This window comes from Ceratosolen solmsi, unplaced genomic scaffold (assembly GCF_000503995.2).
Source record: "Ceratosolen solmsi marchali unplaced genomic scaffold, CerSol_1.0 scaffold10, whole genome shotgun sequence".
Taxonomy (NCBI): Eukaryota; Metazoa; Arthropoda; class Insecta; order Hymenoptera; family Agaonidae; genus Ceratosolen; species Ceratosolen solmsi.
The window spans coordinates 26,232,414-26,340,278 of NW_011948412.1; the positions used below are offsets into that span (position 1 = coordinate 26,232,414).

The 107,865-nt window shown below is 26.2% G+C and overlaps 2 protein-coding genes across 2 annotated transcripts in view; both read left to right on the forward strand.

Moving 5' to 3' along the window:
* Positions 1 to 14,197: 14,197 nt before the first annotated feature.
* On the forward strand, positions 14,198 to 98,788 carry wake (ankyrin repeat and fibronectin type III domain containing protein wide awake). The gene is made up of 16 exons (XM_011501123.1): positions 14,198 to 14,260; positions 19,542 to 19,678; positions 31,229 to 31,383; positions 35,096 to 35,227; positions 41,910 to 42,102; positions 46,706 to 47,019; positions 76,884 to 77,051; positions 78,050 to 78,128; positions 80,871 to 80,974; positions 91,535 to 91,807; positions 94,654 to 94,956; positions 96,129 to 96,568; positions 96,642 to 97,021; positions 97,090 to 97,693; positions 97,805 to 98,359; positions 98,431 to 98,788. The coding sequence occupies exons 2-16, from the start codon at positions 19,566 to 19,568 to the stop codon at positions 98,764 to 98,766; spliced, it is 4,149 nt and encodes a 1,382-aa protein (XP_011499425.1). The 5' UTR covers positions 14,198 to 14,260; positions 19,542 to 19,565; the 3' UTR covers positions 98,767 to 98,788.
* Positions 98,789 to 106,964: 8,176 nt separating this feature from the next.
* The window catches only part of LOC105366506 (uncharacterized), a 10,440-nt gene continuing 9,539 nt past the window's right edge, over positions 106,965 to 107,865 (forward strand). The window contains exons 1-2 of the mRNA XM_011504968.1: positions 106,965 to 107,006; positions 107,553 to 107,809. Of these exons, the coding sequence (XP_011503270.1) occupies positions 106,965 to 107,006; positions 107,553 to 107,809 (299 nt within the window). The remainder of the gene's footprint in view (positions 107,007 to 107,552; positions 107,810 to 107,865) is intronic.

The following is a 107,865-nucleotide window of genomic DNA, read 5'->3' on the forward strand; positions in this document are numbered from 1 at the left end:
TAAGAAAACATATTTCTTTTCAATCTAGAATACCATAATATTAAAAATAGTAAGTGTTGCACAATGTTTCTACTAAATACACTTTAAAAAAATTCAACTTAATTTAGAATAAAAATCACGTGTCTAGTTTTTTTGATCATTCACTTTATCATAACGATAATAACATAATGAATATTATATATATATAATCATTTTCGTTGATTTAATGTGTTCATTGTAGCGATTAGTTGTTTATATAAAATATAAATTAATATAATGTAGATTAACATTTAAAAACTTAGCACTAATAATTCAACTACATGAAAATATAAATTAAACTCATAATAAACGAATAATTTATTTATTATTTAAAATTTTGTTCTATATTATTTATTAAAATATTTATATAATTATTTACTATTTAAAAAAATTAAATAAGCACATTTTTGCTACTTTATTTATTTAAACAATGTAAATTATACACAAGAAATATAGACGATATTCGACACACAGTTTTAACAATATTTGAAATAAAATCTGAATGGATTGTCCAAAAATACATTAAAAGTATTCATTATAAATTAAAAATAGCTCAGAGTGGTTTAAAATATTTTTTTACAATTATGACAATTATAATTAACATATAAAAAGTCAAAATAAATCAGCGTAAATACATTTAACGTGCAAAGGAGTCTGCATAAATGTAAAAAACTTCTAAGACCGAGATTCACAAATTAAACTATTTTTAAATTCCTTCCCCTGAGGAATACAATATACTAACGGATGAGTGTATATGAAGATCAGATTTAATTTAATAGCCATCGTAGATTTGTATCGCTCAAGTAGCCGAATGTATTAAATACAATTAAATATTAAACGAACGAGATCTACATTTTATTGAAATAAAATTAGAAAAAATTTTGTCCACTTCACAATTTCAATAAATAGACATATTTTTTTAAATATCTCATTCGCTTTTTTTCTGTTTCAATGCCTTCCAATACCAGAGCATACATTTCTCAGAGCACTTGTAAAAGTAAATGAGGTGCAGTGTAAATGTAAAATCAGCTAGAGTATGCAAGGAAATTTATAAATTGCTGAAACAATTATTTTAATTATTTTAATAGTAATTTCGTCAAGTAATAATATGTGTTTTATGTTGAAATATTTATTCAACAATAATGAAAAAATTAATATAGTTTGATTACCGCCTAGAAGTAAAAATAAATTCGACAAGTGTTGGAATTTTTCTATATCCTTATGGAAGGATGATCTAGATAAGATCTAGATATAGCATAAGTTTTGTATTATTACGCCCATTAGTAAATATCGTTGATGTTTAGAAATAATTATGAATGAATTACGATATTACATCATAATAATATACAAATCTTCCCAATTCAAGTTGTTCAACAATTTTATACTGTTTCCGCAATTTAAACGACTTTGTCAAAGATTATACATTGTAAATCATTTTTATAAAGAAGCGTGTATATTTTTGCATAGAAATTACAGAAAAATTATCTTTATATACTATGTGCAAATTTTTGTGATAAAGATCAAACGACTTTTCAAGATTTCTTACTTGTATTGACCGAGTCGAGCATTATGCCGTGTTTAATAAATAATATTCTAGTCAATCAGCACAAAGTTTATAGATTACTAGCTTGACGTACTCTTAATTACTTTCGAATTTTTAATTTTCATTATTTGAATAGATTATTTGTATAGATGTTTTCTAAAGAGAAAAATATGCATTCTGATACTAAAATCGAATTAAGTAAAAATATTTATATAAAACAATTATACATAATATTTTGTATTTCAAGTTTTTAAATCATAATTGATATATGATTATTAAAGACAATTCGAATATTACTGTATGACCTTAATTAGAATATAATATACACATTAAATAAGTAAATATAACTAATTAGTAAGTTCATCATTACAATAATTATTATGAACTTCAAACAGATACTTTGATAATTTTACGTCAATTAATTTAAACAATACGTAAGAAATTGAATTTCTAACTATACCGTAAATCATATATTAAATAAAATATTTATTCAGTTAAAAATATTATAATTTCCGTTAATTATTAATTATTCTGTAACTACTAATCAATCATAAACATAATACATAAACATTTTGTGTTAAAGTTGTTTTAAAGATAATATTATGAAATATTTCTTTGAGTTATTATACCTGAAATGTTTTATAAAATCCTTAATTTTTAAAAAGTGTTATTTATATTAAAGCAACTTAAAAAAGATATTTTATATTTTGTCAAGATATCCCAGATAATAAAAATTCGGTTTAAGTCTACATGGAATTTTTTAAGTCTTTTATGAGTGACGGATACTGTTAAAAACAAAATCCTTTTCTAATTAAAATTTTTTTAAATTAACAAGAATCCGAAAGTTTGAATGCAATATCATAAACTTCATTCCATATTTAAGACGTCCTTTTTCTAATTAATAATAATTCAAGCAAAAAGCATAATTCTTTATTAAATTTTTTTAATAATAACAGCCGTATAGTAAAATAAAATTTATGTATAAGAAAATATTTGCGCATGTGTATACCTTTTAAAATCTTGGAGTCAAACCGTGTATTTATATCTCTTATGTATTATATCATAAAATTTTATTTCCTATCATAAAGCTCATAGAAAAAAGTAAAACTTGTATCACATTCATCGAGGGAAGTACATCGCTTAGCTTATGGAAACAAAATATTTCTTTCAAATAAAATTCGAGCATTATAGAAAACATTTAACTACGCCACTTCAATTTTCCAACTAATGGAAAGTGATATTAATAAGCATTTGAATAGATCTTAGTTTGAAGTTCGTGTAATCACGATGGTACTAGAGAACCGTCTTGATGTTGAATGTCTTTGATGCTATTATCAATGTGTCTATATTGTCAATTCCGTTATGCGCACAATTTAAATTTACGATGAAAGCAAATTTCAATCTGCGTTTGTGTGTGTCCGTCACGTATCAGTACAATCGATCAGCGCGTTGCGTTTCCATAATCCGCGTATCAACATGGCTTTTCGGTAATATTACGTCTTAAATATAGCTAAAATTAAATTAAACTAAGATTACAACTATCTCTGGCTTCGTATCGCATATTATATCATGATATATACACCCGGTCCGCAAATCACTGTCTATCCATTAGCAAAGATGAGGTAATTTTGATTTAATTGAGTTGAATTAGTTAAAGCATTCGAGGCCATTGGTGACATACGTTAAAGATGTGTATAGCAATTTTCAGTGTTTAAACGATAGCTTGACCTTGATTACGTTGTGTCTGATGCAAATACGTGCCTGTATACCTAAAATGTATTGTCGTTAGATGAAAACCGCTAATATCTATTACCTATCGACTTTTACATTACTAGTTGTAGAGACAAATTGTAAGCCTGGAGTACGAAACTTATTTTTCAAATTTTATATATTAAAGGAATTGTGAAAAATTTAAAAGTACTAATTAAACCGATCACAACGTCAACATAATCTATCTTCATCCCATAAATCTTGCGATTTAAAATATTTTTTTGTTATATTATTAATGTGCATTAATACTTCTAATTTCCAATGGAACAACATTAATTAGATTTAAGTCGTTTATACGTATGAGATTATTTATCGAGTACAAGCGTGTATGAAGTTTTATCTGTTTGCTGGGGCGCAAGCCCACACATATAAATATACAAATATTCCATTTGACTACTCACATATATGAGTATGCAAAACAAATTAGTAGTTTTGACATATATATAATTTGACATATATATGAAACTTATTAAAGTTTATTAATGAAATATTAAAGCTTCAATAATTATAAAGCATACGAAAATTAATTATTTGACAAAATTTTTATGTGAATATTATTAACTTTTTGATTAAAATAGTAAATTCCTTAAATTTTAAGACATTGCGAACTAATTAAATTGCTATATTACATGTTTTATTTATTTATATTTATTAAAATTATTAAATTATTTTTATTTATTATATCAATATTTATTTTTATTCTTTATTTTCTTACAATTTTAATACAAATTCTTTTCAATTTTTTTAATACTTAAATATTATTTTCTTTATTTTACAAAATATGTTTTAATTTTGCTTAAATTTCATATTTTTCTGCTTGTTATATCATTATCATTATTATTCATATTATTATTCATATCCTTCTAATTTCTGATCATAATTATTCATACAATTGATGGTTTTATTTTTTTAGAAAATATTTTAATTACATGAATTTCAATTTTTTAAAATAAAACAAAAATATCGTATCTTAGACTTTTGTACGTTGGAATAAGTGTAGTTCAAAGAAGCAAATTAATTAAACTTTGCAAACTTAATCAATTAATACTTAATGATTCTAAGTTTATTCTAATATATATAGATATATTTGTGTGTACATACGCGCGCGCGTGTATGTATTTGCGTGTATATATACTTATTTATATTTTCAAACACAGTAAATATATACTAGGGAAAATTTTTAAAGTATTTATTCTATTTTAACAATAGAAATAATATTTAATAATATCAATTAAAGTTAAAAAACTTTCATATATTGATTTAGTGAATTATTCTATCGAAAATGACGAAAATAATGTAACTACTTTGTAAAAAGTTATACCTAGAATTTTATAACTTATAAAGGAAATCCATTACATTTTAACTTTTTACAAAAAAATAGTTTTTACTTTATACCGAGCTTATACATTATTTTTATTTTAAATAATCAATAATTTAATCAATCAATAATTTGAGAAATTTCTATATATATATAAATTAAAAATCACTAAAATTTAAAGAAAATATTTAATTTATTGTATATATAAAAGGTCAATAGAATTTCTGTTTGTACATTAACGATTATATTAATAAAAAATAGTTAGCATCACTTTATTACAGTTATATTATATGTAAATACTTTAAAAATATGCTGTTTTATTGCTATAAAAAATACATTCGATAATTTATTCAAATAAAAATCTAATTTATTACTTGTAATATATAGTTTAAAAAGTTTAGTACTTATTAATAAGTAAATTATCATATAGATTGTCACATATCATAACCTAATGACATATTTAATCCCATAAAAGCGAAAAAATTAATTATAAATTTGATCAAATTGTTATTAAAAATATATAATAATTGAATATAGTAGAAAAATGTTTTAAGATTAAAATTTAAAACATAATTTAATTATCATATAAGCTTGAAGTAAATAAAGTTAATATAAAAATCTGGATAGCATTTTATGTATTAAGTTTTATGTAAAAATAACTTTAGTATACCTAAAAGGGTCAAAAATTTAAGTTGAAGTTCGTAATAATATTTTAGAACGTATTTCTTAAGGTGTTTTAATAAAATTTTGAAATGTTTTTTATAATTTAATAATAAAGTTAGGCTTGAACAAATCATAAACAATATTATTAATATTAATTAAATATATATATTTTTAATTAAAAGTTCATCTCATATTTATAAAAGTATTCAACTTATAAATATCAATAGTTCACAAACGAAATTTTTTATAAATAAAATAGAATTTTTGTAAGACATTTGAAAAATCTTAATGCGCTAAAATTCAAAGTAAACAATATATTGTAACGAATATCAGTACTTTTTACAAACACAGTTTTTAAACAGAAAACAAAATATAATTTGATATAAATGTGTACTTACAAATTATATTAAATGAAATACCATTAAAATTATATGGTTGGAGCAAGTGCATTTTTTACGATTATGTTATTATTAGTTTTTTTGCAGAGTCGACTATTACTTAACATAGTATTTGGACAGTTAAAATAATATAAGAGTTTGATTTGCTAATCGTATAAATTCAATCTGTCGGTGTAAAACTATCAAATACAAAGTTTTCGTATTATTGCAGAATACTTTGGTTCTAGACACATTTATCAAATTTATTTTTTCTATGATATTCCAGACAAATTTACTCACAAACTATATTAATGCTTAAAATTAATTTTAATAGCCTGCTGATTATAAAAAATTAATCATTTCATTAACTATTCAATTAATCATATATATATATATATATAAATTTTTTTTTTTCATTTTTGAATAATGAATAAAAGGTCTGTTTATCGATTAGCCCTAAATATTCTAGAAAATAGTATTTGTGGAAAGGAAAAAGATAGCTCTTATGTGCTTTTGTTTTAATTCCCTCTTCATCTATCTTTATCACATTCAACCAATCTGTATTCAGATGCTTCTTCGCCTCGCTTGTAATGTTATTAACTCTATTCGCGAAGTCATATGTTTCGCTTACTTTTCATGTTTAAGTATCACTACACACTAATAGCAAACATGCACTTAGTCTGTTCTCCTCTTCTTCAGATTATAAACTTGCGGTATGCAACTTGGTAGCAAATTTTTTTGAGATAAGCGTAAAAGAAACTATGTTCAAAATAAAAACAATTTCAACCAACAGTTAAGAACCAGGAGGTAATAACAAGTCGCATGTCTATTATTTTATTCTAACACGTATTTAGTAACTAGTAAGTAATTCTCTTACCACAGTATTAATATTATATTTATTTTGCTAAATACTTTTAACAAGTCAAATTCTATTTCCACTGTAACAGATAAATACGCATAGCGCTTATAAAAATATAATTTTTAAAGCAATGTGGAAAAATACTATCTCAGCAGTCATTATCTTCACCCGTCGAACGCGTTTTCATGTAGTTCTGTTTCGAAAAGAAATGCTGAGATTGCAATTAAAATCCATAGAAAAAGAATCCTATTAAAATTAAATCTATGTTTATTCTTATCTATTATTATAAATAACACTGTTTATAAATTAGATATTTATATTAAGATTTTTACTATTTAATTAGCTTACAATATACATCAAGAGCTTTGCACATTATTAGATATATATATATATATATAGCTTTTAACTATATTATTATATAGAAATATATTGAATACATTATTAGATATATATCGCATTTAACTATATTATTCTATAGAAATATGTTAAACGCATCCCTTCATTTATTTCTAACAATCTGTATTACCAATAGTAATTTATTGTTCATGATCGAATTTTATTACTCAGTTCGATCATCACCGTCTTTTTGCTTTATGTTTTTTATATGCATAATACAGTAATATCATGTATGTTTGCAATTGTAAACATGTCATTAAATATATTCGCATGAATAACGAAGAAATCTTATTGAAATTGTTAGCCTAGCCAACACGTCCGCTAAACGTGAAAATTTCTTACTATTAAAGAGCATTTCATTGAATTTGACCGATTTTAGAGTATTTTATACCACTTTTGTGACAAATCAAAACCATTTTTCATCAAAAGGGATTCTTAACTATACCACGTTGTACTGAATATCGATTAGTCTGTATTATAAATGTAATACTGACAGTAAAAAATAAGTATGGATGGACGAATAGTTTTCATAGATCATTTTCATTTCTATTTTTCTCTTTTTCACTAGAAAAATCATTAGCTTTAATGACAAACGCAGGCAAAAGCATAATAGAGGAAGCCACCCTTTCATTTAATACTGCTTCTGAATATCACTTATTTCGAAAACCTTTGAATTTCAAGAGTTTCCTGCTTTGTATCTCTGCTTTCTCTCATATTTCGCGTCAGGCATTTATTTCCCCATTATCATCTGGCTTATTACACGCCGAACTCCATTATTATCTTAGAACAAATTATATTGAATAAATTAAAAGGTCAAACAGGCTACATGCTCAAATTATATGCCATATTTATACGACTTTTCCGGCATCGCTCTTCTTATATTCTTATATTTTTAATAAAGCTATTAGAATTTCAGCATGACACGGAAGAATCGATTTAATTGTGCACATCAGTGAATTATGTTATCTGGATTACAGAGTACTTTGATTAGTTGAGAACCTATTGAATGTGATTGTTACGGACATTCTTTGTCTAAGATTCGTCGTATTTGCATTAACCGTATAAGTAACATCGGATTTAAATACTTTACTGTCTTTTTTATTACTTTTATTTTTTTATTACTAATATTTTTACGTGAAATATCTCAAAGGTACCATTATAGATTTAAATAAAGTAATATTTTTTATAGAGAGTAGTTTTACAGATTAAGGATCATTTAATATAAAAAACCATCTGTTTTTCTACAAATAAAAGTCTTACATTTGCAGTTGAAAAATTGTATCAACTATTACTATTTTAATCATATGATTATATAATTATTAATTCATCGTAGATAAAATAGTATGAAATAAATATAATTAAATAAAATCTTATTATTATTATCATAATAATTCTACCGTGACACAAATTTCGCCTTTATAGTTAATTTGGGCTAATTTGGCTAATAAAATAATAATAATAATAATAATACACATTCTATTTGAATCTTAAAATTACCTCGAAAGTGTACAAAATAAAAAAATTATATAATAATTATAAATAATTATATATTAAACATCGAATATTACGTTTTGAGATTTTTTTATGTACGTAGATAATTATTCGCTAAAAATTAAAAAAATTTCACCGTCGCCATTAATAGCTTAAAAGTGTTCTAGCTTTTACAAGCATGGAACAAAAGTTCACGATTTGCTTAAATGTAGAATTCAGAGCCATACAAATGTGTAGTAATATAAATAGTATGGATAGAGGTCGATTTTTCGAATCAATGTATTCAATCTATTATGGCTTATAAATAAACGATATGTTTTTATAAATTTACGGCATTATAATTCTATTCCACAATTAATTTAAAGTGAATAAAAAATTTTAAAACATTGATATAAAAAAATTCATGAAAAAATCAAGACGACCTTTTCCATTTTGGTAGAGTTCGATTCTCAATCAATAGAAATTTACGAGTACAAATGCTGAACGCATATCTTTTCTAATACTAGATTATTCGACGGTGTGCATTTAAGATTATACTATTAAACTGAATATAGCTAATATTTATCTGTAAATATAATAATTCTCGTGATATATTTCATGCTAATATTTGAAAAGTAATTTTTACATTAATATTAAAATCCATATTTATCCTGTAATATAATAAAAATATTTAAAAGAAAAATTTAAAAAATACAAATTTTATCAAAAATTATTAGTAAATATCATCCTATTTATGCGTACTTTATAGCTAAAAATGATTTATAATAGTGATAAAAATATCACCTAAATTTTTAAAAGATTGGTTGGAAAATGAAAAATCATTTTAAAAAAGATAGTCTATCTTCGTAATATCAGTACAATTCTTTTTTCAATTTCTTTTCTAGTAATGTAAGTTGAATATACAATATTATTTTAGTAATATTTAATATAATTTGTAATTTTAATACAATTCTTATTTTTAATTCCTATTCACAATTTTAAATAATTATCTATTTATCTTATTTGAACTACATTTGGTACTGAGTTTTTTAAAATAAAACAATGAACCTTTGTATACTACTAGAGTATAAAAATTGTAATACACATAGCACTAAAACATTATTTTTATTAAATTTATCGTATAGTATCCACAAATGTAGAAATAAAATTCTTTTTCGATATAAATTAAAGAAAAATACTTATTTTAATATATCACATTATACTTAATTGTACTCAATCTGAAAAATTAATATAATGCATAAAACTTATTTATCATTCAAATCTATGATCAATCTTGAAAGTTGTAGAGAACCATGAATATACTCCCTTTTAATAAAATTTAAAAGTACGCTCATATCTTTTAATTCATTCGTATAGAAAAAATATTAATAAAACCTGCTGAATGTTGAAAGATTAAAGAGAAAAGACACAGAAATTAATCTTAGCAGTATAAACATATATATATGTAATCTACTGAATATGTATAGTATATAAAAAAAATATGTATCAATTCTTTTGTATCATCTTGCATACAATTATTAAATAGATAATGAATGATCCACATATATATTAATATTTTATGAAGAAGTCTGCAATTAAAGCCAGTAATTTGTTTTGTTTTTAAAGATTTTATTTACATAAGTTTAAGAGAGAGAGAGAGAGAGAGAGAGAGAGAGAGAGAGAGATGTTGACTGTAATTCTTAAAAGTATATACATTACGTTCAATTTCGTCTTAACATCAAAATATTTCCCATAAAAATATTTGAAACTACTTGTACTATTCATATTTTTATACTATTTTAAATGAATAAATCATTTTATTATTACAATCTAGATGAAAAGCTGATCGAGCATATATATATATATATATATATACTAATAAAATTAATACTAATATAAACGAATATATTTAAATACTAATATAAGGTATAGGTTATAAATGAGAAAGGACAAAATTAAACCAATGTTAATAAAGTTGATTAAAAATATTAAAATAGAAATAAAATTAACCAAATTTATAACTAAAAGTTAATCATTAGCTACATAAATTCAGAACTACTTAAATCGAAAAGACCTCTGAGCAAATTATGAAAAAACTTGGATCCCTCATAGAAGGTCACTTTTTGAATTTGAAGAAAGTGACTTATTTTTCTTGTTTTTTTCACTATCGTATATATTAGCGGAATGTTAGCTTACATGATTGGGAGAATAAAGATAATTTAATAATTGGGAGAAATACAGAGAATAAAGTTTAAAGGAAGATAGAGGTAAACAAAAACATATAGACGGCGTTGAAAAAAAAATTTAGTAGGAAGTCCAAGGATTTCACTAGGTATCTATAGAGCAGCATTTCCTGTTTCTCAGGGACGTCACGCCCGAATATAGGGTATTGGACATAGCATCATTTACAGAACAACGAGAAAAATAAGGGAGAAATAGGGCGTAAACTGCGAATATTATTAGATCGTGCCTTTGTCCCTCTGTTACCGATCGAATAAATTATAATTAAATTATTTTTCAAATGCTTCCCATTTTAAAATCCGACTTGTTAGCTCGTTATATCGGTACATTTCATATGGAATCTTCGAATAAAGTCATATATTTACATATGAGGAGAAGCATTATATTCGGCGTTCTGTAGGGGAAATGACGTTAATAAATTGGTGCGAAACATGCATTCGAATAATCGGCTAATTTATAAAATTCTTATCCTCATTTTAAAAATAATAGTTAATGGTACTTTCCAGTTGTGAAGTTCTGCTGAATTGCGCAATACTGCGTCAAGGTCAGTTTATATATCTAATAAATACGTATATAAAGACAATGTAAAAGTAGAACGTTAATCTTACTTGGCACTATTCGAATATAAGAGTAGTTTTAAAAAACTTATTTTTATTACCATTTTAAATTTTTATTCAAACATTTTGAAGAATATAAATTATGGATTTACATATGATCGCTTGATAGAAAAAAACAATTTTATTGTGTAAAAATTTACAATAATAAGCGAAATTTTGTTTATTTCGTAAAATCTGTCCATCCCTATATATATTACACTCTATGTTTTATATAAAATAAAATATTGCGAATTTAATATTAAAAAAAAGAAAAAAAATTATTTAAAAATGAAAGAAAAATTAATATTAATTTTACATAAAGATTTTGGAGGTTTAAAAATTTAAATAACTAAAAACTTAATCTTACTATTAAATAAGAGCAAAAAAATATTTTAGTAAAATTATTTATAAAAAAAAAACGTGATATAAAATTATTTTCGCCAATACTAGTTTTTAATAACTATTCAAATCTACGTAATGTGTGTTATAATAGATTTATTTAAGATATTCGTAGCTTATATAATTTTTAAATTTATATTTAGATATACGGAAAATGTATATGAAGGTAGAGCTATAATCTTCATTAGTATAATCCTTTTAGTATTTACTGATTTATCATAAAATACATCAAGTCATGATCAAAGCAATAGCTTACGGGTCCATTTAGCGAATGGTTATCAATAGTCTTAGGATTAGAACTATTTAATTATTCAAAGTTTATTCTGAAACGCAAAAATATTCAATGAGTTACGGATTAATGATTTATCTATTCACAATCTAAATTTATATCTTCCTAATCTAGATTTATCTGATTATAATTATATATTTTAATTATATTGTAGATTATAGATTGTAATATACTATTCTTCTCTTGTATATTATATACAAGATTTTACTTCTTCTACTACTATGTATAATACGTATTATTGTCCATAAATTTATAAAGTGAATTTACAAACAGTTTAAACAATTCAGCATACACCTCGAAAGGTTTTTCATACTAACTATTTCATTAAAATCTATTTTGATTAAGAAAACTTGAATTGTTCTATTTCATTCTTTTGTTTTTGATCATCGATTTATTAATTTAAAAACATATCATTTTGACATATAAAACATATTGTTTTTAATATATAAATTAAAGCAGCATAGATAAATTACAAAAAAAATTTCACTTTATTGAATTTTCATAAGCTATTTTTAAAAAGTTTAAACGTAATTGGAAAATACAATATAAATTTTCACGTAATTGCTCCAATTAATTTTTGAGACTATAATCAATAATCTCATTTTGTTAGAAGCACTGTCTCGATTATTATGATCATAATCCTTATGTATAGTTAACAAGATATCTAGGTATTTATATTTCTACTTGATTATTTGATACTATTGTCTTTTCAAATATTTTAAAAATATGCTCATATCTATATTATGAATTATCTCTATATTAATTTATTACATTCACATTAACGTCCCTTCGCGTGTGCTTTATTGAATATGAAATAATAAACACTTATAAATATTGACATTCAATCATTGGTATCATTATTTTACTTAGAATTATGAGTACTCCATTTCTTCTAATTAACTCATTTTGATGAATACAGTCTTTGCAAATGTGAGTGACTAATTTTCACGAAGCTTAGCAGTAAGTTGTGTTAATGAATACATAAGTTGTTCTCATCTCATTGTTCGAAGCTCCGTATGCTGATATGAACGAAAAAAATTTTCACTTTATGAATCGATAAAGAAAATTCGATCATTAAAATGTCTAGACACAATTTGAGCCTACTTTGCAGCATCAAAGAACGACAAACTAGTCGATAATAATGTATGATAATATATCTATAAATAATATATTTAAATATTATTACGTGTGTATGCTATTCTAGGTGATAATAGAAAAGAATATTTATATACATATTCTTATTTAATTTTCATATCATATAAATAAACATATATATATATATATATATATATATATATATGGGCACGCGCGCGCGCGTGTTTGCCTGTTTATACATGTGTATTATCAATACACATAATGTGTATTCTATACATATATTAATTATAAATTTTAGGCTTTAAACACAGAATATAGTTATAAATTTTTTCGAGAAAAAAAAAAATTATCTTTCTAGTATTATTTTCATAATTTGTGTTAACAGAAAATTTGACAATTATAATTCGTATTATAAAATAACATATTTCCAAACAATATTTACGATAAAATATTTTTAATTATATAATTTAAATACAGTATTCTCTAAATAAATGTTTATATTATATATCTATGCATTATTATCCATTACAATTAATACTCTAAATTATTTATTGCAAGTAATACGGGAAGTACATAAATTTAATAAAGGATAATTTTTATCAGGTTCTGCCAGACACTTTTTTTAATTTTAAATTTAATACAATACGTATTGTTCGATAGCCTTATGAATAGCATAAAGGGTAGAATTAAATTTTATTTTATTTTATTGAAAATTGTGAGATTTTTCAAATAGAAATATCATGTATCTATAAATAATATATAAAAAATATTCAATTTTGAATAATTGTATAATGCTAGTTTTTTTTATCTTTTTAAAAGAAAAGAAATTATACATGAATATATAACTAAATTATTATAAATACAGTATTTACTAATAAAAAATATATAAAAAAATATCAACAATTATTCACTCTACATATTATTCGTAATAAAAATAGTTTAAAATTGTTTCCTTCGGAATTTACTTATTTTATAATATTAAAATGAAACTAATATATATGTTTACATTATTATTTACATTATTATTATTGTTGTTATCACATTATTGATTTTAAATTTGATTCGAATGTTTTATTGTGCTTTCTTATAGAGTAAAATGTGAAACCCAAGACTTCGACATAACATCAATAAAATATGCTTGATATCCTGAGGATTAAAACGTACTATTTTTAGAAAGTACATTCGTCAATGCGCGTGCACCATTGGTTCTGCTTACACAATTCAAGGTTGGTTGAAATTTTTTAAATCCATTTTCAATTTTGTAATGAATTAATTTATTTCACAATATACTTTTAAAATGTTTATTCAATATCGTGAAAAATTTATTTAGTCACGTTATACTTTAGGAGCTCCTGCTTATATATTTAATCAAATTAAATATTATACATATTTTTTTACATGTTTATATTAATAAATTCCAGACACATATAACTATATTTTTACAGATTTTAGCAAATAAATAAAATTTGTTTGATTATAAATTCTACAAGAATATATTATTACATTTTTAGTTGGCATTCATACGACAGTGTAATGAATTGAAATATTAAAGACGAAAATAGTAGAAGTAATGCAATACCATATAAATCACTAGACTCGGCAAACTATTCGAATACTATAGATAATTTGTTTTACCTTATTATGAATTTTATTTCTATTTCTATTGTCAAGTGTAATATTTCAAATTTAAAGTGTTGACTAATATTACTAATAAGATAACAATTTGATGATAAAACTATTGATAGAAGACATTAATTTTTAGAAAGGCATAACAATTATGTCTGTTTAAATATGAATTTTTAATTTACGTAAATCACCTGCTTCAAAATGAAAAGATGTATAGATGAAGAACTTAATCGGATTTCTGTATAGGTAAGCTATTGCCCGATTGATCTTTATGCCATAACAGAAAATTTTAAGCCTGTGATCAAGGGGTTTTCACAATCGACTATTGTAACTATATAAGCTTCTATAGCTGGGTTATTTGAAATGCAGGTATGCAGAAATTGCTTTTAAACTTCTTTTAATTGAAAAATTGATGAGAATGATTTATAACATCTTGTGTTTTTTAATTTAAACTTATTCGTACTCATACAAAATAATGTTCTCCCAATTAACTTTTTTGAATGTTGCCGCACCAACACTTTTATACTACTATTCTTAAAAGAGCGCAACTACTGCTTCCAGATTTGCAGAATATTCGCAATATTTAAATTAAAATTACTATGAAATAACAAGTAACCGGTTATCTAAATTTTTTTATGTTTGATTGATAATAAAATTTGATATAATCATTGAATAAGTTGACTAAACAAAAACATTTCTTAATTATGGCGTAAACAGTAGGAAAGTTTGATTAATAGATATAAAAATGCGTTATTTCGAGATAGCTTTGAACAGATCGTTGCGATTTCATTCTCGTAATTATTCAATTTAAAAAAAAAGAAAATTTTTAAATAACTATTATTCTATTTGTCTTCATTATGGAATAAAATTTTATTAAATTATCTCTTATTAATTCAAAATGATGCTCTACTTATTCACTCGATAAAGCAATTTTAATTGTATTTTATATTATCTCGGATATCTTGAATTTTTTTAATAGGTAATGAAATCAAAATTTGAGTTGTATTAAATAAAGTAAAAATTTAATAATTGTAAAGAAAATTAATGAAACGTGCCAAAGCCGAAATATACGAGCTTAGTAATATAAATTTTATAAAATACATACCATTCATCATAAAAACTACTATTTGGACTTCTTTTATCAATGTAATGTTATAATTTATTGCGATAAATTCTTACATCAGTTTAATTGTCTAAAAATAAATATTAATTTAAAACATATCCATGTAATTTAAAGTATCTTCTTAAAATTTATAATCTATATTTATTTTGATTCTAAAGTAGAATAGTATCATTTTCATATTGGTTACGTAACACATGTGACAGATTATATGATGAATCTAATACATTGCGACTGATGCACATTCCATTTTATTTTCGAATGATTCTTTCTTGCAAACAGACATTTTCTTAGTTTAATGTTAAAATGTAGTAATTGTTCAAAGTCAAGAAATATATTACAGCATAAATAATAAAATTTAATAAATGTTTATTGTTTAAACATATCTTGATATTTATTCAACTATTTTTACAATAAATTGATAATTTTCGTTATTATAAAAAAAAAAACAATAAAAACTAGAAAATCATGAAAAAATGTACAATGATTCGTAAATACTTTGTATATGCATACCTATCTCTTGTCACAAAAACTTTCGATAAGTATTTAATAATATATTTATTACGAAACCCTATTATCACAAAAGTTAAAAAATAATTTAATTTTCTAATAAATTTATAATAGATGTAACTTTCTACAGATAAACAACCTGTATTTTAGTGAAAAATTTTAAATCCTTGCGAAACTGTATGATAAAAAAATTTGAGTTTTATATATATATATATATATATATACTATGAACGATATAATGAATTCAATGGATGGTCATTGTTTTGAGAAAGAAACCAAGCAAACAATGACGATTTTTTAATAAGTTGGCTGCTATGAAGAATAAAACCGAGCGATTCAGAAAATGCAGTAGAATTTTAGGATACGTACAATAGATAAGAGTTTGACTTTCAAGGTTAGATCATTAAGCTTTGTCTCAATTTTCACGGTATACATCACGCAATTCACCCTATACAAAAATTCATAGGACGATCGACTTCACCCTTGTATTGCTTGCCTTCCGCCCTGATTCCTCGGTCCCCTTGTCACCCATTATTCAACTGAATTAGGATCATTTGCGCACATCAGCGCTCGCCGCGCACAATGAATTATTTTTACAACAAAAGAGCTGGCCTTTTAGCAAGCTACTCGTCCGCAAACACTTGATAAATGTGTCGTCAGATTAGCTTCCACCAACATGGAACAATACCGCTGGCTATTGCAGTGGATTTTATTTAAATATCAACTTTAATTCGTGAGATGTATGACTGTAAAATTGATTCCTCCGGATCCCTAACGTAGATACTTGCTTAAATTTCTCCACTTTGATTTTACACTCGCACGATCATACAAATTAGATGTACGCGAAATTAAAATCGTTTCATTTATTGATCAGTTTTTTTATATTTGAAGTAAATTGTTGTGTTTGATCTACGATTATATGCAGTTTATAAAAACACGAATTTATCTTATTAGCCTGTCAAAAGTGCTTAAAATCTGGAACTCCAAGAAATCTGAAAAGAGATGGATTATGAATTATGCAAATTATTCATATGAAGCTTGCTTCTAGAAATTATTTCTATAAATACGAGAGTTTTCAGATCAGCAAAACTGTTTTGATTTTAAAAGTTTTTTCTGTTTACTCGTTTAAAATATATCCCACAATTTAAATAAATCGTGTTAAACAGTTTTAATAATTCAAATTAATTTATCTTCTTACATTTAACAAAGAATGATATAAAAATGAACTCAAGTATTGGTAATTATTATAGGGTACTATAAAAACTAACTGTATATTAAAAATTATGTTATTCGTTTATAAAAAAAAAAAAAAAAAACAAAGTTAAATTTATATAAATAAATAATCTGTAATTTTCAAAAGTTTAGAATTGATTGTTTCTTTTTTTTTGTTATAAAAATAACAAAATATTTATATTGTTCAATATTATCATAAAGTTTTTAATAAATACTTTTAAATATTTGTCAAGTATATCTGTTTCTGAACGAATTTTATTCACAAAATTCAGAGATATTTAAGGCTATAATGCAATAATGAGAACTATAATTACCATTCCGTGGATAAAAACCGGCTTAATTAACTTTCATGCGATTTATTTATTTATTTATTTTCTCTTTACTTTCTTATTCAACAATTATGCAGATTGTAATATCTTTTGAAATTTGAATAAAACGTACTTTAGGTTTTAAAACAGGAGCTTAGAATAATTATTTATGTAAAATTCTTTTTGTTGCTGATTATTTAAAAATGATAAAAAAGCAATAATATTTTTAACAGAAATAATATATAAATAAAATGGATTTTTATTATTTTTTTTTAAAAGAAATTTTTTAACAAAATTCTCTCGTTCTTTTATTACGCAAAGGTATGTTACTTTTGTCAACGTGATCTCGATGAAAAGTAAAAAAAAATTTAATGTATTTAAGAAATACTGCTTATAAAATTGTACGATATCAATTTTTATATTAAAAGACATGATATAATTTCAAGAAGCCAAGTTTCAACGTATAAACAGATATTTTTACTACATTTACAATTAATAAGTAATTATGTTAGAAATTTTCCATTTTTACAGCTCACTTTTCTTTCAAACAAATTTCATTTAAATTCATCTTTGACTTTTTATTCAATCCATTAATTTATTTAATGGTAATTTTAATGGTAACGGGTTAAGCTGCCTTATAAAATATTTTATTTGATATTTAATAAAGAACGTTAAGCTTCTGAATGAAACTTATAAAACTTATTAATTCAATGAAAAATAGATTTTACCGAGTAAATGAATCTTGATAAATTTAAATCGATACAATGATTGCTTTTGAGTTATGTGAAGAATGAAAATAAATAAAAAAAATATTATCCACGCAAAGAGTATGATAGGCTAGTGTCATTTTTTATTATGTGTCCTGTGAAAATTAATAAAATTAGTAATATCATACTAAGCCATCATTAATATCCATTTATCTATTTTAACGGTAAATTTTTAACTGAACATCTCTAAAATATCTAAAATTATTACTTTGTATGCTTAACTTATAAATAATAGATTTTATTATTTTAGTATCATTTACAATACTGATCGTGTTACCTAACTTATCCTTTTAAACAACAAAACATTTATTTCATTGTTCCATCTTAATTTAAGGTTCTATTTTTTAAAACGCATCTTTCAAAAATTGCAGTTTACAAAAAGAGTATTGATCGAGGTATATAGTTAATAATAAAACTTATTTTCAAAATTGAGAAAATGAATGTAAGTCATTATACACGCTGCCAATTTAATCGATAATATTGCTAATCATTATCAAATTTGTAACTACATATTAAAAATCAGTCTTCGCAAAGATGTAATGTAATTCCATTGTATTTAGTAACGATATTGCAACAACTCAATATAGCTTCAATAATGGAAAAACAATATTTGTAATTTACACATTTTTCCATGGAAAGTAAAATAATTACTTAAGCATAATTCTGAAAGATAAGGTAAAATAACGAATGGCGAAGAATTACAAAAAAATGAACATGAGAACTTACTTGATAGAGCAGTTTAAGTGCTGGAGGCGGTGTACATCCATATTTACGCAGACGGCTCGTAATTAAATTAAAAATTTTATACCCCATTGCAGGTCGAGTGTAAATGTAACGTAGTCCCCAAGTGCGCCTGTTAAGTATCGATTAATTCTTAGGGAATAAGTCAAGTAATGAGATGTACAATGGCAGTTCATTAACGTGAATATCCATGTTTGCGAAGGTGTCGAGGCGAATAGGTGGCAAGATGTCGAGCGGCGATAAGGGCAGTCCGAGCCTCACGATCGATCGGGCCGCTTTCCTACTTCTCCGAGTGAAGAAGGCCTTCAAGAAGAAGAAACAACAGCGCAAGGAGAAAAAGTAAGTTCTTGTAACTTTTTCCCTTTCTTTTTCATTCCAATTATCACCTTCACATCAAATGGAATTCAATTTTGCCGACTTCCGTAATGTCTGGCGCTACAACATATCTTTCCATCTCGTACATTTATGGGTTCGATGATTTGATTATACGCTGCAATATTTTTTGTGAGCGTCCAATTATTTTGACGCGACGCGTTATGAAAAGAACCGTTGCCGACAAAGAATGAGCTGACTAATCCGGAAAAGGTAGGACTGTGATTCTTTTTTTGTGTAAAATTTCTGCTTTATTGTACGCGGGAATTTGTATTTATTATCGAGCGAGAATAAAACATTTACTAGATTTTAATTTTATATAGTCTTGCGTAAAAATTGTATTAACAGTGGGTATGTATTTTTTTGTATTTATAAGTGCTTTATCAATTTAGACTTATCGAGGAAGATATAGCTTATAATTTTGCTTTTAATGGCAAACTTGCATAACAAATTCATTACAAATTTATATATGATAGATATAGTAAAACTATCAGTAATAAAAAGAATATTTTAGGGATCTTTTACAATACTTTATATATATATATATATATATATTGTATAATAAGATGTATAGGCAAGAAGAAATTAACATAATGAATAGTTTTCAAGCAACACAAATAAATCTGTACTACTTTTTGAATTTATAAGCTAATAATGCAATTATATACCAAAATATATCGATGTTGCTGTGCGTTTGGATAAACAAATATATGTTTACAGCAACTTTTGTAGAACTTCTTCCCTAATGTGTACACATCGATATATTTTTGTCTATGATTACATTATTAAATTATTCAATTATTGGCTTACAAATTAAAGAAGTAACAGAAATTTATTCAATTTCTTTGAATATTATTGATTATATTAATTTTCCCATACTATACATATATAAAAATAATGAATGTACTTAAATATGTATACATGCATTGTGTACATTAAAAGTTTGCATATATTTATTGTTTTAATAGCGACGAAACATATAATTAAATTAGATTTATCTGTAATTTACTAAAGTCAATCCGTGCCAATGATTTGGATATCAATGTATGCTTTATATATAGTAAATTTGTATTTTCTCATTCACCTAATCGTTATATTTTAATCTTCAAAAGCAAATAAAAACTGAATGCTAATAAAGAATAAAAATAATTTTATGAGAATAATCAATTTTCTTCGAACGTCACTTTTGAAATATTTGGGTAGTTTTTAGTAATCTACGCATTAATTATAGAAATCCAGCAATTTAAAAATTCGGTCACGGCCAAACTTATTTAAAAAGAATATAAGATTGATCACGAAATAAGCTAGAATTATCGAGATTTACACTTCACTCATAAAATTCATTTTCAGTACTGATCAATTTGACATTTTCATATATCATTAACATAGTATCGTCATATACATCTATATATTACTATAAAAAAGGTAATTTGGAAGATTGAACTTCACTCAATTCAAAAATAAAGTGAGATACCATATAGAAAGTTAAGATTGCAAACTTTTCACTTCCTCTCCCGTTTTTGTCTATAGTAAGCAATCTTATGTCTGCTTTCTCCTTCTACCCAACCTTCGATTTTTTAAACTATAACAATTCATAGGTGTGTATTATTTCTGTCAAGATGCCAATTAAATCAGAATTCGACCTTGGTATAAGTGTCATAATTGTAGTAATTAAATAATAATGCGTTATAACTGAATGAAGTTCTTTTTATAAGTTTTCGAAATTTAAATGTAATTATCCATTTATGCATAACTTAATTAATATCAATTTCAAAATTTTCTAAATTCTTCTTGCGTTTTTAATTTCTTACATAGATTTAAAATACACACACACACATATACCTATAGTTATAAAACTACTTAAAGTTCAAATACCAAACTTTTCTCAAAAAGTACGTTTATTTATCTTGAAATATATTTGCCTAAACGTTAATGCATCTTTCTGTTAATTATAAATAACAAACTTAAATTTATAAATTTATATTCTAGTTTTTTATAATAGTATCACCTTTATCGAACATTAACAATAGACAAAAAAGATAAAAGTACTTCCGATAGGCTGCACTTTCTTATTGATAAATTTAAGCATAACAGTCTATCATCTATTATTTTCCCTATTCATTAATCACATACTCATGTCTTCAGCCCCTTGAGACATATGATTTATACCAATAATATCTATATTTATTTTCCATACCTCCCCTTCGCACTTCATTACGATTCTACCAATTCAAAGAACAATCCTACACCAATATCTCGATGAATTTTACAAAATATAACTGAATCTATATTTTGCAATAACGAAAAATTTTACTGAAATGATCTCTCCTAATTAACTTATAGGTTACTAATTAACCTAAGAGAAATTTTGAATTGTTTATTTTTTCAGTCGAAGGTCTCTCGCAATGTACTTGTTATGCATGTAATTGCACAATTTACATTTATACTAGTTTTGGCGAAATATGCAAAGAATGTTGTCAAACTTATTAGCGGTACTTCTACTTTGCTGCCAAAATGAATAACATATTAATATAGCTTACGATAAAAGTTTATTTCAAAACAGCGATAACTTTCTTTTATTTCGCAAACACATTTTTTCCATTTTACATTTAATATAAAATTATTGATCTTTGTTATAGTTCACTTATTTACTAAATAAATTGTTTTGATTCATAATACACATACATTTGACTGGATTAATGATCCATTATTTTAAATTCAGTAACTCCAATCTAAATCGGTTTTTTTTTCAGAATGATTTATATAATAATATACATAATATTATACATATATATATATGTATGTATATATATATATATATATATATATATATATATAATTGTTAAACTTCTTGGAATATAAACAAAATTTATATAAAACAGAATGAACTATATTATATATTGTCAAATCCAAGTTTTCAAAAAAATCTTTCATTACAAATCATTTAGAAATAAATATGGGTTGACAGTTTTATGTAAATTACTTACATAATAATACTAGATTATATAATACATAATTTTTACAACTATTTGGATGTTTCTTTAAAAAAAAATTATGTTTCATATAAAAATTATCCCCAAAATAAACATATTTGTGAAAGAATAATTTTTTAGTGTTGGTTGATAGAAATTGTTTGTTAAAAATAATATTCTAGTGATATTACTACTTTTTGTTAACAAGATATGACACCATAAACTCTTATTTCTTTTCAAAAATGAGACCTTGAAAGAACAATCATTTTTGACAACTAATAACGTTAAACAAAAATCAATAAATCATTTGAATAATTTCAACATAAAAGTATATTCTGTTAATGCTTGTAAGACAAAAATATTTATGAAAGTATGTGTTACTTAACTAATATTATATTCAAAAGAAAATATGAATATATTTTTAAAATAATATTATATAATTTAATAAATATTAGAAAATTACATAAATTGTCTCGAAAATAAGTAACAATTGATAAATTAATTTGAATAAATGAATAAAGTTGAATTAATTTAAAAATGAGTCAATTAAATATGTAGATATAATTTTCATTTTGGTACATAGTATTATTGACAACCGACTATATAATTTTATAATATGCTCACATCCTTAAATACTTACATATACTTACACCTGCGCATATATCTATTAATTAACTCGCTTGTATAAAGCATCGTGTAATCATATAATTGCAATTGTAAAATAATGTTGATTGAAAAATTATTGTTCTTTTGGATAAAAAAACATGGAAAAAGATAACATACGCGTTTTATAACATTTGGTTATTAATAACCTATAGAATCAAGAATATTATTTAGAGGATGTGAAATTTTTTATTCAAATAATCATTTAAATCCTTTGTAAAAACCAAGTAAAATAATATTCTGACATATTGGGATTTCGTAATAATAAAAAGGTTTGATAATTAATTTGATTGAATGAATTTTTGATTGATTATTCTAATTTTTATACCGATAGCAGTATGAAAATTTCCTTTTGAACTAAAAGTTTATTACTATTCAGATTGCAGTGCACATTTCAATGTTTTCTCTTTTAAAGCAATTATAGGTTAGAAAATATTTTCAGCAATTTTAATTGCCTATATATATCCTAACTTTACGATATTTCACCTTTATATCTATTTATAATTAGAATGTTATTATGTGTCAACATTCTTCGTCTAAATTTCAGTATTATTTTTCAAAATTTGTGACTGCCCTTATCGTACAATGGTTCGATTAATCTTTTTACATAAGATCACTTGATGATTATTTTATTAAACTGAGAAGATGGAGTAATACTGCCATAGGTGGCATTTATAATTGCATTTTCTTTACATCGTCTGTTAAATCTGTAAAGAAATGCGATTTTTGAAAATGGCCAAATTTACAATTATCCTCTTTTTACGAAAATCGTAACTACTAAATACTCATATAAATGAGCTTCTTATTTCAGGCTATCATAATGCTATTGTATTCTATTCTAACTCTTTTTAGAGAAAGGAAAATTACTTAAATACAGGGATTTAGCACTTGTAACTCGGTACTTTATACGTTTAAAATCCTTTCGAAAAACATAATATCAATAGTGGCTATTTGAAGTATTAATAAACGTTGCTGAGCAGACAGTAAGATTTACTGAAATATGATTTTATTTGTTTATATTAATTCAAATACATATTTTGAAGACAAAACATATATAATACGGAACAAAATGTGAAATCCTTAAACAACAAATCTGATAGGACATAACAAATGCAAAAAATGGCAAAATCAATTACAGAAAGAATAAAAAAAATTAACATCTCTGTCTTTATCCCTTACCATTCTCAACTTTTTTTTCGATATTCATACACAACTTCATTGTATACTCAAGCGAATTAATTTAAGAGGAAATTACAAATATTTTACTATTTAACTTTTTCGGATTAAATAAATAATCTATGTAAATTAAAAAATATTTTTTAATAACAAATACTTTCAAAATTGTTTAACTCTATTAATAATAGGGACAAATAATAAAAAAAATCATAGTATCAAATAGTTTCAAATTCTATTCAAAACCAATTCACCTGCTGTAAAATGTAGTTTGAAATGAATCTACAGATATCCAATTTATAAAATAAATATGACTTTTTATAAACGACATTAGAAATTATAAACAACTTGGTTTATACATTATAAAGAACTTAGTTTTTGAACTGAAGAAATTTACTCATATTTAGTATTTTATATTATCAAGCTAAAAGTATGCTAACATACATTAAACTACTTGGAATTTTCATTTTTCAAAATAATATTTTCTTATAAATCTTCTTCAATATAGAGAAATATAGTATAATGTATGAAAACGGTACAAAATTAAGTTTAACACTGTTAATCGACAAGTTTTTACAAAAAATTGTGAAAATATCGTAAAAGTTTTTTTGTTGTTTTGTAAATGAAAATCATAAGAAAATTTTATTTCAATTACTTCACATGTAAGTAAAATTAAATAAATTGAGTATATCGACTTGAAGATACATAATTATTGATATAATTTTTTCATCCTTTAAAAGTATTGATAAAATAATGAATTTAAAGAAATTATGTGATTCATAAAATTAATGATTTTTTGGATATTCGCAATACATAGCTTATTCGCAAAGAATCAATTTTTAAATTTGCAATAATTAAAAAATTTCATATTTCATAACTATTTTATTGCGCTCTATTATATCATCAAATAAAAATATTATTTTCAAATTTTGAACGAGTACAATATTTGAAATAAAAATAAAGTATTGGAATGCTATAATTAGAATTATTATTTTCTCTTGCAAAGTAAATACATAAAATTAGTATTTTTTTATATTTTATTATTCATTTAATTATCATCATAAAATGGAAAAATGGAACTTTATTTCTATTGGTTTATTTGCTTATTTGGATTGTTAAATAAATTACTTAAATTGGATTATTTACTTATTTATAGTCAAAATTTCTAATTTGTACATTTCAGAAACTAAAATTGTAGAATTAGAAATTTTTTACAATTGAAATAACATTGACTAATATTATTAATAATTTTTTCCTTCCGTAATATGAGTGATGGACAAGAACTAGTCTCTAATTGAATAAAAGAGACAGTTAAGAACTAATTACACCATAATCGGCACGTTGTAAATAATTTGATTATATTTTAGTTTAAAATGTAAATAATTCTTTATAAATAGCTAAGAAATAAAAAAAATATCTGCAATTTAATGCATTAAACTTATGAATATAATCTGCAAGACATAAAACTTAACTGCAAATAAACTTTCTTATTTTCATTAAAATATTACGACTATTAATATATGTATTATGATTCCTCAAATTTTCAACCATAAAGCATATCATTTGCTTATCAAATTTCATGCAATATTTTTGTAAAGTTTCCTAGTATATTTCCGTCAAATATACATTTTTATAAACTCTTATAACAATATCAATAATATAAATTTTTTCATTAAATGTGAAAAGAACAGAAATCAAACAGGTAAAATAGTTTTTTTTCAAAATCGAAATTACATGTACAATTGATATATGAAAATGTAGCAATTATATCAACATGTATATCTTTATGTATATTCTATTTCTGATTGCGGATTAAATATAATTTTTTATTAATAAGTGCATTTTTATTTCATGTTATATATTTTAAATTTAGTTGAATATTATTAAATAAAAATATTACATAAATCTAAAAATAAAAATGATGTACTAATTATATAAATAATGTGATAATGTATTACTTTTAAATTTAATAATGCATCTATAATATAATGATATATTATGTTTAACTTATAATAAATTCAAATTTAATAAAAATATATGGTTTATCTATTAAATCATCTGCATTTTCATGTAAAATATTTTTAATCATTTATTACCTTAATATACTATATATAAAAAAGTTAGATTTTGATTTTGTTAGAAATTTCTTCAAAGTGGAATAAGATAAACTATTTTTATTTTAATTTTAATATTAAATTTGTATTTGAGACAAAACAAATTGATTAATAAATTATATATATGTACGAAATGAAACATATTAGAAATTTTTTTAAAAAAATTTGTTTAATCGGAAATGTTTCGGGAAATATAGTTTATATTCTATAAATGTTACTGTTTTATTGATAAATTATATACAAATTTTAGTATAGTAAACATTTGGAAAAACTTTAAGAAAATTAAGGATGTATTTATTTTTAAATAAATATAATACAATGAAATTTATAAATATCTTTCTAATTTCAGTTAGTATAATTATATAAATTTATAAATATCTTTCTAATTTCAGTTAGTATAATTATATAAATTTATAAATATCTTTCTAATTTCAGTTAGTATAATTATATAAATTTATAAATATCTTTCTAATTGCAGTTAGTATAATTATATAAATCAACGTTTCAAAGTAAAGAATACAATTATTTTCTATGCATTAAATTATTATTAATAATTTACTTGTGTAAGCGAATTCATTAACTCATGTTGCATTTTTGCTAATTGACCTTAGTTTGAAAAATTTCAGATCAAAGTTCATAATACCTTTACTTTCACCGGGTCACTATGAAAATGTATATAATTTTAAGTGCGAAATTTATTTTAAAAAGATGTGTCTTTGTTTTAAAAATAGTTAAAAGGAAAATAATAAGTTTCCCCAGAGTCATTATACTATACAATACCTAATTAATTAAATGTGAAAAACAGAGTTAATATTATTTTGATTGTTATCATAGTACTATTTGTATTACAAGATTTAATCGACAAAAAAATTTAATATTTTCAAAATATCATATGATATTACTTTTTAATTTTTTTTAATTTGATCTCTTCGTCTCTCTCTCTCTCTCTCTCTCTCTCATGAAATAACAAATGTTTTTACAAAAATTAGATGATAATTACCATTTCTCATTTACTCCAAAATATAAATGTACATATATTTTTCAGGTTTAATTTGAATTTTTTTTAATATAAAATGATACAATTATTAAATTAATTTTATAGAAATAATTGCTTTTAAATGTTTAATAACCTTTAAATTATATTTTCGAAATATTATGGTCACCATGAAGAATATATAAACAAGTATTAATATATTGGAATTTATTAGTTTAGAAATATTGTATATAATATATTATCATCGACAACATGTAAATAAGTGTGAATGCAAACAAATTTACCTCTTTAATACTGTGTTAAGTATTGTTTTTTTTTAATTTCTTCTTCAATATTTAATTAAATCACATTTAATTAAAGGGTGCTTAAATGAAATTCTAATATCTAATTTGAATATTCAACAAAAATAAGGTAAAACTATACTGTATAAATGTAGAATTATATTTCGAATAATAAATTTTAATTTTTCATATTTGCATTGATTTTTTGGATTATATTGCTTAATTTGAATCATTCTTTTCTACAAGCAAGCCTTTTAAATTTCCATGTGCATTAAATTTATTCTTTAAAAGTAATATTAATTGTACTTTTATAGCAAGCAGTCAACGGTAACAATAACACAGTCTTTTCAAACATAGTTTGATTTGTAATAACAAGATATAAATTCTAGTATTCCAGCACAGTATACAATTATTTACTACTAAAATGTATTCTATGTAGTACAGAATTAACTCTGAAATTACTTTCGTATTATTATGGAATATTATCACTCTGTAGGTTTGCACATACCAGAGTAATTTCACGATTACATAGATTTATTTACTATTACAATTATGTTGTTAAATATTTGATTTAAATCATTTCAACTCCTGATTGATGAAAACAACAAAATAACTAAAAAGTTGAAATTTTTTATCCAAATAATTTTTAAAATAATGTCTGAATATCATACGTTTTTCTATTTGAAGATTTTACTTGGTTATATTCAAATCTGATAATAATATTAATAAAAAATCCTGATAAAATATATTAATTCTTAATACGTACGTTCTTTACCTTTTTTCATTTTAATATTTATAAACTTCATTATGTAATTACTAGAATAAACTGTAAGTATTATGAACTTTATTTATTTCAATATGTCACTTATTACATTAAATCCTTGATAATTTTTTATATGCATAAATATTCCCTTTTCTTTTAACTTGTTAGATTATATAACTTAATTATTTATTATGCTAACGCTAACAATGTTTGAATTATTATTATAATGTAATGAAAAATTGTGACTTCATTAGGTTGATCTACGCATTTATTGTAAACACGGCGTTTACATGTTATAACTACTTTACGATTTTTTTTAATTTCGTGTAAGGTCCCTATGACCGGTAAAAAAAAACTAGGTCAGATAAGAATTAATAATAAATTGAACTATGTAGATAGTAAAATATTAATTCATATAGACATTTAAATCAATTATATAATCATTAATGTATTATATTACAAATTTATAAAACTACATTTCGAGAATATCTGCTTATCCAACGCATATTTTATGAATCTTAGTCTCTCTTTTTAAAGTTCACTTTCATGTTCCTATCAACATACTAAACAAAATAAAAGCTATAAAAAAAATATCCGATGAGAAAATTGTTCAAGAAAAATTCACCAGTTTCTCTTTATCCTTTTTCTATAAAAAGTAATATATTCTGTGTCCATTTATTTCTACAACCTAGTAGTCCATTTTTTGTATGATGTAAATGTTACTAATAATAAATATTTTACATATAAAGTTTTTGACACTAGCCATAGTTTATTCGATTATTCTATGGATATGATTATCTTTTTCATTGTACATAGTATTTATTTGAAAAGCATAAGTTTTATATTTACAATTTATTTATTTGAAATGCTTTCCTTACTACAATTTTATCGATATATATCTATCTTGATTTTAATATGAGCATCTTTTTTTCCAAAATAACTTTTTTTTTTAATAATAGCTTCTATATTTTATAGCATCATATTACACTATCTTTAACTATTTATTTGTTAACTTGTTTTTATTTGTTCCACTAATATTGGCCAATGAACGTTGATCACACTTCTAAACTGTATTATCTTTATGAATTTAGAAATATTTTTTCTTTTATCATTAAATAGTAGACAGCACGTAATTTTTTTTCGTTTGTTATCCGAAATCCAATATTTTCTACATCTTTTATGGTATTAAAATAGAACATATAGGTAATATAATGACTTAAACAAACTAGTAATTACTCAGATCAATCAGATTTCAAATAGCCCAATTTTTTTCTTATTAATTTTTTTGTAATTCTCTTTAAACGAATACATGGAATATATCTCAATATAATTTCGATAATAAATAGTATAATCAATATATGAAAGATATAATTATGTACTGTATACTTTAAACTATTATGATGTAGTTTATATCTATATTTTTATATATCTCATTCACAATTGACTTTCACTTTTAAATTTGATCATCAAATTAAAAGAAATGATATGTAATAGAAATTTAATGTAATATATAATTATTAAAGAAATTGTGCTTTAAGTTAAACTAATTAGTTATTAAAGATACTTATTTTTCAATATTATAAAATATAAATCTATTTTTCTAATATATCTTAATATAAAATTAAAAAGAAAATATTGCAATAATAAATAATTTCTAATTCTCGATCTATTATTTGATTAAAAAATTTATCTAATTTGTAGAGTTTGAAAATCGTTTTTGGAAATTTTTTTTTAAACAAACTCAATAATACAACTATAGTTTTTAAATATTTAAAACTTCTTAAGCAGATATTTGAGGAGTATACATTAAGTTTTAATAATCAATAAAAAATCAAATGACGAAGTTATTTGACGTCACCTGAAATCATAAATTATTCGAAAAGACTGTTCTTGTAATTTAAATTAGAAATAAAGAATAAAGATATTTTTAACTATTCTTAAGGAAATTAGAAATATGTCTATATTGTAATTATTAGTTATAACAAAGGAACATTTAATTTTGGTCGCATAATTAAAATTTAATTATAGTCTAACTTATTAATAAAGCATTTCTTTTTATTTTCTACAATAGTAAATTGTCAAAAAAAAAAAAAATCAAATAAGTAGGAGTTCATCAATCCATCGAAATTAAACATAAAATAATGAATTTTTCTTTTCTGTTAAAAATAGCATACTGTTTGAATTATCATTAATATAAATAAATAATAATTTAAGTATATGATATATGAGCTTTTTAACAATATTGTCAAAATAAATTTTTTTTCTTCATAATTATTATGTGAATATGTGTTCTATAATTAAAAATACTAAATTATGTTGTAATCGTACAAATTACAATTTTTAACAATATTTGAGAATTAGAATACCGTAGGACTTTCATAAATATTTAGCTCATCAATAAGATAAATTCATAATACCAGAAATGATTATCGCGCAGGTACAACATTCATTTTCCATTTCCATAAATAAATATTTCAAAAATATTCATACACTAAATTTCCTTGCTCTTGTTCTAGTTAGATCCTCAATTTAATTTCGCTTTGAAAAATTGTTCTAGCACGCCAGCTGTAGAATGCAACAAGCAGGATAGCAAAGGACCGTCGCGTGGTCCTACCGGAAGGCCAGCGCCGCTTCTGCGCTCCAGGACTTTGCCAGCCATCGTCGCACCCGGTCTCAGTATTTTGCAGGCGCAAATCGACTCCCAATTCCCAAGTAAGTTGTTTGGATTTTAAGGCCTCAATTAATTATCGGTAGACGTACATTTTGTATTAACCTATTAATCGATTTGTAAGTCGTGATAATGTTTATCGACACCGTTTCCAATAAACAAATAGGAATTTCATTTTTATATAAATATTAATTGCTTACGTAAATAAGGACGCGCTGCTTTAACAACAGAGAACATTATGACTATCAAATAAAAGTGCAAAGAAGAATAAAGTATTAAGCTATAGGAAATAAATAACGTTTGTAACAATATATTGGCTTTAGTCCAATCAGCGATTTTGTTCGCAGTAAAGGAATAATTTTATAATTATACTTCTAATAAGATACAATGCCTTATAAGAACAAAATTACATTATACCAGTTGTATTTGTAGCCAAAGCTATATAGATATACGCGATTTGGTTTATTTATTTGTATTGCCATATGTCAATAGCAACTTTTTTTGATGAAGCTTAAATTTCATAATACTCGATTCGTATAGCAATCACCAATGAAAATTTTATTATTACTATAATTTTTAATACTATAAAAATTTCTGAAAATCCAGTATTTAGAGTATTTAAAAATGATTATCCTTTCATTTATTTTACATTATAAAATAATTTATTTCAAATGTATAATTCTATAAATTCATCTATTATGAATTTTTCTTTATAGAAATCTAAAATTACATGCTATTATTTTATCATTATATTTTAATATAGCGTAAGTATTTGTTCTTGAATTATAATTTAATTAAATACCGGATATGTATTAATTATAACACGAGGCATTTTTATTCTCGGTTATGTTTGTAATCTTATTACTGCATCTTGAAGACTTTTACTTCTAGCTTCCATAGAATTGAAATAATATTTACCCATTTAAAATTTTATAAAATTATATTATTTTATCTTATTTATTGTTCGAGACTTGTCTACCGATAATTTAATTCATACGTTTTTGTATTTTTATAATGCGGTTAAAATAAAACCAAATATTATTTTTCACTTATTTAAAGATATTTCAGATCATAATATTTCAAATATACGAAAATAGTTGTATACATAATAGGTGTTATAACAAAAGATGTTTAATTAATTTTTTAAATTCGATTTTCTCAATTATTACGATATAACAAATAACATATAAGAGATTTCTTATGTAATGACATTATCATATTAACAGCTATTTAATTATAATTTTAATTGAATTGAAATCAATTTAAAAACGTAACGGACATAGCTCTTTTTTAGTTTCTGCTTATATTTCAATTTGAAGTATTTCTTATGTCAGAGCGTCATTTACTCTCTAATAAAACCCTATTAGAATAGAATATTTTTAAACCCTATTACCAATACAATATTTTTGAAATAGTTTAGAAATCTACATTCTACAAAATATATAACTAAGTTAAAGATTATATTGAGTAACTTTGTTTCTAACAGTATTGTTAATAAGTTACTTATAGGTTAACAAGGCATGTATTTTGAAATAGAATAAAGCAAGATATACACTTGCATATCATCAAATGACAAATCGTTGATTCTTTTTTCTTGTTTTCACTGTAATAAAAATTGTAACTTTATCTTAGATTTTAACTATTTCTTTTATTCTTACCTATTACAATTAAGATTCATTTGAATTTTTGGAAAAAATAAGTTCAACTAGTTCTTTTAAAAATTTTATGATCTAAGAATTATAGAATCATGGGGAATGAATCATTATTGTTATTAAATTAAAAAAAGAGGAAGACTTTTTCAAAAATTCCATTGAAAATATATTTAACAACATATTTATAAAATCAATTGATGATTAAAAATCTCTTTTATAAAGTATTTTATAAATTAGATATTTTACAGAAGATTAAATTGCTCAATAATCTCAGAAAAAAAGAATGTTTCAACGTTATAATTTATCAAGATGTAAATTTATACAGCGTATGTATAAGTACGCATTCTTAGTTAAAATGAGTTTTGTTTAAAAGCCAATAATAATAACTTAAAAATATGTGAGAAAAATTCTTTTTATTGTCACTATCTATTTTAATCATTGTAATACATTTACTTGCATAAAAAATAAAAATTTATAAGTGAAATATATTCTTTAATTGCCTTTCTTCTTGTATATTGTAAAATTCAAATTTAATAAGAGAATAGCAATAATTTTTTAATTATTCTATTATGAGACTAATTTTATAATAATAATAAATTTTATTAAATTTTCATTTAATTATAAAATAAAGAACTATATTGCTTTTAAAACTTTAAAAGTTTATCACAATTGTATAATAATTTTTAAAATACTCTAAATTTCAAATATGTTACACAAGAAAATAACAACTGTAAACAAATGTAAACTGCAATTTCTATAATATATATATATATATATATATATATATTGTATTGAATATAAGTTTCATTTGTTTAAAGCTATTTTAGTATTGAATAAAAAATTATCTACCCTCGTTTTTACATTTGTATATTTTATGCTTGTTATTACATATTATATAATACTATATACTATCGTATACTTCAACAATCTAAAATAATTGTGATTATTTCAATTGTACCTACATTGCGTCATATATGTTATAAAGCTATGTATTAAATTGATTAAAATATTTCTTAAAGGCATAAGAAATAAATCTATCTAATAATATAATTGCATAAAAATGAAATGTGATTATAGGATTTTTAAAGTATCTAAAAAGTATGTTTGTAGCAACTTAATTTTTTGTTAGCATAAAACTTGTATAGGAAAGCATTAACTACGAACCAATAATGTAGTATGACATAAATAACTTTTATTAACTGGGTTTATATATCTTTATAAAAATATAAAAAAGTATCAAAAAGAAAAAGTAGTGAAATAGCTAATGGAAAAGTTCCAAAACCGGACTAAGTAAATCAAAATTTTATTCTTAAATATATTTAAAATCAACTTCGTGATTTAAAAATGAAAATCTTTCGTTAGAAAATAGTCAATTCGCTCAAATTAAATATAATTTAATGTAATATTCTAATTATAAGTGTTAACTTTGTTGTGCAGGTTATAGTTTACGTGAGAATTACTACCAAAACAATAATATAATTTCATCACAATGTAAAAGTATTATCAAATAATTTAATTCAATAAATTGTATTTTTTAACCAAATCTTTGTCATTTATCTTTAAAATTTACTATTGATTTCATAATCCAAACTATCTATTTCTAAATTTTAAATGACGGGTAACAAATGTAAGTCTGAAAATATATATCATAAAGCTCATACCCATTGAAAAATGATTCCAGAATATATTGATATATGCTAAACTAATAGTAATTAAATTAAAAACTAATAGTAATATTGATATGTTGAAAGAAGATAAAGTTGGCTTTTCTTATTAATTAATGTAAATACTAGTAATATAAATTTCTTTGAGAAAAAAAGCAATATCAGATATTACTGATATTAGATTCCAATATGAGAAATAGCCAATTATCTCATAAGCTCTCAGCTAACAAATATTCAATCATAATTTCCATAGGTCTCTATTTTTTCATTTTCAAAATTTTATTATGGAGTAATTATAAAAATGATAGTTGATAAAGCAAAAATTGTATTAACATCCAATGATTAGCCTTGCTTTCCCGTGCAGACCAAATAAAATTTCAGTCAATTTACGTTCAGTTAAAACTTGAGTTTAAAAGGTTCTCAAATTAATTATGACGCAGATTCTGGACCGGAGATTGCAGTCATCCCATCTTTCGGGGCCAATAGCGCTGGTTATGGCAAACACGACAACAGCGTCTCATATTGTAGCAAACTACTTACACCAAGAATATCTTTCACTGACGAAACGATAGGTAAGTTGCACAGGCATGCATAGATAAGACTTTTTTTATAAATTCAAGTATCGCGAATGCGAGCTTTAGACGTGAATTCGCGCATATGCTACAGATGTAAGCTGTTTCATTTTAAAGGCTTAGTTTATGGCTCGAACTATCAATTCAATAGTTCAGTGGAATAGTTTCTCGTCAGGATAACTTTAAAGGAAATAATAAGTGAAAGGGCTGAAAAATATTATGTATTTATAACTATATTATGTATTTATTAACTATACTTGATATGGTGTAAGATATTTAATGGAACTTGTTGAGTAATCAATTGCATCTTTAATTATTTATGGGGATAGTAGAAAGACTAGTCATACACAAGAGTAATTAATGACAAGTCTCCGTCCTCTTGAAGGACTTAATGTAATGTATTAATAGTCGATTATTCAATATATTGTTGTCCTTCCTTGACAACGTGCTTAACGCATAGAGATTAGTTTGTATTATTTTAATTATTATTTTTTTATTAAATTTAATATATATTAAATTTAAAGCGAGACTTGTGTCAGCTGTTTCATCTCGAACATAAGCCGTTACTTATAGTTAATTAATTTTGCTTATGTAGTCTGGATTCGGAGATCAATATACTCGAGGTGACAGTAGTCGTAATATACCATTTTCGTCCCATTATGTCGTATTTAAGTTATTTCTGTTTATCTTTGTTAATAAATAATCTTTATTAATTAAATGTATTAATCATGGATTACAGAATTGTAGTATCAGAGCGTTGATTACACTGTCAATATGCATATTGGTAAATAACCGAATATATAAAATTAAAAATCGATACGTTGTATATGTTAATATTTTGAATTTCATATATATACTTTCTTATACTTATACTCTTATTACTTTTATATATTCATTTAAGTATTTATATAATATATACAATGTACATTATCATAATTATACATTTGCTTTTGCTGTAACTTATATCGAAGTAAACACGTTCACCTTATTTCCAGTTAATAGAAAACTTTTTGAACATGCATATTAAAATGTTCATCAATTTTAATTACAATGTTTTTTTAATACTTTCATATCAATAAATTCTCATATATAGGAACTTTTTGCATTTTTTAAGAAATTTTATATTTTCTTAATCTTATATATTTTATAAATCTAATAGTAAAAATCTCATTACGATATTATCTTTGAAGACAAAATCTAGAACAATGTACTTTAGTATGAAGTAATAGAATTTTTATAAATTCATTTTTACATATCTGTAAACACTTCGTTAAAAAATAATAAAATAATATATATTATATATATCAACATTTTTTAATGATCACTTATGAAAGCCAATATTTAATTAATTTTAATACATAAGAAATTTGCAATTTCAAATGTAAATCTACATTCTCTCTCTGTCTCTTTCTTTCTCTCTCATTAATTAAATTTGCTTAGAAATTATGAAATTGCATTTTCTTATGTATTAAATTTCTTAGGTTATTAAATTTTAAAAATCAGAGAAATGGTTCAATTTATCATTTTACGTCATTTTTATATATGAGTATATATACATATATATTTATATTTATCTATTTATTTATTTATTTATTTAATAAAAAGTTGTTACTAGTTATAGAATCAAGACATTACTAATTTAGAATATATTTGTTAGTTTAAAACCAAAAAAAATTAAGCTTTGTAAAGACTGTAACTACGTTTCTTTACTAGTATTTCTCAGTACATGTAATTTATTTGGGATTTCATAACATATTAAAGTAAATGGACCTATTAGATATTGTGTTATTCAAAATTTTTCTACTAGACTAAATTTAAAATATTGATCTGCTATCAGTTACTCTATTTAGTTTAATACAATATATTTCCATAATGCTTGTCTTAATACATCTAGCATGCCAAATTCTGATACAAAATCTATATTACTAATATTATATTGTAACATTTTACTTTTGCTCAATGTTTAAAGCAAATAAAAAATTCATAAAAATATTCATATAAATTTGATTTAGCTACATAAATATGGTATATTTTCCATTATAATCATTGTCAAACTTTTTTTTATGTTATAGTATAAGGTATTCGAAAGAATTCTATCGAATTGTCAATTAGAATTTAGCAAAACTCTTACTAGCTATAATATTAAAAAATACAAAACAAAAAAAAAGATTTATTCAATAATCATAAATATCTAGTATTAGTTATTATTATTTATTAGTATTACTATTTATCCTTTTTCTTTAATATTGCATTGCTTCTTGCGGCACAATTTTGTCGCTAAGATATCGAGTGTTTACTTATATCGCATTTTTAATTAAATTTATATGATTTGTATCTTCAATTAACTATAAGCATTACAACAAATCAACCTTCTCATACTGTATATGTATTCAGTATATAATTCTACTACAAATACATATTTTTATTGCATAATCATTGCATAATCTATGATCTCCCTTTCTTTAGCACTTGAATAAAATTCATTGAATACTCGCATGTTCTGTTATCATTACCTACTGACTGATCTCATTTCTGGTTGAGTTCGGTTACGCTTGCATCTGTGTAAACGTATCTAACAGTCCTGATCCTTTCAGTGTCTAATTATTTTATACAGTTTTTATCTGCCCGTATAAAATCTAGAATATCATGCACTAATGTTAAGTTTAAATCCATTATCGTTCAACACACTGAATTCAAACCAGAGGCCAATCTTCATAAATCTGTAAAAGATTACAAGGTCGATTGAAATCTCAAAATTTATTTACCAACAATATGTCACTTGCAGATAAATATCATTTTAAAAACAATCTGCTATATTATTGCGATGGTTAATCATTATAGGCAAGAAATACAAAAATAACTTGGTTTATTCTAATTAAAATAGTTCTAAAGTTTTATTCAATGACATTTCTGGATTGCTTAAATGAGAATTTTTTTTCAATCTTTGTTTATCTTCTGTTACAAAATTACAATTTTCGCTACCAGAACTCTGCTTATATTCATTAAAAAATAATAGTAATATCTTCATAAAATAATGAATTCTTATTTCATAATATAGAAATTCATAAAAATTAATTTAATTTAAATAATATTTGTTCTATGTTAAATTTATATTGTTTTTCAATCATATAAGTTCTTGTTTAGATCACTAGTAATTAAGCTATTTCTCTATTATGTAACAAATCATAAAAGAACTTCGGAGAGAAAAAATAAACCGCGTACGAAGGTTTATAAAATAATGGGAAGAAAATGGGATCAGAAAATTTTCAGTAGAATATATCTTATGTTGGCATCGTACATTATATTAAAAAAATTAATGTAATTTAAAACTTAAGCAAATCCTCAATTATTATGAATATACCAAATTTCATTGGTGTTATTAACATGATAATTGAAAACCACTCTATGTTGTAATTAGGAGATAAACTTTAATTTTTCTGTCGACTTTGGATAAAAAAATTAAAGTTTTGCAATTATATAGAAAATTTATATATATGCAAGAAAGGCATAAAAAGAAGAAGAAATAAAACGTGTACAAGTTAAGATTCATGTTTGAAATTATCATATGATTAAAGTAGAATTAAAGTAACATTTATAAATGATTCTAATTCAATATCAAATATAAAAAAATTTATAATAAAAAAAAATTTATAATTTATAAGAAATAAATAAAACAAATAATTAATTGAAAAAATCTACTATATTTCTAATATAATACGAATATGAAATCAATATATAATTATGCTACTAGTAGAATATTAAAAATTAAAGATATTTGAATTTCTCGTTTTGTTATTAAATAAATTATTTCTACGTATTTGTAATATATATAAGATGTAAATGTCAGTAGCAATAATGTCAGCTTTCAAGCAATAAATTTGATGAATTAAGTAATCAATTGCAAGTAAGCATTAAATAAAACTATGCTAAAATAATATTTTTACTGTTAGTATACTTAAAGTAAATGTTTATATCTGGTAGAGGTGACAAGATTTCACAAGTAGTAGAAATCGCGATAGTCACGAACTGGCTATACAATACAACGGTTCTCCCAGCCACAAAAGCCATGTGTATAATCAGCGATTTCTTTATTATAATAAAGACTATCAGAATAAAAGTTTCTTTTCATATTTAGTTCTAAGCTTCTCACAGCCATCGCAATATTAACAACGTATTAATAAACGTTTTGATATATATTTACAGTTAACCTTCTACACGGTATAATGCAATATATTAGTGTATTGACACATTTTTAACTTAATAAAGCACTCTTCAGTAGATGTAGATCATTAAACATATGAGGTGATTAAATAATCCAAACAATAAGTTCCATATTTTTCCATATTTATTGTTAAATCCAACGCTTCAATTAAATTGACCTCTGAGAATTATGTGCCAAATTATGAGATAAGAAAGTCACGGATTTTTATTAAAAGTTGTTTCCAATAAAAATTCATAATTTATATACTGAATTGTTGATTAATATTCATGATCAATTTTCACCTTTGGTTCAATTATATTCAATTTATTGAGTGTGATTAACATACAAATATATACACATTGAAACATATAATAGAGCTTATTGTATTAACAGTAATTTAGAAGACCAAAAAATAATAAAATATCCTTTAAATATTATCAGCATCTGCTAAGATTCATTAAATTTTCGATGAAGTAGTGATAAATAAGTATTAATTATAATCTTTAAAAAAAAAACAATAACAATTTTTTTAACAAAAGTAACAGATCGATTTATTTTATTATATAATTATTTCATTTATTATATAAATTTATAGAAATATAATTTGTCTAGAATATTTATTTATATATTCTGTATTTATTTATTATTTATATATATTTATTTATATTTATTTAAACATAATATATATACATATATATATATATATATATATATATAAGTTTGATTGGTAACAATAGCTTTTTCCAAATTTGATATTTTAGTTAGAAAAAAATTACTGTAAATATTCATTTTATTATGTGTGCAGCTAAAATCTCTGTTCATATATATTTTCAAATAATATACGGTTACAAAGCTACTTCCAAATTTTTATGCATTTATTGTATGTATTTAACTATATTCATTTATACAATAGAAAGATCTTATTGAATAAAAAAAAATTATGGAGTATGCTAATTAATAAATTTTGTTTTATATAAATTTTTCGAAATTATAATAAATATGAATACAAATTTATAATGTATATATAAAATATTCATTAAAATATTTATTTTTATCGCAATTATTGTTATATGTTTTTTAAACTTTATTTCACTATTATTTAATAAAAAAATGTTACGTGTTAAATACCATCTAAATAAATTGTGTATAATATTTGAAATAATATTATGAATTATAATATTATGAAATTATAATATTATGAAAAAAATATATTTTTCTACGAGTAAAAGATTAAGAAATAAATAGTGTCACACAATGTAATTATATGAAAAGTATAGTTATGTAACACAATTTTTTTTTCGATTTTTAAATACTTTTTCAAAATTATACTTTGAACAGCTATTTATAAATAAACTTAATCATAAATTAATAATATTGTATGAAATTAAAATAAAATACAAATTTACGAAATACATTGAAAAAAATAAAGCAAAAGTTTTAATATTTCAGTGTCTGTTTTAATATTTAATATAACATCTGCCATAAAGATATTTTGTAATAATTTTCACATTCATTCCAACATTGAATTAATAAAATATTACAACATGATACAAAGTTTCGTATAAATATATAGGAATTAGCTATAAAAGTCTTTAAAACAAAAATTATCAGTTTTGCTTGCATTGTATGTAATAATACATACAATCTCCTACAATAATAAGCGAAGCTTCTAAAATTTATTCGCATTTGAATCATTATATTAATAAAAGTAGTATATCCGATAATGCGTCGCCGAGAAAAAGCATGAATTTGAATTCTCTAAAAATTCAAGCTTTTTTTTTATTAGATAGAGTTGCTGGATATACGTTCGGTACAGCACACAGAACAGCACAACGACGTTTATAGTACATCTCCTTTAAAAGTATATCAAAAACTTAAGATAAAGTTAAAAATATTCAGAAAAATGTGTTGTTTGAATGAGGAATAAATATAAATAAACATTAATAATAAAACATAAACAAATCAACTGTTTAAATTTAAATTAAATCTTATAATCGACTTTTGTTATAGGCAGATTCAGATTATAATAGCTCTTAAAGGCGCATGAAAACTTATTCCTGGTAAATAGATAGACGAAACTTAAATAAATGCATTTAACCAAAGAGCGTACATTTACGGAGACGTTTTAAGCATTTTTATAAAATCAAGAATCTTTTAAGACTCTTTTTTACTCAAGTAAATAAAAATGGTAATGAAAATGTAAAGAAAAAATCTCTTTGATACTGCGAGTTAGTGCACGTGGATCGGGAAATTCTATAAAATTCAAGGCGTCAGCTAGGATCTTCAAAATAGTAAAACTAAATCAATCGTCACTATTTGTATAAATAGATGATTCGACGATCCATAATTTTCTCTCTACGAATAGATCCTGCTTTAAAACAATCATTATAAAAAGTTATTTAAAATTTAACGACCCGTATATCGTATATCGCTGATAACTTAGATTCAGACAAAATTATTGATATCGACATTGTGTTCCAGGTGTCGAGCGGCGCGTCTCGGATATCGGGCCGAACTATCGAGAGAGCAAAGAGTTGTCGAGTCGTGTCGCCAGCAGACTCAGCACCTGTAGTATTGGCGGCTCCCAACCCCTAACAAGACTGGCGAGGTTGCTGAACCAGCGGCCCAGCTTCACGCCCAGCGATGACATACCCAGACGTTTATCCTGGGAGAGGTGAGCTGCTGATCTTCAATTTGCAAATGGAGAAAGGCTCTTTGATGCATGATGTATACGAACACATAATAATGATGGACAGATTGACAGCGCCTTCCATTACATTCTAATATCCTTTATACTTTTAGTCAAGCGTGTCCTTAAGCCCATGATGACGCTTATAATTGAAGGGATCGCAATCCGATTGCTTTGATCGTGTAAAGGGATAAAGGGAAGGATATCCCGATATTTTACTCGCAAATTGCTCGCACTTATGGCTTTCTTCGGTTAATTGACATGACAAATGTAATTGAATGCTTACATTCTCGCTGTTTTGTGAAATGGAACTGAATAGAGAGATGTGATGTCTATTAGGAATTACATCGGAGTCCTTAATAATCAATTATAAATATTCGATCTGATATTTTGACTGTTGAATATCTGAATTTGGACTTAAGAGTGCCACACGAAAACTTTGATACGCGATTTAGGCAACGACTTAAAATCATTAATATCATAAATATTCATAACATATATATATTTGTATATTCTAATATTAATTTCTCGAAAACTAATTGGAAAAACTACTGGGAGAATCTATTTTTACCTAATACTTTGGCAATGATGGCATACTATTGATTTTTTTTAATATTGGATTCAGATATAGAATCTACATCATCGAAAATTCATAAACAAAAAATTTATGTATATGTATATATATTTTATTTTATTTTTAAATAAATTTTATGCAATCCTTCCAGATTCCATTATGATATATCCAACCAGAAAATTTTCTTCAATAGTGAAATGATTAAGATAGAAATAAAATAATTTAAAATGAATATGCGATAGAATTATTTTCTTTTTATTTAAGGGTAAAAAATTATTTTCAATGTTCGAGTAATTCCTAAATACTTTAAGCTCATTTTATTATAGTATAGACCAAATAATTATTAATAAGAAACACTCATTATGAATTTTGAAATTCTACTTTATTCATATAAATAATTGAAAAAATAATAATTGTGAAAATTATCGAAAATTTAATCAAACTACACTAAATGTACATTGAATGAAATGAAAAATATCGTTATATTTATAATCAAATAATACTTAGATAGTATGCCATAAATAATAAATAAAAAATATACTTTACTCGAAAAGAGCGTGTAGATCTTATAATGTTGCAAGGATCTACAACTTACAAGGACCTAAAAATAATATATACTTAATATATATATATATATATATATATATATTAAATAATATAAACTTATAAATTACAATTAGATTAGGTAATATGAAGAGAATAAATGAATGAATATGAAAATGGATAAAATTTGTCTTTCTGAAATGTCTTTTTAATTAATTACCAATAATAACTTAACGTCCCATTTTCATCTGTTGCAATACTAAAAAATAATGGGCTATTATTAAAAAAAAAAGAAAACGAAAAGAAGAAAGGAAAATCTTAGGACGAAATTAAAAAAAATATTTGCTAAGTCTTGATTTAGACGTTAATATTCGGAAATTTTTAGTCTGCTTCTACAACTTAAAAAGTAATTCCAGCTGGTAGATACAAATACTCAAAAATTCATAAATTTAAAAAGGATGGTAATATACATTCTATAGCATGCAGAATTAAAATTTTAAATACAATTTTCTCTGGCATTTTGTTATAAATTTAAAAAATAATAATAAAATGATTCCATAAAACTCCTTTCACTTTTTTAATATATAAATAAGCTAAATATTAGTTGTATTAGTCATTAATACTAAAATATAACGTTCATAATATATTATTACATAATAGTCGAATTTTTATTTTGTTTGTTTAAACTGTATTCTATAAATAGAATCAATCAATAACAAAAATACTGTACTTACTTTATTAATTATAAAAAATTTTATTTTTATAGAATTTTAATTAATATTCACTACATGCTTTTTAAGTATTTGATATGTCTTTATTATTTGTACAAAATTTTAATTCAATTACGTTTTATTTAATTTAATTCAATTACGACAAAATTTAATTCAATTACGACAATTATACAAATAAATTCATTAAGTTGAATTATTTTATGAGTTGAATAAAATATTTTAATTAAATTGGAATATGAATTTGTAGTTGTATATATATATATATATATATATATATATATATATATATAACGTAGACATTACAATTTAAATACAATTTTTGATTCTTTGGAAATAAATAATTTTATAATTAAAAGCTCATTTAATTTTTAATCTGTGAAATTTTCGTTAAAATTCAATTTAAATTGATTTTAGTGCATAATTTGAAATTTCTGCAAACTTATTTTAATATTTTATGTGAACATTACTTTACTTGAAATGAAGAACATTTAAAATCAACTAATTTTTTAAATAAAACTGATACAGTGCATGCAAGGATACTTTTCTGTTTACTACATGTATAATTCCAAAAATTTCTAAACACGTCAATTTATTGATTAAATTTTAATGTAGTCACATAAAATTATCAAAGCTTTTTAATATAAATCCATATAGTACTCAATATTGTATCCTGTGAATATAATTTAGATTATATTTTTCGCAATTAACATATATTAACTTTATAGAATCTAATTAAAAATACTTGTTAAAATTAATAATATATTAAATTTTTTAATAGTATACCTTTTCAATTACATGAGTCTACTGTAGAAGGTTATTTACTATTGTGTTTTTATTTTTACTATTATACTTATTTTTATATTCATTTAACTTAGTTGTTTTAAATGTATTTGCTAAATTTCGGATATTTTCGCCATTTGAATATAAGTAATCTATAAATGTTCTTATTCTATTAAAATCCATTAATTTTTAAAGTAAACATAAATATTAATTCTTTATTGAAATATTATTTTCTCTGTTTTTTTTATTGAAAAAATTAAAATATACGAATATACAAAAAGACATGGAAATTTAGCAGTACGTTAAAGTTAATTTGGAGAAGGAAGATTTAGTCCAAAAATAGATCTATTTCCAAGAATATATCTCTCCTACACTCTGAAGCCGGTTTTATATCGAAGTACATGGTATTATGTTACAATTTTAAAAATATTACTAATTATATCTCTATCTTATCAAATTTTAGAATATGCAGCTGTTGTGCATTTGGTTAAAGGACATTAAATTGTAAAAAAATCGTATCTTTATAAAAATTTATAAAAATCTTTTATGAAACTTTATAAAAATCTACAATTATTATATTAATTCGCAGTAAATACTATTAACATTATTTTCATTACACTTTATTATTTGTAATATTATTATTAAATAAAATGTTGAAACTATGAATTATAGATAGTATCCAAAGTATATATATAAGAATTTTTATTTTATAACATTTATTTATATTCATGAGTCAATTTGAAATAATGTTATTGTATTGTCTACTCTTACTTTAATCCTGATGTTTTTTTTATGGAATATAATTTTTTAACAAATAAAATGATTTCATATATATCTAATATCTGATATGTATATATAGTATTATATAATTAGAAACATTATGTAATTACAACTAACTATTAAAATTTAAAAAATATGCTGATTTTATTAAAGAATTATTATTACGATTGTCTAGGTACTAAAAGTAATTAAATAATTTTTAAGCTTATTTTTTTTTTAAATATCAATGATAACTTCTGTATTTTATTAAAAAAAGATAAGATACCCATATAAAATTGTATAATAAACTCATTCATTATAATCCGTTAAAATTCATATGAAAAAAATATATATACATTCATACATAAGATTTAATTAGTATTAAGAGATAGAATAAAATTGTCTTAGATAGAAAATATGATGAAGAATGTGCTTTAAAATTGAAAAACATATTTATATGCATATTTGCTATAAACAGGTTGATTAATGAAAACCATTAAGTAAGAAATGGTAATTTTTTAACTATGTTATTTTAATGAATAATTGTTAAATTAATGATGGATAATAAAAGGATATATAAAAAATGCCATCCTATGTTGTACAAAATGTAAAATGATGCTCTTAAATTTTTCATGTTTCTTTAAATAAATTATATGAATGGCATTTTTCTTTAAATTAAATAGAGATGCTACGCATTTTCGTATCTTTATAGAAATTTTTAAAAGTACTTATGTTAAAATATACTAATTCTATGTCTTTGTTCATGTTCTTTATCCAATATTAATTTAATAAATCGAGGTGACAAACTAATAACTATGAAATACTAATGAACGAATACTTATACAAAATATTTCAATAGTATACATCTTATTTGAAACTGTCACATGCAACGAATGTAATTAAACAATTAATTAAACAATCCGCAGACTATATTTTCGAGCATGCACAATTTACCCAAAAATAAGTTATTGAACACCGAATCACCAAATTTATTTCTTCTAATAATAAATCGTCAGGTACAGGAAATTCTTTCGGCTGTTAATAATCACACTCAAACAGCAGTGTCGTCGAGGAAAAGTGGACGACCCCTTCGATCCCAAGAGACTCCCGCCACTCCTAGCCTCTGGCGCCATACAATTCGTGAAGTCCCTAAGGTCCTTGTGAGCTACTAACCGACTAACCAAAGGAAATTTGTTTTCAGGCGCGAGTGCAGCAGTACGGGTTCATGTCTGCCCCGCAGCAACAGCATCGACAGCGTGGCCGATTGGAATCTGGCTGTCGGCACCTCGGATGTTCTTGGTAGCTCCTATGGCCTTGGCTCGAGCTCCAGCTCCGAGAGCACTTACGCCCTCTACATAGACCATCAGCAGCAACAACAGCAGCAGAAGCAGCAGCAACAACAACAGCAACAGTCTCGCCGAAGCCCGAGCCCACTGCTCGGTTCGAGGTCCGAACGCTTGAGCCTCATCTCGCCGAGCATCGGCCGAAGGGTCAAGGGTCACAGGGCCGTCCTTGGTGAGTTAGGAAACCGGCCCTTAGGGCGTTCGCGAAACACTGAACAACGGCCGCTCTTGTCCCTCGCTAGAAGGTGCAAAATCTTATTAATCGCCGACCGGCAACGCTTATTTACCGTGCCTCGATCATAGTTAATATGACTTTAATTAATAATGACAAGTGAGTGCTAAGTCGGTGAAACTTTCAAGTGGGCGGAAAAGCAAAGGCCTATCAAAGCCCCATCTTGATAACCGGACCACTAGAATTTTTTGCATTTATTCAGGGAAAAAGCCCTCGCCAACGACAAAAAACTTTTATTTTATGGAGTAAGCCAAGGGACGGTTTTCACGAGAGCTCGACTTTCCGCCGTGTTTATGCGCACGTACATGAACAATTTAAAGAATAGGTCTTCGTAACAATAATTTTGTAGGTAATATGGCATAAATGTTGGGATTGCAGTAACAAAAATGGACGATAACCAAAGTTACATGTTAATATTCCCGCGTTCACACATTGGCACACTCTTAGTACTTCCATTTTGACGCAGATTATAATATGAACAGAGTATGTGAGAAGAAAAAGAAAAACTAATTAACGTCTGCCTCCTACTAATTAACGTTAGTCTCAAATAATAGTAGAATTCATGTGAAATTTGTGCAGTGATACTTCCAATGGATAATGTTGTAAAGAAATTTAAAGCATTGTTATATTATATTTGACGATTTCAATTAAAAATAATTTCTAATATACGAAAACTGAAATAATATTAAAGGAAGGTCCACTCTGCGCATAAATCATATTCTCCTTTATTTTACGTAAGCCATAAAGAGCAGAATTTTTTAAAAAAATACTCTATGATGGTTGAAAACTTCAGGTATTAAGAAGTTTATATCAGTAAAATACATTTACCTTTATATAAATGGCTCCTAGTAAAAGCATCTCGATTTTTTACTATCCATTTCTTAACAAAGCACAAAAAAATACTTATAAAAAAATCTTACATATGTTTTTACTTTTTATCAGCATGGCACAACTAATGATGTGATAAGCTGTATTTTTATTTTTATAATAAAAAAGTAAGTATTTAAAACGAAAATTACCTTTAACTTTTAGTTTAAATTACGAAATTATATAAAAATTTTACTTTTAATTTTAACTAATAACCAGACTTACTTCAATATCAGACAATATTAAATTTTTACGATCACACATACATTCTTATCATATGAAAAATGTGAATATAAATGAGACAATTTAAATTATATGAAGATATATTTACAATTCAGCATATAAATAATATTACCTGAAATTATTAATATTAAAGTATATAAATTTTCGATATATAAACATTATTTATTATAACATTTTTCTTTTTAATTAAAATATTGACGGCTCAAATCTATTACATACTAATATAATTATATTAATATATGGTATTTCATATTTTAAATTCCTTCTAAAGATAACATCCTACATAAAGATTTTACAATTCTGATTTTAATATGATTATTCATAAATATTATTATATATTTAATTATATTGATTCAGCATATGTTAATAATGTTTGAAAAATTTAATAAATCAATAAATAGCACGAGATAAGTAAAATGTCGAGAAATAAAGTGTTAAGTAAGATTTAATAAATATAAATATCGAGTATCTCTGAACATTAAAAAATTATTAACACAATTTTTACAATTATTATTGAGAATATTATATTTTATTGGAAAGCTACTTCTACTTTCTCCCAAGCACATTGATGTAAGAAAAGATATTTCTTTATATAGTATCATAAATACATAATATTATTTATTAAAAAGAAATAAATTATTTACATTTATATTATTAATAAGAGTGAAATTTCAATCGATATAAAATAATCACATTGCATATTCGATATTAGAGGAATTTATATTATTAAGTACTTTAAGAAAACTTCACACATTATTGAAATACTATTCAAAGGCTTGTCTACTTCAATTTGGTTTATCCATTAAATGATAATTTATTTTCTAAAACTTGTATAATAGAAAGTGATAAGAAAATATTGACTGACTCTTAAGATGATTATGATTTTCTCCATATATTGGCTCATACAATATAATGATCAGTTCATTTTATCGTCAATCATACAATAATCCATATACAAATATATATAAAATTTTTTTGTATATTCAGAGTAAGTACGTAATTTATTTAAATTAATAAAATTTATTTTTCAATGAAGAATCTGCAAAAACGTATTAATGCTATGATTAGAACGTTAATTTAACAATTAATTTTAACAGATTTCAAAGTTTTTTTTATTTCCGTAAAGAAACACAAAAATATATTTGTGGTATTTGTAAAAATAAAAAAGTTTCTACTATCGAACTGGGTTAAAATATGCATAAACAATACAATTAAGTTGTTTTACTTATTACGTCTTCGCTTTTTAAATATAACAGCCAGAAACAAGATATTTTTAAATTTAATTTAAAGATTTATTTGTATACATATATATTTATTTAGATTTAAGCTCTTTTAATTTACACAATAATGTAAAAGTACATATTGTCTTATTTGCAGTCGTTACTATTTGATAAAATATTAAAAAAAACTTATAACTGAATAACTACTTTGTGAATGTTATTTCAGAGTCTCGTTGTCTCGTTTACTCTAAACACACACTTCACGCATAAATTAAATAATATAATTCTGAAAGTCATTATCATTGTTAATTTTAAACAGAGTTTTTAATTCTATCGTGTATTCATAAGGAAAAGTCTTGTAGAAATTTTATTAGGAAGACGAATATTTTTAACTACTTTGTAATTCTTTCTTTGCAATTCTTTATTTTCTTTATCTACCTAATTCCACTATTTTATTACTACGCTTTACCACAAATATTTAATTATGTGCAACTATTTAGTCATTCTACTTCTTTAACTTAAAGTGGCCATTTGAAATTAAAAAGGATCTTTAATTGTTTATTTTATGTTTCATCAAATAATTTATCATTACTTTAATATCAATTTTTTATATCAAAGAAAATACGTTATGAAGGTATGCTTTACCAATTTGATACTTTCTCCCCATCTGCCTAGTACGTATAATATACATACATTAAAGTCATGCCACGTCGTTTAGTTCTTCATTTTTACCCTTTAATAAAAAATATTTATTAAGAAATTATTTTTACGACTTAATTTAATAACACATTCACGCGTTAACTTAAACTTATTTTATTCGAGACATGAAAAATGCATAAAACTTGTTATAAGTTTAGTAAAGTTCAGTAAAGTCTAGAAATGTCTTTAATTTACACATTATTCGTGACAAGTTGGTTCGGTCAGTAATTGGTTTAATTATATTCAAAGCCTATATTCAATTTCCGTAATAAATTTTCGTATAAACTGTGAAATATAGAACTCAGGATTAATGAACCTCAAAAAAAATGTACGATAGTAAGTGATATAATTATAAAAATTTCTCTATTAACAGTAGAATATATTTATATAATGCTATAGTAATGGATATACTTGATGTTGAATGTAGAAAAATCAGGTCTAATTAGACATGGGTTGTGACAAAATATGAAAGTTAAGTCTAAATATATGATCTGATCAAATTCACACGCTATGGAGTAGTCATGATATTTCAAATTTAGCTGTTGCGAATCGTATATAATTTTAGATGGAGTATTGTTTCCATTATTTTTTATTTCAGGGTAGGAATTTTATCGATATTCTCGGCGTTCCATTTGTTTCTTTCGTTTCACGATTACGGACCGCTGAAATCGCACATTTAACTTTTTCAACGTTCAAATTTAAAGGAGAGAAAATATCGAACTGTTGACTCTTCTTATCGGATAGATTTAAATTATGAACGGCTTTAAATCGTAGCTCTAACTTTTTTTCACTTTTCTGCCTTTTGATTTTCAAACGAACAAATAGAAAGTTAGAGAAATACGACTCGTCCGTCCCTTATTTAAATTCTCTTATTTCCATGAAATATATGCCTCAAGATGATTTTCGAAAGTAGCAATGTATTACATTCTAAATTACTTATGCAAACATTATTATAATAATGTTTAATAATAATGTTATAATAATGTGTAATCCATATGTTATAGTATTTACGGATTATCCTTACACAATTCTAATAACGTGTACAAAATAAATAAGTCGCTTGGCAGGGCTCACGATATTTTGTAAAATAATTATTACTTTCGTATTTTTTCCTATATATTTAATTAAACAGGCAATAATATAGTGATAGGGAAAACGAGATCATAAGTTATTCCTTAACATTTATTTATTTTAAAAGTATGAAGTGATTAAGACAAGAAGTCTACTTCTACCATAAATTCATTAAAATTGTACAACTTGTTAATAAACCATTAAAAATTATTACAAACAAGTGTATTCTTTACTAGATACAGAGAAAAGCACCGATTGTCAAACAAAAAAACAGAATTGAATTAATTAATTCGATGCAGGAAAATGCAAGGCAGCTAATTTTACGATTCATAAACTTTAGTTCGGAGAGCTATCGTGATAAGGCAAAAGCTTACGACAGCACCAGCCGTGTTCTTTCTCAGATTTTAGTTACTTGTCAGCCCTTTCTCCATTATATAATATAATTATTATGTCCCTTTTTAATGAGGGAATAAGATAAGAAGCTTAAATTCCGCGTGATATTATGCTGTATTTATGAGGGATAAATCTATAATACATTTAACGATATTTGATATTCACGAGAAAATTTAGTCGTAAAAATTGTTGTAACAATTAATATCATGTACTAATGTACGCCCATTTTTCACTACGTCCACATGTAAACATGTAGACACAAAAGTATCCATAGAAATAAATGCACATCTGCAAAACAAATGTATAAATTTATATCCCGAACAGCTGCTCAATTATTGTTATACTCGACTTGATGAAATGAGCAGAGCAATAGGTGTGAGGTATTTTCACTTCGAATGTTTCACTGCTATTAAACGCTTTCGATAACGAATTTTATTCAATCCCAGCCCTTTATAAAGCGTGTCAGAACCAAAACAACCATAATATCATAATACCACAAAGATTAAGTTCTATCGGAGACAGATCCTATAAGTGCGCAGACCTTCTACCGATGCGTCGCCAATAATCTGCCCTCGCAACTCCTTTCGAGAGATCCGGGCGTCCTGAGAGTCGCCGATTCCTTGTCCAGCTCGCGTCTAGTTCAAGCCGGGAGGGCTCGGATTCGCGGAGGAGAAGGACGACAGGTGCGGGTCTCGGCCAATCGGCTCGCTCACTTTCTTTGGCCCGGGATCGCGCGGGTGGGAGTGAACAGGCCCTGGCGGACGGCGTCGCGCCAGTCGACGGCTGGCGATCATCGCGACCGATGATCCACGCGTGCTCGCGATCCCGGTGACGGGAAAACAAAGAAGATGCTACTTAGGCGGGAACATTCGAACGGCGCACGGGAAACCGGTTCGTCAAGGAGCACCATTTGCTAGACAGCCGGAAGGAAACATCCTAAGAGAGTCTTCTCCTCGTCCATTTCAACCACGGATCGCAAAAGACAATATTCGCTACAGCGCCACGCATGGAAGAAAACCGCGTGCTTGGGTGCGTAGGAACCTTTTTCAATGGAACGCCCTTCTCGTGCTCATCCTTCTCCATCTCCTTCACCTCCATCTTCCTCTCCCTCACCTCCTCCACCACCTAGCCACCCCCCTCCACATTCGCCACCCACCCCCCACCACGACTCTTCCAATGCCTTTTACGCGCCTTGAGGATTGTGTTGTGTGCTCGATGCATTCTCTGTAGATTACATTTTTTTGCCTTAATACTTTTAAGGGACCGTGTTTTGTATTGCAAAAAATAGGCGACTCAAATTTCGAGTTATCTTGTGCAGTGTTATTTGTTTTGGTGTGGTGGAGTGGCGGGTAGACGGAGTGGAAGGGGCAAAGGGAAGATATCGAATATATTTGCCCTCTGCTTCTTTTCGTAGATTTATAAATAAGGAATATAGAGGGCATTTCGATTATTATTTCTAAGAACCTAGTAATTACGTTACTTTCTTCAATTACTCGTGTATTATTTATAAAAATTAGTCAGAATGTTGTATCTGTCGTCGCTGTATAATCTTCACTTATTTTTTAAATATACACGTTGAATAAACAAATTAAACAAGCACTTTCAAGTATCCAGCATCACGCATAGTTTTTTAATATTTTAATTTTTTCACAATTGTTAAATAATTTAATGAACTGGCTAAAATTCAAATCAATGCTGTAAATATAAGGAAAATTAATTTCAATACTTACTTGTAGTATACATATATATGTGCATGTTTTATTTAAAAAATGATTTATTAAAAAAAAAAAAGTTTAAATAAACTCCTCATTTTCTTATCTATTAATCTACCCTGGTTGTCCGAAAACTCCCATTTTAATTGAAAACGAATATTAAAAAAACTATGAACGGTATTGCAAAAACTTGACATATATTTCGAATTTCACCCCTCCCCTTTCTATTGACTCTTATCGAATATCTTATATTTCATTTGTTATTTCTTTATGTTATTCAACTCTTCAAGTCATAATATCCCATATATGCAATACCTTTCTTATTACATTCTTTTAATAGATTTTTATATAATATGCTTTATACGATGTATACGATGCGAACTTTAATTTTCTGTCGTGTTATTCCAGCAGTTTCTTTTTTTTACATTTGATATGTTCCATTTATCAATCAACTGTAAAGATCATTTTTATGAGCAATTGTCATTTTTATGAGTAATATAGCAATAATTGACTGAATATACGTTTTTACATTAAATAATGATTATTTGACTTTATAATATGTATGTATTTTATGAACAAGAGGATTTAATTTTTACAGTATTTGATTTATCATAACTACGATTATATATTATATATTATATATATATGAAATTTTCTATAATTTAATATTAACTAATATTTTTAATTCATAAATAAAAATATAAAAATTGCATCCGCAATAAATGCACGTAAACATTTAATGTACTCTTTCATGTAGTAGTATAAAGTACAGAGGATCAAATTGAAAACCGTTAACGGAAATATATTTTTCATTACTGGGTCCTAAGGTATGGCCAAATATATTTATTCTATAAAAAATGTTGATTGATTTTATTGCATTTATACGTAAATAAACAAATTTATATTTGAATAGTAATAGAAAATTTAACAGAACTATGTTGTGAAGCTTCCCGAATGTAAAATTCATTTTGTACTATAACAATTTTGTTTTAGAGATCGATATCGTTTAATATAATATTTTGAAAATAATTCTAAAATTTTCAAGCATTTTCCAGGAAACGTAAAAATACAATTTTTCAAAGTCTCATGGGAAAAATACAAGTATTGTCTCAACACAAAAAATAACTTGTATTGATCTTATATAGTGCACTACAAAGTGTTTAGAGACTATTGGAAAACTTAAAGATGAAAGTCTTATATTTAAAAATTTTCTATTTATATTTAATTTGTATATTTTAAGGTTTCAACTTCTTACTGATATCATATTTATGAGTGATGTATTGATATCCATATTAATATCTTAATTAGTTGAGCATTTGTATATTAAATTTACATTCGTTGTATATATTTCTGAAACACATTTTACTATATAATACATTTTTTTAAGAATAATTGAAAAATATATTTCTTAATCTTTTAATTTATTGTTGTTATATATATTCAACATTTTTGCACCTACATCTTTCTACTTCACATCTTTCTTCAAAATTTTTAAATTAACTCTACTTTTAATTTTTATATTTTCAAGTTATTAAACATCTTTGACTGACAAGGTATAGCATACTTTTTTAGAAAAAAGTTGGAACGTGTTAATTTTATTAATTTTTTTTACAAAAACTATCGTTCAATAATTTACATATCTTAATATATAGAACAATTATATAAAACAATAATTATATAAAATATTCCGATAATAATCAAATTTATAAACTTCTAAAAAATTAAAAAACACGAAATTTTCATTCCGTAAAACCTAAATTTGGAAAGCATACTTTATCGAGCAGAGCGCTCATTAATATTTTTTCTCTATCAATATAATAGTACCTTATTTGTCACTAGTCCAATTATACATACGTATTGCAGTAAGAATTATGCCTTGAACTAAATAATTGTACAATCATCCGAGGCCTATAAACAATACCGATATGTTATCAAGTAACTTTGCCTAAAAATCAGGCTCCCGACATTCTCGGATTCGATGTGTAATACGATAAAAAGAGTCGGGCGAGAAAATCCCCTTGTTATTGATGATAGTCCCGGTGAAATGAAAAAAATACAAAAAAGCTACAGAAAGCTAGTCTAAACGATGGCAATTAGGCAAATAATTGGAAGGGGTGAGTGTAATAGTAGTCCATCGCTGAGATTCATGCATTTCTAACAAGCACTGCTTGTGATTCGTTAATGTCCACATTGATAAAGGTTTTTTCCGCCGATGAACGCTGTCGTCGCTCCATTTCTAGGGAATTATGTAAATGGACGCCGACGGTTAGTTGGGCGTCGGTTCGTTGCTCTCTTCCCTGGCCCCTGCTTCCTGTCCTCATATGCCGGAAGGGCGGCACCTGCGTAACCAACGGGTGTCGCCTTAATTAAAATCCCCGGCGTGCGCTTACGCAAGTCGAACGAGACGGAGCTAGAGCCTCGCGCTAATAGGGGTCAACGAGAAAAACGCACGCGAACATCCTGTATAATCAGTGGAAGGATTTCCCGGAGCTGTTTTCTGATAGAACTGAGTCCGGCTTTCGAATCACCCGTTAGAGGAACGAGTAAGAACGGCAGGTGTTCTTTGTTCGGCGTTCACTCAAGTGGTCCGCGGACGCTAACACGCGAACCTATGTTAAATACATTGCCTGGCAGCTCTCCACTATCTGTTTCTATTATACACTTTGGATATAGGTACTCTTAACGGTCTTTTATTCAGTCTTGCGAGCGAATCAATGCCTTGGCATGATGTACCTTCTTTTTTTAATCTACTTTGTCTTTAAGTGCTTGCGCCTCTGTTCCTTGCGATCATCTATGTGATCTAATACTAGTACTATGTTAGAATTGGATGGAAATTACGGTTATTATCTCTGGCTTCACTATTACAAACTATTCCGGTACTAATTACATCATGGCCAATTCAAATTAAACACCGAAATGTACACATTGTTCTGTAACTTAATTAAAGGTTGTGTAATGGAAATTATGAGGAACGAAATTTTCTTGCATTGTTTAATATTTTCATTCGTTTCTTTCATTCTTTTTTTTCTTTCATTAGTTTTCGGGCGCCACGATTATATAATACTAATAGATTCGCGTTACAAGCTAACATTATTTCAAACTCAGTAACTGCAATATTAAAATTGCTGTAGTATTATAATATATGACATTTTTTTATTAATTATTAATTGCCGACAAATTGTTAATAAATTACGTCACGATAATATCACAATTCAAATAATGTAAAAATGTAAATAAAATTACAACTGAAGTGATAAAGTATTTTCTTACCTTTTATAATAAAAATATAGAACTTCTAAATAATATTTATACTCGATATTTGCTTTTTATTAATTTAGCAAAATCGAACATTCTAAAAATATTTTTATCATATATACATCTATTATTTAGTTGGCTTTATTTCTTATTTGTGTGAAATTGTATATTGAAACGTTACTTGTTAAAGTGCTCAAAGAATTAACATTTCGTTGTCAACAAACTTAATTAATTTATTTTTTTTAATTTACGCACCATCTGTCAATAATTCAAATTGCATTACAAAATTTGCTTAATTAATCATATGAAGTGCCTAAAAAATATTGTTACCTATGATACAAAATAAACAGTATCACGTGATTATCAAATTTTGAATATATTGTATTGAAATCAACCGAACAAAAAAATAATAATTAATGTGAAAATTGAATCTTATCCATAATAATGTAGCTCAATTACAAAAATTAATTACTATATAATTTGTATATTTAAATAATCGATGTCTTCTAAATACTATATGGTAAGCTAAAGCTTTATTAAACAATGAATCTCTATTTCTTAATGAAAAACAATAGAAAAAAATAGTCAATACAAAAATAAAACAGTAAAATATATATTAAACTGTTCGACTAATAGAAAGAAATACGTATTAATCATAGTGTCATCATCTTTCGATATTTACTTTACTTTTATTTATAAATAGTACAACAAATATATGTCAATTTAGGATATTTCTTAATTTCCACTAATATTTTCCCTTGCATTTCACCTTCAATTGATTTTCATTTTTATAATCTAATAACTCATTGAATATTTTTATTTATTATTTATGCTGTTATTTATAACCGTAAATGGCAGAATGTAGAGTAACTCTATTGAATGGAACTCTTTTGATTTCACACTCTTAGAGAGAAAAATATTATCTATCCAGTTGTAACACTCATTTAAGCTACATAAAAAGTATTTACAAATTGGTCTCTCTATTTACTTAAATCCTGTCTCTTGACTCATATCTTGACTCTTTGCAATAATAATAGCAGCCTTTAGCACTTCATCAATCAGTGCATCGTAATAATTAAAAATACATCGTTTTACAACTAAGTAATCACAAGATTTTTGTATCACAAGATGGATTTCGCGATCAAGCGCGGAAGAGCAGCCGAGATTCCAGGACAACCTGTCCGACGACGTGTCGCATAACCTTTTCCTTGCTACGCGAATGAAGCAAAACACGTTACAACATGGACTACCATCTGCCCCTCGAACAGACAGTAGCACGAATAGACTGAGCAACAGCTGTTGCATCCCTCGAACAGTCAGTCTCCGGGTTTCCGTTCACGAGAAACGTTCTCATGCTCTCGATGTCACCGAACTTTTACTACATACGTACGACCCGTTGAAGTTTGAATCTCTTTTTATTCATCACGAGGGCCCCAAGACATTTTATGTTTCACTGGTGTGCTAAATCATTACTGAGGATAAAGCATGATGGAAACGCATTCATCGAAGTTGTAAGTTTCGTTTGCTTTAACAATTTTAGATCAACAAGTTAGCAGTGGTGCAAGCGGGCGGACTATTCTTGGATATTCGAATAGACTACTTCATTTAATACTTAGGATGTTTTGATTCATGTCAATAATCGATTGTCACAACATTTTTCCTATATTCTTCACTGCAGGTGCACTATATATTACACATTAATAAATTAATTAGAAAGATATTATAATAGTCCCTCGCTTACAAATTGTTTTTTTAAATTTATTTAAAATTGAATTTTATTCTAACTTAATTTTCCGTTAAATTTATATATTTGTGAATATATTGGAATATGGTAATTTAATTCGAGTTGTAAATAATTTTATTGCAATTAAACTTTATTTATAAAGTACTCTTTATAAGGTATCTCTTTTTCGTTTTAATTCGCATTCAATGAATTTAAAAAAAATTTACTTCGTTTGTATTAATATTCGTCAATATCAACATTCTATAACAAAATGATATTCTTCTTGAACAATAAGAAAACATATATAGAAAAATAAAATCATAATATGAATCGTATATATCGTGTTTAATTTGAATTGTAACTTTTTATAGTGAAATCGTTATATTTTCTTATCCATATAGTATCAGTAATTTCATATCGTAAGAATTAACGTCTCGAAAAATGTAACGCGCGCATAGTAATATGAAATAAGTGACAGAAAAATTTAATGTCATTTATCAAATTATATTTTATTCTTAAAAAAAAAAGCTTACGTGTAAAATTTTATTAAATTATAATTTATTTAAAATAAAATTATTCTTAAACTTTTTTTAACATTAAGCTATATTATAGTATATTAATCTTCCATTTTTATATAAAAATACTTCTACTTAAATAAATTATAATTTCCTTATTTTTTGCCATATATTTAAAGAGTTATAATTTTTCGTGTAACTTTAAAGAATATGTCTAATCCATATTATAAATTAAATCTACATAGATGGCAATGATGTATATAAATCAACGTATTTCTTTCAATTACAGTTACTTTTAACGTACAGTCGGTATGGTATATCGTAAAATATCAATTGAATAATTAATCATCCTTAAAGTAAATAATTTTAATAAAAAATAAAATTTTATAACTTCATAATTACAGTCTTAACAATTCATTGTAGACTTTAAATACGCTCTAACATAATGATTGCATTATTTGAATTTTCAAAGGCAATAATGAAATACAAAAAACCAATAATAATAAAATTGAAATCTATATTAAAAAGTTATACCAATACAAAATATAAGATAGTTAAAAGTCATACTATTTCATATTTTGTAGAAAAAGTAAATATTTTTTCTAACAAGTATTCTGCACTACAAAATTAGGAAAGTAAAAAATGTTAAGGTTAGAAATATATTACAATATATTCTTTGCTGTTAAATTCTTACATGAATTATATAAATAAAAGTGAACATATCAATTATTTATATCTTTATTGAAGTATGAGTTAAATTATCGTCTACATTAAAAGTAATACTTTGATATCAACAATTTCTTATAACTATTATAATTTGAAGTTAATTACATAAAAATATTGCTACGAAGCGCTAAATTATAAAAAACAAAATAATTTAAAAATTTATTTACTGACAATACCAAACTTTTATCATTTAAATATTGAAATATTATTGCTGGAAATAACATATATTTGATATTCCATTAAAAACATTTAATTATTCATTTTTCTGTGCTCATATTTCACAGTAACGCAAATTGTACCAATTTATTTTATGTTTTATTACCGTCCAGTGACATATTATTATAATAGAAACTTTTCACTTTATCTAATAAATAGTTTTATTGAACTTCAAAAATTCAATAAAGTCTTTTATAAAAGTCTAATTTATTACATACGAAATTGAAAAGACTCAATAAAACTTTACTTGATTTCTATAAAATAAATATGTCTAAATTATATAAATAGATATAATTTATATAAAGAAATATATATATATATATATATATATATACATTTTTTGTTTCATTTATTTATATAATTATATATTTTTGCGTGAATAATTAATTAATTATTTTTCAGATATAAATAGTATATTATTGTTAATTTAAAACTAAAACGAAAATAATGATTTAACCTTTTTTTCACATAGTTACAAAATTGTCCAATTGGATTATATTACTTATAATATAATATAATATATCTGATATTTTAAAATGTTTGATGACACACGATTTGATGAATTTACAAATTTACAAATTTACAAAAGATTAAAATTTTACATTTGTGGCAGTATAAACATTGGAAATTTTAATACTTTATTTTTTCAAAATTTAAATTTTTATAATGACTTAACAATCGACTTACGGAAAATAATTAGTATACAATACTAATTATTTAAGATAAATGTAATAAATTTAAAAACTTAAAATACTATGTTAAACTTAAAATATTATGTTTAATAAACTATAAATATAAATTTTAAAATAACTCTTATAAGACTTATAATAAAAATTCAGCTGTGATATTACTTAATAGAAAAAGTTAGCAAGAAATATTGTTATAATTATTATATATATAAATATGATATAGAATTGTTAGCTCCCTTGTTAGATATTATCATTTTTCTGATCAAGATTCCAAGCTCCAGTAGTTGCAAATTATTTTTTATATTTGTTTTCAGTTTAATTTAAATACAAATTATATTTGAAAAAATTAAACTAAAAACCTTTTTTAATCATTTTTAATTTATAATATTATAAATATTAAATGAGAAGTATTAGTTAAACGATTCATTTAAATAATCGATATTGATGAAGAAGAACAAAATTCAAAAAGTAAATAAGAATAAACTTGATGAAATTATATAGAAAGATTAAATATAATCAGAAAAATGTATATATTATTTTAATAATCTAAAATTATTAAAATTAAAATACATAACTTTTTACTGAAAATATTAATACAAATGAGTCAACTCGACTTCAATTTGACGTAAGATACTTTTATAACAGCAAATTTGTTTGCCCCAAAAATAAATTATTAAACTTAAATATTTTGAATGAATGATGAATACATATTATCTTATGAAACATGATAAATAATTAACATGCCAATTTGTATGAAATATTTTTTCATAAGTAAATATTAGTATTCTAAATGTAGCAATTAGGATACGATCATTTAGATTCTAACAACTGTTAAATGTAATAATTTTCAAAAGTTCACCAACAATTTCATTAAGTCGTTAGTGTCAAATTTCTTACGTTAACAAAAATGGTATATTATCTCTTTTATTTTACGTTAATAACATTAGAAGATAACACAAGCTTTAAAATATGTTGTAATTAAAGATTATATTAATATCTAAAATTAATTAATAAACAATTATAATGAAATTTCTAGTACTTTTAAGGAGTATTAGTTTCAGTATTTACATGCTATCACATGCGTTAATGAAGAAGATTTAGGTTTTAAAAATACACATTTTCTTCTAATTTATAATACTACTATATGACAAGTAATTTATGCATTGATGTATATATAAATTTTTCATTATATATCGATAATTACACATTAAAATTTATTTTCTAAAATTAAAATAATATTTAAGCTGATATTCTGATAGTTTGAAACTATCCCAAAATGTCTATTATTATATTCTATTAGAATAGATATTTAATAAGTATCACTGCAGTTATATATCGGAAAAAATGTTACCTACACCGTATAAATTTAATTAAACGTTAAGTACCGTAAATATTTATTATTATAATACATAATTTATAATTGTATTTGAATTTGTAAATACCAAAATAAAATTTAAAAACCTAGTATGCTGAGATTTTAACTGGTTGAAATTTAATTTTAGTTTTCCAACAAAAAAAATAGATTTAAAAAATTTCTTAGAAAGCAAAAGGAATATTTTAATATTTATGTACAGGTATAAAAGTACCATCATAAATGAATGGATTAAAAAAGAAAATTATATTATTTTGAATATGTTACATTCTAGAAAATTGTGATATATTATAATAGAGAGAAAGATAAGTTTACTGAAAAGTAGTGATAATTATCTTATTATAAAATTTAAAAGCTTAATTGAATATTTATTTTAATTATATTTTTAGGATTTTCGATATATTACAAACTTCAGGCTCTAATTATGTATAAAGTTAGTGTAACAAATATTTGATTACGATTGCTTCCGCCAGCTAGTTGCTATTTCTTTTCATTCTTATTTATAACTTCAATTTATTTTCACCTTTACCTCGCAATTTTTCTTTAGCTTCTTGGTTGTAAACTGTCTGTATTCCTATTAACACGTTTATACTAGACGGCGGCCAAAAACACTATAAATTTACGTCAGTTTTCTCTTGAGTCTCTTAATTATCCTTAATACCTTACATTTATATAAATTTAGAAGTAGTTTTGAAGATATCTCTTTAATAAGTTCACTAAACTAAATTTTCTCTTCATAAACTAAAACTTAAATTAGACTCTATTCTCTTCATATTTTAAAATAAAAACTAATATAGACTCTCAAGAAAATTATTTATTTACTTACTATCGGATTAACATTTCAATTTATTGTGTATAATTGTAATCGAATTATCTAATTCGAGAATAAAAATTAATAATATAGAAATTCAATTATTAATTTTCAAATTCTATTTAAGCATAATAAAGTTAATAAAATTTCTTTAAAATTTTTAATCAATTTTTATAAATAATGCATTTTTCGTTTTATATTTATATTTTAATTATGTATTTCGGTAAGAATAAAATTTATTCCGATTTGTATATTTACCTAACTTTAATTTACTTTTCAATAATGAGTTATCCAAATAAAATAATTCTACAACATTATTTTAATTAACATTTAATAATGATATAAAATTAATATACTTTTACAAGGATATAAAATGATTTCTTAGTCATTTTTAAAGAAGATAATTTCCAGTAAAAATATAATGCAAATTACAACTGATAAATATTTTTAAAAATCAATTTTGTCGTATTGCATCTTGTATCGTGAATTTTTATTAAAATTTATAGGTAAGAAATTGGAAATATGTCATTTCCAAATTATAGATTGGCAAAGCACTTTTTAAATATTGAAACCGCTTTCATAATATTCTTCTAATAATATTTTGTATGTATAGTAAATTTTGTTCAACTCTATAAGACACGAGCCTAAGTTTTCCTATCACTAACTTCAAATGACTCAATGAAGAGATTCGATCATAATTCCATTCTCTTAAAAAGCAGATAAAGCAGGTCTTAATGATAAGGAAGGCGTCTTTCAGGGTATTTGACTCTTCCAATAAGGAAACTGCGAAATAATTTCTACTTTTATAACAATTTCTGTTCGGAATTTCATTTTGATATTATTGATCTAAAATTACTTTATTCCTTGACATGTATTTTTATTCGCAAAATATAAATAAGTTTTTCGATATCACTAGTCTCGAATTTATTGTATATTCATAATAAATAAGAAATACTAATGTACAATATAGATTTTAAATGGATAGATAGATAGATTTTAAAATATTAACTTTATTATTTACAATTTCTCCATTTTCACTATCATTTATTATTAATAATCAATATTAATATTCCATTATTTATCTTCGATTTTTTTCAAATAATAATTTATATTTTCATTAATATTCACTAATATAAAAGAGATTATCAACAACTTTACTACAGTCGTAGAAAGTCTATTTTTACTCAGTGTCCAAAATTCATCGCATATTTATTTACGTGGTGGATTTTTTGCACCTTCGTAAATATGTACTTCATAAATATTTTACAATATTTCATGACACCATCGTTTTCTAGAATCTCAAATATTCCATTTTCCCGTTATTCATAACCATATGATAGACAAAGTAAATACGGCACTAGAAACATCCGTAACCTAAAATGCATTATATGGTATTTAATAAATATCTGCGATGATTAATGTGAACAAATATTTAATAATAATAATACTAAAAATATCTATGAAAATATCTTGGATTAGTTAGTGTACCTAACAAAGGCAATTTTTTATTAAACTACTATTTACGTTAACTTGAAAATAATTGCAAGTTATTTAATTAATTCTAGACTTGTGCATGTATTAAACAAAATAATCGAGAGAAATTACAAGTACACAGGATGTTTGTTGAAGTATAATTCTCACCTATCTAATAATTAGCTATGATATCCAATATCTCAATCCGAATATATTAAAATACATTATCTATGAGAAGCTGTAATTAATAAAAGTAAGTGTAACCATTTATATAAGAACGGATTATAAATCGTTAGTACAACAACATTGTCTCATCTACCCAATCGATTGTTCAGCAAAATAATTAATTAAAGAAGTTTATAAGTAGAGAATGGATATATTTATAAATTAAAATTAAAAACTGCATAAAAACCGAGTAAAGATGCATTAGTCCAGGCGCCAATCCATCAAAACCAAATATCGTCGTCTTCTAATTCCTTTAATTCGAAACCCAATCGTTTTCATAAAAAAGGTTAAAGCTTTTGCAAAGGTATCCCTCTTCTTACTAACCTCCTTGTCGTTGAATTAAAGAATCCCGCATAAATTTATTGTAACATAAATTTATCGTAAAAACTAACTAATATATCTAATATAGGCGATATTTATCCACTATCTTTAGCAACGACATCCGCATCGTGAGTCGATAAAATAAGCGAGCTACGCGATTCGCATAAAGTCGATGTACAACGTCCCCCTTTTTTTTGAACAGGAAAAGCTTTGTCGATTTTCGGATGGTGGGCATGGAAATTAAGGAGTGCCGAAGAACAATTTTCCCGACCCAATCTTATCAGCCTCCATTCTCAGCTTTTCTTTATTCTGCAACCCATATTAATTTGTTTCGGTATTTTAATATCTTTTTGCCTTTTTTCCAGTTTTATTTATACGATTAATTGTTATGAGCTTCATTCACATTACTTTCACCTTTAACCAACCTAATATTTCGATTTCAATGATTAACCGGTCGATTGTTAATTCGTTTCCTCGAAAATTAAAAAAAGTTAATTGTTCCAGACAAATAAATATAGTTATGATTAAACTAAACATTAATACAAAATGACCATTATAATCCAAAAACACGAAATATTGTGTGTAAATTCAAATACATTGCAACTTATGGAATCAATAAATTATTAAGACACCTATTTTTTTTTTTTAATGCAATTGCTTATTAAAACTCATGATAAATGATGTAATTTATCGGATGTCGTATCTTTGACTTAGTGACATTAAAATGCAATTGCAATTTGCAACTCATAAAAGCATTAAATTTATTATTTTACAGAGATAATCATTACCATTTCCTCTTATAAAAAATTATTCTAAAATAATACGTATCTGTAATGATATTGTTTTTAAAAAATACCAATAAGTAATCGCATTAAGTTCAAATTTTTAATATAACAATGATTCAATAATGATTAAAACTAAAATTTATTTCCTATAAACGATTATTTATGCATTTATAACAATGACTAAATAACTTATAAAATGAATTCTTATAATAATTATTAAGAAATTGTTTTATTTTAAAAAAATAAAATATATATCATTCTATATAATATATTTTTAATGACACATAGATTTAGATGTAAATCTTTGATTTTTAAAGAATAATAGATGTTGAAACATAATGTAAAATAATGTTGATTAACGTCCATAAGAATTATATTTTATATATTTACTTTTATAAATAAGCACTATTTTATTAAAGGTATATAAATAAATAACATATGTGATATTGCAATTCATTAAATCTTCATCAATCTTGATTTGATTAAATCTTCTCTGTGAGCATTAAAAATAATATTTTAATATTCATTAAATTCAATAAGTGCATACGGTACTGTAAATGGATTACAGTGCAACGGTCTGAAATTTTTGGAATTTACAAAGGGTACAATATCGCATTACATTAATATTTATCGTACTTTATAAAATATAATAAATTTATTAATGACCTAAATATATTATATCTTTCGATAGACAATTTATGGAATATTAAGTGTATCGTCGCGCACACCTTCACATTATTACGATGTACATTGAAAAATATAATATATTTATTAACGATTTAAATATATAATAACAGCTCTGACAGTAACTTTTAAAACATTAACCATATCGTCGCATATATCTTTAATTGTAAATATATGTCCTATATTATCTATTTTTATTCTTAAATAAATTAAAAAAAAATCTATTGACTTTATACTCTCATTATTGGAGTTGATAGTTATTTATCCCTATCTGTTTGTATTTACATAAAATCATCAAACTGAAAAAAAATTGTCGTAGAATATTTTGTAATTCTTTATCTTTTTTTAGTTATAAGATATAACATTTTTTTCGATCACTTAACAAACAAATCAGAAAAGACATATTCTTCATTTATAATAATATCCATTTCGATTATAAATTAAAACACGTCACGTTACACGAACGGGTAAATCCTCAGTATATGATTATATTCTTATATAATATTCTTATTGAAATTTCATTCCCACAATAAAAATTTCAATAAATAGACGCGAAATATTGAACCATTTTTAAAAATATTACGAATTAACGATATGGAAAGACCAGGAATGAAGATGAAGATGGAAAGCAAATTATTGATAATAAATTGTATTTAAGTTGAAGTTTTCATGATAGGAACACTTAAAAACCCCAACATTAAATATTCTCCATTATTTCTTACATACAATGTTTATTTATACTCTTAAAAAAATAATTATTAAAAGATCTTAAAAAATAAATTATTGTATATAAATTTTGTTTATGTGTGTGTGCGTGTGTGTGCGGTGTGTGTGTGTGTGTATGTCTAAATTAATTTATAAAGATTATTATTTTGCATAAATATAAAAAGGCAGGTAGCTAAAGTAAAGTAAAGGATGTTCCTAATAAATGCAGCACGACACCATCGTTTGTCTTGCATTTGCATGGCTCATATTTAATTGTGAACCCTGTAGATAAATGAATGGTGACAATGGTTGGAAAATGGGATGCACCCAATTAATGGATCAGCATCACGCGAAATATCTGAAATAATTAAGCAAGAATGAATTCTGAAAATAGTTGAATGTGAAAATGTTGATCCAAGAATTAGAATGTTACATACTAGTTACGCTTAAAATGTTACATATGAGGATTTTGAGAAACTGTTGTTAGATTGATTAGAAGACTTAATTGATGAAATTCTTCGCTTTGATTCGACATTAATAAATATAAGCTTATAAAATAAAAAGTTCTTCGGGCAAATACAGTTGGCAAAATATATGGTGCTCCAATTCTCGTATGAAATCTTGCCAATCAACGTCCCAGCTGTGTAGCATCATCGGTATCAGAGTTATCGAGGAGTAAATCGAAAATTGCTTGGTCTTGATAGGCTCGATCGTCCGGATTATCCAAGAGAACGCTTCCGCTGGAACTCCTTGTCATGACAATGAGACAGACGCTTTGACAAAACCGAGGTACGCCACGGACCACCGGACGACGTCTTGGGGCATAACGAAGAAATTATCAATGCGCGATCGGGGGACCAAGCGGCTTGTTTACGTTGTAATATGTTTTTGCTCCTCCGTCACAGAGTTCCGAGTTTCGTTGGCAAGTGGCGGGACGTGTCACGGTATGGGTTTGTTGGTGGCGGGGAGGGGAAAGACAAGCCGGGAAGAAGAGGAACTCCTCGTAGTGGGGACTTGCCCCCGTCGCCCCGCCGCTGCAGCAACCGACGGGTCCGACACAGCCAAAACAGGCCACAAGCGTCGCTTCCGTCGCAATCGCAGCTGTTTTTCATTAAAGTTCGTAGCGGCGATTGCTAGTTAGTGACTGATGACGAGAAGGAGGAAAAGAAGCTACTTGTGAAGACGGATGTTACAGGAAGTAAAGTGCAAGACACGGGAATACTTGGCCGGGAGACGGACAACCTGCCCTTCGACGAGACCGCGCCCTTTCACAAGGGACGCCTATTAAATTCCAAATGGCGGTCGGTAAGGTAGAGAGGGACGCGCGATACCGGAAAACGACCTCGATCTCGACATCGACTGTGATATAATATGCTAGGTATGTTGTCCTTGTGCACTACTGTATATCGTTACTCTACTGAAAACGTGCGCGACAGCATCGGCTTTAGTGCCGCTCGATGGCGGGGTTGGGTGGAAGGATTAAACGAATTTATGCGGTGCCACGGGCTTAAATGTATACGAGCATATAATTCAGACAATTGCTAAGTGATTATTATTCTACATGAGCGTCTTTATTCTTACTTGTTTCACCTTGGCATGTTGACTTTGTTGCTCTATAAGAATTAGTTGAGAAGCTATTATATAGCAATTATAGTGAACACGAGGTTCCTGTGAAAAAATTAAATTTAAAGGAATCATTGGCAACCAACCATTTAGTTTTACAGCGTTCAGTGAATTTGTTTGAACCATTAGACAATTATAGATGGTATAATCTTTTGATGCGATTATTGTATAATATCCAAAGATAGTGTAAATCACTTTCCTTCTTTAAACCACAATAATTATTGTTCTTTCTCAGTATGTAGTTATTAATATTTAGCTAATAAGTAAATTACGTTGAAATTGCTTGAGAAGATTGTAAGCCAGTTATAAAAGTTTCTTAAATTTCATATATTTTACTTTTCTTTATTCTAAGAAGTATTTCTAAATTATATTAATTTTAATTTAATTCAAATATTAATTTTTCATTAGAATCTTTTGTATATAAAACAAAAAAAATATCATTTTTATTAACAGGCCAATAAATATAACAAAAATTTAATTATATATTTAATTTAATTATTGACTAATTGAAAAGATAAGATTTTATGCTTGCATTAAATACTTTATAAAAAAAATATGTGCCAATGTATTCGCATGTTTAATTAAAGTAAAATAACTGTCGATATTGTATTTGAATGATTGTAATTTATAATTATTATACATAAGAAATTATATTTTTACCGTTATTATATTGATAATTCAATACAATGAAAAGGTTTAATTTTATAATTAAAATGCCATTAGTACTTGTAATCAATTTATAATTATGATTCCTATCCATATTTCAATATTATTATTTTACATTAGAATATCTCCTTACAGGTTACATTGAAATGAAATGCATTAAATATATAATTGATTATGTCCTAATAAACTGTTTGTTTATTCCTGAGACAATTGGTATAGATCTGCTAGTAATTTAATATACTATTATTCAGATATTTTAACATTTAATACATACAATGTCAGTAAAATTATCTATAAACTGATTTATTATGGAAGGAATTTATTTTAATTTTTTATATGATTAACTTTCAGTCTTTATTATATGTTTCATAATCTTAATTGTACTTCAATAAATTTTCAAAAAATCCAATTCTATTAGTATAATATATATATATATATATATATATATATATATCATGCATTTATTTCAATTTTATTTTAAATTATTTTTATATAAAAAATAATTTTCAAATCATGTTTTGAACAATGCATGTGGAAATAGTGGATTGTCCAATAACACATTAAAATGCTTTTTCAATAAATCTTATATTCATTTGCACCTTATATTGATTTGCAAATTAAATAAAACGCTGATATCTTCTTAAAGTAAGATTATGTATGCTATCAAAATTCAGAAATTTAATATATTAATTGTTTAAATTTTTGTTGCTGATAAAAGATTAAGAAATATATCAGAATAAAAATAAAACATAAATATTTATAAATGCATAACGTCAATCATGAAATTCAAATAAAATAAAATCGATATAAATAATAGCTAACAAAAATTTGTTAACTGTGATTATAGTTACAAAATATTTATTGATTAAATATAAGCAAATATTTCATGAAATAGTATAATATTAATTTGGAAGAATATTATGAAGTTAGGAAGTAAGTTTGCCTGATATAAAAAGTGAAAAATTACAGTTTTTGTAAATTGTAACGATAAAAGAAAAAGGTATTTGCGTCTACATACGTAAGAAAGATGAAATGAATAGAAAAAGAGAAGCAGACAGACAGGGAGTAGAGGCAGGCACTAATGAAACAGTGAAAACAATAAACCGTATACAATATTGTATGTTTAGTGAAAAGAGTGAAAGGCACTCAGAGTAATTCGAGACAAAAGCCGGATGTCGCCTTAGAGAGATTTTCAGAATGTTTTTCATTGTTCTATACCCGAATACTCTATCATAACTACACACTTACATGCTTTTCACTTTGGCATTCTTTCTTTTAAGCCCTAGTATTTGTATAAGTATTTTAATCTACATTCTATTATATCCATTTTCATTAATGTGAAAATATTCCACAATTTTATTGCATTTCTATATACTATTCTGTATTTATTTACGATTGCAAAGTAATTACAAATCGTATAAACTTCCTTTTCTTTCTATACTGATGGAAATCATTTGATTCGCTCGAAAACCAAAGTTATTTTCTTATTTTTAATTTTGTTCAGATGCGCATTTTATTCTTAAATGTAGCCTTCAATTTAATTATACTCAACTGTACAAGACTATTTATGTTCATAAATAAAAAACTAATCTATGATAATTAGAAAATAAAAGTGTTAACGGAAAGGAACGTACATAAATAAAGATCGAGATGATATATATATATATATATATATATATATATATATATTAATTTCTTAAAATGAATTAGAATATTTAAATGACTTCCGAATCTAAGATCGAATTTATTAAAACTTATTAAATCTTTTATTGTCAATATAACGCCATAATCTTAAACACAATGTAGTCGTAACCTTATTTATGTATATGGAATATTCATACAATATTATTAAAAAAAAAACAACAGTTACTTCTTATTCTTTTATATATTTGTTATTATTAAATGCTCTTCAATACAATCGCAAATACTAATAAAATCTCAAATATAACTTTGGAGTTTAGGAACTTATATATATGTTGATCGACGCGTAAACATAACAAACAGCATTATTCAATTAAAATAAATCATGGAACATATTAGTTAAAAACATTTAAGGAACGTTTGAATTTAGACTAAATTATTACTCATAAATGTTCGATAAAATACTAGCACATACATTACTCCAAACTATAATATTAAGTATTAAAAATAACTGAAATTTAAAAAATTATATTAACTAAGTTTTAATTGTTTGATGTGTGTGTTTTTAATTGTATTTAATTGTATAATAAATAATGTGCTTCATTGTTTTATTATATATTTGATTGAGCTGATAATGCTATAGTCGGTGAGATCTCATAAAAATTTCACAAACATTTTTTACATTACTTTTTTCGTCGTTGATTAATGATTTTGTTTCAAGCGTTAAAGCAGTTGATATACCTAGTAAAAGGTTAACGGTCATAAAATGAGTCGCATATTATAGATCACATCTATTGTTCGTAAACATTTTAGACTTCTTAATCAATTATTTCTATCAACATTCGTTCAAAATTTTATTTTGGTTAAATATGTGCTTAGAATACATTGAGCATAAGCAATTATATCTATACGAAACGATAAGAAATTGATATCATTACATTATTATCTGGAAAAATTTTTATTCTAAATATTAAGAATTATAATACAAATTCCTCATTTTCATGTAATAAAGTACTTTTAAAACTCAATAGCATGCTAACAGTATTTTAAAAGAAATTTAAACAAATCCAAACTAGTAAAAGATTCAAGTAACATACAGTAACTAAATTTTCTATTATGTAAAATCAGTTATGAGTATGCTTCGATTTAGGTGAATAATAAATATTATAGTTAAATAAAAATATTTGATAGGACTAAGAAAATAAAAATTTCTTGTTATTATTTATATAAAAAATTTATTTCAAAGTATGAATAAATTTCAAAACCTTTTTCTATTAAAATAAAAATTTAAATCCTTAAAAAGTTATTGTAATTTCTAATATTTGGACTTTATAAAATATTCTCAATAAAGAAATTTTTAATTTAATACTTTTATAACTAACTTAATTATTTTCGGATGCAGCACATCAGAATATTTCTGTCTGTAGTGAAAGAGCTAATTTAGTGATGATTGTATCATTTAATTAATACAATTGATCAAAATATTCTATTAATAAAAAATAAATGAAAAAAGAATATATAGAAAAAAATAACATTAATTTAAATTTAACTAGTCTGCAGAAAAAGTAATGAATTTATTCATATTAATGTAATACAAAAAATAAAATTAAATATTCAATAATTTTTTAACGTGTATAAAGTGAAGTACTTAAAATAAATCATTTCGAAGCTTAGTATTAAACAAATAATTTTTATAGCACTAATTTCATTGTCATAATTTTATTTAAGAATCTCTATTTATGAAAGTTTAAAATTATTTTTAATAGTAGTCGGTAGAACGAAAAATTTGTTCATTTTTAAATAATTTCAAATTATTTTTTTTTCCCGTGAAATAATCTGAATAACAACAAATTATAAAAACCGATACAAAAATCGAATGTAGACCTTCGTTGAAATGAAAATGAAATTTATAGATATATTTTTAAATAACTTTTTCGAATCCTTTTTTTTTAATATAATTGTTCATTTTATTTGCATCGATATCGATATATTTTCTAACAATAGAGTGAATAATATTCCATCCCTAAGCGACTTGACATACGTACGTAATCAATAACTTGAATTCAATGTGCATTTCACTATAGATACGCTCTTCTACTATACTAATGAAATTATTGATAGTAGAAAATATAGAAAAATGTTTCCAATAAAAATGAAACTTCAAAAAATTTCGTTTCAATACTTTATGTAATTTCCATTTTTGATATCCAATAATGTATATTAGATGATTCCTTCGATTAGAGATCTCGATGATTTTTATCGAATCTATTTTATTGTTAAAAATAAGAAAACTTTCGTTCACACATTAATACAAGAACATTTTTCACAACTATCTCGAAATACTTCTATTTAGAAAGGTATTTAATAAATTTATTAACTTCATTAAAGTAGTATGTACTGAAAGTGTAATAAGGAAAAGATTTTAGATGAAAACTAAATTAAACGTAAAATTTTATTTTATTCGAATTTATAAACAGAATGTAATAATATTTTTCCAATTTCTATCATATTTGTATTTTTAATCAATTTAATGTTTTTAAAGGTAAATATTAGAACTGCTACGAATTATTATTCAAATTATGTTAAAAAGAAACGCGACCAAAAAGTATTTTGAGGAAGAGCTAACAATTTTGAATTTAAAATAAAATTTATATTATATAAGTATTCGATTGAACTTCGTTATCCAGTTAATTATATTAAAAGTTTTTAAACCTAATATTTTAAAAAATTTTAAGAAGTTTTATTTTTTAATAAATTAAATATTAAAATTATTTGAATGTAATATTGTATATTATAAAAAAATTTAACATCGCTAAAAAGTAATAATAACATTAAAGTTAATATATTCATTAATTTATTTTTAAAAAATTTAAACATTCGAAAGGTTTTATAAATTTGGAATAAACTCAACAATCTAAATTCTGTTCAATCATAATTGTTCTTAATCAACGTATCGATGCAGATTAAGATAATGCTCATATTTTATATATCTGATAATAATTTTTCTTTCACGAATTTTTAAATGAATTTAATTACATTAATCTTAAACATGAGATAATAATCGCCATCAAAGATTCTTTATCAAAGACTCGTCTTGTAATTGACAAAGTCGCACAGAACTACTTACATAGTACACTTACATAACGGACGTAAGCAATATAATCTATTGTCCCAGCAAATTGGCTGAGGACCCTTTAGTGTTACGACAATGCAGAAACTAAGAGAGAAAGTTGATGCATTCGTATATACTCCCTTTGTGTAATAGCCAATTGACCAATTTCATTTTGACATGGATGATAGGAGGACAAATAGATTATCCGTTTATTTGTGTGTTTGTTTGTGTATACATGCATGTACACGAGCTCGTCTTCATGCGTGCGTGCGTGGGAGAGAAAGAGAGAGAATGTCAAAGTGACTAAGTAAATAATAGCTGGGTTGTCGTTTTGCTTATATATTAAAAGCCAAGACTAGAAATACGAATGAGCTTATCATTCGTTTTATCTAACATCGAAGAAATTTTCTTCCTACTTTCCATTACTGCATTTTTTTTATGATGCGATTGAAGTGGCCACTTAACCTAGTATTTGAAAAATATAACAAGGTTTTTTTTAATTAATTATATGTATTACTATGCAATGTACAAAAGGCAAGAAAGAGTAAAAAATGTTGAAAATAATATAAAAATTTGTAAAGCCATAAAGCCGATGCTGACAAACCTTTCAAGTAGAATACTGGAGTTTAGTTTTATCGGCATTATAATTGTCAAATATATTTCTAAATCTTTTCGATATTCTTGAAAAACAATAAGAAAGTAATTTTTCTAATGAAAGTCGATAAAGCGATACTTCGGTAAGCTTTTTGCATTGTACGATGATATAACGATAAAAATACTTTTATTTTCAGTTTGAAATGAAAAGCTGCTCAGATATTATGCTACAAAATACAAACATCGCAAAGCCAAAGACTCGTATAAACTGGAATTTTAAAACGAAATGTACAAATTTGCGACTAAAATTCAGGCTAAGAAGTGAAAAATTAATTCATCCAAATGAAATTTAGAAAGACTTCCACTCGATCGAGTCCCAAGATGGAACTATTGCATCGGTCGTCTAGAGGAAATAAGATCTCCGGCTTTAAACGATCGAAATCCTTTCGCGCTTCCGTAAAGCTAATCACAAAAATTCGAAATCATGCGAATCTCCATATGACTCCAAGCTACGATTTATCTCCAATCTCTTTGAATCCAAAAGGCTCCGATAGTCCCAAATACAAAATACAAAATTTAACATTGCCTGCTAAAGACGATGGAGATAAAAGCGATAACTCTAAACCAATCGTTGATTTAAAAGAATACAAGACAAAATTATCGGACGATTCAGGAAAAATAGTCAAGGATTTAGAATCAAAGCTCTCCCTTGTCTCGGACAGCAAAGTTCATAGTATTATCAAAGAACAAGGCAATTGGAATAAACTCTCTATAAAAAGTGATAAATTCAATGCTTACGAAAATCCATCATTTATGGATAGTTCATTAGACACATCGATGTCCAACTTTTTTCATGAAGGTGATCATGTTCAACTAGATGAAACGGAGGAGCCAGACATAATAGACTTGCCTCTTACGAAGGTGCCGAAAGAAGAAAAAGGCAAAATTGAAAATAGTATAACAGTTATCGTGGAGAACGAGCAAATTTGTAAAAAGCATCGTTGGTGCACTCGCTCAAAGAACAGTGCGAGTAAAAGCCTTTTCCGAATCTCAAAGGATGCCGGAGAAAAGTATATTTCTGTAGCAACCTTTAAAGGATATATCAACGACGGTTACGATGAGAATAAAGCATTTTCGACTCAGCGGATTATGATGCCAAAGACCAATTGCAAAGAATTCGTTATAAATGGGAGCAAGAATTTTAACAATGTTCCCAGGTCCTTGAAGCCAAGGGCGAAAGATAACGTAACAAATATTTCGAATGAAAGTCAAATAAGTTGTTCTCTCAGAAAGGTGGTAAAACGAGAACAAATTATTTGTCTTATTAAGGAACATTGACGTTAGCTGGTTTTATCTGTTACACTATTTATCTGATGCGTTCTTGTCCATTATAGTTTACTGAACATAATGTGATTAAGTGAATGAATATCGACACAGATCCCTGTTTTATTCTATTTGATTTTTAATATTTTTTTTTTTTTTTTTTTTTATCAATAAAAGAAGAATAGATAATATTTCTTATTAACTGATTAAAAAAATAATGCAATTAGCCAAATTTTACTCTATATTATATTTTGTATTAAGTATAATATCTGTAAAAAAAAAAAAAAAAAATAGGATAGGAATCAATGAGCCGATATCTGCAATCATTTTAAATCCTATAGATAAAAGCAGCTGCGGATCGATATTCAAATAATCTAGAATATTTGAAACACATTTCTGATTAAAGATATTTGAATTTATCACTCTAGAAACAGAGTATGCCGAAAAGTTCAAAGGATTTGGCATTAAATGTAGAGACAGAGGAATTACAATTTGCAGCCCCAGTAACGAATATTTCGGTTACAAGTACGTTTCTTCTTGAATAACAAACAAATTGAAAAACAATAAGAAAAAGAGTGATAAGGAGGGAGTGATAGATTGTTTGAACTAAGTTTGACGTTTATCGGCGTTGCCGATATTTTTAATTAGTATTCTTTGTCTTTCTCAATGCGAACAATTAATTAAGATCGCAATATAGTAAACTTAACTGTAAATTTAATTACTTTCCTATTTTCTCTTGGTTGCTTTTGTTTTACAGTAATTGCACGAGGAATTTTTAATGCAAGTGTCAATGGGCGACAAACATGAACGCAAAAAGCAATGTATACTATTGCTGTATTTCAAGACAAATAAAATTATCCACAAAGTTTGAATCTGATAAAGTAGCGCTAACTTTTACTCAGCAATCTTAGCATTTATCTTTCAGCAAATCAATGACAATAGCTAGTCGTGTTTGAAATTATAGTTATTTTTCCGTTTTGCCCTTCCCATAATATTATCCCTAAATTTCTTCCTTCCCAGTCGAAGTTTTATCATTCGACAATATACACAATATATGTTTTTTTATTTTTACGTATCCCAGCATGTATGCCATTCATTCGATTTGATAGTTTTTTTATTTCGTTGCTCTTATTCGCGCAGAGCTACACTCGCTACAAGGGATGGAGTTCCTGGAGGGCTTCGGCAAAAAGAAACATCAGCTGCAGCACCAGCAACAACAAAGAAATCATCAGTATCAACTCACCAACTTGTCATCGATACACATCAACCCTCTCACGGCACAACCCTCCCTCAACATACATTTGCATGGTACCTTGACTGTTTTGCATTATGCCATATACATTTTCAGAGATCGGTGCTTCCTCTGACTCTACATTTCAATCTCTTCTTACTATTACCATTTCTCGGCTAATGTAAAGTCACCTGTTTTAAAAGATATTTACCGATGAAAATTTTCTCCTCCATAAAGAATGCAATTAAGTATCTTTTTAAACTATTAAAGCTTATTTTGTAGTCGGGTGTGGGCTATCTATTCTAAAAACATTTCTTATTCTATGCTTTTACACCTAATTTGTGACTAAAAATTGAATTAGTGAATATCTTTCGGGTAATTTTTTTTTATTAAACAATTACTCAGTATCTTAAATCGGATACTGACCGTCAAGTGAAACTATTTACGGCATTACCATAGCTAATTAGTTTATAAGAATGGTCGATTTTTGTTATTTGATATGAAAATTCTAGGCACAAAAATTTTGGACAAATAAATATATTTAAGAAGATTCAGTTATAAATGGAATTAGACAACTGTCGATAATTTGATGTTGATTAACAAATTGATATAAGCATAGACGAACTTTCAAAACCTCGACTCCACTATTTATATACCGGCAATATTATCAGCCTCAGCGAGTATTAAAGCTAATTATATTCTCGTACGAGTGGCGCTCAATTAAGAAATAAAAGCAACTTCGCTGATTTCTCTACAGCTGGACGTCCCGCGGGCTCGGAAATCACATTAAACGAACTCGATCGTGCTAATTGGAAAGTTTCAAGCGCTCCGCAGACGACCATTTTGTTCCAATTCAAGGCTTAACCCTGGGGATCGAATGCAAATTATGCCGTTAGTTTATCTAATGAACTTACCGAAGTGCGCATGCATGCATTTAATCTCTCCTTTGTTTTCTCCTTTTTTTTTATTATTTTTACTCGAGGCAATGCTCGCACCATCGCTCAAATGCGCTATGCTTCACGGCATGTAAATTTATATTTACTAATCGACGATTTCTCTCTGTTCTCTCTGGCAGCACTTTTTGCAGCTGTTGAGCACGGTCACCTTGACAAAGCGAGAGCCATCCTCGAATCAACGGATGTTGACGTTAACAGGTGAGCACGATTTGATTTACATAATGCCGTTAATTCCACTTCCGGTCGGCATTCAATTTATTAAGTAATCTTGTTATTTCTACCACTGATTTCGTTTTGTCTTTCAATTATGCACGGCGTATTTTGGTACTGTAGGGCAGCGGAATAAAATTGTACTATGTATTAGTTGTACCAATGAATATCAGCTTACTGCTTCGTAAGCTTGTAACACAGAATTCTTATGTTTGAAATTATTTTGTATAAAAAAAAATACGGTACGAAGTATCTTATAAAAAAATAACAACTACTATGTAAGTAGTAAAATTTTCCATTCCTTTATAATAATGGTACGCTACCAACTATTTTCTAAAGATAAAATATTACGAGTAATAAATGTTCTTTTGTCTTGACGAGTGTAATTCTAACATTGGCTTTTAATTCCTTAACAAAGTGCGCAGCATATCTTCAAATTTTAAATATAAAAAGTTAAATGACTTGATCTTCTATATATGTATATATATATATATATATATATATATATATGTATGTATTATGTCATAGCAAAGATCCGACATTTGTAGTAGAAGAACTATTATAAATATATAGTAAGTATTCCCTTACAGACATCTCAATAGCTCTTCAACGCCCATTTAATTGTATCTTCTCTCCCTTCTCTGATATCCGTCTCCTCCCTTTCCTACTTTAGTATTTCTCTACCTCGACTAGGGATTAAGAACTCGTTGCTTAACAAGTTCATACAGAGATTGATTAAAGTCCTGATAGGACACGTAGATATAATCGAATCTGACGATTCTTTTTTCCCAAGCGATACGAAAACTCTCGAGAGCAAGAAAAGTTAGAACGAAACGCAAGACAGATAAGTGGAACTTAAAAAAGAAAAGGAGCGGGTGGGTAAGCTCATGGTGTATTTTATGAACCGCTGCTTCCATCTGTTTAAAATAGCAAAGAAAATGAAAACTATCAAGAATAGTTGCAAAAGAGAAGATGATAAATAATCTAAGAAAACCAATGGAAGTGCAATTGTGTTGCGAAAATGATTAGTATTAAAAACTCATAAATAATAAATATTTAATTGATCATAATATTAAAAAAATTTTTAAGTTAGAATATAATTCATTATTGTCTTAAATGATTTACATGCATACAATGTAAAAAGTTATTCAATAATATATTTATAAATTTTTTTTAATTTATCAAATAATTTATTCATTTATTAAAATTGAAATTTTATAATGCTTTACTAATTAATTAATAGATCAGTCATAAAAATGCGATTCTTTATATATTAAACACTAATGACACAGAAAATATTTTTATTTAATATTAATCATTTTCGAACATCAAAGTAGAACATTAAAATTTATATTCGATAACTTATATTCAATATGAACGATATATTATTTAGTATTCACTGTACAATATTAATTCAGTTTCAAAGTTCATATAACTTCAATGTCGTAAAATATATCTGTTTCAAATATAACGACAAAATAAAACGAAATTATTACAACATAATAAAGCTACAGTAATTACTTTTAGTTTACACTATACTGATTAAAATATTTACATGCGTATTCGGATGAAAAAATATTTCCTTTTATAAACTTCGATTATTATTTATAATCGTTGTATTTATAAAATATTAACAAATTGAATAAAGTGATTATTTCAATTTTATAGATTGCTATATTTTTGAAAAGGATATAATACTATTTTATTTTTGATATAAATATAACATTAATATTAATTATTATAAAATTATTAATATTTGCATAAACGACATATCTTTTTTTTTAATAAAACCGAATTTCAATTAAATTTAGAAATATATCTTTTTTGAAAATAATTAATATTTACTTTTTATGTATAAAACACCATGTCTAAAAATTTCCTACGGTTACTATGAATAAGAGGGTCCAGTAAAAATTCCTGTGTGTATATAAATGTAAATATATAAAACAGTAAAGCTAGGAGTGTGATCCAATATTTTTAATATATAGATATTTAATATAATACATTAATATTACTTTAACATTATTATAAATATAATTTTAAAGAAATTTATTTATTTTTCTTTTCTTAATTCAAAATCTACTTAAAACATATTTTAATACATTCATTTTATCATTATATAATGATATTATTATTAACATTTTTAAATCTTGGTATATAAAATTTTAAATATTGAGAATATTTAAATTAGTATTCCAAAAGCATTGTGCAAGTTATATGCTTTTCAATTTATTTTTAATTTTTTAATTCCCTACGGTTAAAATAGTTATCTATCAAATATTACTTTCTTAAAGTAGAAAATGACGATTAAATTTAATATTGAGATTATAAAATAAATTCTTAATTTTTATATATTGAAAATATATATATTAGTAAAACAATTATTTATTTACTTAATTGCAAACGAATATCATTGGATAGATTACAGAAAAGATTCTAATACAATTTGTATAATTTATTTTTCAAAAATATATTCATGCTATAGCAAGAATAACAAGACGCGAGTTTTGTATTCTTTTAAAACTGAAAACTTTCTTCTGGAGTTTGAAAAATCGAAAAAATGATAAGTATATAGAAACCACTACTCATTTTATATATTTCTCAATTAAAGATATCAAATCTTTTTAGACTGAGAAATCAATCGAAGGATTTATTGATTTAAACTGAAATTAAAACAAAAGTTAATACCACCACAGAGAAAATTTATAAAAAAATTTTATTTAATTTCAGCGTAAATAGTGACGGTCTTTCATTATTAGACGTGGCAGTATTAAGTAATAACCGATCCTTAGCGAAGATGCTTGTGGCTTTTGGAGCTCAAGAAGGGAATCAGTGTAAGTAATGCTATATATTCACCTTTATACCTTTTATTACTATATTTTCATTATGTATATAATATCATTATAAGAGAATTATTTGCTATTTGATTTCCATTAAAATATGTTGGATTTTATATTTGAGGATATGTAATTAATATTTTCAGATGTTAGTTGTGTTAAATTTTGAAATTAAAGACATACTTCATAAAACGCTGTTATAATAATATATTTTATAAAGAAGATAGATTTTCGTGTAATATTATATATATAATATTAACAAAATTACAGAAAAAAGATAAGTCTTAGACAATCGCGGAATTTCGAAGACCATTAAAAATTCTAATTTGGGAACGGTCCCAAGGGTTCGCGACAATGGTATAGAACTGAAATTTTCATGATAATTAATGACTAGGTGTGACACTGCTAGTCAAGCACTTACTCTTAACTAAAGATATTCGTTTAGCGATTTAAAGTTGCAATAATATTATATTTTAAAATGCAAAAAATAGGCAGAGCTACAATGGAGGCGATGATTCATATTGAGTTAATGTTGATTACTTAATTGGCGTATTTACATCACATGTTGTTAAATTTAATATTACGTTGCTATTACACTTTGGATATTTAACTTTTTAATCAAGTTACAACGCAAATTCATGTTTACCCACGATTATGTACATACAGGTATACGCTAAATTATCAATAATACTTGCACGTTCAGACGAGCATATGTTTACGCATTTCTATGCTCAGTTAATTTGTGCCGATCCGGTACCAACTTGATCTTGCGTAAAATTCGAATTCTTATCTTGCAAACTGGAAGATATAAAATATCAAGAAACGTCATGTTTCCTGTATTGTATTTATGTTCATTTTAATAGTCATTGAATTGAAATGAGTTGCTATGAATAAAATTTCCAAACACTACCAGCAAGCATAAATTTGCCATGTTGTAAATAAAAAATATTAAACATGTCTTCATAGAGCATTATATCACAGGCAATGTACCACTTCATTATTGCAAATTATGCAAATACGTTATTAAATTTTTTAACATATATAATACTTTATATTTGTGAACATGGAGACGTAATGAATTTTATCACAATATTCTTTATTGCGGACAAATCATAAATGTACAATTAATTTAATTGTAAAATATAATACACGATATAATTAAATTAAAATCACATCTTTTGTTACTTAATATTACCAAACGATAAATTAAAATATTTCAAAATGTATTTTAATGAAATGATATAAATTATGCTGGGGGAGTGTAAAAGGCTGTTTTCCCAGATAATAGTATCAGTCATTTTTCGATAAAATTCTAATAAAAATTCATACGTGTACTAATTTGTATAAAATTATTCAGACCTCATTGCATTATTCTATGCTATAAATTTATAAATAGGACGAAAAAACTCAATTTAATAATTCTTCATATTCACAGGAATATAGAATATTCATATACATAGATAAATTCATATTGCTTACCTTAATAAATAAGTCAACGAATTTATTATTTCTTCGTATATTCTGATATTCACATAAATATTTCTATTTCAACAAATATCTAAGATTTTATTGGTACATAAAAGACTTCATTTATGCATAATGAAACTGCACTCTGGTGTCTTCATTTATTTGATTTTGATTTTCGTCGTTATTTTACATGAATTCAATTGAAATACCGGATGCTCTGTTATTAAAATATAATGAAGTAAATTAAAAAAATTAAATTAAAAATTAAAACAATAAGAAAAATGAAGACTTCATGAAAGGATGTTTGATTTTGATGAAAACTCGGATTAAATACAAGAAACTCAGATCAATACCAGAAATTTTACATATCATTTGATTTTTTTATCCCCTTACAAAGTGCATCTGTTTAAAAAAACTTAATTTAAAGTGTCGTAAAGAAATTGATTACAATTATTAAAAATAATAATAATACTTTGTTAACTTTCAATAATACAAGGCAACCATTTTTGAGAATTTACAAACATCCTTATCAGTAAAATGGCTTCATCAATAATAGAATATAATTCGATAAAATATTCAAAACTATAACCCTTGTATACTACTATTCATGATCGAATAGACAAAGCATTACAATGCAGTCGAAGCTTTCGAATAACGACACTTCTTATACAGAGTCATGTTGTGTTTGCTAAGGAGATAATTCATGTTGACTTTATGGCATAACTCGTATCCTAATAGATTAATAACTAACATGATATCCGTCTGGAAATGCGTACCGGCGAAAACACTTGGAAACAAGATAAGAATATTCAAAGGATCGTACAATACTTTATAAGTAACCTTAGATTAATTTCATTAAACTAAATACTTATTTGATTTATTCTCAATTCGTATTTTATTTGTAAACAAGTTTTTTTTTATGCAATGTTACATTTAACTGAATTTTCAAATTAATAGAAAGAAAAGTGTTTTATAGAGAAGTAGCTGGAGTTTTTTATTCGAAATATTTGCTTAATGAAAAATACATCAATAGTGAAAACATTAATCAAAATTTCTAGACTTAAACATTTATTTAATACTATGAAGAATGGATATTATTTTATAATTTTATTAATACATAACAACCCTCATATTGACCTAAGATTAAAAAAAATCTTTTATATTTGTTAGCATCTTTACATACATATATTTTATAGTTGGTACGTACTTTTTGTTTGTAATGTTATTTTTATAATAAAAAAAACTTATGCAATTACAAATCTACTGTACTTGTCCTTTAAGAAATTCAATTTAACGTACATTAATAAATTGATTTCATTTAAATTTACTTAAAAAGAGTTTCATCGAGTTCAATTTAACAATGTTTATAATTACAATATTAAATATGTCTATTAGAGCTTTGAATCTAAATGAAAATTTTTTTAATAGTTCTTCAGTTTTTAATAAATTATTATCATTAGTTAATAATCGCTTGCATCTAATCATTCACATTTGCTCATTCGATGGAAACTATAAAAGTACATTGAATTTACTTCCATCATTAAGCATATTTAAATATCATTGCATAAATAACTAGTCATAATTCTTCATTCTTAGAATTATTCATGTATTCAAGATTTGATCAAATTAAAATTAAAAAGTTTATTTTTATATATTATAACCCTTCATAAATATTTTTGCCATAATTACTTCAATACTCTTTTTCTATTTTGATTAATAGATAAAAATATATAGATTTTAATACATAAATAAATTGAATTAACAATATAAATTTTACCTTAATTTGTAATTTTATACATATACATACTTTAGTAACTCTTTTAATTAAAAAATAACGCATCTATTTATGTATGTATAACTACAAAACCATATTGGATTTTTAAAAATTTATTTTTTCTTGACAATACACTAGGTTGATTACCTTATATTTTGCAATTCTGATTTAATATTATAATTTAAAAGTATATTTATTTGTAGTTTTCGTATTTATTATATTTAATTTCTAATTCAATATTCAATCATTAAAAAATTTTCAATAGATATACAAATAACATAAAAGTCCATTAATAAAATTTTGAAAAGGTAAAAACCGCCTATTTTACAGAATATAGGAAAGCTATATTAATATTTTTTTCTTAATATTAGTAAACATATGTTTGCATTATATGTCACCTAGTAGTGTTTATTTCCTTTTATTGAATATTATCTACATGATTATATTTGGTATTCGTTATTAATTGGTAAAAATTATATTTTTGCCAAGCTGACATTGTATTTTTTCATTACAATGTATTTATCTAATATTGTAATGAATAACGTACGTAAAATATTTTAAGCATACAAATTTAAGTTTTTTCACTACCTATAAAATTACTCAATATAAAGTTGATAATAAAATTACATTTAATGTATATCGTATTGTTATTGATAACTCAAATAAAAAATGACTTCAAGAGTATGATCAAACATATATACATATTTTTAGATGATAAAATAATTGATGAAATTTGTATAGAGCTTCCGTATTGATTCGATTTGATCGTTTTACTCTATCGTAGGGATGTAATAAAAACTTGTAGAGTTTTATTTTGAACCGTTAGAGATGAATCCTTTATTAAAATAGTAATTGGGTTATGAACGCGATTTAGCGAATTTGTTTAAATAATAAAAGTACTTACAATTTGTTTCGTCGTACTGTAAACTACTTCCATATAATAATCCTTCATAAATTTAACGTTGATACTTTTTTTTTAATATGTACTGTTTTAAAACTTATTTACTTTATATTGAACAAAATTTACTATTTCATATTAATTATTCAAGAAATTGCAATTATGTAAGGAGTAATGTCTTCTAAAACAAGTTTCTAAATTGTGAATATATATTTTTATTAAAATAATGGAAAACGTCTATCAATATATTAACGCCATATACATGGTTATTTCACAAATGTCAATCAAAATAATAAATAAAAGTATATTTGATATTCAACTAATAACTTCTCGAACTTATAATTCTTTATGTATATATTATTTGGATTTAAAAATTAATATAAGAGATATATTCGTATACAGTCATTATATGTAAACTATAATATACTATTCCTTACGTAGTATAAAATATAACTATATACATTATTCTTTTTAATGTTATAAGTATTTTCTATATGACTACACAGATAAATATTGAAAATTAAAGGGATAGAAGTGGAAATAGGAGAGATAAAAATAGATAGATAAATAGATAGATAGGTAGAAAGGGAGGAAGATCATTTATATAATATGAATAAGGTTTCATTTTATTAATTAATTATCACATAATTAAAATCAACAGAATGGAAGCACGTTCGGTAATATATTTGCCTGCAATTACTTATTTTCTTTTTATCAGTTTCCTGCGCATGCGCTCATACACATAATAACCAATTTGGGGCTGGGGAGTCGAACCCGACGAAACAAATCGTACGGCCAATAGCAAAATATTTAGATGACGAAACTGTAAATTACCCAGTATAATATTGAAACGTCGCGCTCTTATTTTCCTTAGACAATAATAAAATTTTTATACGCAGTAAAATCCTTGTAGATATCAATTTTTTCATGAAAAATCAAAAACTATATAGTGCAAGACAATATATTATATTCTAAAATTTTTATAATAAAGTACGATTGTATGTTTGGTACTATGTTTATTTTGAAATTCATCAATAATTTAACAAATTATAATTTAAAAAAATGTTAAAGAAATTAACTAATGAACAGTTTTATCCATTTTATTACTTACGCTTATCTAATGAAAAATTTAAGTTTTTAATTATTGGAATTTTTCAAAAACAAAAATAGAAATAATTGTTTAAATAATATATTCAAATGATAATTTACAAACATCAAAAATTCCTTCTACGACTGAAGTTTCCTGTTTACGTAAATACGCAAAAATGAAATAGAATCCTGAAAAGGCAAGTTAATCTTGATGTCTATTGTTTTGATAAGATAGAGTTTTTTAATAAACCATCGTCTATGGACACAGTAAAACTAGTTCATCCTCTTAATTAAAATAATGCGGATATCTGCGGAAATTCTACTGTTTTCTCTCTTAATCCTTACATTATATTTATTTGATGTTATTCCCGATAAAATAATGACAATAAATATTCAATACATAATCAACTTTAATACAACTAATGCTAATACTATTTTTTTTACAAATTTTAATTTGGAAACTTGATGTTGTTCTTTAAAACATTTGCTTTAATAATGTAACTACTATATTAACACATAAATTGTGTGCCAAACTTGTATTTATGCAAAGAACACATGTAAAAAAATGTTTAAGATTATAATATAAATTCTCTTAATTACGGGATCAATAATCCATATTTTCCAATGCAATTTTCATTAATATTAATATTAATAAAGTATCAAAATATAATGACAGAAATCTTAATATTGATGAGGCATGTAAAATTTAAGTTAAAATTTTTAAAAAATGTGAGAAGCTATTTAATATTAAAGACATGACTAGTATTGGAATTTTAATAATAACAATAAGAATCATTACATACTTGTAATTGAAGTAGCACGTAAATTATTGCTTCAAAATGATATAATTCGGAATTATTAATAATATTATTTCCATATACAATAATATTATTTTCATATTGTTCTCAATAATGCTGAGAGTTTCTATCAAAATTTCAAATTTAAAGCCATTTAATAAATCGATTGAGTGTATCGACAGTAGTATTAATAATAGTTCTCATTACTTCAACATTACCATTGTAAACGATTGAAAATGACGATTGGCTGTAACAATCATATTGAAAAGCTTGAATGGCCCGTAACACGTTGTAAAATCAATTACTAATTACTGGCTTATTTCTCTCAATATTGAGCTTTAAATTGTTTAAATTGCGATGAGGATTCTTAATAATCGTAGAGTGCCGAAATTATAAGACCCATTACTAAAATATGCTAATATATTATCATCATGATGAATTCAGTAAATGTTAAGCTATCTACAAAGCCAAATATTTTTCAAGAACGGATTCTTTGATATTAAGAACGTTGACTGCAAATCAGAGTATATGTAATTACAATAATACCCATTTGCTACGGTTCTTAAAATAAAAAAAATCAAACTTTCCAGTATTTCGATGATTCTAAATACATTCTAAACGAAAAATCCCTGCATGTGCAAAATGGATAAACAAATTAATTGATTTTCTAATTTTTATTTAATTGATTCTAATTTTCTTCTTTACTAAATTGATTTTATGCGAAGGATCCTGATAAATCTGAGAAAATGCAGCATCATGTCGAATATTTAATTTAAATATATTTAGTTCATGCAAACTCAGAAAAAATTAATTATTTGAAAAATTGAACTTTTTTAAACGTACCCCATATCATTCATACTTTTATGATAATACTTGATTTGTAAAATTTGCATGTGCTTTAATGTGCGTTTTACATTAAAGTAAGGGTACTAAAAAGCAATCAAGAAATAATAAATTGGACAATGTGTGATTATTATGTTTAGTGTAAAAGCAAATTAGACTTTATCAGCCTTTAATAATTTACAACTATGCAGTTACAAACTGTTATAAGTGAAATTCTAGTAAAGTACCAAATATTCAGATGTACATATGAATTCAAAACCCGAATAAATTTAAAATCACAATTATTTCATGAATCTATTACGCACAATTATCCGCAAAGTAATAAAATATTTATCTTAAAACCTAATATTTTTATATTTGTAAATAGGAAATATTTTTTATATAGTATGATGTAATTTTTTTGTAGTATTATCATTACATAAAGCATTCATAATTTTATAATGCTTGTATTTAAATCGTGTTTAATGCTTAAAAAGCTTTTATAAATGGTTGAAAATGTTGTCCCTAAAAATTCAATTGTATATTTCAAATTACATTTACTACGTATATATATCTTTACAAATTTATTGCAAATCTGATGACAATACAGAATGTAAAAAAGAAAAAGTTAAAAATAACTGATTGATTTTTAGGGCATAATCATCATATTTGTAGTCATGCAGAATTTTCTGAGAACATATTTGAGACACGTCGAAAAGTAACATCTTTATCTAAGGAGACAATACAGCAAAAGCAATAATGAAAATACCGAGGGAACCTGTAACAATAGAATATATATTTTAATATAATTCATAAATTTAAACGTACAAATTGTATTTTTAAATTGAAAAACTAAATAGTTATTAAATATTGTATAATAAGCATTTTTCAATAATATACATATAAATTATTAAAATGGAATATTTTAAGAATTTCTAAGAATTGTTATCGTGTTACAAAATGTACAAAGTTAAATGTGTTGGGAAAGTTATTACTAAGAAGTAAAGATCGAAGAATTAATATATAAGTCTTTTAAGTTAAATATATTTACAACGTACTGAACGATACAGTTTTTAAATATAATTTATAAGAACACCTTTTCTGAATTCTATAATAATTCAATTACAATCTTTGTAAGGCAATAATAATTTTTCCAAAAACAGTACTAGGATTATTTGATCCATTAACTTTGTTATATGTTTTTAAACTAAAGTGCCTACTGCTATATGATGAAATTAATAATTTATTGTGATAAATAAGCAATGAGTATTCATAATTTAAGTGACTATAGACAAATAACAACAAAATTGTAGAAATAAAGTTATATTTACAAATTGTACGGACACTATAAATATTTAATGTTTTTACACTTTACGTTATTTTAGTTTAAAATTCAATTAAAAACTGAAACAAATATAAATTATTTGACTTCAATGTGAAAATTTAATCTGAATTAAGAAAAAATTAATATATTACTAATTTATATTTAAACTTATCATATCTGATTAATAAGAAATTTAGTAATTATTTAATCATTGCTAAATATATTAATAGTGTTATCATATAAAAATGATATATTTGGGAAAAAAATAATAATTTACTATTATAGTTACGATTTTATTTAATCTATAAGAATAAATTTTGTTAATACTTATTCATATGAATTTTGAATAATGTTATATAATCTTCATATAATAGAATACTCTAATGATAATAGTTTTATAATATACCAAAAATTCTATCTTTCATAATTTAAATATGAAAGATTTTTATACTATAATATCATAATCAAGTGGCCACATTAAATTTAACTGAATTTCAATCTCTTATCATTTAAAATCTTTTTAATAAAATGCATTAGCTATAAATTGTTTATAGAGTAACAGATTTAATAGTAAAAATAAAAAATAAAAAAAGTTATTAGACCTTTTACATTATGTAAACTAAAAAATTAACAAATTTCATTGTCAAAATTTATCTTTTAAATTTGTAGACAGAATGAAAACATCGACATATTTGAATAACATTGTTTAAAACATAAATAAAATATTTTAATAATATATATTAAATAATATTTTATTAATTTAATTTAATTTTTCTAATGCATAAAATAATATTGAATATTTATATTGACTAAAGTAAAGACTTTTTCTAGTTTAATACATAAACGAGAAAATACAATATCTATGACATACTTTCATTTACCCTATACGAAATATAAATATTTTTAAGAAATATTGATTAACTAAGCGATTTCGTTACAATTTTCTCCTTGTGTGTAAAATATAAGTCTTCGCAATATGATTTTAATTAATTTTGTTGAATATTTGATTGCATTTTCTTATTTTTCATAATCTTGTACGCATATTATTGTTAAATATCAAATATTTTATGATAACTTTACCTAGCCAGTGTCACATACACAATAAATAAGTTTGTATCACAAATCAGTATCCAACTATGAGCTTGATATTTTTAAGATGAAGCATTTAAAACTCATAACCGTTATCGAAATTCAGGTATCCGTGATTGTCGCGTGAATTTATAGAACTATTCTCTTATACACGAGAAACTAGTTTAACCTGTTGTTCCCTATTTTCACTATTCACTATTCAATGTAATGTTTTAAAAAATAGTATTATAAGGGCCATTATTTATTTAGCATTAAAAAATTTATTTAGAAAATAAATACTAACACAGTTTATATTTATTTTTTTATCCCTTTTAAGTAGAATATAATGCAAGTAGTAAAAGTATCATATACCTGTGAAACATTTGTTTATTTGAAAAGTCAGTGACAATGTTAACTTGCATTTAAAAATATTGTTTTAACAGAAAATTTTTTTGTGTGAACTTGAACACCTGAATTTTAATTAGAAATTTTACCACACTTTACCACTTTTACCACCAATTTTACCACAATATTCTATATACTCATTATATTTATAGAAATATTTTAATGATACGCGAAATTTGTATAATAGGTATTTATAATCCCATTAATAATGTTCTTTTACGCAACGATATGGTATTTACTCTAAAATTAAAATCTAAGATAATTATAAATAATGAAATAAAACTTTAACGATAAAAAGAAAATATTTTGTTAAAGAAAAACAACTGCAGGAAATTATAATCGCATAGGTATAATCGATTAAAAAGAAAATTCTTACTAATATGCAATTAATCAAAGAATTCCTTACAAAAATAACATTTCTTTTAACTTCATCCATGTTTATAAATAAGGGATATTTCGATCAACTTATTAAATATGGTGTCATATTAAATCAATCTCGTACATATATTGGGATCATCTTAATTTCTTCCAGTAGTCGAAATTTAAAAACACAATCCATTTACCTTTTTATTTTATTTTTTTAAATATGCATTATAATATTTTTAAAAATTATGAAACTGACAATGAATAGCCTATTTATTCGATATTAAATGGTCTTAAAATTATTTTGCGAGTATCTGAAAATCATTGTTGAATTATTTTGAATTTAAGAACGCCTAATCGGATTTCAAAGCTTTAACATCGTCGACACGCGAATGCTTAACAAGCAATAATCTAATACCGAGTCATAAAGTTCATCGTTGTCAATTCAAATAAGTCCCATACTGACTTCCTCGATTTATTAATATAACAGACGAGATTGCAAGCTATTAAAAGCATAAGATACTAAAAATTTTCACTCTTGTTGGTACAGTCAAGTCACCGGAGTCACTAGGCAGTCACTTAGCCTCGCTATTGTCAGAGGCCGAACACCGAGTACAAGCACTTGGGGGCGGGACAATCGGGAGCAACCCTGCCTCCGGTTCGGCTCTTTTGGAGCCACCTCCAAGCCAGAGCCACAGGGGCAGCTTCTCCTCGCAGCACAACCTGACCGGTTGCGGGGGCAGTACCGAGGACAAGCAGCTTGCACTCTGGGAACGCAGAGCCAGGGCGCTTAGAAAAATGCTCCTTGGATTCGATCAAGCGCGTAAGCTTAAGCCTTTATGTTCTTTTTAAGTAGTAAGAAGGTCGAGTGCGATATTGAAACAGCCTCGGTTTCATGTAAATTATGAAACTTGCTTTTTGTATACCAAATAAAATTAAATATTATTCTTAATTTATAAATGTTGCTCTTTCTCATGAAAAATTTATTTAAAAACAATTTATCGTAATATAATTATTTATTTAACAAAGACCTATGACAAAAAAAATTATTTTGATTCAATTAACGTTAACGATATTATCTTTTAAATTTATAAAATTGAATGAAGTTTTATATTAGTATTCTCTATATTCTAAGTATATTTTATAATAAATACTTAATATTCTATTCTGCGTGATCTTATACAGATTTTCAACACATTTCAGCTATAAAAAATAACAAAAATAAAAATCAGACAATAAAAATCTCTTAAAAGTGTATACTATCTTTATCATATATTAATCATATATTATTTGTGTGTTATGTTATTTTTATTGGTGTTATATTTTATTATAAATATATAGAATGAAATATGGAGTTGAAATTCAGATTACTACTTCATTTAAATTTGCTATAATTTAGATAGAAAACTATTAAGCAGTTAAAATTTTAAATGATATTATTATGAATTCATTTTCTATAAATAATGATCTATATATGATTCTATTAATATCTTAGAAAACTCTTTGTTCATAGTTTACAATTACAAGGAGTTAAAGGTTTCTAATTATTATTCAATCAATTGTAACAAGTTGAATAGCACGGCATTTTAACGAATTATTTTTTTGGTCTATGATACAAATATTGCTTCTAAAATTAATTCTTTATTAGTCGAGTAATTTTTTTTATATACAGGTGTGCTCATATCACGTGCATACACACACATACACACACATACACACACATACGCACATATGTATAAATATATTTATTTATTTCATTATTCTACATAAATATGAATTTGAAAATCGTTCAATTTTAATGCTCACTATTGGTTCGAATTTTATAAGAATCATATCATAAAAGCCTACAGATTATGGAGAATTCTATTATTATTTCAATTCTGTTATTCATAAAATGCAAAAATAATGTAATAAAAATATTTCATTTAAAGAATTATTTTATACAATTTCGTTGTTTTCTGAAATTATACATTATAAGATAAGAATTATTTTATACAATTTCGTTGTTTTCTGAAATTATACATATAAACGATTTATTTTATAAATTCTCTATTAGTAAATGCATGAAAATTGTTAGGTGATGCATAAGGCAGATATACTATCAAACAAATTGAAGGATTTAAAAAAAAAATATTAACTAGTACAAGTTGAAAGCTTCGTCAATATTTTATGAGATAAATTACTAAAAACATTATGTTCCTTAAAAATAAAATTTTAGTCACAAAATTTGGAAGAAAAATTAATTAATTAAATCTGTAAAAATCTATAATCGTATGAACGTTCACATCGTTATTAATTTATTTACATCATTAAAAATACTCTATTTATATAATTAAAAATACTCCTTATATTCTAAATCATGTAAATATTAGGAATATGCAGTTGGTAGATAAGGATCAACATTGAAATTTAAGACCTCTTATTATTTATTATTCTTTTTTTTTTAATATAAACCTTTTATACGTATTTTATAAATACATGACTATGTAAATTTAATAAATCAATTTGATTAAATATAATTATTATGAAATTTAATAATTCAAGGTTATAATTTAAATCACAAAGTCGCAATTACTAAATATCCAATTTCGTAAATACCTGTTTTAAACAAATTACACTTGTCTCATTATTAAAAATCACCATGTATTTATATTATTGATTATTAAATATATTGTAAATTCAATTTTAAAATTTGTAATAAATTTACAAAGTAATAAAACAGAAAAACTTATTAGTATGCATTTAAAATAAATTGAATTATATATAATTATTTGAATTTTTATTCAACAATCTACTTACCTGCAAAGTTTATTTATTTGAACATGTGGATTTTATCTTCATCATATTATCTTGAAATTGTATTAACTGAAAATACTACAATTAAAAAATGATGTGAAAATAAAAAATTCAAGTAATTTAAATTTTTTGCAAAAATTGTGACATGATTATTAGCACACAAACTGCATGATTTTTAATTATGATAATTAGATTAAATGTTTCAAAAAGGCTCGGAAAATTGCTCGTTCAAAAAATAAATTAAATAAAATTAGAAATATATATTCCAAATTTCAAGTTGTCGTGAACACGCTTTTATAATTATTAATATTGAATTGCTTACTAAATTTAATTAATATAAAAATATCCTATTCGTTAATCAAGAACACATCGATTGGAAATGTTATAACAAACTTTCGACTTTTAACTGGCAAATAGACTAAAATAGATAATAGCACAGTCTTGTTAGATGTGCGTAGCGAAAACTAAGTACACATTTTACTTCAAGTCACGAACTGTCCTGAATAAATACTGTAAATACTTCATGTCTTAATAGAATGTACCGCCGCTATATTTCCATCGAAATTTAGCGACTCCAAAGTAAAGTTGGCCAAGCCCCGATTCAATAGTCATAATTGCATTTGCTTGTCGTGGAAGTTCAGGTCGTTCGATTGCCTGAACGCGTAAGTTAAATAGAACAAAGCTTTGCGGTAGCCTCCGCCCCAATTTGTATTCCTGACGAAGATTTTAAAACTAACCAAGGAGTATCGCAAAGATTAGCAGCGAAGCTGTGTAAATTAATTAAAAATCGTACACTTTGTTCTTATCAATTTGCCCGCTTCTCTTACTTAATTACAAAAGCTCCGTTGATCAATAAGTAGCTTGTAATTACAGGACCGCCAGACATGCCCTTCTTGGTGACGGTTGACGTAATCGGTACTACCTCCGTCACAGCTAGATTTCAAGAATCTGAGGCCCAGGAGTCGCCCATTTGCACCAAGTTTAAGATCCAGTGGAGCTTTAAGGAGGATTTCGGGACGATATGCGGTGAACGTGAGCTCCTTGACATGAAGCAGAAGGAATGTCGTATCGATGGCCTCCTGCAGGGTCATAAGTACTACTTCCGGGCGGCCGCTGGCAATCTCAAGGGTTACAGCAGATTTAGGCCGGCAACGCCCGCCTATCTTACCCCAAGCAGTCAGTACATCGTCTTAGATTGCTAATCGATTAGGCACTCTTATTTCTGCACACTAATGAATCATTTACTGAACTTCTTGCATATCGAAAGCGAACGAATCAATAAATTAAACTCTAAATACGCTACAAAGATAATAAAATAAGAATTAATTAATCAAATGTATTATATTTATAATTAATTTGTTGCTTAATAATTGGAGTGCTTAAATGTATCAAATTATGTCACATAATGAACTAAATTTTTGATGAATTTACCTGAAATACTTATTTCATTCATACTCCAAATTACGAAATAAATTTAAGAAACGCGTTAATCGACAAAAAATGATTCTAGTAAATTAGGTAACTATTTTGAACGGAGGAAATAAAATAGCCTTACAATATAATTGTAAAGCGAATGAAGCAAATATAGATACGCCTCCTTTAATTTTATTCCATTACACAGCTTACAAAATTGTATAAGTATAATACATATCTATGTTATATGTTGGCAAAAATTGTCTAATAGTTTCTTAAGTTTTAGAATTTTTTGAATGTTTATTTTTTACCATTAAAAAGTTTCTATATGAATTCTATACAAATAAGCATTAGAGTTGAAATGAGTTTTACTTTTGAAAAGTGCAATCATAAAATCAATTGTACAATTATCCAGATATATTAGAATATTTACAATAAATATTAAATTTCCAGTACATTTTAAACTTAACATCTATGCATAGTCTGAAATAAAGTAATTCTTTACAAAAAAATAACATTATAATAAGTACATCATATTTAATTAAAGAAAAAAAACTTTAATGTGTACGATATGTCTTTGATTATGCAACGAATTTTTTGTGAAATTCTATAAAGTTTCATTACAATCGCCAATCATCTTATTATCTAAATTTTACAATACGCTAACTTCCAATTTAACTTGTTCTTCGCAGCGTATTTATATATATACATACAGCGACGCATGTATTTTAATTTAATTAACCAAGAAGTTTTGACGCATTAAACATCTGCAAAGTTCAGCACTTATTTCCAATATATCAAATAATATTAAGCAATACAATATACAATACAATATAATATTAATAATTGGGGCGGTAATTCGATCGTAGCCGTAAGATTGTTTACACTAGCTTTAATTTGATTGATATCCGTTTTCGTATCATTGTGAATTTAAGGCTGGCGTGATCTTGACGGTCGAAGGACACGTTTTGCAGGACGTCTAGAGCAGCTAGACAACTTATTGGGTGACATAAGAGGCACAGAGTACAATTTGGAGACTCCGGCACTGCAGCGTCGCAATCACAAAAAAAAGACGACAATAAAACAGCTGTTCACGGCGACAAGTAAATTCCAGAAGAATTTACGTCGTGGTATATTCCTCGGCTGCCTTCTCTACCACGAGGACAAAGTATTGGTGACGAACGAAGATTTCCTACCTGTGATTGAAGTGGATGAAACGTATCCAAGCTGCATTTTCAATGACTTCCATTGGCTTATGAAGGTTGCATGTACATGGGAGGACGTCAAGACACTCAAACAGGACATGGAGAAGAGTCAGAACATCACCACGAATCACTTTAGGATAAAGCTCCTGCAGGCAGCGACGCAAATGCAAGTAAGTACATTTGATTTTGAAGTGGATGGATAGTGTATGAATTGAATTATCGCACGCTGTGATTTGTATCTAGGCTGCTCTTTGCATCCAAGATCTCGGACGGTTTTACCACAAGCCAATAAGAGACGCTCAAGGGACGCTTGTCTTCTCCACGGTGAACTACGTGAGCTCCCCGAAGCTCGTCTCGGTACTCAACAGTAGATGGTTACCACTGAGCAAAGTTACTAAGAAGCTCATCACGCACGAGGACAGCAACGTTGCCGATATCCTCATGGCCAGCATTCATGACCAGATGGCCTATCACCAAGTGAGCGGCATCAAGCTCTCGCGTGGCTTGTACCTCGGTTATCTCAAGATGCAAAGTAGCGTCGATTCCATTCAGGTTGTAGTGGCGGCCAAATCGCCCAACGTCCTCCCCCATTGCAAAATCCGAGAAAATCCCCATGTCTCCGCGTAAGTCTTAGCTTTAATATCTAGCATTAGTCCGCGATGCTTGTTTAACGCTCTGTATTGCTTTGCAGCGAGGAGTGGGAGCACTTAAAGCGTATTGCACAGCTTCAGATTTCCGACTACTGCGCTCAAAGCGAAGAAAAAGAGAATGCGGCGAATGAGCTCCAGGGTTCGGAGCAACAGAAGCTCTTTATCGATATGATCGCGGCCGCGGCGAAGCGACTTTTCAACTTCATGGACATCGGCTCGGACGAGTCGCTCGTCCATCGGCTTTACGATGCCGAGGTTATCGATCTTAACTCCGATGTTTCGTTCCTGCTCGCCGTCCCTCCCGCGGAAACCGCTTGCTCCGTACCCGGCACCCGGGAAATCCTGCTGCAACGTGGCGACCTCCTCTCCCTACCAATCCAGCTTTTTGAGATGATACACATAAGTACCTATCAGCAGGACTTCATGAACCGGTACGCCAGACTGAGCTACATTCTCGAACTCGACACGACTCACGCGCAGCATAGCCATCGCGAAGCGTTCAGCAACTCCGAACTCACTGTCGCCAAGGACAAGCTCGCCAGACTCCAAGATTTGCAATCTCAGATGAACGTCATATGGAAAGGCGCTAGATGGCTCATCGACGTCATTACCTTCGCCCGCGACCGAGGCACAACCTCGCAAAACGTTAGTTTCGGCTCTCGCGGCGTTTACAAAACGCCGTTCACATATAGCGACTAAATAACCTTGTAATAGAATTACGAATTTTCAAAGCTAATTTCTGCATTTACATTACAGATTGGTGGAATCAGCATCAAGCAGCTACTAAACTTCGACCGCAATAAGAACAGTAGCACTGGCAATAGCCTGAAGCGCAGCCTCTTGCAGCTGCCGCCCCGGGATCCGAAATTGGTGAAGTCGAGCCCGGGCCGCGGTAGTTGGCCGGGCCCGAATATCGTCGACCCTTCCTGTTGTCCCCAGACGAATCTTCTTACAACCGAGTTCAGCAAAAGCGAGCAGCAGCTGCCTTCTGGTCCGTATCCCCGTAAAGGCAGCAGCAGCTCTAACTGCTCATCAAGCTCGGAGCCATACCGACTACAGGTGCAATCGCGATTGCCTCCCTCGAAATCCGAGGACACATTGCCGCCGGGTTCTCAGCACAAGATCTTCCGCGGCCCACGTCCATCGAGCGCTTCTGTGCGGAGTTCGGCCTCGGCCTCGACAAGTCCGTTACTTGGTACGCCTGCGCCTGGTAAATCCACCGCAAGTGTTGCCGCTATTGCTGACGATCACAGCGATGAACCAGGCGGAGAACCGGGATCTCGAGCAACCGCGCTACCCGGGATTCTGCAGGTGAGCTCTAAATGGTTGGCACAACATCCGAATTTTTACCAACAACTTAATGAGTCCGTTCCTTTACTCAGGTGTACGCTGCTTACGAGACAGGTCTTGCCTCAGGTACGAGCTTAAAACTTCATGTAACCGGGCGCACAACGGCGCGCGAGGTCGTGGATCTTGTGGTAAAACAACTAAACGTCGCTGTACTGCTCAAGGGTCTCGAGGGTCCCATCTATCCATCTGAGCAGTTGGGCAATTTCTGTTTAGTGGCGGTGATCGGAGCGCGTGAACGCTGCCTCAGGGATGACTTCAAGCCCCTCCAGTTACAAAACCCATGGAAAAAGGGTCGACTGTACGTGCGTCAGAAACAGGACGTACTCGCGGCCCTTGAGCACAGCAGCAAGCACACGGCCTACTTGTAGCGCGACCTACTGTTGACATTAAGCTTAGACGTAGGAAGTCTCTAGAGTTTCTGTAAAAGGACCGTGAAGTCTCGCGTGTTACTTCACACATTATCATATAAATGTATTGATTGTGAAGGAAAGGCACGAAGTTGCCGATGTAGCAACGTTTGCGCCTCGTGGCTAAATTTTAACCAAAAAGTACTTGTTCGTAGGGCATATTTGTCTTAATAATTGCTGCATGTACGGACTAGACATTTAAACTTACACATTTTTCGATGTTAGATACAACGAAAGTATCGAGATCGATTTTTGGGCGAGAGGGGAGGGAGGTAGTGATGTTCCTTGTAAATCGATTGGAAGAGGAACAAGTAGCAAGAGACATTTTTTATCAATTAAAATTCAAGTTTTATCTATCTTAAAAGAGATCGTAAAAAGAAAAGAATATGTTTTGATTTCATTTAAATACTTGAGGGACCATTCTGACTCGACATATATCGCCAAAGACACAATATTTTATAAAGGGTTTGAACCTATGTTAAAGTCTAATCATTGGGAGTACGAATTTTTAAAATTTAATATTTTTACTGGACGCTTAAAGATCATTTATTTTTGTAATAAAAAAATTTTTAAAGGAAAGTTTAAACAACGATATTATTTCAATTTTTAATGAATTATATAAAAATTAATTGGGTTTTTTGCCTACATTTGGAAGATAAATGTGCATAGTTTTTGATGCTTGTTATATTTGAAAATATTTTGTTAATTGCGTCAAGCGAGCAGTTCACCGCATTAAATTATCTTATCGGTACGAATCAACACTCGCTCAATGTCCTGGTCAAATACTCGAAAAGAAAAACAATTTGATCACATTTTCGAATGTCGTCTAGGAAAAAATTAATTGATTGCTGTCATGAGCTGTGCCATCGCGACTAACGATGGCTTAGTATTGATGTGCGTTAATCGATGTTTCGATGTAAAATATTTGCGTAGACTAAGATTTTAAAGAAGGGAAGATGATATTATGAGTGGTATATTAGATTTAGTCGAGAATGAGAGTGAGAGAAAAAGAAAGAGAGAAAGAGAAAGAGAGAACAAGAGAGAAAGAGATAAAGAAATAAGAGATGTATAGATTGATCATTTTTCGTCAAAGTGCTTTTTGTATCATACTAAATAGATATGTATAATAAGGAAAGTGTTTTGCTTTGAAAGTTTTATCTGCATGAGGGCGACAACGATTGACTAAAGTGTTATGAAAAACTGCTATGCATGAGTGCAAAGCCTGTGAATTTGTATAATTATCAAATGGCATTAAATATAAATAAAGTATATAAGTAAAGCGTGCAATCGATATTGTCAAGTCCGAGATTCGCGTCCACCGACAAATAATCAACTAAAAAGTCCACATTAGACACAACGAGTGTTTAATATTTATTAAAAGCGATATCCTTTTTAATAAATACAAGAGATATAATTGTTATAACCACCAAATAATTGTTCTGCTGTGCATGAGAAGAGGCCTTTTTTTCTTTCAATGAATGAAACGAACAAATAACTGTCAGCATATTCTACAGAAAGTATACGTAATATTGGATTATTTCTACATAACATCTTTAGTAAAACCGATTTACACAACCAATCGCGGTCTTTCAATAGCACTGTGTAATAAATCGATTACCTGCTTACACGGAAACCATCGATTTAGAGACAAACAAAGGTCTTACATAATCCGAGCTTACGAATCGCGAAGCAATGAGTCTCGAAAGATATATTTCTGTTACGATAGCAGATAACCTCGTGCGCTCATTTACTCTACCCCTGTCTAAATGGTAGTAAATTTACTCACCACATTTGTCCTTTAAGCTAACACAACGTTTATTAAATATAAGCAAGACGTAGAGGTAAAAATAAAATAGATTTGATGTTTACATGGTTAGGAAATGCGACGATGGTATATACAGCCACGACTTGAAATTCCATTCCTCCTTAACGATCTCCAAAAGACGCTTGTTCATCGGTGTACACGTAGCCGAGAAAATAAACAAAAATACAAAAAATAAAAACAAAAATAAGCAAACTGCACGGAATAAAGATGACTATGACACATGCACGCACTTGGATTTCTTGATTCCCTGCCGATTCCCAGTCTCCTCGTGACCCGTATAAGTGGCTCGACCCCGTTTACGCTCTGACCCAGTGCCCCCGACGTCTCCTGGGGACCCACGCGTGGTCCTCCCCCCACTCCACGCCGCCCTTAGTTACGCAAACGCTCCTACTCCCGCTCACTTTCCTTCCCTTTCGGTCGTGCCACATTTGAGTTCGCAGCCGTTTCCGAGAGGAGGACGAGCTAGAAGCGATCGCTAGGGCGTCTAATCCCTTTACCTCGAGGTTCATTTATGCAACTCATCTTCGAAAAATGGTGTGCTCATATAATAATAGCCGCTGCTCTTGATTTTTATATTTAATCATAATTTCATTATAAACGCAACTAACTAATTGACGGTCGAAATTTACGTCTTCCAACAACCGAGTTCTTCATCCATTTTCTCACGAAGCCGAGTTACATCGCCGTTCAGCAGCAAACTTGGAATATCTACGGAATTCGGTCTCCGTAACCGATGCGACTCTCAACGCCGAAGACTAATGGCGCAAAAATCGTCGGGATGTACGCGCACGCTCTCGAAATCGTTCGGTACAATGAACGAGCGCGTAAAAAATGAGGCCAGCGCGAGGAGGCAGTTCTCGCCCCTTCCTCGCACCGATTCCATTTAAGCAGCCAAGAGAAAGAGAAGAAGTGACCGAGAGACGAGAGCCCGATACCAAGGGAAGACCGCGTTAGCTCCTCAGACGTCCGACGGTTGCACGCGCGCGCGCAGCTCACCACGTCCACGGCTACCTTCTACTTCTTCCACGTCTCTACGTCGTGTTGCCGCGAAATTCGAAACCCGCTGGTGGAAGGAACGAGGCAAGCCAGGAGGACACCTGCGGGGTAGGTAACACGCCCGAGGCCGTCGGACAAACGACGACGCCTGAGCGTTTTCTCTGTGCGCCTCCGCGCTCCTCTAATTAACCTACATTTTCCCGGATTTATGGTGAACGGCGAGCGGTCGCGAGAATGGAGAACGCACGCGACCAATCGAGCGGGCGCACGCATTTTGTCCTGCTCGTATTTTCCTTCTCCGCGCTCCGCTCCCTCCTCCTCATTCCCTCCCCTCCCTCTCGCTATCTCGCCCACCGTCAATCTCTTTTAACAGTAAAATAAAACCGCGTCATTTTTTTAAGCGCTTATTTATAAAATTGTTCCTGTGATAGAGCCCACTTTATTCTGCTTTTGCATTTTGGAACGGCATGAAGGATCTTGGTGATTTTTCATTCCGCTGATGTCTTATTTTTTATACTAAATTGACAGTCGTCTCTAACAAATGACATTTGAATAATGAAAACGTAAAATCTTATTTAATTGCATCTGTGTCAAGCTACTTTATATTTCAAACAAATTTTACCGATAGCATTCCCATTTCATTATACTGTGTATTGAAAACAATAATTTTTAACAACAAATCTGCCATGAACAATGTACGCACCTACGTCACATTTAATTTTTATTTAACAAACGATTGAAGTTTGTGATAAAATTCGTGCCCTCCAATACAGAAATTGTATAAAATAATACTTTGTAATGCTATATGTAAAATAATATTAAATTAATGGTACATTTATTGTAAAAATATAAATGTTATTTACAAAAATAAAACGAAATTATCATTACATTTAATTTACATTTTTAAAAACTGTTTGGGTTTTGTTATTTAGAATTAAATTTGCACAGGTTTATAAATGATATTGCTAAACAATTCATAAATATTTTTTTTTCATTAGATACACAATAGCGAGTGAAGGGAACTTAATTTTTAATTGATAGCGATATACGGATAGATATTGAAGATTTCATTGTTTTAATATCATCTATTATATCATTTGAGCATTTCCAATTGCTTTAACGCATTTTGTTTAACATTTCATTAAAAATATTACAGTTTTGACTACGTCAGTAGTTCATACGTCAATGTCCTTGTCTAACGGCACATAATACGCGAAACCAAATTTAGATTCTCTCTTAATAATAAAAAAATAATAATGTCCTCATCCATTAAGAACGGTATTTCAATTAATTTCAGTGCCTTTTAAATATACAAATATTATTTATCTGATCAAATTTCTCTTTGATATAGTATTAATATAGAATCATGAAATGTTTATGTGAAAATGTTGCAATGCAATCACAAAATACAAATATATTTGTAAAAAGAATAAAAGACAATGAGAATTATTTATTTGTAAAATCAATATATTGTTATGAAATTTGTATTACGAATTTTTTTAATCAGATAAAGAAATTGCTTGATTAAACAAGAAATTGATCATTTAACTTGCCAGTTCGTTAAAATCTTTAAACTTTATTTAATCAATAAATATTTTAGTGAAGAGCACGAAATTCATACCAAAGCTACTAACTAATAAAATGGAATCTCGTTCAAATATCAATGTAGTGATACTGGATAAACATTTTTTTTTCATATATTAATAGATCTCGATACTTTTACTACATCTTGATGAAACATTATTGAAACATTTTCTTATTATTTGTAATAATTGCATAAATTCATATTGATATTCATTATCAATTCATATTCAACTAAGAATTTTAATGTCTTACATAACGTAGACATGTCGAAATTTGCTATATTTTATCAATCCAACGTCACTAGACTACTGACGGAAAATCGAATCGAATTAATCGAATTAAACGTCAAGATATAAATAAGAATATAAATAGTATACCCCAATTAATGGAATATTTAATTATATTATCTCGTACGATTTTTATATCGACTCGATAGAATGTGAATGCAAATCGAACTAAAACCATAAAACACTCCATTAAACATAAATTAAACATAATTTGCAATTTTTTATTGCTGAGGTGTCATAATCCATTTTTAAATAATTCATAAAAGAAATAGCTCTGATTTATTTTTCAACGCATCGCATTTCGTAAGTACCCTCTCGAAATTTGCACGCAAATCAGTATGACAAAGTCCACGGAAGGGCGCAAATCTTATTCACGATTTTCGAAAACCGACTAACCACGACGAGTCCTTTCTATGCATAATACAGCCCCGATAGACCATCATCTCACTTCGATAGCTTCGAAAGATCTAAACAAGAGTGGTCTGTTAATCGGTGATTGATAACAGAGATGCTGAACCCGGCAATCGAGAGAAATTCACGTGGATTATAAAGTTTTTACCATAACGGGTAAATTTATTGCCTGATATTTCTGAATAGATGCTTTTTCCATTAATGTGTTTTACTTTACAAGATTGATAATGCACTTGTAATATATTTGCTTAAGATATTTTCTGTATAGTTTTAATGGATATAATGAATACATCCTTTTGTTGGATTTTTTCTGAAACGAGGGTCCCCGTGAGATTCAGCCGCATCATTTCAACTTAAAAAAAAATTAAGTAATTTCTAAAAGTAGGTAAAGTAAAAGCATTTTTATTTTTGCATATGGTGTACATCCCATGCGACTCAACTATAAAAAAAATTTATAATTTTTGCTCACCTATATTATTTCGTAAAGGAAAAAAATTTCGGAGAAATAAAATTATTATAAAATATTTAATAAAACTAAAAAAACTAATGAATACTTTAGATTATACAACTGTAAAATAAACTACTAATTAATATTATTGATTTTTCATATCATATTTTGTACTATACAAGAAACAAAATTTATTTAAACATTTCGTGCATTTTCAGATAATATTTGGAAAGAAATTTGTATTCGAGCTAAATATTAAAAAAAAAAAAAAAAAAACGAAACGAAACTTTTAATTTTATTTCGCTACCGTTGAAAATAAATGTAAACATACTCGTTATGAACTGCGATACTGTAACCATGACTAAGTCCTTGATGTAGCTGCAAATGTACGATATATGAAAAAAAATTCAATTCTGCAAATGCGAGACTTCATTTTATGGGATTCGTACATTTCAAAATTTCGATAAATTATAATAATTTGATATTTTAAAGTTGAAATTTAAATATCTTATAACCGAGTAATTTTTTAATTCACGGCATAACTTTCGAAATATGTAACTTCACCTAAAAAATTGAAGGTAATTTTGTAATAGATAATTGTAGAAAACTATTTTGTAAATGTTACAAATAATATAATCTCTAATAACATCAGTTAATTTAAATTTTGAATATTCTATGTAGCGTGAAAAACTATACAATGTCGATTTTCTTGAACATTCTTTATTTGAAAGACAAAATTAAAAGTTTGGTGGCTTTTGAAATCCAGAATATTGGAAACTGCGGATATTGGCACGTTTTAGTAGTTTTATTTTTAAGAGTATATTGAAAAGAATAAAAATGTGTTCTAGTATTTTCATTTTTAATATTATATCTTAAGATATTATATATTAATTAATTAAAAAATAGGTAATTATAAAGCTAAAAATAGTCCAAAATCATATAATCTATGTTTAATGTTATAACTATATAAGTTTTTTGTTGGTCGTATTATGTATGCCAAATTATTTTGCTTAAAAGAATTTTCATCCGTTATTGTTATACACTTGGTGTTAGTCAAAGTAATTTCAAGTTTCTAAAGTTCCTATTTGGACCTTCGAAAAGGTCACGTTTTGTATATAACAAAGTAGTCGATACTCCAGCCAAAAGTAGTCTGCAAGACTTCCGAAAAAGGCTTTACAAGTAAACCACTTTACGAATGAAAGTGGTTTTCACAACTGCTTATCGAAATCGTCTTAAATTGGATTTAAAAAAAAAGTCGAAAAGATCTTGAACAAGTACTCTATTGAATCGATTCTATTTCTTTTAACATTTTATTTAACAAGATAGTCTAATTCGGAAGTAAAACTGAAAAAATTAAAGTATTGATAAAACTTCATTTATCTCCGTCAATGTTATAAAAATAAAGTAATTGTATTTCATAATTTACAGTCTACATTTTCAAAATGAAATAAATATTTAGATTTTGTATGCTTTTAATGTCCATTTAAATGAGAATTTAATCAAATTAATAAAATTTCATATGATATCTGTAATTGAAATTTTATGATATTTTTTTTTCGAACCGAAATTTTTTAACAGGAAAAGTTCTTTGACTAATGTAATCCTTTCACTTTGTTTATTACAAATACTTATTACAGTGTTACATTGGATATAAATTAAAATACTTTTATCGTCAGTGTAATACTATCTGTGTTTAAACTCTAATTAAATAGTTTATTTGCAATTGATGTCGATCAATAATATTGCTATTCATAGAAAAAAATTCTAATAAAACTGATAAAAATATATATACATTTTACGACTTTTTAACTTATACATATATATATATATATATGCTATTAACAATTTTTTAATAATTCATAAAATATAAATTCTAATGTAACACCGACAATTTCATAACAATACATCAATGGAATTTTATTAAAAAATAATCATCAATGATCATTTGACATTGTTTCTGAGTTAATTAAATATACATATTGTATCATTATAATATAAGTCGAAAAGGCAAGAATGTAGGAATAAATGTTATATAAATAACGTACATATCAATTCTATCTCTTAATTTCTGATAAAAACTTTTATTAATCATATAAATATAATTCATTAACATTATCATTTATGTAAGATAAGACTTTTTTTTATACAAATTTATAATTTACATTGAACTATACTCTTTATTAATGCACATCTTATGAAATAAATTTAGTCTTACATTCTCATATATAAATACTATTTAGTTTACTTGATCATAATATATTGTCATTCATTACCAAAGTAATTACCTTCATAATAAACAAAGTAAATCAAGAGTTTGTTTAGAATATCAAATACATTTAATCAATAGAGCGCACAAGAAAAATGAAAATATTGTCATAGTTACTATTTTATTGAAAGTAAGCTGATTTGAAAGATTATAATATAAAACAAAGAAATTAATTATTATATATTATAAGCAACTATCGATATCAGTATGAACATTAGCTTCGCGATTATTTAATAAGATATACTAGAATCGATTAGAGTAAAAGAATACAAGTATATATAAAGTAATTTTATAAACTAATATTATACATCAAAACAAAACTCATTGATGCACAATATAAACATGAAATTGGCAACCTTCGAAACATTAAATGCAATCACAAGAGTATAATAATTTTAAAAACTACATAAATAGTCCTGTTAGAGTATTAGTAATTTCATAACTACAATCCTTATTATACAATTATTATTTTTTCTAATGATATTTTTAAAGATAATTTACGTAAAAAGTTTCAATTCTATTTGTTATCATAATAATTACATAAGTAATAGCTTTTATAATTTTTTTTAATTGAAATATTGCAATAATCATATGCATAAGAGAGTATGCAATCGCGTGACTAAAGTAAGAAAGGTCTTTAGCTTTTCCTTACATGTTTCCTCAACTTTTATTCAAATTCAAGATAAAAAATCGAATCTCGAACGAGTTGCTGGTTCAACTTGACAAACAGATACTTGCTAAAAGCGCATAAAGCTTAATATATTATCGATAGTACAATAATCGCAATGAATTAACAATTAAGGCACGACTAATCTTGCAAAATGAGTGGTAGTCGCTAAGACAAGGATCGCAGTAGGGGTGAGCGGAGTTAAATAAGGCGCAACCAAGTGCATCGACACGAATTCACGAATTTCGCTTTTAAATTTCCAGCACACGTCATCCCAGATACCAACGATCTGTCACCCTCCAAAAGAGCTATCATGTCTGACGGCTGCACCAGTTGCAGGGGCGCTAACTACACGGGCGGCTGTCTACAACTGGCCGCGCCCGGAAGTCCGGCTGCCTCGGACGCGAGTGCAAGGACGAAAAGGCGCGTCCAGGTGCGTGCCAAGGTCCTCTACGGATCCGGCAAGGCCATCGCCAGCCTACAGGCTCAAGAAAAAGCGGCAAGACACTAGCGGCGATAGGTCAGTTCACCCGGGCTGGCGAAACTATTTTAGAGCCTCTCGCACGCCTTGTCTAC

What these genes read in the sequence shown, in the direction of transcription:
- wake (XM_011501123.1), top strand. Translation starts at nt 19,566, where the DNA reads ATGTCGAGCGGCGATAAGGGCAGTCCGAGCCTCACGATCGATCGGGCC. An exon ending in AGGCAGCGACGCAAATGCAA is followed by an intron (nt 96,569 to 96,641) that starts GTAAGTACATTT and finishes ATTTGTATCTAG; the next exon opens with GCTGCTCTTTGCATCCAAGA. An exon ending in CGCTACCCGGGATTCTGCAG is followed by an intron (nt 98,360 to 98,430) that starts GTGAGCTCTAAA and finishes TCCTTTACTCAG; the next exon opens with GTGTACGCTGCTTACGAGAC.